Here is a 144,179-nt window from a genome sequence, read left to right as displayed (position 1 = left end):
TGAATGTTGAGTGGTTCCGGATAAGACGCAGATCACAGGGGAGCGCGTTCCATAGTCGTATGGCTGAGATGGAGAATGACATGGAGAAAGATTTTGTGTTATGTAAAGGTACAGCCAAGATGCTAGACGTATCCGATCTGGTATTGCGGTTGTGGAATGATGATAGGTGTTTAATGTGAGAAGATAAGTATTGGGGGCACCAGTGGCTAAGAAATCGATGAAGTAAGCACATCGTGTGGAGATCGCGTGCCTTATGTGGGCGTATCCAACCTAGCTGGGAGTATGAAGGACTGATATGATCATACAACCGTATATTGCATACGTATCTAACGCAAGCGTTCATCACTAGCTCGAGGCGTCTCGAATTTTCACTATTTGTGCCGTGTTGAACTACATCACAGTAGTAAAGATTAGGCAAGACTAGTGTTTGGACTAATTTATGTTTAACATGGGTTGGAAATATTTTTCTAAATTTCTGAATTGCATGTAGGGAGGAGAGCGATTTCTGGCAAGCTGTAACTGTTTGTTCTTCCCAGTTTAGGTGTTCATCCAAGATTATTCCAAGGTCTTTTACTGTTTTTTGGTATGGTAGTTGGGTACCATTGAGGTGTATTTGAGGGACTGTTTCGTGAAAGTGCCGACTGATTAACTTTGGATGAGATATAAGTATGACCTGGGATTTCTTGGGGTTTAGTTTCAGACCTAGGTTCTGTGCCCATCGAGAAACAGAGCAAAGATCCGCGTTCATACTCGCTACTGCGTCAGCAATGTTCTTGGGGCTTGCACTTATGTACAGTTGGATGTCGTCGGCATATAGATGGTAGTTGCAGGAGTGAATCACTGAAGAAATATCATTAATGTACAGTGAGAAGAGTAATGGACCAAGGACGGAGCCTTGGGGAACTCCAGAGCGCACGTTTTTCCATGATGACTTTTCCGACCCACAAATGACTTGTTGACTTCTGTTTTTGAGGTAGCTGTCGAACCAGTGTATTGCGCTGTTTGAGAAATTCAGCTGCTTCATTTTAATTAGTAATATATCAAAGTCAACTGTATCAAAAGCCTTGCTAAAGTCAAGCAGTGTTAGGATGGTAGCTTCACGTCTGTCCATAGCATGTTTAATGTCATCAGTTACTTTGATTAGTGCAGTTGCTGTACTATGGTGCTTTCGAAAGCCTGACTGATATTTGTCATGGATGTTATGAGTTTTGAGGTAATCCGTCAGCTGTTCATGGACGATGTATTCTAGGGCTTTAGATATTGCAGGTAGTATGCTGATCGGCCTGTAGTCACCTGGCGACTTAGGGTTGTCAGTCTTGGGTATAGGTTGAACTAAACTTTGCTTCCACTCAGTAGGATATGTACTACTGACAAGAGACAGGTTGAAGATGTCTGTGATAACTGGAGTAATAGTGTCTACGACGTTCTTGATCATGCCAATGCTCACTCCATCATTTCCTACTGCCTCGGAAGAGATTCTCGTAATTGCCTTGTGTACTGTGCCGGTAGTGACATGTTTTAGGAAAAACTTGTCTCTCGAGAGATTGATATCTTGGGGCTGGTAATTTGTCGCTGCGTGGCAGTTTACAGCTGTTGAGAAGAAATCGTTTAATTCTTCTGCAGACGCTTGATAAACAGCGTCAGATCTTCGCTTCCCTATACCGAAACTGCGCAGCTTTTTCCACAGTGCAGCAGGTTTTGATATGCCGCATACGACAGAGCGGGCATGTCTGATTTTGGCATTCCTCACGCTCTGCTTGGTTCTATTTCGGAGTTTCCTATAAGCTTCGTACGCCTCGGGAGTTGGGTTACGCTTGAAGGCCCTATGTGCAGCATCACGTTTATTCATTAACTGGCGTAATGCAGTGGTGAGCCACGGAGCGGGAGCTCTCTTTACCTTGACAGTGCGTTGAGGAGCATGTTTATCATACAGTGCAATGATTTTGCGACATAATTCCCGAATTTTTCCGTCTAAAGTCGGTTCATTGCTTATATCATACCAAGGGATGTCTGAGCAATCCTTTTGAAGAGCGTCATGGTTAACATTTTTTAGGTTTCTGTAGGTTACCAGGTGAGATTTTTCTTTGGTAGTATGCACTGAGTAATTTAAGAATATCACGTCATGAGCAGAGAGTCCTGGAGCGGATGTCTGATTGGCGCGAATTATTTTATCTGGTCGCTTTGTTGCCATTATATCTATGAGTGTATGGCTGTGTGGTGTGTGATGAGTTGGGTCCAGCGGTGTTAAACTCATATCATTGGAGTGGAACAGTCTCCTTAGTTTTTCTGCAGAGGGAGATTTTAACTGTAAGTCGATGTTTGTGTCGCCCATAATGATTATGTGTTCATACAGTGTCACGAGCGAGGACAGGGCAGACTGAAAGGAGGACATAGCACCGACGTTTGGAGGTTTATAGATTACTCCAATTAGCAGTATCTGATTTGATGTATTTATTTCGAAAAACAAGAACTCTGCTTCTCCTTCGCACTTTGCATCCGATGTGCATAGTATAGTAGGTCTCAGATCAGAGCGAACATAGGCACCCACACCACCCCCGCGTCGTGTTTCACGATCTGCCCTTAGGAGAGTGTAACCAGTGATTCGGATAGCGTCGGAAGAGATGTTTGGTTTCAACCAAGTTTCAGAGACGAGGATAATATGGAACAGCGATTGGCAGAACAGGTTACAGAACTCGTCGAAGTGAGCCGTTAGCGACTGAGCGTTCGCGTGGGCCACAAAGAGCCCGCCGCCGGAACCGGTCCGTCCCATTGTGGCCGCCTGTAGGACCGAGCGCGCTCCGTCTACCTGCTGGCCGGAAGAGGGACAAAAGCTGGATTTCGCGGGGGAAGACATATTTACAGGTGTGTCCAAGGTCGTGACTGACTCAAGCGTCTGTGGGCTAAAGGTGAAAGACAAGCTGGAGGTGTCGGAGAAGGGAGCGAAAAGAAAGATGGAAAGTGGCAGTGGTGCTTACGAAAAAGATAATAGTAGTAGTAGTGGTAGCGACGAGGATGAAAATAACAGATATAGAAAGGCGGTTTTAAGGAGATTCCTGTTAATGGTGAATGTTAATTCCCGTTTGACTGACAATATGAATATACATGAGCACTTATGATACACAAATAAAGAAGCAATATCTATGTGAAACAATTGACTGATTTTAAATAGAGTACTTATGGTACTTATAGAATTAACGAAGCAATATTTACGTAAAAAAGTGAAAAGAAAGAATACTAATTAACTTATATTAGACAGAGTACAATATGAGACTTTGTGTCTCGCGAGATTTCGCTCAGTCTTTCAGTTCGGACATGTTCGTCACCGTTTTCCTCCCTCCTTCCATCTTGACTACGATCCTGCCATCCTGGGTCCATACATTTTGAAGGCCGAACTGTGTGATCGCAGTGTTCAAAATTTTTAGTCTTTCGCGCGTCAGATCTTCCCTCAGGGTAACCCCACTCTTGGCGAGTTTTCTTTTCTGAGCAAACACTTCAGCTCTTTTCCGATATGACACAAATTTAATTATTATGGGCCTGGGTTTCATGACACCTGGTATCCTGCGCCCAACACGGTGGCTTCTGTCAATATCGGTCACGTCGATTCGCACACCAAGTTTTTCACGCACGAGGCTAATGACCAGGTCGTCGGTGTTTTCGCGATCGTTTTCAGCTACCCCGAACAAGCGCAAGCTGTTCCTTCGCTGATACTGCTCGAGTTCATCGGTGGCCGCAGACAGTTTAGCTTCTAGGTCGGCGGCTTTTTTCTCTTGTGCGGCCAGGGACTTTTTAAGAGACTGGATTTCGGTGTTGTTGCGCCCGACAGACTCTTGCAGTTTGTCCATGACCGCGGCCGTCACAGAATCCGTGATGGATTGCACGATTACGTCTAGCGTGTCTTTGCTGTGCAGCGCCGCACTCACCTGGGACCGGACGAGCTCCCCGATGTCGGGAAGCGAGGCCTCACCTGCCGCCGGAGACCGGGCGCCCGCGCCGCCTGCGCCCCTGTAGCCTCGCCTGCTGCCGCTTACTCGTGCTCTTCCCATTTTTCACTCACTTATCACTTATCACTTGTGGTAATCAACGGAGAACAACACACCACGGCAAGTAACTCTTGTTTAGTCGGATGCACACGTTGTGGACTGCCGCACTTCTCTGTAACACCTTCAATGAGCGGAAAAACTCGCGAGCCAAAGAAACGCGCGTCACTCAGTGGCCGCCATCTTAGCTTTTCGTGGGACGACCACAGTCACTGTTAGAGAGAGTGGCACTGGGCGGGTTGGAATTAACTACATGAATTTCCATGGGCGAAGGGTCACGATCCTGAGTAGTCTTGGTTCGATTCCGATTCCGGCGCGAAGCAAAGGGCCTGGAATGGTTGTTAGTGTCCGATCTAAGCTTTCTCTGGCAAAACACTTTGAACATGTCCTTTTTTATTACAGAAAAAGCAAGTAGCTTGGCGTGACGGGCAATTGTCACGCGAATGTCTAGTTGCACACCGCGGGCATGACTTTAGCACTGCATTAGCTTGCTGGCGCGGCAAACGTAGCGGAGTGCTTGGCGGCAGCTGCGCGGACGAGCGCGAAGGCTGTTTACTGTTCCGTGCAGCTCGCCTGGTGGGCCGGTTAATGTGACACACTGCTGGCGAAGTTTCATATGATTCCTGAGCAAAGTCAAGTGTGTCTTGCCGATCCAATATGTCCATAACTTGTTGAAGGGATGGATTGACCAGTTTCAAAATATGTTCCCTGATACGAACATCAGAAACGTTCTGTGCAATGTCATCACGCACCATAGCACAATCCCTAGTAAGGCCTTGCAAAGTTGCAACCCCCTCCCGATTAGTTTGACCGGCCGTACATTTGGTACGAAAGAACGTATACCGTTTTGCAACGACATTGACTGAGTCTTTGAAATATGCATCTAATGCAGACAAAATTTCGTCGTAGGACAGAGTTGCTACGTCGCGTCGGGGAAACAACTTCACTATTACTCGGTACGTGTGGACGCCTACGGCGGAAAGAAGAAATGGCTGTCGCTCATTACCTTGAATTCTGTAGGCGGCGAGATGGAATCCAAATTGGCGTGACCACTCCGTCCAGCTTTCCAGTGCCACATCAAAAGGACGAAAAGGTGCTGCAACTGCGTGTTGCGGCTGTGGGAGCGGTGGAGCGGCCGCGGCCGCATCGCTTAGCATTGCACGTTGACCCTGGACGAGCTGTCCAAGGGCATCCAATAACGCCTGCGTCTGCTAATTCCGCAAGGGATAAAATTCGGAAAGTACATCTGCAGATTGTGGCGCAGTCATGACACATGTAAATTAGAGCAATACGACCGTTAAATCTTCGTCTCCATATGAAGTGTTGGCAGAGGAGCCAACACCGTGTTGCTAGAGGAGGCCGAAATGCACGCGTTTAATTACACGCAGACTGGCGTGAGGTCTGGAACAGGACAATGTTTTGAGAATTGCAAATAAAGTACGTAGATGATGTAATACTTAACTTTAATCCATAATTGGGGTACATTGCTCTTGACTGTACATGCTTCAATATAAATATCAATTGAATACGGCGCCTTGCTAGGTCGTAGCAATGACGTAGCTGAAGGCTATGCAAACTATCGTCTCGGCAAATGAGAGCGTTATTTGTCAGTGAACCACTGCTATGAACGTCGGCTGTACAACTGGGGCGAGTGCTAGGACGTGTCTCTAGACCTGCCGTGTGGTGGCGCTCGGTCTGCAATCACTGACAGTGGCGACACGCGGGTCCGACGTATATTACCGGACCGCGTCCGATTTAAAGGCTACCACCTAGCAAGTGTGGTGTCTGGCGGTGACACCACAACTTATTAAACCGATAGTTCGGTAATTTTCACATCTGTCAACACCTGCTTTCTTTGGGATTGGAATTATTATATTCTTCTTGAAGTCTGAGGGTATTTCACCTGTCTCATACATCTTGCTCACCAGATGGTAGAGTTTTGTCATGACTGGCTCTTCCTAGGCCGTCAGAAGTTCTAATGGAATTTTGCCTACTCCTGGGGCCTTGTTTCGACTCAGGTCTTTCAGTGCTCTGACAAACTCTTCACGCAGTATCTTATTTCCCATTTGGTCTTCATCTACATCCTCTTCCATTTCCATAATATTGTCCTCAAGTACATCGCCTTTGTATAAACCCTCTATATACTTCTTCCACCTTTCTGCCTTCTCTTCTTTGCTTAGAACTGGGTTGCCATCTGAGCTCTTGATTTTGATACAAGTAGTTCTCTTCTCTCCAAAGGTCTCTTTAATTTTCCTGTAGGCGGTATCTATCTTACCCCTAGTGAGATAAGCCTCTACATCCTAACATTTGTCCTCTAGCCATCCCTGCTTAGCCATTTTGCACTTCCTGTCGATCTCATTTTTGAGACGTTTGTATTCCTGCCTGTTTCATTTACTGCATTTTTATATTTTCTCCTTTCATCAATAAAATTCAATATTTCTTCTGTTACCCAAGGATTTCTATTAGCCCTCGTCTTTTTACCTACTTGATCGTCCGCTGCCTTCACTACTTCATCCCTCAGATCTACCCACTCTTCTTCTACTGTATTTCTTTCCCCCATTCCTGTCAATTGTTCCCTTATCCTCTCCCTGAAACTCTGTACAACCTCTGGTTTCGTCAGTTTATCCAGGTTCCATCTCCTTAAATTAGCATCTTTTTGTAGTTTCTTCAGTTATAATCTACAGCTCATAAATAATAGATTATGATCAGAGTCCACATCTGCCCTTGGAAATGTCTTACAAGTACTTAGTGTAAGAAAAACATTAGACGATCGGAAAATATAATTTATTGCAAAATTTAAGAAAAATCCAATGTAACTAATTTTTAAACTGATACACAAATTTCCAGGTTCTTTTCGGAATAGGAAGTTACCTCTTATTGATAGCAATCCTGTTAATGAAATTTATATAAAATGTGTGGGAAAGCGCTTTTATCCCTTTTCTTTAAGAATGTTATTTTCTCGGCAGAATGGCTGAGAGTTGCACCTACTCAATTTGAATAATTTTATGACTGAATTTTTCTAAGTACTGTCGAGGCTGTCATGTGAGTAACGTAATGGAGCAATGTCAATAAAGTATGTTATTTCTAACGGAAGAAAGATGGGGTTCGCCTACATTGTAGCGCACAATACCATGAGCTGCGACGACTTCTGCATATGTCGTTCGCCGCTGAAAAATATCAAACCTATCCCTTTCTATCTGAATTGAACTTCGCCAATCGAACTCTCACTATGCCTTAATGAAGTCAAGGACTCCTGTCTGCCCATAGTCTAACTACTGGCGTGGTACGCCGGACAGATAAACAATCAACTGAGATGCCACTCACTGTTCGCTCGCAGGCGCTAACTAATACTCTGTCTGTATTCACATCACACATTGTCGCGGCAAACACAGTAAACAACGCTTAAGCGCGAGAAGCTCAATATGGAGTATCACTCCAATTTGCTAGCGACAGAGGTGCTCTCTCAGTGTAGTACTGAGTAGAGACTTTGTTCCTTGCTCTCTGCGTACATACACAAGCGCACTCGCACCCACTACGTGTTCCCGCTACAAAAGCGTCAGCGGAACGACTTCCCTCCAAGCGAAAACCGAAAGTGTGTATCATCCGCTGTCTTGCCCTCATTCCTCCGGCTCATTGCGTCAGAAATAGTCCACCAATCAGCGTCACTCTTACAAAGGGGAGAATGGTTAAGCCGACTGATGTGGCCTACCAACACAAGTACAAGAATAGCGTGTCAATAGGGACAGGAAAGGAGGCATGAAGGGCGCCAAAAACAGAAATAACAATCATCCATTTATTGCACCATTACAACGCATATAATGATATATGAGACATTATTTTATTTATTATTGTGACAAACAATATGTATCACGAAGGGCACACAGAATGGAGTTTAAGAAATTACAATGGCACATCAACTCCGCTATGACAAATGGTTCAAATGGCTCTGAGCACTATGGGACTCAACTGCTGTGGTCATAAGTCCCCTAGAACTTAGAACTACTTAAACCTAACTAACCTAAGGACAGCACACAACACCCAGCCATCACGAGGCAGAGAAAATCCCTGACCCCGCCGGGAATCGAACCCGGGAACCCGGGCGTGGGAAGCGAGAACGCTACCGCACGACCACGAGATGCGGGCCCGCTATGACAAACAGTGTGCATAATGAAGGGCGCACAATTTTACCAATGTAAGAAAGTAAAATAATACTAACATAAAATTAACTAAAATGCCTTGAACGAAATGTTTATGAGAAGAACACGACGGGGCCGCGAGGGAGGAGGCAACACAATTATTAACTCAGGTACACCAAACCAAACAACGGACACCAGGCCGCGCCAACAACGGACACGTAAGGCATGCTACTACTCTCTCCGTTGCGGTTCTGCGTGTTCCATCCAAGTAATAGGTACCCGAAACATTTTAATACTTGGAACAGTACACCAGTGATCAGCAAATTAAAAAAAAACAATAACGTGACATAAAAATAAAATAATTTAAGAAAATTACATCATATGACTATGAGCTTAAGGTCTTTCGGTAATTAACAGATTACGAAACAGTTAAAGGGGCATGTGCCACTATTAAATCTTCCGTAATTACACTACTAAATTTCTCAGTACCCACGTTGCTATTAACGCATCAAGAATTAAATCATTGAAGTAAAAATATTGCTTTAAAATAATAATAAAATTATTTCGTACAACAGAGGACCAAGAATGGCCCGATCAGTACTCCCCAGTGAAGCAGATCACACAAATGGTACTCTACGGCTCCGAGCCCACAGCCCATCACAAAATGCAACACAACCACAGCGACCCGGCGTACTACCAAAACCACCAGGCACTAAACCAAACTCGTACTAAGCCAAAACAAGGACCGACTTTTAACATAACGAGACCTATCCCGGGTCGGACAACAGACCAAATGCCGGAAATCCATAAGAAACCTCATCCAACTTAATACCAAAACAACAATTTATGAACAATATGCAAAACTCAAGACCTCTCAGTCCGAAGGCTTCCGTTTAGTAGCGAAGGTGGCTCCGACCCGCCTGCTGAGGTGTCAAGCGTCGTACGGAGTGCGAATCAAGATTAACCTTCGTTTACGGAAAGCGGAAGCACCACAACTCAAAATAAACTCCAATCTAACTGCGCAAGGCAAACGTTAAGGAGAGTCACTCAAAGACTGTGCACTTGAAGATCAAACATAAATCACCCAGACTAACGTGCCGCTGAACGACGCACTTCCATCACCAGCGTCTAGTAGAGTACGGAGAGCAGCGTACCCCATCAATATACATCCATGGGACGGTAAACGAGGATAGCAATCCCAGCGATGGAGAGACAGGAGGATGAAATGACATCCCGCCGCACATAGAAGGTATTTCACACTCAGGCTCGACAAACTACAACAGGTTAGATTTTGTTCCCCTCGCTGTTAAACGGCACACCACGCCGCTGTCCACACTGTTAACCGTAAAATCACGGTCCGGTCTTCCCATCAGGCCCCACTCGGCGTCCAGACGCAAACAACCCCAGCCGAGCCGAAGTGTCTTCACGCTAAGGCAGCCACCTCTTACCTACACACACGCCTCCAACTAAGCTCCGGCCAGCAATCACACACGGAAGCAACCGCCTAACGCCAAAGCGCTGTCTGAGTGAAAACTCAACGCTAAGATCGATACGGAATTGGAAATAAGCGAGTACTGTAACACCGACCAATCCGGGAATATATAGCATCTGCGTCAGGCGTTTACTGTGCACTTGTGAGTACTCTGAAACTGCGCACTAGGTCTGTCAAAAAATGTGTATGCTGGCGATCTCCCAAACAATACAGCGGGTTTTGCTTTTAAGGTAAACGTGCATCCCTGTTCTCTGGCAAAAACTGTTTTGGTCCCTGGGCGGTTGGCTGGCTAGTGCAGCTGCGTGCTAACCCACCCTCCTACGGACTTTCCAGCAGGCTGGTTACCTCCGCTGAACAAGAACTCTTGTGGCTGTCGTGTCTCGAAGGTTTGTGTATGCCAGCCTCGACGTTTTAATCTTAGTGCGCACTTGCACTTTATTTATTAGATATGCATATCGATTAAATGAAAATATGTAAAACTGACTATACCCTATCGAGTTTGGGCTCGAACGAAACGTCTTGATACGCAGAATACGATGGTGACGTCGGAATATGTAAGAAATGAAGGTCAGGAGACCAAGCCACCTTACAGTGTATGTTTCTGTTAGTTTAGGTATTCGTTCTTCTGAGATCCATCGAACGTGTCATGACTGTTATTTATGTACTCCTCTATTTTCCAAAATGTGCTTTTGACACCCAGTTCATTCCTTATTTCACTATTTTTTATTCCATCTACTTTTAGTATAATAGTGACAAAAATGAAACTAAAATATGTTTTGCTTCTCAGAAAAGGTACCAGGGAGCATATCAATACCACTGGGAAGCGATTATTTCGGCCACATGTCGATTACGCGCCTTCCGCACGCCATTATATACACCTTTATATTCTTTATAAATCGAATTTTGCAATTTAAATTTCTTTTCATGAAGTCCTATTACTGCGTTTGTGTAATGCAAGACTTTTGTAGCACTATACAATATATTACGAGGGACTGGCGCCACGAATCTTCCCCACACCTCAGAGGCAACTCTGCACCTGACTCCAAGGGGAAATCACAGCAAAAGCAAACGGTATTATTTTGGCCAACTATGATGTTTGATGTTAATGAATACTGATATTTTAATGACGCATATATCTTTGTTATGTCCTTGTTGTGGTGACTGTGAAGTATCCGGACAACAGGAAATTAGTTCTCGGCAGACTGAATTTCAGTCACTTTCTTTCAGAACAACCATTCCTTTCCAGGGACACGCAATATAATATTTTTTGTAAGATATCCCATCTTGAAGTTGAAGCCGTAAAGAGTATGTATAAACGATGGATATTTTCAAAAAAGTTTGAGCTTCGGCAAGTGTGATTTGAAAAGTGAGCAACATCATAATACAAAACACGCCAGTTCCATATTCTCATATATTGTTGACTGGACCCTTTTGCATTTCCCAGCCATGTCTGTCCCATTGTCATAAAACTGTCCTCTGTATATCTTATGTTCAACCCATTTTCTTCTATTATTCGCTGTATCTCTTGACTAAGACCCTCTCCTTTTGGTCCCTCTAAAATATTCAACAAAATATTCCACAGTTTCTGAGACATTTAACTTGACACAGTAAACTACTTTAATAATCACCTCATTGTTCCTGCTATTTGGAGTGCAGTCAAACACCAATGAAAAGTGTGTTGCACCGGAAATATCTTTAATTATATCTCATTCTGTTGGCAACTACGTCAAAGAATTCATATTGCACATCATTGAAAAAATAGCTTGCGTGCCATTTCTTGTGGCGTGCAGTATCCTGACAAAAGGGGGCACTATAGTGAGGTATGAAATCAATGGCTTTTTAGATATCTGCTACTCTCTGGATCGCTGAATTCACCAAATCCTTTAATTCCTGTAACCGGACTTCCTTGCTCTGCTAGAAATATAAGAACATGAGTAACAGATTGGAACACTCCTCTCCAATGGGATTGTTGCTTTTTCATCTGGTCTTGTAGCTCTCTGTCAATTACTCCGTTTATGAGAGAAGGCTCTAGAGCCTCGGACGAGTAAAAATAAACCTTATGGTCTGGTGAATTTTCGTGGCCCGGTAATTTTTTTCCAGTTGCAGTCAGCCATCCCTTCGTCTGCAGCTAACAATTATTTTGACTCAGTATCTGAACCACGTGACAAAATAATCTGCGGGGTATACAACATAAAGCATTTTTGGTCTGACTATAGCCTATCTACCATCTTTTGTCTTTCGTCCCAATTTTTAACACCTTCTGAAACCAATTTGTACTTAAATTCCGGATTTCTCTGTAGCTTTTGCAAATCAAAGGCCCAAGTTGGCTATCTGCTCTCAAGTTTTGCAACATAACATCTTTCAGTGTCCCAAAATCTCCTTCACCATATATCAGGATTGTTAAAATTAAATTTAAATTCTTAAATTTCACCCTTTTTATGAAAACTACCTGATGTTCCTGAAGCTGGTGTTTCATTTCATTCTCACTCGCATCAAAATGGTGGTTAACTTCAGTTTCTCCTGAAACCGAAAAATATAAAATCCACACTAAACTTGTTAAATTTTTTGTCCTGGAGTATTTTGTTTACGTTCTTTCCTTTTGTGATACTATTAAAATTATGGTGATGTGTTAATCCTTGTCAAAAATGACGCATAAAAATGGATGCAAAATAAAGCAATCAGCACATAGTCGATTATTGTCATTTACGTGTACAAACCTAGCGGTAATATAAAATCTACACGATCACACAGGATAATGCGAGCTTACATACATATGCGAGCTTACATACATATTTTTTAAAATTTATTTTCTTATTTTTACTATACTTCTTCTTCAATTTCAAAGCTGTAGTCATTTCATAGAAATATAATATTCAAATCCATTCTTACTTGCTCTGTTTAAAAAAACTACCTGTTACCAACTGTTCGTCTGAAATTGTGAGTCTTCGTTTGATGCTTATTTGGTTCAAATGGCTCTGAGCACTATGCGACGTAACTTCTGAGGTCATCAGTCGCCTAGAACTTAGAACTAATTAAACCTAACTAACCTAATGACATAACACACATCCATGCCCGAGGCAGGATTCGAACCTGCGACAGTAGCGGTCGCTCGGCTCCAGACTGTAGCGCCTAGAAACGCACGGCTACTTCGGCCGGCCGATGCTTATTTCCAGAGATATTTGTCCCGGTCACTATCAATGGATCACCCTGTATTTATATTACCTTATGTTGTCCGATTTCTGTTTCCGTTACTGGCATCAGGCTCCTCGATGAAGGAATTCAGTTTCGTGTTTGGGGGAATACGTCACTTTCTTTCTTTCTACATTCTTCCGCCATTCCTCTGTGAGTCACTCGACTCTTTCTATTATGAAAATTATTAAACGAGTTTAAATATACAAATATTAACAAAACAATGGAGATCGAGAATACAGTATTAGCAATTATCAAACACCGGAATGTCACGTGATGGAAAGAGATAGACAGTGCGTGCATCATGTGTCAGACCTTTTCCCTGTCAGCTCCAAGAAATTTCAGTTTTATTGAAGGGTATCGCTTCCTGATTGCACTTCTTTACATATACACGATTAAATGATGATTACTTTTTCTAATATTTGGTAGTAACAATTATTTAGTACTTAAGCAAAAATGAAATTTCTCACAAAATTTTGTGCACCCTGTGGTGTCACCGCCAGACACCACACTTGCTAGGTGGTAGCCTTTAAATCGGCCGCGGTCCATTAGTATACGTCGGACCCGCGTGTCGCCACTGTCAGTGATAGCAGACCGAGCGCCACCACACGGCAGGTCTAGAGAGACGTCCTGGCACTCGCCCCAGTTGTACAGCCGACTTTGCAAGGAAAGGTTCACTGACAAATACGTTCTCATTTGCCGAGACGATAGTTAGCATAGCCTTCAGCTACATTTGCTACGACCTAGCAAGGCGCCGTATTCAATTGATATTGAGATTCTGTTAATGTATCATCAAGAGCGATGTTCTACAAATGTGGATTAAAGTTAAGTATTCCAGAAGCTACGTACTTTTCTTTATAGCATTCATTACGTATCCTGTTTCAGACCTCACGCCAGGCTGCGTGAGTTTAAGCACGTGCCTTTCGGCTTCCTCTCATTGTATCTAGGCTGTCTTGTCTAGACACAACACACCCTAAATTCTGACGCCAGAGGCATTGGGGTGTGTTTACACTAAATGGACTGGGACCTCTGGTCGAACTAAAGCGAACATTGACAGGAGATGGTTGAGTTTGACTCCTTGGAGGTCATTTGCAGTCATTCATGGACTTTTTGTTACAAAACACAGATGTAATTTCTATGGATGACGTTGGCCATATTATTGAACCACAATTGTTCTTGATTTGTTTGAAGAACAGGCTAGATAGTTCAAGTGAATGAGAAGGCCACACAGATCCCCCGAAGTAAATCCCAACGAATGTATGTCGGACACAACAGAGACATCATTTCGTGCTCAAAATCCTGCACCATCAACACTTTCGCCGTTACGGATGGGTATAGAGGCAAGAGGTATACGAAACGATAATAGGAGGTATCCCATGAATTTTGTCACAGTGTATGGCGCATGGGCCACACCTGATTGGCATCAGAGTGGCAGGTCCGAGGAGTCGTCGCAAAAGAGCACATTGAAAGTGTGGAACGACCTCAACAGATTACGTAGAGCATAATGAGAGTGCTTTTGGAATTAAAGTTGGTATCATTATTACCTTTGTTGCCAAGTAGAGGCACAGTGTTACAGGATATACTAGTGTGTGAAAGCGCCTTAAGTGCTGTCAATTGTAATATGCTGTGCTTCGGAAACTTGTGTGTGTTCTGTAAGTGGATTGTACACAGGGCTTGTCATAGTAAATATTACGCCAGTGAGCAAGCCTTTTAAGTCAGTATACGCTAGTTGCATAAAAAAAGGACTCCGTTGTCAGGTCACGAGTGGCCTACCGGAACCATCCGACCGCCGTGTCATCCTCATGGAGGATGCGGATAGGAGGGGCTTGGGGTCAGCTCACCGCTCTCCCGGTCTTTATGATGGTACTCTTGACCGAAGCAGCTACTATTCGGTCGAGTAGCTCCTCAATTGGCATAATGAGGCTGAATGCACCCCGAAAAATGGTAACAGCGCATGGCGGCCTGGATGGTTACCCATCCAAGTGCCGACCGCGCCCGACTGTGCTTAACGACGATGATCTCACGGGAACCGGTATATCCAGTATAGCAAGGCCGTTGCCCTAGTTGCATGAATGTACCGATTAAATGAGAATTGAAGCTGTTTATATTACAACGGTGGCGCTGTTTTGCAAAGGGTGACCTTAAATTGTATTGCGATGCAGTTGTTATCGAGCCAGCAGGTCACCAAAGTGTAATGAAAACTGTTATATTATCTTACGTGACTCATTTTTCGTATGTTAACAGCACTGCTAATAATTTAGACATAAATGTGGGTACTTCGGTAGTGTTGTTGGAAACCAAAGTCTCAGTGATTGAGAGACAGCGGGATAGCGCAGTGGTTAGCACACAAGGCTCGTATCCGGGATGGCGACGGTTCAGACCACCATCTAGGTTTGAGTTTCCCTCGATTTCCGTAAATCGCTTAAGGTAAATGCCGGGATGGTTGCTTCGAAAGCGCACGGCCGAATTCCTTCTTCATTCTTCGTTAATCAGAGCTTGTGCTCCGCCTCTAACGACCCCGATGTCGACTGGACGTTCAACACTAATCCCCTCGTCCTCGTCCTCGTCCTAGGCAAATACTTTGAAAGCATAAGGACTTCGATCTCACTTCTGCTGAGAGCCATGTTACTTGTTATGTTGAAGTCGGTTGGCCACTGTGTGGCCAGATAATTTGGTATTTATTCAAAACTGTTATTTGAAAGAGGGTATTACATGTTACTTATTTGATCGCTACTAAGGTTGATTCAAGCTCCAACGAGCTAGCTATTTTGCCCGAGTGGTTTAAGTTTTGTATTTGATATTCTCCATGAATATCAAGAGCTCAAGAGCTCAGATAGAAACCCAGTTGTAAGCAAAGAAGGGAAAGCAGAAAGATGGAAGGAGTATATAGAGGGTCTATACAAGGGCGATGTTTTGAGGACAATATTATAGAAATGGAAGCGAATGTAGATGAAGATGAAATAGGAGGTATGATAGTGCCTGAAGAGTTTGACAGAACACTTAAAGACCTAAGTTGAAACATGGCCCCGGGAGTAGACAACATTTCATTAGAACTACTGACAGCCCTGGGAGAGCCAGTCCTAACAAAACTCTACCATCTAATCAGGAAGATGTATGAGACAGGTGAAATACCCTCAGACTTCAGGAAGAATATTAAAATTCCAATCCCAAAGAAATAAGGTGTTGACATATGTGAAAATTACCGAACTATCAGTTTCATAAGCCATAGCTGCAAAATACTAACACGAATTCTTTACAGACGAATGGGAAAACTGGTAGAAGCCGACCTCGGGGAAGACAGTTTGGATTCCGTAGAAATGTTGGAACACGTGAGGCAATACTAACCCTACGACTTATCTTAGAAAATGGATTAAGGAGAGGCAAACCTACGTTCCTAGCATTTGTAAACTTAGAGAAAGCTTTTGACAATGTTGACTGGAATAGTTTCTTTCAAATTATGACGGTAGCAGGGTTAAAATACAGGGAGTGAAAGGCTATTTACAGTTTGTACAGAAACCAGATGGCAGTTATAAGAGTCGAGGAGCACGAAAGGGAAGCAGAGGTTGGGAAGGGAGTGAGACAGGGTTGTAGCCTCTCCCCGATGTTATTCAATCTGTATATTGAGCAAGCAGTATAGGAAACAAAAGAAAAATTCGTAGAGGGTATTAAAATCTATGGAGAAGAAATAAAAACCTTGAGGTTCGCCGATGACGTTGTAATTCTGTCAGACACAGCAAAGGACCTGGAAGTGCAGCTGAACAGAATGGACCGTGTCTTGAAAGGAGGATATAAGGTGAACATCAACAAAAGCAAAACGAGAATAATGGGATGCAGTCGAATTAAGTCGGGTGATGCTGCGGGAATTAGATTAGGAAATGAGACACTTAAAGTAGTAAAGAAGTTTTGCTGTTTGGGGAGCAAAATAACTGATGATGGTCGAAGTACAGAGGATATAAAATGTAGACTGGCAATGGCAAGGAAAGCGTTTCTGAAGAAGAGAAATTTGTTAACATCGAGCATAGATTTCAGTGTCAGGAAGTCGTTTCTGAAAGTATTTGTATGAAGTGTAGCCATGTATGGAAATGGAACAAGAACGATAAATAGTTTGGACAAGAAGAGAATAGAAGCTTTCGAAATGTGGTGCTAATGAGGAGGTATTGAATAGAATTGGGGAGAAGAGGAGTTTGTGGCACAACTTGACTAGAAGAAGGGATCAGTTGGTAGGGCATATTCTGAGGCATCAAGAGATCACCAATTTAGTATTGGAGGGCAGCGTGGAGGGTAAAAATCGTAGAGGGAGACCAAGAGATGAATACACTAAACAGATTCAGAAGGATGTAGGTTTCAGTAGGTACTGGCAGATGAAGAAGCTTGCACGGGATAGAGTAGCATGGAGGGCTGCATCAAACCTGTCTCAGGACTGAAGACCATAACAACAACAACATTCTCCATGGCGACAGGAAGGGCATCAGGCCACCCTCCGACACTAACATCGCCAAATCCATAGTAACAAGGCCGACCCCGCGTTGCAATGGCACAAAGGCCTCAGCAAATGATGATGATGATTTGATATTCTCCATATTATATTCATTTATAATTAAGACTGAGCCCACATTGGCACAATCTGAGCCTGAAACCCACTCCCCCTAAATCCCACACATTGGTCTGGAGACAGAGTGTGGTGGGGAATTGTGGAGATGGAGGTGTTGTCTGACAGCCTAAACCTCTAATGTAGGGATAGTGCATTGCTTCCCTGTGCGCTGCTTCAGTCGTGCTGATCAGGGAGTTACCGGGCACCTCATGCCTTAGAAAGGCAGAGATCGCCTACGAAGCATGTCGGTTCACGCGTGAGCTGGTGCAGCTGAATGAAGCGCAGCGCAAGGACATGAGTAGCACTGTCAGTAGATTCGTGCTCTCAGACTTCGAATTACTTGCTAACTTCTTGCAGTTTACTTGACCTTCGAGATTAATGGCAAGAGGCATGGAAATTATCCCAGTTTTTCAGAGGAAGATATTATGCCTCTGTCTAACATGTTAATCCGCATGGACCCCAGTTCTTCATTGTTCGCCTACCTAGATGGCTGCTATGCACTGTCTGCCGCATGATACTCAACCACGGAAGTTTTCCGATGAACCTTCACCGTCCTGGAATTACTCTGATCCCATTCTGTGACTGCATTAAGACTGCAGAAGATTACAAGAAATATATTCATTTTGCATGTGAAAAATGGTAGAGGCAGAGACAAATTTTTTGCAAAAACAATGTCGTATGAAAGTATACTTCCGTAAAATCGTACGATTGTGACGTCCTTTTGTATTCGAGTAATCCCGCAAATACTCCGCAGATTTGTGTATTTGTAGCAATCTCTGTTACTGTTGTTCCATCTGAATTATATATAATTATCTAAGGAAAGAACACATTTGTGTTATTCCTATTTATTTAATTTTATTTCTTAAATTTGTGGTGCCACAGTAACAAACTCTGTTAAATTATCGGTGTGTAAAAGTTTGTACAACATGTCACAGATCTTCATTGAACGCAAACTTAAATTTGTGTTTATATTTCTGACACAGCACCATTGTTAATCGTTAATACTTTTGTATTGTCCTTTATTTCCCCTAAAACCTATAGTTAAATATTATATAATGATATAAATAAACAGCCGGCTTCCAAACAAATTTATCAAACTTGAATCTGTGTGCTCTCACATCAAGTCCTCAATTTAGGTATTTTACTATTTGTCCATCACTTACGTTTTCGTTGGCTGTTAGCTGCCGATGGTCAATTAAATAAAAGTAAGAAAAAAAGTTTAACCTGTTAAGTACTCGCTGCTCTGCCGCAGTGTAATGTCCCCTAGCACTGGTTGACACAGTCTACCTTGTCCCCTTGCTAACTCATTAAACCATGCCTTTGTTAATTTTTGTTTGTGGGCCGAAACTGATGTTATTTGTTATCCAGTAGAACGTACTGTCAAGGAAAATAACATTTTATTTTTATACAATTTCTTATCATTTATGAGCGATTTTTGTATTAGATACAGAGAGGCAGTTAACGTTCTGTGGACCAAAAATATGTCTCTGTTCCAACTCGACAACCTCTGGTTGGATTTTCCTTCATTGTGCTTAGAAAAGTCCTGGAAACTGTCTGGCCATAAGAAGATACGTTTCTGGTATCCGAGCTGGGCGTCCAGTTGATGGCCGTTAATGTGGAGAGGATGCAGCCAACTGTTCCCCTGCACACATCACGAATACCAATTGGCCTTTATCCTCGCTATGTTCTTTGAATAAAAAAAAAAAATGGTTCAAGTGGCTCTGAGCACTATGGGACTTAACAGCTGAGGTCATCAGTCCCCTAGAACTTAGAACTACTTAAACCTAACTAATCTAAGGACATCACACACATCCATGCCCGACGCAGGATTCGAAACTGCGACCGTAGCTGGCGCGCGGTTCCAGATTGCAGCGACTTGAACCGATCGGCCACCACGGCCGGCCCTTATTTATCGTTGATCATTTGATCAACTACTTCCTTGTAAAATGCAGGTCGTCTTCTTCCAAGGAAGTTTCCTGATACTTTCTTTAAACATTGTACTGCTCGCATTTCTGCGTCTGCCATGTTTCAAAATACTGATACAGCTTAATATTCCTGGTTCGAGGGCCCAGAAATACACCATATTTAATCTTGCTGCTGAAATACGAAGAAATTTTTCAGCAAGATATGCAAACCTTCTGCAAGCTTGATTCATCGTGTTTACAAAATGTTCAATTGAACCGTGGTTGATGTGGAGAGTTGAAAGAAGGATACCTTCACGAGTTACCACAAGTTGAGGTTGCGCATGCATTTCACCCAGTTTCCAATTTCGTTTAGGCCATTTCTGTCTTATGTTGTAGGATTTTCTACCTTAAAGATCCCATTCCCACAGAAAAGAAGGATATTTTGTGTAGCCTTACTCCATTTCCAATAAAAATGTACTTACTTTGAAATCGCTACAGATCTTCCAATTACGCTCAACGTATTTAATTAACTTTGGGAAAATTTACTAAAATTTTCGTAATTTTCTTTAGCCATACTGACATATGCAGTTGGGACAGAGGGTATTTTATTTTGATTGTGGAGCCAAACACCTTGAGATTATTTTTCTACGAATCTGTAAAGTTTCTGTACTCCTGTGGACTGTATATGAAGCCGGGTGCTTCCATTAAGCTTCCACCATCGTTACAAAACGTCACTGTCCCCTAGATTAAGAAGTAGAAAGTAAAATTACATTTTTTGTGTCTACATTCGCTAATTTAGTACTTTTATGGAGAAGACTATAATCCTTTAACTAGGGACCAAGCAGTTCAGCCGTCGGCTTACTTATTTCTAAATTACGTAATAAATCATTTAAACCTGCCTCTATTCATAAACGTGGCGTTGAACGACTACTATTTGGTACACAGGATCATATCTTTCAGTACATGGTATCATTTCCTCATTGTAATTCAATTCATCGTCACTATCGATTTCTTCATGTGTTTGCTTTGAAGTAACTGGGAGACTTTCTGAATGTGAAACTGACCTTCGTGAGGAGGTATATCCGAATGAATAAAGTGTGTCTTTGGTTTATTCTCTGTAAGTAAAACTTGACGTATGTGCTTTTGGTTCTCTCCGTACCGGTTTATGAACTGATAACAAGTTGCGCACCATATATGTGGCATCCATTCTTTATCCTGATCTCCAAAGGCTATGTCTTCATTTTATTTTTTGAGTCATCAGTCTTCTTACTGGCTGGACGCGACCCTCCACGAATTCCTCTCCTGTGCCAACATCTTCATCTCAGAGTAGCACTTGCAACCTACGTCCTTAATTATTTCAGGCACTGTCTCTGGCCGAGCCAGATGCAGCTGCCTGCCCTGTTTCAGAGGATGATTCTCAGCCTTCAAGGTTCGGGCAATCGCAGAGGGTGGGCTTATTGGTAGTTGGGAGGTCCAATGTTAGGCGCTTAATGGGGCCCCTTAGGGATATGACGGCTAAGGAGGGGAAGAAATCCAGTGTGCACTCCGTGCGCATTCCGGGTGGAGTCATTCCTGATGTGGAAAGGGTCCTTCCGGATGCCATGAAGAGCACAGGGTGCAGCCAGCTGCAGGTGGTGGCACATGTCGGCACCAATGACGTGTGTCGCTTTGGATCTGAGGAAATTCTCTCCGGATTCCAACGGCTATCTGATTTGGTGAAGGCTGCCGGTCTTGCTTACGAGATGAAGGCAGAGCTCACCATCTACAGCATCGTTGACAGAACCGACTGCGGACCTTTGGTGCAGAGCCAGGTGGAGGGTGTGAATCGGAGGCTCAGACGGTTTTGCACCCGTGTTGGCTGCAGATTCCTTGACTTGCGCCATAGGGTGGTGGGGTTTCGGGTTCCGCTGAATAGGTCAGGAGTTCACTACACTCAGCTGGCGGCTACACGGGTAGCGGAGGCTGTGTGGCGTGGACTGGGCGGTTTTTTAGGTTAGAAGGCCTCGGGAAAGTACGGGGTGGGCTGCAATCTCAAAGGGAGAATGGCAAATACAGGACGTGCTTGGATCAAGGAACAGTCGGAATTGTAGTTGTAAATTGTTGTAGTTGTGCTGGGAGAGTCCCTGAGCTTCAAGCGCTAATTGAAAGCACAGAGGCTGAAATCGTTATAGGTACAGAAAGCTGGCTAAAGCCTGAAATAAGTTCTGCAGAAATTTTTACGAAGTCTCAGACGGTGTTCAGGAAAGATTGATTAGGCTGAATTGGTGGTGGAGTGTTTGTGTCTGTCAGTAGTGGTTTATCTTGTAGTGAAGTCGAAGTAGATACTCCGTGCGAATTGGTATGGGTGGAGGTTATACTTAATAGCCGAACTAAGTTAATATTTGGCTCCTTCTACCGACCCCCAGACTCCGTTGATATAGTTGCTGAACAGTTCAGAGAAAATTTGAGTCTCGCAACAAATAAATATCCCACTCATACGGTTATAGTTGGTGGGGACTTCAACCTTCCCTCGATATGTTGGCAAAAATCCTTGTTCAAAACCGGTGGTAGGCAGAAAACATCTTCCGAGATTGTCCTGAATGGTTTCTCCGAAAATTATTTCGAGCAGTTAGTCCACGAACCCACGCGAATTGTAAATTGTTGCGAAAACACACTTGACCTCTTAGCCACAAACAATCCAGAGCTAATAGAGAGCATCATGACTGATACAGGGATTAGTGATCACAAGGTAGTTGTAGCTAGGCTCAATACCATTTCTTAAAAATCCACCAGAAACAAACGCGAAATAATTTTATTTAAAAAAGCGGATAAAGTGTCACTAGAAGCCTTCCTAAGAGACAATCTACATCCCTTCCGACCTGACTATGCAACTGTAGCCGAGATGTGGCTCAAATGCAAAGATATAGTAGCAACAGCAATTGAGAGATTCATACCTCATAAATTGGTAAGAGATGGAACTGATCCCCCATGGTACACAAAATGAGTCCGAACGCTGTTGCAGAGGCAACGGAAAACGCATGCGAAGTTCAGAAGAACGCGAAATCCCGAAGATTGGCTAAAATTTAAAGATGCGCGAAATTTGGCACGGAATTCAATGCGAAATGCCTTCAATAGGTTCCACAACGAAACATTGTCTCGAAATTTGGCTGAAAATCCGAAGAAATTCTGGTCGTATGTAAAGTACACAAGCGGCAAGACGCAGTCAATACCTTCGCTGCGCAGTGCCGATAGTACTGTTACCGACGACTGTGCCGCTAAAGCGGAGTTATTGAACGCAATTTTCCGAAATTCCTTCACCAGGGAAGACGAATGGAATATTCCAGAATTTGAAACACGAACAGCTGCTAGCATGAGTTTCTTAGAAGTAGATACCTTAGGGGTTGCGAAGCAACTCAAATCGCTTGATACGGGCAAGTCTTCAGGTCCAGATTGTATATCGATTAGGTTCCTTTCAGATTACGCTGATACAATAGCTCCGTACTTAGCAATCATATACAGCCGCTCGCTCACCGATAGATCTGTACCTACAGATTGGAAAATTGCGCAGGTCGCACCAGTGTTTAAGAAGGGTGTTAGGAGTAATCCATCGAACTACAGACCTATATCATTGACGTCGGTTTGCAGTAGGGTTTTGGAGCGTATACTGTATTCAAACATTATGAATCACCTCGAAGGGAACGATCTGTTGATACGTAATCAGCATGGTTTCAGAAAACATCGTTCTTGTGCAACGCAGCTAGCTCTTTATTCGCACGAAGTAACGGCCGCTATCGACAGGGGCTCTCAGGTTGATTCCGTATTTCTGGATTTCCGGAGAGCTTTTGACACCGTTCCTCACAAGCGACTTCTAATCAAGCTGCGGGCCTATGGGGTATCGTCTCAGTTGTGCGACCGGATTCGTGATTTTCTGTCAGGAAGTTGCAGTTCGTAGTAATAGACGGAAAATCATCGAGTAAAACTGAAGTGATATCAGGTGTTCCCCAGGGAAGCGTCCTGGGACCTCTGCTGTTCCTGATCTATATAAATGACCTGGGTGACAATCTGAGCAGTTCTCTTACCTTGTTCGCAGATGATGCTGTAATTTACCGTCTAGTAAGGTCATCCGAAGACCAGTATCAGTTGCAAAGCGATTTAGAAAAGATTGCTGTATGGTGTGGCAGGTGGCAGTTGACGCTAAATAACGAAAAGTGTGAGGTGATCCACATGAGTTCCAAAAGAAATCCATAGGAATTCGATTACTCGATAAATAGTACAATCCTCAAGACTGTCAATTCAACTAAGTACCTGGGTGTTAAAATTACGAACAATTTCAGTTGGAAAGACCACACAGATTATATTGTGGGGAAGGCGAGCCAAAGGTTGCGTTTCATTGGCAGGAGACTTAGAAGATGCAACAAATCCACTAAAGTGACAGCTTACACTATACTCGTTCGTCCTCTGTTAGAATATTGCTGCGCGGAGTGGGATCCTTACCAGGTGGGATTGACCGAGGACATCGAAAGGGTGCAAAAAAAGGGCAGCTCGTTTTGTATTATCACCTAACAGGGGAGAGAGTGTGGCAGATATGATACGCGAATTGGGATGGAAGTCATTAAAGCAAAGACGTTTTTCGTCGCTGCGAGATCTATTTACGAAATTTCAGTTACCAACTTTCTCTTCCGAATTCGAAAATATTTTGTTGAGACCAACCTACATAGGTACGAATGATCATCAAAATAAAATAAGAGAAATCAGAGCTCGAAAAGAAGGGTTTAGGTGTTCGTTTTCCCCGCGCGGTGTTCGGAAGTGGAATGGTAGAGAGATAGTATGATTGTGGTTCGATGAACCCTCTGCCAAGCACTTAAATGTGAATTGCAGAGTAGTCATGTATATGTAGATTCCAATATCTGTCTGTCTCTATAGTTTTTACCCTCTACAGCACCCTCTAGTACTGTGAAAGTCATTCCTAGACGTCTTAACGGATGTCCTATCATCCTTACCCTTCTTGTTGTCCGTGTTTTCCATTATTTCTACCCTCTGTTCTGTGCAGAACCTGCTCGTTCCTTACGTTATCAGCCCATCTAATTTTCAAGGTTCTTCTGTAACACCACATCTCAAATGATTCGGTTATTTTGTTTTCTGGTATTCCCACAGTCCATAGTTAACTACCATACAATACTGTGCTCCAAACGTACATTCTCAGAAATTACGTTCTGAAACTGAGGCTTAATTTTGGTACTGGTAGACTTCTCTTGGTCAGGAACACTCTTTTTGCCGATGCTAGTCTGCTCTAAATGTCCCCCTTGATCCGCCTAGTTTGCAGAATTCCTTAGTTGCATCTAACTCTTGACCATCAATCGTAATGTTAAGTTTCTCGCTATTCTCAGTTCTACTACGTTTAATTACTTTAGCCCTTCTTCTTTTTATTCTCAGTCCATATTCTGTACTCATTAGACTGTTCACTCCATTCAGCAAACCTTGTAATTCTTCTTCACTTCCAGCCGCGCGGGATTAGCCGAGCGGTCTTGGGCGCTGCAGTCGTGGTCTGTGCGGCAGATCCCGGCGGAGGTTCGAGTTCTCCCTCGGGCATTGGTATGTGCGTTTGTCCTTAGGATAATTTAGGTTAAGTAGTGTATAAGCTTAGGGACTGATGACCTTAGCAGTTAAGTACCATCAGATTTCACACACTTTTTTTTACTTCTCTTCCCCTGACATTAGCAATGTCATCAGCGAATCTTATCATTGATACTCTTTCACTTAGAATTTTAATTCCACTCTAGAAACTTTCTTTTATTTCCATCATTGCTTTTTCGATGTATAGATTGAATATTATTGGCGAAAGACTACATCCTTATTAATCCGAGCACTTCTTTCCTGATCTTCCTCTCTTATTATTCCCTCTTAGCTCTTGCACATGTTGTATATTTCCTGCCTTTCCCATTAAGTTACAACTACTTTCCTCATAATTTCAGACGTATTGCACCATTTGACATTATCGATCACTTTTTCCAAGTACACAAATGATGTGAACGTGTCTTGAATATTTTTTAGTCCTGCTTGCAGTTACTATTACAAAATAATATTCCTACGTCTCCTTTATAAAGGGTGAAATACTCTTTACATTTGTTACAAATGTGAATTCTCCAGAAATGTAACAGAAATTTTCTGCAATACTTCGACAGCAGCACATTTTCTAGAAAAATCGAAAATACAGAATACCAATACAGGTACTCTTAATATACCAGTACACATACTCTTTAACGGACACTGTATAAAGACATACGTATTGCTGCACAGTAACTTACTTACCTATTTCATAATTCTTGTATTCCAAGAAAATCAAAACTAATTATTTCAAACGCAGTAACATTGAGCTTCCAGACAGTGGCAATGAGGTTAGCTTTGATGAAATCCATATTTAGGTGGTACGCAATGGAGACAGAGTGTCAAAAGCAGACTAATAAGACGCTTCCGTTAAATACAGAAGTTAGTATTGCCAAATATTATTCCCAACACTTTTCACTAATTAACATAAATAATAGTTTTCCTATTATATAGATTTTCAAACAACTTCAAAACTGTTACTAATAGTGAAATTTTGATTCCAGACGTAAATATCTCCTTAAAAATCCATTTGGATTCACACACCTTTATCACAGAAACAGAACCCTCGTAAAACTGTAACATTAATAACAAATAAGTGTCTAGGTATCACGATATTTCGACATTAACCACATTAGACCATTATATACGTTAAGCGATACGGCGTAAAATGAGCTGGTTTCCTGGGCAGTAAATATTGGAAAGCATCAATTTAGTACGTCGCTAACAGTTCTAAAAATTAATTAAAGAAACGATTAAAATTATTAGACATCCTCAGGTGCGTGCCGTCGTAACGCTATTCGTGCACGGACGCCGAAATTACGAGGCTGAAATGAAATCCTGCGTATGAATCGCCGCAGAGGTTGGGCGCTGACCCCGTCTCTTGCGTCCGAACTATGGCGAACGCCGCAGGGGCCGATCGTAATGGAATTGGAGTAAATACGCCCTGCCGCCCGTAACACATAGCAAATGTCGAATGAAATCGTAAAAAAGGAAACCCTATTTCTGCGTTTGCCATTTCAGTCAAGCGTGTGCATCGCATCGGCTTCCTGATTTAACTTAAATTATGCATAAACTTTTAATTACGGAGAGAGACGGAGAAACAGCATACGTACTTCGTGGCTGGTTCGACCGTTTTTACGCGTGTTTTATGCATACCTTGGAATGCTGGCGCACTTCTGAAAGGCGGTCCCGGTGCAGTTGAATTTACTCGCGTATGCTTTGCTCTGGCCACGCGCGCACGAGGGGAAAACCGATGGCGGAGAGTGCCATTCAGAAATTAATTGCCTCCTATGCGATGCGATGCAATGCAATGGAACAGACGCTCCCATCAACATGAAGGTACGGCACTGAATATAATTCTCACTTATCAATCGGAGAACATGGCATACCACTATTTGCTCAGTATTTGAATCGAATACTCAATTTCTGAACACTGTAAAGCAAGTATAACGTAACGATATTAAGAGAGATTACCAAAACATTAACAGTTTCTTCCGTGAAACATTGTTTGCAACCACTAAGTGACCGCAGTTCATGTTACAGTCAAAATATCCTCAGTTTCTGAACATTTTGAAGCAGTTATAACATAACGATTTTAAGAGAGGTTAACAAAGTATTAACTTTTTTTCGTGAAGTATTATTTGGAATCATCAGGCAATCGTAGTTCATGTTGCAGACAAAACTTTCAATATTCTTCCTCCTTAATTGATTTTATTTTGTAACCATGTTTGCCGTATTTGTTAATGTGCAAGCAATTTTGTATTTCAGATAATCCATACTCATATCCACCATAGTTTAGTTTCTATTTTTTGTTTTCTTTTGTTTTTATTCCTTTTGCTACAGCTTGACGTAATGTGAAACGTGTCAACAGGTCTAAGAATAAGTTCATTTCCTCAGTGAAAACAAGGCTACATGCTAGCCATTTGCATTACATTTTTATTGTTTCAGTGCTAATTTACAACATATTGCATAAAATATTCTGAGTTTAATTTGTGATGCAAGGAAGCTGAATGTGGAATGTGACTGAGGATTGTGAAAGCCTAAGTCCTTAACAAGCTGTAAATACATTTATTAACAGCAGAACTCAACAATTCATCGCAGATGAATAAGGTGAAACACAAGTAAACAGCCAGAGCTCAATTCACAAGTTGCAAATCCTAATACCTGGTGGAACGCCACGAACAGTAAATTCCTTGCCTTTACAAAACAATATGCCAACATTCCATGAATAATTATGAAAACTATAAACGAAGCAAATGAAATAATGAACTATTCGCTCAAGACACAATACGCAAAATAAGTACTCCATCAAAAGAGGATAAACCGATAGCCGAAACTAATACTAAAACGATCAGTTAACAAGGGAACAGTGAATCTATACTACTATCTAAAGACAAGTCGTTGTTTAAAGTGTAACCAAAATTCATGAAAAGTTATTGACCGATTTACTTCGTATGTTCACACGACACTCTAATAAATGTTTGAAGGACAATATAGGCAAAACACACACGCATAACACTGTTATAAAAGAAATCTCGAAAAGTTTTTGACCGGTTTTCTTCAAACTTTGACACGATAGTCTGATAAAAATGTTGCTCCCCTTCAGTGAATCATGGACCTTTGCCATTGGCTGGGACGCTTGCGTGCCTAAGCTTTGCAGACAGCCGCAACGTAGGACGAACTACAACGGAGGGTTATACATACACTATACGATCAAAAGTATCCGGACACCAGGACTCGCATTCGGGAGGACGACGGTTCAATCCCGCGTCCGGCCATCCTGATTTAGGTTTTCCGTGATTTCCCTAAATCGCTCCAGGCAAATGCCGGGATGGTTCCTTTAAAAGGGCACGGCCGACTTCCTCCCCGTCCTTCCCTAATCCGCTGAGACCGATGACCTCGCTGATGACCTTCCCCCAAGCAACCCAACCCCAACCTGGCTAAAAATGACTTACAAGTTCGTGGCACCCTCCATCGGTAACGCTGGAATTCAGTATGGTGTTGGCCCACCCTCAGCCTTGATGACAGCTTCCATTCTCGCAGGCATACATTCAGTCACATGCTGGAAGGTTTCCACGAAAATGGCAGCCCATTCTTCACGGGGTGGTGCACTGAAGACAGGTATCGATGTCGGTCGGTGAGGCCTGACACGAAGTCGGGATTCCGAAACATCCCAAAGGTGTTCTATAGGATTCAGGTCAGGTCTCTGTGCAGGCCAGTCCAACAGGGATGTTATTGACGTGTAACCACATCGCCACAGATCGTGCATTATGAACAGGTGCTCGATCGAGTTGAAAGATGAAATCGCCATCTTCGAATTGCTCTTCAACAGTGGGAAGCAAGAAGGTACTTAAAACATCAATGTAGGCCTGTGCTGTGATAGTGCGAAGCGAAACAACAAGGGGTGCAAGACTCCTCCATGAGAAACACGACCACACCGTAACACCATCGCCTCCGACTTTTACTGTTGGAACTAAACACGCTACCATTGGATCGCCACATTATGTACCCTGATTCGTCACTCCACACAACGTTTTTCCACTGTTCAATTGTCCAATGCTTACACCAAGCGAGACGTCGGTTGGCATTTACCGGCATGATGTGTGGCTTATGAGCAGCCGCTCAACCATGAAATCCAAGTTTTCTTACCAACCGCCTAACTGTCATAGTACTTGCAGTGGATCCTGAAGCAGTTTGGAATTGATGTGTGATGGTCTGGATAGATGTGTGCGTATTACACATTACGACCCTCTTCAACTGTCGGCACTCTCTGTCAGTCAACAGACGAAATAGGCCTGTACGATTTAGTGCTGTGCCTTTCCCTTCACGTTTCACTTCACTACCACATCGGAAACAGTGGACCTAGGGATGTTTAGGAGTTTGGAAATCTCGCGTACAGTCGTATGACACAAGTGACACCGAATCACGTGACCACGTTCGAAGTCCATGAGTTGCGCAGAGCGCCCCATTCTGCTATCTCACGGTGTCTAACGACCACTGAGGTCGCTGATACGGAGTATCTGGCAGTAGGTGGCAGCACAATGCACCTAATATGAAAAACGTATGTTTTCGCCGGCGCCCGGATACGTTTAAACGCATAGTGTATGTTGAAAGGCCAGGTTCACGTGTTTCTGTGTGTGCATCCTTATAACAGATGGTCCGTGGGATGTCGGCTTTTCATTTACGTAATAACTGAAACACCTGCAGCCGTCTTTTGATGTTACTGTATGTCAACCAGTTGGCAACTGCCCAGTTAAAGGTTGTAGACGCAACATCACTATCACAGTATCGCACGGAAGGCAGTTCATAGACATTGGCCACAGACGGAATCGCGTGTACGATCGGAGTTTACCGTATCAGCATCGTCTAGGGCATGAATATGGCGTACTGAGTCACCGAAACTTGTTGCCACATAATAAAACATCAAAACAATGGGTGCAGGGGTTTCATTTTATTACGTAATATACACGTATGGTTTCTGAAGCGGGGTAGCAACATTTTCAGTAGTTGCAGAGACAAATGTTTGGATGATCGACTGATCTGGAGCTATAATATCAACGAAAACGGTTTTGCTGTGCTGGCACTGCAAATTACTGGAGAGAAGGAGAAACTACAGCTGTAATTTTTCATAGGACATACAACTCTAATGTATGGTTAATTGATGATGGCATTCTCTTGGGTAAAATATTCCGGAGATAAAGTAGTCCCTCATTCGGATCTCCGGGCAGGGACTAGTCAAGAGGATGTCGTCAACAGGAGAAACAAAGCTGGTGTTCTACGGACCGGAGCGTGGAATATTAGATCACTTAACCGGGCAGGTACGACAGAAAATTTAAAAATGGAAATTAATACGTTTAAGTTAGATTTAGTAGGAATTAGTGAACTTTGGTCGCAGAGGGAATAGAACTTCTCATCAGGTGATTACAGGGTTATAAATACAGAATCAGATAGGCCTAATATAAGAGTAGGACCTAGGAAAATAATAAATAAGAAAATAGGAATGTCGGTAAGCTACTATTAACAATAGAAAATCAAACAGAGGTAATATAGTAGTTAATTTAATAATGAAAACGAAAACAGGAATGCGAGTAAGCTACAACGAAAATTATAACGAATACATTATTGCAGACACGGTAGACACGAAGCCGACACCACCACAGTAGTGCAAGTTGATATGCCAACGACCTCCGCAGATGACGAAGAGTTAGAAGAAAGGTATGATACAATAACAGAAACTATTGAGATCGTTAAAGGAGACAAAAATTTAGTAGCGATGGGGACCAGAATTCGACAGTAGCAAAAGAAAGAGAAGGAAATGTGATACGTGAATAGGGATTGGGGAAAAGAAACGAAAGAGGAAGCCACTTGGTAGAATTTTGCACAGAACGCAATTTAATCATTGCGCATATGCACTTGGCGTAAGAACAATAAAAGAAGATTGTACACATGGAAGAGTCATGGAGACACCAGAAGAATTCAGACTGACATTATAATGATAAGACATAGATTTCGGAACCAGAATTTAAATTATGAGACATTTTCGTGACCAGATGTTACTCAGTTATGAACTGTTAGTTAAAACTGAAGAAATTGGAAATAGATAAAGAGTTAAGGGGATAGGAACTGTATAGGTTGAAAGAACCAGAGATTGTTGAGAATTTCAGAGGTAGCATTAGGAAACGGTTTACTAGAACAGGGGAAAGGAATACAGTAGAGAATGAACGCGTAGCTTTGAGAAATGAAATGGGGAGGACAGCAGAGTATCAATTAAATATAAAGACAAGGCCTAGTAGAAATCCTTGAACGTAATAAGAGATATTGAATTTAATTAATAAAAGGAGAAAATATAAAAATGTGCTACATGAAGTAATCGAAATGGAATACAAAAGTCTAATAAATAAGATTGTCTGTAAGGAAAAAATCTGTAACCAGGGATCGCCAGAGGACAGTTATAAAATTTTAGGATATATCACCAAGGAAAAGATAGATACCACCCACAGGAAAATTAAAGAGGCCTTTCGTGAAGAGAGAGACATGAATGTCAAGAGCTCAGATGGAAAACCAGTCCTAAGCAAAGAAGGAAAATCGGAAAGGTGGAAGGAGTATATATAGATATCATACTCATATGATATTCCTGATCTCACAGGCGAAGGTGGGATATGATAATGCAAGAAGAATTTCACACGGTACAGAGAGATCTATGACGAAACAAGGCCCCAGGAGTAGATAACATTCCCTCAGAACTACTGATTGTCCTGGGAGAGCCAGCCATGACAAAACTCTTCCACATGGTGTGCAAAATGCAGGAGATAGGCGAAATACCCTCAGACTCCAAGAGGAATTAATAATTTCAATTCCAAAGAAGAAAGCAGTTACTGACAGGTGCGAATATTACCTATCATTTTAATAAATCGTAATTGCAAAATACTAATACGAATCATGCACAGGAGAATGGAAAAAGTGGTAGAAACCGATCTCTGGGAAGATCAGTTTGGATTACGGAGAAATTTAGGAACACGCGTGGCAATACTGACCCTATTACTTATCTTAAATCCACGTTTATGTCATTTATAGACTCAGAGGAGGCTTTTAACAGTGTTGACTGGAATACTCTATTTGAAATTCTGAAGGTTGCAAGGGTAAAATAAGCGGAGCGAAAGGCTATTTACAATTTGTACAGAAACCAGACGGCAGTTGCAAGACTCGAGGGGCATGAAAGGGGGGCTGGGTTTGAGAAGGGACTGAGACTGGATTGTAGCTTATCCCCTATGTTCTTTAGCCTGCACTTTGAGTAAGTAATAAAGGAAACAAAGGAAAAATGTAGAGTAGGAATTAAAAGCCAGGGAGAAGAAATAAAAAGTTTAATTATAGCCTTGGAATATTATGTCGGTTCAGGAGGGACATAGATATTAATAACTTGATTACGACGTATTAATGTTCCTAAATAATATTTATTACTTCATTATGAACGGGCTTTTGGCTTCTTTGGCCATCGTTCGATAATGTAACGTTGAACAGATAGTCCACACAATTTCAGCGAGAATTCTTAGCTGTACAAAGATATGTGACATTTTGGGACTATATTGATACAAAGCACAAGCATTAAGTAATGCCTAAAGAGACACTGAACAAATCAGTCTTACATTACAGTATATTCAAATAGCAGTACTTGAGTGTATAGAACAGAAATGTTCACCAAGTGAGAAACGGCACATGCTGATATGCCATATGGACAGACTGACGAATGTGATGCACTGTCAGAATAAAGAAGTGAGGGGAAGAGAGACGTATATGGAACGTGGGTGTGGAACAGTTGTTGTTAGCTAAAGGTTAGTGAATAATAACTGGCTGTTACCTTATCAACGGTGAGTAATGGAACTGTGTTTGGTCATTAAGATTGAAATGGCTCTGAGCACTATGGGACTTAACATCTGAGGTCATCAGGCCCCTAGACTTGGAGCTACTTAAACCTAAGGACATCACACACAGCCATGCCCGAGGCAGGATTCGAACCTGCGACCGTAGCAATCGCGCGGTTCCAGACTGCAGCGCCTAGAACCGCTCGGCCACCAGGTCGGCAAACACTTGCATGAACACCTGAACCATACCCAACAGTAACGTAGCACGCATGAAAACAAAACGGGAGTCCATGCGCGCGCACACACACACACAGCTGACTCGCGAACGATTGGCGAGCCAAAACGCGTCGTCCGACGATCCACCAAGACCGTGGCCCGGCTCAAGTGATGCGCGGCGGCAGTGGTCGGGCGAGCCATGTCGACGCAGACCTCACTGCTGCTCCAACCCAACTGCACTATTTTTTTTTTTTATAGTGCCGCATTGCAACTCCCCGACTGGCAGGTCCGGACTGCGCTCCAGACGCGTTCCAACTGACTGGCAGACCGAACTCGCGACTCGAAATGGCTTACGACAGACAACGACCCGGTAGTAATAACAGTCCAGCAAAGACACTACAAGAGGGGATATACCGATATGCGCTGCTAACGCTGCTCACAGTCAGGCAAAGCAGCGACAGAAGTAATTTAAATTAACGTAGTCAGGTGGAAGTACGTTAAAAACAGGGTGTAAAATACATGATGGCGGGAACACGAGCCACACACAGCTCACCTGTGTGGCATTTCTAACATCTGTATACACATACATCGAAATTGTCAGTTCGCTACCATATTACACTGTAGTGCGAAGTAGGTAATCAGATGCTACCGACATGTCCATGAACGGGAATACGATGCACACACATCGTGATTCTGTTCATTTTATGTAGGACACAAGCAAAAACTTTTGGGCAGTGAAGAGGTACAGTAGCAGCGATCGGTCAGAACGCCTTGAAGGAGGGGGGGGGGGGGGTAGCGTTGCTCTTGGGGGACTGGGGACGAAAAGAAAAAATATTGTTATTTTATAATTCTTTTTTTTTAAATGTTGAAAAGTGACTATTTTGGTGGGCCACTTGGCAACAGAATCAGGGATTGATTACACTATTATAATAACATACGTTGAGAATTAAATACCTGAATAACAGCAGCATATATATATATATATATATATATATATATATATATATATATGACATCGTTCGGAAGAAACATTATCATTTCTGTGCATTTTTATAGTCGCGATGTAGTCATACCCGGATCAACACTAAGGGACCAGAAGATTTATAGACTTTAAAACAAATGCAACACTGCACTAAAAAGTTGGTTCAGAAATAATAGGAAAACGATAATGTTCCTTCTGCCTCATGCTGCGTTCGGCCCATCAGCGTGATCGTAATTTCTGGTGATGAAGTAACACAAAATAATTATAATTCAAGTAAATGAGCCGGCCGCGGTGGTCTCGCGGTTCTAGGCGCGCAGTCCGGAACCGTGCGACTGCTACGGTCGCAGGTTCGAATCCTGCCTCGGGCATGGATGTGTGTGATGTCCTTAGGTTAGTTAGGTTTAAGTAGTTCTAAGTTCTAGGGGACTGATGACCACAGCAGTTGAGTCCCATAGTGCTCAGAGCCATTTGAACCAAGTAAATGAGGAGATGGAAATCATAAAGGTTAATTTACTAAAATAAGCACACTTATCTGTAACACACCCTTTTTTTAATGCTACGTACCTTTTCATATTAAATTACAATAGATGACCATTGTGGTTAAATACTTTATACATAACAGTCAAAATGTCCTCTTGGTGCTGTCTGTTCGTAATCAGTTACAAGAAACTACATGTTTTCTGATTGAAAAAAAAACATTTAGCATATTCACTCAATATTTTGACATAGAATATAAAATATAGTTGCGGAACGCAGCAAGTCCGCGTTCGCCTTTCATAGAATACAAACAGTAAAAGGTGAGGCGCCAAAGGCCTCATTTGTCTTGAAACAACACAATTCTTTTTTTAAACCATTAATCAATACATGTACATAGAGATTTACAGGCACCGCACAAGAACGGCAAAGATAAAGAATAATAGACTCTGTCGCTGCTATGAAATGGTTCATTTCTTTTACTTTACAATTGTTCGATAACTTTAGGCCATCAGGCATTTACTATTGAGCGTATATTAATGTTTGCGAGGCGAAAATTACTAATATTACAGGGAGGGGGGGGGGGTTGCGGACATCCGGCGACGGGGAATTGCGGACAGAGTTCCGACCTGTGGAAAATATAGCAGTCGTTGTCGTACCACCGTAGTTAAAGCACAGCGTGAATGGCAAAACGGCGCAGAGACAACTATGGTGCACCAAGGGACAGATGACAGGGTTGAATGACGGCTGCGGAGATGTATGCAGCCGTGCAACTGTTGAACACCTGACACCCCAGATGAGCAAAGGGGCTACGAAGTGTCTCCTCAACGACTATTCAGCGAACGTTGAGGTGTGTGGGCCTCCACAGCAGGTGTCTATTTCATGCAGCCATGCTGACTAATGAAGGCTGAAATTTGCACGCCAATACCAGAACTGAACGTCCACTGAGTGGCTACCAGTGGACCTTCCAGATGAGTCATGGCAAAGATGGCCGTGTGCGGCAAGAACCGTCTGAAAGCAAACACCCTGCATTCATCGTCTGAACGGTCCATACCGGAGAGGGGAGCGTTATGGTCTGGAGAATGTTTTCGTGACATTCGCTGGCTGATCTCGTCACTCTGGAAGACACAATGCATTTTAATGTATCCCTTAGATGATTGTTGATGTTGAACTCAAATTCTTCTCTGCAGTGATGAGTTGCCACAGAATCGTAGACGGCTGCATGGCACAAACATTTTTGGCACAGTGAACCGAACATCAAAGTAAGACACTGTAATTTATGTAATGGTGCACGACCCGGGCTGTATGGGAAATTTCTTTGGCAGAACATGCGGAACACAGAGGACGTCGTGACAAGTAAATTTTACAGTGCACTGAGAAACATGAGTTTCTTGTTCATGTAGTTTTTATCTAAAGGATCACCAACTTGTATAAATATATTACCGTAAGAGAAAAGTATATATAATAAACGAGAAATTATTATCCTGCCTCTAGGTTAAAATACGTATGGTCGAATGTTTTACAAACTGAGGATGGTCTTATTGGCCGAAACTGTTTTCATAATATAAAAGGCCCTCAGTGGCTAGCGGTGAGTTCAAAATTTGAGTTTCACAAAATACACTTGTGCGCAAAATGTAAGACTAAAGTCTTTCGCATGATGTCTCATAGCAGAGTAAAGTTGTAGTTCGATGGGACTTGGGTCATATGTAGAAGGAACTGATACGGCGTAGTAATGTTACAGCGTAGAACAGTTCACTAGGCAAGATAAATGAAAGAAACGCGCAATGAAACAAACAGAAATGAAACTTTTGTTCGAAGACAGTAATTACACTAAAGTCACCGATATTTGTGAAGGTCCCACGTATGTTGCAAAGAAGGCTGGATATTGTTCAGAGTAGGATGTGTATCACCACGGATAGCAGTGCGTACCTTCAACAAGGTTTGTAGGATACACCAGCGTGGTTGACAACTCCTCGATGGTCGCTGGTGCGTGTGGGCGTGCTGAAACACATCTGGCGCTTGATAGGATTTAAGTCGGGGAATAAGCAGACCAGTCTGTTCACCGAATATCGTCTGTCTCAAAGAGCGCCTTCACTTGCATTCCATGTCATGGCGAATTCTCATCCTTAAAAATGAATTCAGAGCCGAATACAACCTCGACACGTGTGGAGAAGAAGTAATGTGTCACAACAGCGTTGATTATTGGGTGCAACGCTTGAAAAGATTTTGACGTCCGTAGGCCCATTTAAAAACCTGCCTCCCGCATTTCAACACCCGTAGCCCCAAAACGATCATGTCCGACATTATTCCTGTGTGCCATCTCTCGCCATATGAGAATGCGTCCAGAATCAGTACTCATACTGAATCTGCTCTCATCCGAGGACAGCACACGATCCCATTTGTGCTTGGTACAGTCCCAGCACAACATACTTGTCGTTGGACGAAGAGACAACCTTCACGCAGTTGTTACGCAACTCTTGAGAATGAGATTCCCAATTCTGCTTGGTGCAGTCCCAGCACAACATAGTCATGGGACGAGGAGACCACCTTCATGCAGTTGTTACGCAACTCTTGAGAATGAGATTCCCAATTCTGCTTGGTGCAGTCGCAGCACAACATACTTGTCGTTGGGCGAAGAGACCACCTTCATGCAGTTGTTACGCAACTCTTGAGAATGAGATTCCCAATTCTGCTTCGTGCAGTCGCAGTACAACATACTTGTCGTTGGACGAGGAGACCACCTTCATGCAGTTGTTATGCCACTCTTGAGCGTGAGATTACGTGCATTGCAGTCCTCTTATATGTGGTTGCAATTGCCTCCGCTGTTTCACGTCGATCACTTCTTGCCTGCTGCACGATGTAGCGGTCGTCTACTGCTGTAGTTGACCACGGTCGACCACGTTTTCTCCTTCGGTCAGCAGTTCTTATGATTCGGGAAGTTCCCTGTTCAGCTGAAACAGTAGCGTTACCAATACCAAACTCCTCAGCTACACTCGTCACACTTGGTCCAGTTTCTCGGTGATTCTTCCCTGTGTGAAGTCATCCAGATGTTGCCCCGGGCTATCCGGGCTACACTGTAATGAAAAAAACCACCACAGCGCACAGTAAGTGCTCCCTGATTGACATAGAAACTTTTCCCGTTCCCTTAATGGTCGCGCGTAGCGGTACCAGCCACATTTAGTGCTATAGTCACGTTGACGTCAGGGCATACGACGTCCAGATTTCTGTACTTGATTGGGAAACCTCTCTGGCAACATTCTTCCGCTCTTTGATTGGTTTCCACCGAGGAGTTGATAGATTGATTGATTTCCACCGAGTAGTTAATAAATGTTTTTGCAGAAGAGTGCACGTTTCAGCTGTGGAGCATGCCATATCAAAAACATTCCACCATGTCAAGGACTTACACGTGGAACACCTTACAGTACTTGTGCTGGGAACTTTCGTGACCACTCGTGGTGATTGAAATCTGGACTCTGGCGTGGCGGCCGCTTCACTCTGGAACGCGCGCGAAATATCGCTCCCGCACCGCGGAATGACACACTCCGGCGATCACGGCTGCGTGGCCGCTAATGCAATTTCACTTTAAATGGGCGGCCCGGCCCGCCGGCTGGCCGCGACCGGAATGTGAATTTTGTGACAAAATTTGGAGAGGCACTCCCGCCCAGGCGGTGCACCGGTCGGCGCTAACACTATTGCACAACGTTATTACTCCGTGATGCGCTCCGGATAGTCCATCATAGAAATATTATTGGATTACTGTCGCCCGTCTCATTGACTGGAATTTCTCAATAATGCTCAGAAACAGGAGGTGAAAGAGCTCTACATCTACATCTACATCTACATTTATACTCCGCAAGCCACCCAACGGTGTGTGGCGGAGGGCACTTTACGTGCCACTGTCATTACCTCCCTTTCCTGTTCCAGTTGCGTATGGTTCGCGGGAATAACGACTGCCGGAAAGCCTCCGTGCGCCCTCGAATCTCTCTACTTTTACATTCGTGATCTCCTCGGGAGGTATAAGTAGGGGGAAGCAATATATTCGATACCTCATCCAGAAACGTACCCTCTCGAAACCTGGCGAGCAAGCTACACCGCGATGCAGAGCGCCTCTCTTGCAAAGACTGTCACTTGAGTGTGCTAACCATCTCCGTAACGCTATCACGCTTACCAAATAACCCTGTGACGAAAGGCGCCGCTCTTCTTTGGATCTTCTCTACCTCCTCCGTCAACCCGACCTGGTACGGATCCCACACTGATGAACAGTACTCAAGTATACGTCGAACGAGTTTTTGTAAGCCACCTCCTTTGTTGATGGACTACATTTTCTAAGGACTCTCCCAATGAACCTCAACCTGGTACCCGCCTTACCAACAATTAATTTTATATCATCATTCCACTTCAAATCGTTCCACTCGCACACTCCCAGATATTTTACAGATGTAACTGCTACCAATGTTTGTCCCGCTATCATATAATCATACAATAAAGGCTCCTTCCTTCTATGTATTCGCAATACATTACATTAGTCTACGTTAAGGGTCAGTTGCCACTTCCAGCACCAATTGCCTATTCGCTGCAGATCTTCCTGCATTTCGCTGTAATTTTCTAATGCTTCTCTGTATACTACAGCATCACCCGCGAAAAGCCGCATGGATCTTCCGACACTATCTACTAGGTCATTTATATATATTGTGAAAAGCAATGGTCCCATAACACTCCCCTGTTGGACGTCACAGGTTACTTTAACGCCTGTAGACGTCGCTTCATTGAGAACAACATGCTGTGTTCTGTTTGGTAAAAACTCTTCAATCGAGCCACACAGCTGGTCTGATATTCCGTAGGCTCTTACTTTGTTTATCAGGCAACAGTGCGGAACTGTATCGAACGCCTTTCTGAAGTCAAGGTAAATGGCACCTACCTGGGAGCCTGTATCTACTATTTTCTGGGTCTCATGAACAAATAAAGCGAGTTGGGTCTCACACGATCGCTGTTTCCGGAATCCATGTTGATTCCTACAGAGTAGATTCTGGGTTTCCAGAAACGACATAATACGCGAGAAAAAAACATGTTCTAAAATTCTACAACAGATCGACGTCAGAGATATAGGTCCAGGCTCCAGCGACCTCTGCCCATAAGGTCTCACACTGATATATCCGTTCGTCTTCATTGCTTCAAGACGTAAATACTATCCATTTTATGTAATACGAGGCCTACCCACAAAGTACATTACGTTTTGGAATTAAAAATAAATAAAGTATTGGAATTTTTTTGTTTTATATACAGATGAATGCCACACTTAAATACTACTTTTCTACATAGTTGCCATTTAAATTAAGGCACTTATCGTAGCGATGGAGGAGCTTGGAAATTCCTTCGTCGTAAAATTCGGCCGCCTACGCCTTCAACCACGTAATGACTGTCTTTTGGGACAGGAAAGGTGTGATTTTTGTGGATTTCCTGGAAGAGGCACTACAATAAACTCTCAAAGGTATTGCCAAACTCTGCACAACCTCAGACGAGCAATACAAAACAAGCGCAGGGGAAAGTTGGGCTCAAAGATCTTGCTGATTCACGACAATGCCCGGGCCCACACGGCAAATGCCACTCGTGAAGTTCTCGAATCTTTGAAGTGGGAGATGTTTCCTCATCCGCCGTAGAGTCCCGACCTGGCACCGAGCGACTTCCACTTATTCCCAGCAATGAAGAAGTGGTTGGCTATGCAGCGTTTTGATGACGACGCACAGCATCAGGAAGAGGTAACCACGTGGTTGAAGGCGCAGGCGGCGAATTTTACGACGAAGGAATTTCCAAGCTCGTCCATCGCTACGATAAGTGCCTTAATTTATATGGCAACTATGTAGGAAAGTAGTATTTAAGTGTGGCTTTCATCTGTATATAATAAAAAAAATTTCCAATACTTTATTTATTTTTAATTCCAAAACGTAATGTACTTTGTGGATAGCCCTCGTAATTCTGTTAATTGCGGAACAAGGATACCAAAATTGTCAGGTATATTAATGTTAAACAATAAACTGGTAGCCAAGATCGCAGGAATTCTTTTTATTGCATGATAACCGGTTTCGGCGAAGCTAAAGCCGCCATCATCGGATCTAGAAAGGACAAAAAACACTTATAAGTGGAATCCAAGCCCACTTTTATAGTGTTTTATGTCCTCTCTAGATCCGATGATGGCGGCTTTAGTTTCGCCGAAACCGGTAATCATGGAATAAAAAGAATTCCTGCGATCTTGGCTACCAGTTTATTGTTTAACATTAATATCATTAAACCGCTGAACTCCTTACTCTTAGTTTTACTTGAAGTTATTTCGACATTTCTGTATGCCAAATTCTTTCTACGGCTATGTTCTTTTCGACTTTCTCCAATTTTTCCTGCGCACATTTTGTTTTATCTTGGAAGCTAGATATGTGTTCCCTATCTAGGGACCCTCAACTGATACGCAAGTTAGGGTACAGGATCACAATGTTATGCAAATTACATCCGTTTGGCTTTTATATTGAATGTACACAAGGAGTGTAACGCAATCTTATAATAACTCTGATATAAATCCTGCGTGGAGTGACCAGCCTCTCATGTAACTTATTCATTAATTTAACTGATTATATTTCCCCTGCAGAAATGATTATGGGAGGGGATTCTGATGAGCGTGACTGTTTAATAAATAAATATCGTCCTAAAAATTTAATACTACAATTATTTCCTATAAATGGAACAAGATCAAGAGTTTGTACCAGAAAGAATCATGCATATTTACGGGTTAACCTAAAATGTCAACAGTCCTCATATGGTACAGGCGTTGGCAAGAACCTAGTACAAACGAAACTGCATGGAATCTAGTGTGCTTCTGTACTATGAGAACGGGGAGCAAAGAGAACTGCTGAAATTTATAATATCGACAAACAAAGGGGTAATCGGATGCAGTATCACCTAAGGAAGCTAAGTGATTTTACGGCTGCCACCGATGAAAAACCTCAATTCGAATTTTCGGCGGCTGAAAAATCGACCCAAATCCTATTGGCAGGATCAGCGTGTGTTACCGACCGTACGGCGAAAGGCAGCTTGCTGATGACGGCTGCTACTCGTGGTCGGCTACGCTGCATGTAGATGGACTCTGGCTTGTAGACCGATGGAAGCGCGACGGGAAAAGATGCTAAGTGTTGGTCCGTGTGGCCGGGCAAGTGAAACTGCGAATGAAATTACCCTGCAGCAAGGACGACTACTTATGCGTCCGACTACTGCTGCCGCCAGAAACCAACGGCCTTAAATTCTCTTCCACACCGCACCCAGAGTGACCGCTCCGCTGTGCCAGAACTCGGCCAGTCTCGCCGATAAAGAAATATTTCGCCTATTATGGCCTTACAACAAATTCGTCTGGACTCCCACTACCTTACTCCATCTACACGGGCACCAGTACCATTATTTCCTGCCAATTCCCTCAAATGGAGAGGGGGCCAAAGAAATGTACCCACTGTTTAAAAGTCCATAACTTGCAAACTAATTGACGAAGTTGTTTCATTTTTGGTGAAAGTGTAGCTTAAAGTGCAACTTAAAGATATCACTGTAGGTGCTCGAAATGGTCACCATTATCATCCACACACAAACGATGCCGCAGAACTGCAGCACTAACTACTGACTGCAAAGTGTTCAGTTGGGTATTTGCACATGAATGTACGATAGATTCTCGAAGTTCATCCAATGTGCGTGGCTTTTGTCGATAAACGACGTCCTTCAGTGTTCCCCACAGGTAAAAGTCCAGAGGAATTAGGTCTGGGGAACGTGGTGGATACTCCACAGCACCTCTACCGTCTATCCATCTTCCTGATAGATTTTCGTCGAGATACGCCCTAACACGATTTTGGTGGTGGGCTGGAGCACCATCTTGTTGAAAGTAATCTCTTCCGTCTCGGACGGCAGGTAAAATGAATATCTGAAGCTTCTGAAGGTACATCTCACTGGTAAATGAGCCGTCAAAGAAGAATGGCCCACTCAAGCCCTGGTAAGACAACCCACACCACACATTTATTCCTGGCAAATTCACGGCTTTGTATACATGGAGGTTCTGATTTTCGGCGGCCCAGTAGATGCAATTATGGCGATTTACTGTACCATTGAGTTTGAACTGTGCCTCATCAGACCACACAATCATCTCTGCAAACTCTTCATCGTTGCGCACCATGTTAGTAAACCACTCGCGGTACTCCATTCTACGACCTGGGTCGTCCTCGTACATTGCGTGTAGCAGTCGTGGGATGTAGCACATCCACTTTGCTGTCTTCAAAATTCGCCGAACACTTGAGCGACTCACTCCAGTTCCACGGGCACACTGTCTCCCAGACTTCTGTGGTGAGCGAGTGAATTGTTGTAACACACGACGGGAGTTAGCTGGACTTGTTACTGTTACAGGTCGGCCGGCCGGAGTGGCCGAGCGGTTCTAGGCGCTACAGTCTGGAACCGCGCGACCGCTACGGCCGCAGGTTCGACCCTGCCTCGGGCATGGATGTGTGTGTTGTCCTTAGGTTAGTTAGGTTTAAGTAGTTCTAAGTTATAGGGGACTGATGATCTCAGCAGTTAAGTCCCATAGTGCTTAGAGACATTTGAATCATTTTTTTTTTTTTTTTGTTACCGGTCGTGCAGATCGTTGTTTGTGTACATCTTTAACACAGCCTTCGGCTTTAAATTTGTCTCGAATGCGACGAATCGTTAAACGTGTCGGTGGCTCTGTTTGATACTCATTTCGCCATTGCCGTTGAACCTCATTAATGTTTTCGTACTTAAAATACCGCTTCAAAACTGACTTCCTTTTATCAAATGTAAGCCATGCGCCAGCCATGTTTACTCGAGTAACTAGATGCAACTAAGAACAAAACACCGACTATGTGGCGAATGTCATCTGCCAAAGCAAAACAACGCAATACAACGATTGTGTGGCGATTGCCGGAACTACAAACTATTATACTACCAAAGATGAGACAACTCCGTCAATTAGTTTGCCAGTTATGAACTTTTAAACAGTGGATACATTTTTTGGACACCTTTGTATGTGCTAATGTGACAGTGGACAGCCTATCATAACTTCCGCCTGCTTCACGAGAAGCTTTCTGGCAATGGGCGCCAACAGACTCTGATAATTTCGTTGCTATGTGGGGCGCTGTCCTCTTGGCTACCCCACTGACGTCGGCCACCATTTCTCCAGCCGTGGCGCAAAACTGGTGCCTTCCCACTCACAACGTGTGGTTTTCGCGGGATAACCGCGTAACTGCGTCCAACCCACGCCCTTAGCTCTGGCCTCAGAGAGCCGTCAAAAGAGAAGAACTGCAACGTTAATACACTATTTAAGAACATTTTAAGCAAGCGCACCAACTCTATAGCTGGCTTTACGGATGAATCGAAACAGGAGGACTCTGTTGGTTGCTCTGTTGTTTTCTTTGATCTTCTCCTCAAGGTGCGACTGCCTCAAGAGTTTACTGTCTTCGATATGGAATTATATGCAATCTTGCGGGCTCTGCAGCAGGTGAGACGTGATTCGAGTACTAAATTCCTTGTCTGCTCCGGTTCTCTAAGTGCCCTTCACTCTCTACACTGATTGTACCTAACAGATAAAGTAGTGCAGAATATCCAGGGCTCCCCCTCCAACCACAACGGCTGGGGAAGTAGGGGTCTTTCTGTTGGGTGTCAGGACACATGGGTTTAGGGGGGAATGAAAGGGCACATGTAGCAGCCAAGGAGGTGTGTCTCGATGCTCAGGGTGTCAGGACACATGGGTTTAGGGGGGAATGAAAGGGCACATGTAGCAGTCAAGGGGGTGTGTCTCGATGCTCAGGGTGTCAGGACACATGGGTTTAGGGGGGAATGAAAGGGCACATGTAGCAGCCAAGGAGGTGTGTCTCGATGCTCAGTTTACTCGGTTTCACATCCATATGCATGTGGTCGCCATTCTGTCGTCTCGGGGCCATGGGACGATGACTGGTTGGAGGTGACAGATAACAAGTTGCATCTAGTAAAGCACACTATGTGGCCGTGGCGTACATCCTTCCAGTACGAAGAAGGGATGAGGTCCTCAGAAAGATGGTTCAAATAGCTCTGAGCACTATGGAACTAAGCAGCTGAGGTCATCAGTCCCCTAGAACTTAGAACTACTTAAACCTAACTAACCTAAGGACATCCCACACATCCATGCCTGAGGCAGGATTCGAACCTGCGACCGTAGCAGTCCCGCGGTTCTGGACTGAAACGCCTAGAACCGATGGGCCACCGCGGCCGGCGATGAGGTCCTCCTTGCCCGTCTGCACACAGGCCACAGACCTCCGACGCAGGGCTTCTCGCTGCGGCGTCGGGATTCTCCAATGTGTGGTACTTGTGGCGTACATCTCTCTCCGCGCCACAATTCATTAGACTGTGTTTCCGACCAGCGGGGAATTGCAGATTTGGCGACGGATCTGTTCCACAGTTTAGGAGAGTTTTAGGGTTTTGTGATTCGTCCAACATGTTCCCAAAAATTGTAAGCTGTTTTTAACGTGTTAACAAGGTTGTTGGCAAACACGTTTTTTTTTTTTTTTTTTTTTTTTTTTTATGTAGTCAGACAGAGTTCTCAGTGCTTTTCTTTTACCTCCTCTGTTGCTTCATTTCTGTTTTAATCCCATGTTCGAACACCTCGTATAAGCACCTTTTACCCTTTTTCCGTTGTCTTTGCGGGTGTGAGATAGGGTTATTCTGTAGTTAATGCGAATGAGGTGGGGGTTAGTAAATCAGCGTTAATTCATATATTTCCTCCTCGCTGCATGATAACATTTTCGTAACTTTATCTACATTCGTTTCTTTTAACGTTCGTAAGGGCGCTGATAACCTCGACGTTGACCCCCGTGTGCTCCAAAACCGCACGCACACACACACACACACACAAACACACACACACACACACACACACACACACACACTTCTTATGGGTAGGTCTAAATATGCTTTTTCTCCATATGGGACACATTGTATCCAGCCAGCGAAGTCATAAAGGGGTCCAAGTAGACGAGTCCGCTGGCTCACAAAACCGAGAATAGCAATCATATTTAAAGCATGAAACAAACTGGGAACTGGATATGAAATCATAAAATCTACGCCTGATATAAGGCCACCTTGAAAACAGAAGCCGGTTCGAAAAACTATGAGAGTTCTAGAAGAAAACTAGCGGGCCTCTGAAGGAACAAAAGTATCGACAGAACATCGACAACCAGCTATGAACTGAAGTGGTGGTCTTATTTTGAATGTATGTGTCACGCTTTCACATTCAATTCTTTTAACGTTCGTAAGGGCGCTGATAACGTCGACGTTGACCCTCGCGAGCTCCAAAACCGCACGCACGCACACAACCTGTAATGCTTTTTTTTTTTTTTAAAGCCTACTGTTATTTATGCTTAAACTGAATTAATGACTGGTTTTTGGTTATCGTGTCCCCCATGCTTGCTTACATTGTATTTCAGCTCTATATTCAGGGCTTTGTTAATAATAGATTCAATAATAGACAACGTAACGACCTACCTGACTTGTAATGCAGTCTTAAGATAGTGTATTGAGATGTATTACAAGTTCACGTGATGTACTTACATGGCTGATCGTATATAACAAATGTAAATTTTCTTAATGGTTTTAAAGATGTTGGTAAATCTCACTGCCAGTAAGCTCCAAACACACACACACAAACAAACAGTTATAGACGTTAGTTGCGTTAAGGTTCTGACCCTCGTTGTTTCATTTACAGGTGACATTTAAGAATGACTTGTGAATTCTCAAAACTATGTATGTCCTACCCAAATGATGTAATGATGGTTCTTTGCAGATGTTAATTGAATAAAAAATTCACTTCAATTGAAATAAATGAGAAATTACTGGCTACTGAAACATATCTTTTATCGTATTAATATGTACCTTAGTTGAGGATGTTCGCCTGATCAAATCTCTTGTTTTTACGTGATTTATAGGAAGTTTTCACATTTTCTCATCTCTCTGCTACTCGCCCTCCACCATAACATGGATAAAAAGTCCTGCTGCACCTGAGCAATAAATGAAATAACGATTGCACACAACACTTTTTCGACAAATTTGCGAAAATACTCATATCAGAGACTGCTCCACAACTCCAAGAGAACTTGGGTTTCGTGTTCCTGATCCACCCCAGAGGCGCGCTTTCGTGTAGGAGGGAGGTGGCGACGAACTGCACTGCCGAGATTGGCTCATAGCTCACACGGGCCGGGCATTCAATCACAACACGATTCCGTTTTAATGAAAAAGAGATTAAGATTCTGAGCGAGCAGAATGTGGAATGAGCACGGCCCAGCTCATCCCTCAGGGTAGCGCGACAGCTGCGAACGTGGCGAGAGGTGAAGCGGCCGGTGGGGAGTTCCCGTACGTCATAGCACTAACGTACCGCGGCGGCTGCTGTGTTCCATAGTAGGAAGGTCGCTCAGTATTCAAGGCACAATGTAAGAAGGCAGAAGCCGCCTCTAGGAGGGATAGCCACAAATGTTTTATTATCAGTTCGAAAGAATAACGTTACGTAATAGTTTTTCGGCCACAGAGACACACCAGCTGTTCTGCAAGACATTGAAATTCACTCGACACAGTATTGTAACTCACAACCCGAGGAACCTCAATAAAATGGCTCGATCTTTGTAAAACATTTTCCTGACTCAATTTTTCTCTTGTGACAAACATCTTCATCTGAGAACACCCCTTTTTCACTACATACCCGATAACTTGTGGGATGTATTCCAGTCCCTGCCAACCAGAACGATTATTAAGCTCTAAAGCTTTCTCCAGTACAAAGAAAATTATTCCCTGAGTTCTTATACATGCCCTACGTCCTGTCCCTTCTTTCTTGTCAGTGGTTTAGCTAGGTTCCTTTCTTCACCAATTCTGCAAAGGAGTAACACATTTCTTATCAGTCAACCTAATTTTCAACCTTCTTATGTAGTACCACAGCTCAAAAGCCTCATTTCCCTTCTTTTCTTGTTTACACTAGCATAAGATGTAGTCTCCAAACGTACAGTTTCAGAAATTTTCTTCCTCAAATTGAAGCCTATTTTTGACACTAGTAGACTCTCGTGGCCGGAAATGCGCTCTTTGCGTGGGCTAGTCTAATTTTTATATTATCTTAACTTCGTATGTTGCGTTATGTCGATACTACAGTAGCGGAATTTCCTAAATTTGTCTATTTTGTTATCAACCTTTGCTTCCAAGATAGTATAATTCAATACCCTCCTCTATTTTGTCGTCACCAATTCTGAATTGTATCGCTAATCTCATATATGAGTCTTCTCATTACTTTCGTCTTTCCTTTGTTTACTCTTAATCTGTACTTTTTATTGATCCTTGGCTGTTCATTCCATTCAAAAGATCCTGTAATTCTCCTTACCATCACTCAGCCTGGCAAAGTTCAAACGGTTCGAATGGCTCTAAGCACTATGGGACTTAACATCGGAGGTCATCAGTCCTCTAGACTAAGAACTACTTAAACCTAACTAACTTAAGGACATCACACACAACCTTGCCCAAGGCCGGATTCGAACCCGCGACCGTAGCAGCAGCGCGGTTCCGGACTGAAGCGCCCAGAACCGCTCAACCATAGCGGCAGGCCCTAGCAACGTCATCAGCGAATCTATTCATTGATGTCCTTTCACACCGAATTTTAATTCCATGCTGGATCCTTTCTTTTCTCCCCGTCAATTCTATTTCCATGTGTAGAATAAGCAGTAGGGGCTAAGGACGTATCTCTTCCCTGCACCATTTTTAATCCGAGCACTGAGTTCTTGCTCTTCCATTCTTATTTTTCCCTCTTGTTTCTTGTGGATATTTCACTTGCCTTTCTCTATAGCTTATTTCTAATTTTCTCAGAATTTACACGTGACGCAAGATTTTACACTGTCGAACTCTTCTTCTAGGTTCACAGATCCTAAGAACTTGTCTTGATTTTTCTTAAGTCTGGCTGCCATTGTCAATTGCAATGTCAGAACTGTCTTTGGCGTGCTCTTACATTTCCAAACGTCGAAATGATCATCAGGTTCTAGACCCTCAATTTACTTTTCCATTCTTCTGCTTATTATTCTTGTCAGAAACTTGCTAGCATGAGCTTCTAAGCTTACTGTGTAATGGGGGCTCGCACTTTCCCTCCCTTGCTGTTTTCTGGATTTTGTTGACGATACTTTTCCTTAAGGTTGATGCGTACCGCCAGTCTCATAGATTCCAGCTTGAATAATCGTTTGGTTCCCACATCCTGCAGTGATTGAAGAGATCCCGAAGTAATATTACCTTTCACTTCTGCCTTACTTGACCACAGGTCCTCTGATCAACCACGACTACATAGCCGGACCCCATCTGCCTTTCACAGTGATTCTCATTTCTTCCTCTATTACGCCATTAATGAAGTCGCTCCCACCTCTCTGCGTTCCAAGGAGGAACTCTTATCGCGCTTGTAACATTGATACTATTGCTTTTGTTTTCAAAGAACACTGTCTTGTCTTCCATACTCTGAATTGGTCATTCCAACGACCGTTTCTTTTTCGATTTCTTCACATTTTTCCTGCAGCCATTCCAACATGTCTTTCCTGAATTTCCAATTTATTTTGTTCCTAAGTGACGTACAGCGCTGAATTCCAGTATTTTCCTGAATATTTCGGTACTTGCTTCTTTTGTCGATCAACTGAGGTATTTCTTCTGCTGTCCAAGGCTTTTTCACACTTACCTTCCTTGTACCTATATTTGTCTGTGCACTTTCTGTGATTGCCCTTCTCTGAGATATTTATTGCTCTTCAACTGAACTGCCTATTTTGACCACAATTGCAGTGTCTACCTCTAACGTACTTCGACATTCCTCAGTAACTCAGTATCCCACTGAATCCTTCTGACGATTCTCCTAAGCTTCACTCAACTCTTCAGCGCTACTAAATTGTCATCCGAGTCCTATCTGCAACGGATACGCTCCACAATCCATTTATCTGATTTCTGAATCTCTGTTTGACCATAAGGTAATCATGCAGAAATCATCCCATATCTCGAGGTATTTTCCAATATACGTACCACTCCTCTTATATTATAACTATGTGCTCACTATTACTGTCTGTAGTTTGTAGCAGAACTCAACTACCCTGTCTCCATTTTCGTCTCTCCCGTAACTGCTTCTCCTATTCCATTTCTCTGCATCCACGTTTCGCTCCTCCATCATTTACTAGATTACCGTTCGCCTTTTTAGCTGACTGGCCAACGCAGGCAGCTGTTTTGTGGAAGACCATGGTCCGATTTCCGGTACTGCTAAGTATTTTTGCTTGGTGAGAGGACCGGTACGGAATGCAGCCAGCCTCATGGTGCCAGTTGAGAAGCTACTTGCATGAGAAGTAGGCTCCATGGTCTGGAAGATCGGCAGAAAGACCGGGAGAGCTGAGTGCTGGTACATGTCACTCCACACTGCACCCGCATGACGCCGCTACACAGCAGTCGAAACGGCGACCGATCCACATCCCAAGGATCTTCAAGCCCTGAACGAGGGGTTCGAGCTACCTGTTCAGTATCCTCAAACACTCTCTCTCTTCATCTTGTGTTTGTGAAATCGGCAAGTTAACGTAAACTGTTGTTAAGATGAAAACCTCTCTACAATATCTGTTTGGTCGCAAAATAACAGTCGCCGGATGTTTCTGAACCCATTTATTGTTTATAACGCGTTTCAGGCTCTTCCCATCTTCACATGAGCTTGTGACAAGTGGATAGCAAAAATATTTTTACAATCCTAGCAAATGTACACTACTGGCAATTATAATTGCTACACCATGAAGATGACATGCTGCAGACGCTCAATTTAACCGACGGGTAGAAGATGCTTTTATATGCACATGATTAGATTTTCACAGCATTCACACAGGGTTGGTGCCTATGGCGACACCTACAACTTGCTGACATGAGGAAAGTTTCGAACCGATTTCTCATAAACAAACAGCAGTTGAAGGTCGTTTCCTAGTGAAAAACGTTGTTGTGATGCCTCGTGTAAGGACGAGAAATGCGTACCATCAAGTTTCCGACTTTGATAAAGGTCGGATTGAAGCCTATCGCGATTGCGGTTTACCGTATCGCGACATTGCTGATCGCGTTGGTCCAGATCCTATGACTGTTAACAGAATATGGAATCGGTGGTTCAGGAGGGTAATACGGAACGCCGTGCTGGAATCCAACGGCCTCGTATCATTAGTAGTGAAGATGACAGGCATCTTACCCGCATGGCTGTAACGGATTGTGCAGCCACGTCTCGATCCCTGTGTCAACATATGAGGACGTTTGCAAGATAACAACCATCTGCACGAACAGTTCGACGACGTTTGCCGGAGTATGGACTATCAGCTCGGAGTCTATGGCTACGGGTACCCTTGACGCTGTTTCACAGACAGGAGCGCCTGCGATGGTGTACTCAATGAGGAACCTGGAACGGATGGCAAAACGTCATTTTTTCGAATGAGTCCAGGTTCCGTTTACATCATCATGATGGTCTCATCCGTGTTTGGCGACATCGCGGTGAACGCACATTGGAAGCGTGTATTCGTCATCGCCATACTGGCGTATCACCCGGCGTGATACTATGGGGTGCCATTGGTTACACGTCTCGGTCACCTCTTGTTTTCATTTGACGGCACTTTGAACAGTGGACTTTACATTTCAGATGTGTTACGACCCGTGGCTCTACCCTTCATTCGATCCCTGCGAAACCCTACATTTCAGCACGATAATTCGCGACCGCATGTTGCAGGTACTGTACGGACCTTTCTGGATACAGAAAATGTTCGACTGCTGCCCTGGCCGGCACATTCTCCACCACCAATTGAAAAAACGTCTGGTCAGGGGTGGCCGAGCAACTGGATCTTCACAATACGCCAGTCACTACTCTTGATGAACTGTGGTATCGTGTTGAAGCTGCATGGGCAGCTGTACCTGTAAACGCCATCCAAGCTCTGTTTGACTTAATGCCCTGGTGTATCAAGGCCGTTATTACGGCCAGGTGTGGTTGTTGTGGGTACCGGTTTCTCAGGATTTATGCACCCAAAAGTGCGTGAAAATGTAATCACATGTCAGTTCTGATATAATATATTTGTCCAATGAATATCAGTTTATCATCTGCATTTCTTCTTGGTGTAGCAATTTTAATGGCCAGTAATTACAAACTGGTTACCTCAAGGACAGCTCCAAACTAGACGCCCTGTTGCGAGAATTCCACTGACGTCAAACCACCGACATTTGCGACTTCGCTGAAGTGAACAGAGAGGTCATTCGAGGGCAGGGTGGAGGTCTGTTGCGTTTTCTGAAGAAATTTCACCGGCCAGTGTTGCCGTACGGTTCTAGGCGCTTCAGTGTGGAACCGCGTAACCGCTACGGTCGCAGGTTCGAGTCCTACCTCGGGCATGGATGTGTGTGATGTCTTAGGTTAGTTAGGTTTAAGTAGTTCTAAGTTCTAGGGGACTGATGACCACAGATGTTAAGACCCATAGTGATCAGAGCCATTTGAAGCATTTTGATGAATTTTCGGTTCTGTCTCGGTGCCGGTGATGGATGCATTTTCACTGGACCTATACCTGGAGTTACGGACTGCAGTTCGATTCCGTATAAAAGTAGAAATGCTCTCGCGGTTATCCTACACAACCGGACTGCAAAACTGAATGTCGGTTTAGTGATTCGGACTGTTGTGTTGCCGTTCATAAAGAGAATTCCAGGGGCTGTTTTCTAGCAGGATAACTCTCACTGCTGTTGTAACCAAACATGCTCTATAGAATGTCAGCATATTACCTTGGACTTCTCGATCATCAGATCTGTCTCCAATCGAACACACTCCAGCTTTATCTGCAAACAGCATTAACCGTTGCCCGCATCTCGTGGTCGTGCGGTAGCGTTCTCGCTTCCCACGCCCGGGTTCCCGGGTTCGATTCCCGGCGGGGTCAGGGATTTTCTCTGCCTCGTGATGGCTGGGTGTTGTGTGCTGTCCTTAGGTTAGTTAGGTTTAAGTAGTTCTAAGTTCTAGGGGACTTATGACCACAGCAGTTGAGTCCCATAGTGCTCAGAGCCATTTGAACCATTAACCGTCCCTGTACTGACCGACCAAGTGCAACATCCATGGAACTCCATCTCACAAACTGACATCCGCCACCTGTACAACACAATGCATGCATGTTTGTATGATGTCATTCAACGTTCTGGTGGATACACCGGATATTAATGTACCAGCATTTTAAATTTGCAATGGCTTATCTCGCACTTAGAGTAACCTGCGATCTTCCAACGTTAGTCGCTTAAATATGTCACCTAAAGAAATGTACTCGCGTAATTTGATTACTCAACATAATTTATTTTTTGATGTTGTGGTTTTTTCCATCTGTGTTTTGCTCCCTTTAAAATAAAACCAATCACATCAATGATAGTTTATGTAATGTGTACTGTAATTAGATTTCCTACTTGTATTTTTACACTTTCTTAAAGCATAGATCATTTGTTTACTTCCTGTGATACCTAACACTACTTTAAATTATATTTTATTAACTGCGAAGTGGTTAGGAAGAAAATACATCTTATCACAATCGCTCCGGTATTCGAGATGATTTCATTGGATATGCTGCCTGAACCTCTTCACACATTAGGGACAGATCCTTTGCTTAAAAGTTTACTTGGTTCTAGTATACATTCCGATGATAATGTAGTTCAAAGACATGTTCAAAGACATGCGTAGTACAGTACATTTTGCGTTATATTTCTTTTACTTATTTATTTATTTATTTATTTATTGTTCCGTGGGACCAAATGAAGGAGATGTCTCCATGGTCATGGAACGAGTCAATACATGAAATTATAACACGATAGTAGAAACAGATAAAATGAAATATAAAAAAACATATTCAGGTAACAAGTCGTAAGTTTAAATAAAGAAAATCAACAATGTAACATTGGAATTTGCTTAATTTTTCAGCTCTTCCAGGAGCTCCTCGGCAGAATAGAAGGAATGAGCCATGAGGAAACTCTTCAGTTTAGACTTAAAAGCGTTTGGGCTACTGCTAAGATTTTTGAGTTCTTGTGGTAGCTTATTGAAAATGGATGCAGCAGAATAGTGCACTCCTTTCTGCACAAGAGTCAAGGAAGTGCATTCCACATGCCGATTTGATTTCTGCCTAGTATTAACAGAGTGAAAACTGCTAACTCTTTGGAATAAGCTAATATTGCTAACAACAAAAGACATTAAAGAAAATATGTACTGTGAGGGCAATGTCAGAATTCCCAGACTATTGAATAGGGGTCGACAAGAGGTTCTCGAACTTACAGCATATATAGCTCGAACAGCCTGTTTTTGAGCCAAAAATACCCTTTGAATCAGAAGAATTACCCCAAAAAATAATACCATATGACATAAGCGTATGAAAATATGCGAAGTAGACTACTTTTCGTGTTGAACTGTCACTTATTTCAGATACTGTTCTAATGGTAAATAAAGCAGCATTTACTTTTTGAACAAGATTCTGAACATAGGCTTTCCACAACAGCTTACTATCTATCCGAACGCCTAGGAACTTGAACTGTTCCGTCTCGCTTATAATATGCCCATTCTGTCAGATCAAAATATCAGTTCTTGTTGAATTGTGAGTTAGAAACTGTAAAAAATGAGTGTTACTGTGATTTAGCATCAAATTATTTTCCACAAGCCACGAACTTATTTCATAATTTACATTATTTGATAATGTTTCAATATTACACACAAGATCCTTCACTACCAAGCTGTTGTCAGGAGGAAACAGAAATATTTTTGATTCACCTGTAATACTAGAAGTCATATCATTAATTTTTTTTTATTATGAATTTGGCCAGCTATGGACCGCATACAACTTAAGACTTATGGTGTTTCTTTTTTTTCCGTTCTTCCCAGTACATCTTCATTTTCTCGCCAACTGCTCGTCTCTGCTCATCTGTCCACACTCTCTTGGGACGAGGTTTTGGCGCATCTTCTTCATAGTTTGCGTTTTCTATAAGTAGCCTAAAGTTATTCCTGTCACGTATTATTTCTTGTGTAACACCTATTTTGTTGGCATCTTTCTTTACTGCTTCTATCCATCCTACAGTGTTTTTCAGCTTACTAACGTAATTAAAAATTTTCTTTGTAATACGTGTTTCTTCCATTCTTTTTAAATGTCCATAAAATTTTAGCCGTCTCTTCCTCATTGTATCTGTGATCTTTTCTGTATTTTTGTATAGGTCTTCATTTCTCCTTTTAATCCACCTATTTTCCTTGTTTTTCTCAGGACCTAGAATTTTTCTTAATATTTTTCTCTCTCTTTTTTCTAGTTCTCTTAATTCGCCTTTCTTATTCAATGTTAGGCACTCTGATCCATATGTTGCTTGTGTCCTAATAACTGAATTATAATGTTTAATCATTGCTTGTATGGATATTGATTTCTTATTGTAGTAGTTTTGCGTTAATTTATATGCAAATTCCAACTTTTTTATTCTTTCTTTTTTTGTTGTGTTATCCAGTCCATTGGCTTGGATCCACTCCCCCAGGTATTTGAATCTATCAACTCTTTTAATTTTTCCATACTTTGTTTTCATAAACTTTTCTGTATTATGTTTGTGTTCTATATACTCGGTTTTTTCGTAGGATATTTTTAGCCCAGTCTTTTCAGCAATCTCGTGTAACATATCAAGCATAACTGTTGCGTCTGTTCGGTTTTCAGTTATCAATGCCATATCATTCGCAAAGGCTAAACATTTTACTTCAAATTTGTTCTTTCCTTGGCCCATGCTTATACCCTTTGTGCCTCTGTTTTTTAATGTGTTTTCCCATGTTTTTACTACTTTATCTAAAACCAAGTTAAAGAGAATTGGGGACAGTCCGTCACCTTGTCGAACTCCTGTTTTGATTTTGAATGGTTCAGAAATTTCGCCTTGAAACTTAATTCTTGATGTTGTATCTGTGAGCGTTTGTTCAACAAGTCTTCTGGTGTTTTCATCTACCCCTGATTCATAAAGTATATGGAATAGTGTTTGTCTGTCAACTGAGTCGTAGGCCTTCTTGAAATCTACGAAAGTAACTACTGTATTTTTATTTTGTATAGCTCTCACTCTCAAAATTGTTTTTAAATTAAGAATCTGTTCTGCACATGATCTACCTTTTCTAAATCCAGCTTGATAATCTCCTATATTAGGTCCTGCTTGTTCCTCTATTCTATTTAAAAGTGCTTTAGAAAGTATTTTGTATGTCACTGGTAACAAGAATATGCCCCTGTGGTTGTTGGTGTCTGTTTTATCTCCTTTTTTATGGAGAGGGTGGATCAATGCTTGTTTCCAGTCACTGGGTATGATTCCGTTTGTCCAAATGTCTTCAATTACTTTGTGAATTTTCTGACATGCGGATAAGCCCCCTAGTTTCCACATTTCTGCCACTATCCCATCCTCACCTGGTGCTATGTTATTCTTCAATGCTTTGATAATCTTTTCTATTTCTTCTACTGTAGGTGGTTCCGGCGGTGGATTTTCATGTTGTGGTTTTCGAAACTGTAACCTGTCATTAGGCTCCTCACAATTTAATAGATTTTCAAAGTATTCAGCTAAGATTTGGCAGTTCTCTTTATTGCTTAAAACCATTTTTCCATTTTTATCTTTCAAATGTAAACTTGGTGACTGGAATCCTGTTAAAACTTCTCTGAAAGCCTTATAGAAGTCTCTAGTGTTGTTCCTTTTGAAATCAGAATCCATTTCTTCTAATCTGTCTTTGTCATATTTTCTTTTCACTGATCTGATGATTTTTACTGTCTTTTTCCTTTCTTCTTTAAACTCTTCCCAGTATTCGTGTTTCTTATTACTGTTCCATTTTTTCCATGCCTTTAGTCGATTGTCAATTGCCTCATCACACAGCTCGTTCCACCATCTGTGTTTTGGTATTCTTCGTGGCTGTCCCATTTCTTTAACTGACTCTATCATTGTTTCTTTAATTTCTTCCCAGTTATCCATTTTTCGTGTGTTTAGTATATGACAGAATTTGTCCTGCTGTTGCAGGAGAAATTTAGTGTTTACTCTTGGAAATCTTCTTGGTTTTGGTTTAGGTTTGTTTGGTTGGAACATGGTCTTTATTTCTGTCAGATAATGTTCTGAGTCTATGTTTAGGCCCCTCCTCACTGTGACATCCAAGATTTCCTTGTAGTTGCGAGTCGTTATTGCCACATGGTCCAAGTGATATTCACCTTGATTTGGATGAGGTGATACCCACGTTTTTTTTCTTTCTTGCAAGTTTCCTGAAACATGTCGACATTAATTTTAGATTAAGCTGTCTACAAAAAATTTTTATATGTTCTTTTGGTAGTATGGATGTTTCGTGTTCAAGCATTTCCCAAAAATCTTCCACTTCGTCAACATTTGTTCTGTTATGTTGGTTAATAGGTGCATGTGCATTAATAATAGTGTAGCGTTTATTGCCTGACTTGAACGTCAGAAATGAAATTCGTTCTGATGGGGAGCTAAAATTAGTTATTGATTCCGTAAGTTGCTGTTTGACCATAAATGCGGTCACTAATATAGTCGTATTATTGGAATTTTTAATGGCTGGTTTTCCTTTGTAGATCCTGTATCCACCTGATTCAAATGCATTTTCATCCAGATACCTTGTTTCTTGAAGAGCTAATATCAGTATGTTGCGTTGATTGATAGTGTCCGTTATGTGTTTTAGTTTTCCAACTTTCATAAGTGTGTTGATATTCAGAGTCCCCAGTAGATGTTTTTTCTTGGGTCTTATCTTTGAAGAAGTACTAGGAAGCTCCGACTCTTCCTTACATGATGTTCTAGGCTCTCCAGAATCCAAAGGCCTAGTTGCACCGCCATGAATAGCGATGGAAAATTTGCTTACTTCCTGGAGTAGTTTTCATTTTGAAATTTACCATCATGTCTTAGGTTAAAGTTTGGTTTGGGGAAAGGTAGTTGAACGTTTCGATGATAAAAATTCAAGCATTTAGCTTAGAATTATAAGTGAGGCCGCCACTAACATGTGGGACAGACGCCTTTTGCAGCCGCCCACTGTGGGAACAGACGCTACAGTCTGGTGATTTTATACAAAAGCCTGCCTCTTCCGCCAGTTCCGCCGTTCTGATGATCTTCATCGCCGCCTTCACTGCCGTTGGGGTCTTCACCGTTTCCCTGGCAAGGGACCCTCACGAGGTACTATCACCCGGGCCAGGTGAACCAAGGTTTTTTAACGTGGTGTTACTCCTCCCCCTCCTCCTTTTTCAACCGAGCTTGGGACCGCGGCCCACTTAACAGTGCCCCATTGGGACTGAACATCACTACTACTCTCAATATTGCGGAGAATTACCTTCTTCTTTCTGTTCTTAAAGTAAGAGGCGAACCAATTGTAAGCTACTCCCCTTACTCCATAATGATCCAACTTCTGCAGTAATATTTTGTGGTCAACACAGTCAAAAGCCTTCGTTAAATGAAAGAAAACACCTAGCATTCGCAACCTTTTATTTAATCCATCCAAAACCTCACAGAGAAAAGAGAACCGTACATTTGACAGCAAATTATGTGAATTTAAATGCTCCAGTAACCTTGTATATACAACCTTCTCGATAACTTTAGCAAACACCGATGACATAGAAGTAGGTCTATAATTGTCAACATTATCCCTGTCTCCCGTTTTATAAAGTGGCTTCACTACTGAATACATTAATCGGTCAGGAAGCCGACCACTCCTAAAGGAAAAGTTACAGATATGGCTAAGTACTGGGCTAACATACATGGAACAATACTTCAGTCTTCTGCTAGATACCCCGTCATATCCATGAGAGTTCTTGCTCTTTAGTGATTTAATTATTAACTCAATCTCCCTCTTGTCAGTATCATGGAGGAGCATTTCAGGTAATAGTCTGGGAACACTTTTTTCTACGAGCGCTACATGATTCCCTGTTTGGGCTAGGTTTCTATTTAGTTCACCTGCTATATTCAGAAAGTGGTTATTAAATACTGTACATATATGCGATTTATCAGTAACACGGACATTCCCACTAAGCACTGATTCTATATCCTCGACCTGTCTCTGCAGACCAGGCGCTTCCTTTACGACTGACCATATGGTTTATCCTGATACTTAGCTATTCTATCTGCATACCACATACTTTCTAACCATTCGTTACCTGCATTCCAGTTTACAATGGGTTTTACTCTTTACGGCTCCCTCTAGTACCATGGACGTCATTCCGTGGTAACTTAGGCATTGTATTACTTATGGCATCTCTTTCTTTTAAGTTTGGTAAATGAAGTGCCTTATGTGTAGTTTATGTAACCTCAATTTTTTTCTATATCTTTGTACTCACATTTCTCGCAATTTACATTCTCTTGGAGTTCCAGTTATTTATCGTTGATTAGTAGAGGTCTACTATTGAAAATGCCAAAAAAGTAGAGTCTCACCTTCATGTGTGTGACACACAGAACGAAGTGGATGTTTCCGTCATGTGGTTCAATGAGTGAGTCAAGTTGTGGCTGATTAGGACACCAGATGGAGAAAGACGAGAAGGAAATTGACATTATACGGTTGGAAATGTCGTTTGGAAGATTCCGGGGATTCTCGCGAGTGGAGGAGATAGGATTAGGGTACAGCAAGATAGGGGGCGCTAGCTACCGATGACTACGGAAATTTACGACTGGGAAAGGTATTCCTGACCGTTTTCTTCTGAAACATGTGTGATGCTTCTTACATCCAGTACTTACAGCGAATTTTTAATTAAAACAATTCTATGCTAATTAAACCTACATTTAGCCGATGTTATCTTCATAGACATCATCCGTTCCCTTCTGCATTTCCTTTCGTGTGTAACTATTTACTAAAACCGACCTTGTAGATGATTAGTTCCCTTAGTTAAAAGTTAGTCGTGTCTGCTGTTTTTGTTTCTTATCACGTTCAATACGTCATCACTACGGGTTTATCTCTATATTAAAAAGTTCTTCTCTAGCCGTGCGCGTTTTCTCCTTCAATTTTGGCATTACCTGACCTCATTTTGTCCAGTGATTGTCTTCAATTCCAGCAGTAACAATGCCGATATTAGCACTGTGTGTAGATTTCCGTCCTCTTCAATTACACTTTGAATGATTCATGTGTAGCGTATTAAGAGTATGTAATAGTGATTGAAGATAGTCTGATTTTGTAATTTACTTTCCTACACCTTAACTACTCCATTCATTAAACGAATCATCTGCTGATAAGTGGCTAAGATATCGGAAGTTTTTGTAGTTCCATTTATACGAAGTGTAGCTGACTTTAGTAGTAAAAAGAGTTTCTTTTATTTTCTTACCTTTTCAGCTTTTAGCTGGAGATCGTTATGTTTGCGATCACGCGTTTATGGAGGGGTGTTAATAGAGAAACATGTTGCACTGGCATGTTTTACTACCGTGGTGCTGAGAATGAACACGTACCCTGTGTTTCTCACTCAATGGTAATAATCAACACCACACCTATTTATAGTTCCCACATTCCGAGATAATATACACTCCTGGAAATGGAAAAAGGAACACATTGACACCGGTGTGTCAGACCCACCATACTTGCTCCGGACACTGCGAGAGGGCTGTACAAGCAATGATCACACGCACGGCACAGCGGACACACCAGGAACCGCGGTGTAGGCCGTCGAATGGCGCTAGCTGCGCAGCATTTGTGCACCGCCGCCGTCAGTGTCAGCCAGTTTGCCGTGGCATACGGAGCTCCATCGCAGTCTTTAACACTGGTAGCATGCCGCGACAGCGTGGACGTGAACCGCATGTGCAGTTGACGGACTTTGAGCGAGGGAGTATACTGGGCATGCGGGAGGCCGGGTGGACGTACCGCCGAATTGCTCAACACGTGGGGCGTGAGGTCTCCACAGTACATCGATGTTGTCGCCAGTGGTCGGCGGAAGGTGCACGTGCCCGTCGATCTGGGACCGGACCGCAGCGACACACGGATGCACGCTAAGGCCGTAGGAGCCTACGCAGTGCCGTAGGGGACCGCACCGCCACTTCCCAGCAAATTAGGGACACTGTTGCTCCTGGGGTATCGGCGAGGACCATTCGCAACCGTCTCCATGAAGCTGGGCTACGGTCCCGCACACCGTTAGGCCGTCTTCCGCTCACGCCCCAACATCGTGCAGCCCGCCTCCAGTGGTGTCGCGACAGGCGTGAATGGAGGGACGAATGGAGACGTGTCGTCTTCAGCGATGAGAGTCGCTTCTGCCTTGGTGCGAATGATAGTCGTATGCGTGTTTGGCGCCGTGCAGGTGAGCGCCGCAATCAGGACTGCATACGACCGAAGCACACAGGGCCAACACCCGGCATCATGGTGTGGGGAGCGATCTCCTACACTGGCCGTACACCACTGGTGATCGTCGAGGGGACACTGAATAGTGCACGGTACATCCAAACCGTCATCGAACCCATCGCTCTACCATTCCTAGACCGGCAAGGGAACTTGCTGTTCCAACAGGACAATGCACGTCCGCATGTATCCCGTGCCACCCAACGTGCTCTAGAAGGTGTAAGTCAACTACCCTGGCCAGCAAGATCTCCGGATCTGTCCCCCATTGAGCATGTTTGGGACTGGATGAAGCGTCGTCTCACGCGGTCTGCACGTCCAGCACGAACGCTGGTCCAACTGAGGCGCCAGGTGGAAATGGCATGGCAAGCCGTTCCACAGGACTACATCCAGCATCTCTACGATCGTCTCCATGGGAGAATAGCAGCCTGCATTGCTGCGAAAGGTGGATATACACTGTACTAGTGCCGACATTGTGCATGCTCTGTTGCCTGTGTCTATGTGCCTGTGGTTCTGTCAGTGTGGTCATGTGATGTATCTGACCCCAGGAATGTGTCAATAAAGTTTCCCATTCCTGGGACAATGAATTCACGGTGTTCTTATTTCAATTTCCAGGAGTGTAAATTAAATGATCAGGTGTATGTGTAACGAAGTTGACTCTAAATAAAATGTGCCAGAACTATGCGATGTAAACTAAATTTTTTCAAGCCTCTGCAAGGTAAGTTATATAGATACTCACGTGGTGTATTACACAACTTTGTGTAGGAATACGCTGAGCTGAATCCTTGATATATATATATTCGGTGACTCACTTCTGCTAACGTTTAGAGCTAAAGTTGGTCTAATATAGAGGTGTCAAGTATCAAAAATATTTTACATTTAACTGAAAAACATATTTTTAAAAATGCAAAGAAACCGGATTGCGAAGCGGTATGCTTTTTCAGGTATCTTCTCCAAAGTTTTTGTAATTGATATGGTGAATTAATTTTTAAGGGCCTATAAGGACCCTGGCCACACAATATGCTTTTGTATCATAGGTACTTCGCAGACATCTTCATTATTTCTCAGGGCACTCATGATGAAATTCAAGAACTAGCACAGGTTCTTCATGCTACACGTGAAAACATGGAGTTAACAACATAATCAGAAACTGCTGGTTCCCTCAGCTTTTTGAATTTGCAAATCACGAGAACGGGTACAAAAGTACACTACTGGCCATTAAAATTGCTACACCACTAAGATTACGAGCTACAGAAGCGAAATTTAACCGACAGGAAGAAGATACTGTGATATGCAAATGATTAGCGTTTCAGAGCATTCACACAATGTTGGCGCCGGTGGCGACATCTACAACATGATGACATAACGAAAGTTTCAAACGATTTCTTATACACAAACAGCAGTTGACCGGCGTTGCCTGGGGAAACGTTGTGATGCCTGGTGTAAGAAGGAGAAATGCGTACCACCACGTTTCCGACATTGATACAGGTCGGATTGTAGCCTATCGCGATTGCTGTTTATCGTATCGCGACATTGCTGCTCGCGTTGGTCGAGATCCAATAACTGTTAGCAGAACATGGAATCGGTGTGTTCAGGAGGGTAATAATGAACGCCGTGCTGGATCCCAACAGCTTCGTATCACTAGCATTCGAGATGACAGGTATCTCATCTGCATGGCTGTAACGGATCGTGCAGCCACGTCTCGATCCCCGAGTCAACAGATGGGGTTGTTTGCAAGACAACAACCATCAGCACGAACAGTTCGACGACGTTTGCAGCAGCATGGACTATCAGCTCGGAGACCATGGCTGCAGTTACCATTGACGCTACATCACAGACAGGAGCGCCTGCGATGGTGTACTCAACGATGAACCTGGGTGCACGAACGGTAAAACGTCATTTTTTCGGATGAATCCAGGTTCTGTTTACAGCATCATGATGGTCGCATCCGTGTTTGATGACAACGAACATTGGAAGCGTGTATTCGTCATCGCCATTCTGGCGTATCACCCGGCGTGAAGGTATGTCATGCCATTCGTTACACGTCTCGGTCACCTCTTGTTAGCATTGACGGCACTTTGAACAGTGGACGTTATATTTCAGATGTGTTACGACGCGCTGCTCTACCCTTCATTCGATCCCTGCGAAACCATACATTTCAGCAGGATAATGCACGACCACATGTTGCAGGTCCTGTACGTGCCGTTCTGCAGACAGAAAATGTTCGAATGCTGCCCTGGCCAGCACATTCTCCAGATCTCTCACCAATTGAAAACGTCTGGTCAATGGTGGCGAGCAACTGTCTCGTCACAGTACGCCAGTCACTACTGTTGATGAACTGTGGTATCGTGTTGAAGAAGCCTGGGCAGCTGTACCTGTACACGTCATCCAAGCTCTGTTTTACCCAATGTCCAGGCGTATCAAGGCCGTTATTACGGCCAGAGGTGGTTGTTCTGGTTACCGATTTCTCAGGATCTATGCACCCATATTGCGTGAAAATGTAATCACATGTCAGTCCTAGTATAATATATTTGTCCAACGTATACCCTTTCATCATCTGCATTTGTTCTTGGTGTAGCAATTTAATGGCCAGTAGTGTAACTGAACCTTCTCTTTATCGGATCATATATTCTTGTTTTGCGTCTCACAACTGATGCTGTGCACCAAATTGCCCGTTTGAAGTTGTCTTCAGCGATAAGCCCCACTTCGAATTAAGCTCCGCGGTCTCTGGAAGACGTGTCTGCAGATGCTCCGCACAACGGTGCGATACCAACCCTATTGTCGTCCGCCATACGGCCAGAAACCGGAAGTGGTGGTCTGCCGTGCCATTTCGTTTCATAGCAGGACACCTTTGGTTGTCATCCCCGGCACACTTACAGTACAGCGGTGCGTCCACGTCTTTCTACTCCCAGTTTTCTTGCAGTTCATAGTAAGCCTTCCGGAGCTTACATTTCAGCTAGATGATGTCCGTCCGCACATGGTGACAGTTTCTACTGCTTGTCTTTTTGCTTGCGAAATCCTATCTTGGCCAGTAACATCCTCTCAAATTGAGATGGAATTTTGTATTAAATAAAAGTATTGCTTAAACCGTTCAGACGCGCTATTTACGTATAAAGTTGCTTGTAAGAAGTAAACGGAAAACACAATACGGATTGCATGAGCAAATTATTCTCTTTCGCTACGACAGTAAAAAATATCTTTTCTGCTACAATAAAGGCCTATATCCTCAACGTGGGCCTTCGAGAATTATGTCTCAATAACTATGACATACAAGGCGACTTCAAAAAACAAGTTACTCATTATTATGGCAAGTCAAGTAACTTTTACTAAATACTGCACTACACTTCATAGTGACGTACATATGTGACATGGTTGTTCAACATACCCATAGTCATCCTTTGTAAACAATGGTCATAACGTTCTGTCAAGTGTTCCGTTCCTAGACGACAGAAACCCACTCAATGCTCACAATGCCCTTCGAGAATCATTTGGTGAAGATCTTTACTGTTGGAAAATATCTTTCTCCCTAGATGTTCTTTCACCTTGTTGAGAAGACGGAAATTGCATGATGCAAGTCTAAGCTTCCCGACCAGCGTCACCCAAGTCTGTGTGGCTTCGAATTGTTAGCACCATTTGACAACAGTTGGACGCCGCAACATATAACCAGAATTTTACGACGAATCTGTGTGAAGTTCGAACGAGTTACCCACAGGAATCGTATTTCCCCACGAGCTTTAACTTTGCAGTACATTTTCAGATGCCTCGCCATTTCAGTAGCAAATTGTAATAAATCTCTATTCCATATCGCAGCAGAACTGTGTCTGCAGCAGACCCGGAACATGTAATCTCTTTTGACAACGCGCTATCCTTGTTTCGCAGTGGTCTTAACGTGAGATGACGTATGTACCTTAGTATCTGAAGTCGGTAGCTACAGCAGGTTAACACATTACGTGATGCCTTACTCCCGTTGGGCCTTCATGGCCTGTTCGGGAGGAGTTGCAGTACTTGAGGAAACCGCGTCCACACGAGTGTCCAGTAGAATCGTAAACAATGCGCGTACATGATCCTAAAGGAACTTCATCTGCCGCTTATCTAGTGGCTGGCAATCTGATTTCGTATTTCTTTATATTTATGTTACGTAGAATTTAGAACTCAAATGCCCGTCCCCAAAGTATTTTAATACAATTCTCAAAAATTCACAAGAAAATCGAGTTTGGTGTTTACCGACCACATTTAATATGCTGCCGGCCGCGGTGGTCTAGCGGTTCTAGGCGCGCAGTCCGGAGCCGGTCGACTGCTACGGTCGCAGGTTCGAATCCTGCCTCGGGCATGGTTGTGTGTGATGTCCTTAGGTTAGTTAGGTTTAGGTAGTTCTAAGTTCTAGGGGACTGATGACCACAGATGTTAAGTCCCATAGTGCTCAGCACCATTTGAACCATTTAATATGCTAATGCGAGTTTCATTTGGACAAGCAACTAGGCTAAGCGGTAGCGTGCTCTTGTGACACGTGGGTGTCTTCTTTCGATTCCAGACAGAAAGAAATGAAATTTCTATTTTTTTTTAAATTAAACAATCTTGTTTATCAAACTTTTATAAAAAAACTGGAAATAAAGAATTTATGGTTGCAATGAGAACTAGACTGCAATATACACTCCTGGAAATTGAAATAAGAACACCGTGAATTCATTGTCCCAGGAAGGGGAAACTTTATTGACACATTCCTGGGGTCAGATACATCACATGATCACACTGACAGAACCACAGGCACATAGACACAGGCAACAGAGCATGCACAATGTCGGCACTAGTACAGTGTATATCCACCTTTCGCAGCAATGCAGGCTGCTATTCTCCCATGGAGACGATCGTAGAGATGCTGGATGTAGTCCTGTGGAACGGCTTGCCATGCCATTTCCACCTGGCGCCTCAGTTGGACCAGCGTTCGTGCTGGACGTGCAGACCGCGTGAGACGACGCTTCATCCAGTCCCAAACATGCTCAATGGGGGACAGATCCGGAGATCTTGCTGGCCCCTCGACGATCACCAGTGGTGTACGGCCCTGTGTGCCTCGGTCGTATGCAGTCCTGATTGTGTCGCTCACCTGCACGGCGCCAAACACGCATACGACCATCATTGGCACCAAGGCAGAAGCGACTCTCATCGCTGAAGACGACACGTCTCCATTCGTCCCTCCATTCACGCCTGTCGCGACACCACTGGAGGCGGGCTGCACGATGTTGGGGCGTGAGCGGAAGACGGCCTAACGGTGTGCGGGACCGTAGCCCAGCTTCATGGAGACGGTTGCGAATGGTCCTCGCCGATACCCCAGGAGCAACAGTGTCCCTAATTTGCTGGGAAGTGGCGGTGCGGTCCCCTACGGCACTGCGTAGGATCCTACGGTCTTGGCGTGCATCCGTGCGTCGCTGCGGTCCGGTCCCAGGTCGACGGGCACGTGCACCTTCCGCCGACCACTGGCGACAACATCGATGTACTGTGGAGACCTCACGCCCCGCGTGTTGAGCAATTCGGCGGTACGTCCACCCGGCCTCCCGCATGCCCACTATACGCCCTCGCTCAAAGTCCGTCAACTGCACATACGGTTCACGTCCACGCTGTCGCGGCATGCTACCAGTGTTAAAGACTGCGATGGAGCTCCGTATGCCACGGCAAACTGGCTGACACTGACGGCGGCGGTGCACAAATGCTGCGCATCTAGCGCCATTCGACGGCCAACACCGCGGTTCCTGGTGTGTCCGCTGTGCCGTGCGTGTGATCATTGCTTGTACAGCCCTCTCGCAGTGTCCGGAGCAAGTATGGTGGGTCTGACACACCGGTGTCAATGTGTTCTTTTTTCCATTTCCAGGAGTGTATTTATTGAAATTACTGAAAAAGTACAGACTCAATTGCGATTATTTACAGTTGTGAACGCTTGCGGTCAGTAGGCTATCGTACCAATCATTTGACGTAGCAGCGACCTGAGCATCGAAGCAATACTGAATCGTATCAGTCAAGTAGAGTACTAAACAGAGATGTCTGATCTCTACGCAAAGACGTTGCTGCCTCTAACTTTCTTGAGCGTGGGCCATACTCTTAAAGACCTCACAACAAGAAAAAAAAATGTAATTCAGACTGTTTTCTACAAGTACACGAAGAGAGTCTCGGTTGCAAAGTGTTCTTTTCTGCAATCCTGAAATAAATTCACATACCCAGTAGCTTTTGGTCTGACGGACTTGTATTTTTCTTGAGAAATACGAGTCTCGAGTTTATCTTCGATAATGAGAGATTCTATTTATGGAAGAACTGGCAACTTTCTTTAACTGTTTGGAAATGTGAAGCTTTGCAATTCACAAAATGAAGCTACGTAATATTCTATGAGTAAAATATCAACGAATCACAGTCAGAATCAGTGAACTCATATGGTAGGAATCTGAAATGGAATGGTTACAAAGGCTCAGTCGTAAGTAACGCAGGCAGCAGACTTTGGTATAGTGAAGTATGCTAGAAAATTAAATGAGCCCACAAAACAGATTTCTTACAAAACTGTCGGTCGCTCCATCCTAGAACACTGCTCACGCAGGGGGATGGGGGGAGGTGTGTGGATTAGTACCAAATAGGACTAACAAGGAATAGTGACGTATACTGAGGAGTGGAGCGTGAATCGTCACAGGAGTGCTTTCAGAGATTGTGGAAAATTCTAAACTGACAGACACCTGGGTGAAACTATCCCGTGAATGCCTTCTTACATGTTTTTGAGAACCAGTTTTAAATGAATAATTCATTAAAGTACTTCGACACTCTACGTATCTTACTCCCCCCCCCCTCCTCCTACAGGGAACTAGAAGATTAACACAGTGTTCCGACGTGTTCAAACAAACATTCTTTCCGCGCTCCACTTCGTCAGTGATAGAACGCAAATAAGCCTGCTAATTAATAAATGCTGCCTTGCACTTCACAGTAATTTGAGAAATATACATATAACCGTACGTCTTCCGACCGAAAGTTGAATGGCCGATGATGGCTTCACTTAATCCTAGCCGGTCAGTAGCATTTTCGAATGTTTTCTTGTAAAATACATACAACAATGCGAATCGTCGTATGTGTTATATGACACGTACGGACGTACAGCCTGAATATACAGTAAACGTAAAAATAAAAATAAATGTGCAAGTGGCACTATTGACCAGGATACACCATCTGGAATGTTCGGCCGACTACTGTAAATCTTTTTATTTGACGCCACTTGGACGACGTGCGCGTCTGTCATGTTGAAATAATCATGACAACAAACGCACGAGCGCGCGCGCGCGCGCACACACACACACACACACACACACACACACACACACACACACACACACACACACACACACAGTCCTGAGGGTAGAAAAATCCTCGATCCAGCCTGGAATCGAAACCGGGGCATCCTGATCGAAAATCAACAACCTGAACCATAACACCAAGTGCAGCAGACCGTATAAATTATCTTCCGTTTCTGTATCGACAAGGCAAACAAGATACTAACAGGCATATAATGTTTGTATAAAGGTAAAACGGCTAACACTGTACTACCTGCTCGAAGTTTCAAAACTTAACTCTGTCGTATTTAACGCCCATGTCTTCATTTTAATTCTGTTAGTGACAGCTCCCATCTTCCTGCTTGCTGCTTGTCCGAAATTCAGAACTCATTCTAGATTTTTTGCTTATGGTGTCCAATGAAATGGCACTAAATTTAGACAGTCCAGATTTATGATCGTACAGAAGAGTTACAGATACGCTGTTAATGAACCAATCGCTTACAAAATTTTCTGAAAAGGAGTGACGTGAGAGGCTCGTTCATCATCCGTGTCACTCTGGTGCGCAAATTTTTCATAACGCGGCAGATAAATGACATCTGCTGCCTGAAGCGACTTTTAATTAAGGAAAGGCTAAGAGTTACTTCTAAATAAAGCGTTAATGAAACGTAACAATGCCCATTCAAGATTTGAATAGAACGGTTTGTGCTGCTTTTAAGCCTGGGAATGGTATGTGACGAGTTGATAAGTTCCCATTCAGTTTTCAATTGCGTCTCTTATTAACAAGAAGTAAACTTTCAACATTTAATACTACGTCACTGGTCTTACGGCGAAACAGGGTGCAGTACCGTATTTTACAGACTATAAGGCGCTACAAACTGTAAGACGCAACTTAGTTTTTAAGCAACTTTTTAAAATAATAACCTTTTTACTATTTTTATTATTAGATTGCAAAGCCAGATTTAAAAAAATTCTTCGTAAATAAAACCGAACTGACCTTTAAACTCCTTGAAAATCCTAATCTGAACTTCCTTCTTCTTCCTCCTCCTCTTCGTCGTCATCGTTGATCTCTTCATATACAAGATGGTCTTCACTGCCATCGTGAACGTTACTTATGCCGCACTTCTTGAAAGATTTATCAATAATGTCGCCTCTCGCTCTAGACCACGACCGTATTACTGACTGACAAACTTGTTTGATTGCAGGTCATTTGAAACCTTGAAGTCATGTTGGGTTTCATCCAGCATCCATTTGTTCTATTCATCTCGCATGTACACTTTAAATAGTTGACTTCTCGAGACATCAAGGGGTTGAAATTGTGAAGTAAGTCCCCCCGGAATAACAGCAACTTCTGCATTTCCCTTTGTGCATTTCTCTTTCACAGAATTTTTCAAATGATTGCGAAACTGATCTAACACAAGAAGAGAACTCTTCAACAGTAAAGCACCCCTCCTTCTCTCTCATACTCTGTTAATCCATAATTTCATACCAGCTTGGTCCATCAACCCTTTTCATATATGTGAACAAGACCACCTAGCGGTATTTCAGAAGTTTTTCCAATGTTTTGCGCCTGAAAACAAACGTTGGATTAAGTTTAGTACTATCAGCAGAACACGAGAGGACAATAGTTGTCGTAGTGCTTTTTTCATGTCCACCTAGTTTTACCTCCTTTCATGGCAACGGTTCTCTTACTTGGCACATAAAATTACTCAGGAGTTTCATTCATATTCGTTATATTTCTTCGTTCCACACTGGTTTTCTTTAGATGTTGAATAATAAAACGACGGAAAGGAAACATTTTCGCTTCATACCCTTGTGGAATTTTCTGTGGTATTTTCGTTTTGGTCCCCATCCTAAGTCCATGACCTTCATAAACCTGTAGGGTCAACCGACTCCACACATTGTGAAGTTCCACTTTAGAGCTAGCTTTATATCTAGCTTTAAATATAGCTTACGAGCGTGTATTTGAATCATTTTTGTATTAATTACAATGTGATTTTGACGGTGTCCTTGAATCCATTTCCATATGTCGTCTAGATTTGGCCATTTTGCATTCAGTTCCTATTTCTACGTTTATATTTCCTCATTTTTATTCAGTTCTTCCTTAATAGACCTCCAATCGAAAATTGTTTTTCGTGTTGGTGAAGTTGAGCACTTCACCAACACGAAAAACAATTTTCGATTGGAGGTCTATTAAGGAAGAACTGAATAAAAATGAGGAAATATAAACGTGCCGCTCATCTGTTCCGTTTCCATGTTCTTCTGCAGATGCTATTACTTTCGATTTACAGCCCTCACCATATGAATACCTCTTTTTTTCCATTACGAAACTAGTTACTAATAAAAACATTGTACTTTACCGGTAACATAAACCACTTTCATTTCAGGTTAACTGACACCGTAGACTGCAATGACATATCATAGGCTAGACAATAACCCGGGTTTGTGATGGCGGGGGCGGGATGGGAGACGGTTTTAGGAAGCTTGTGAATTCCAGCAACCCCTCTCCGTCACATCGGCTCACCGCTGCTACCACTTAATCCAGCGTTGCCAGACAGTGATACGTTTCCTGCGGCATCGAATATATGGCCATTTTTGAGACTGGCGGGAATTTAAATCAATAATTTTTAAATTAATTTTGAGTATAAGAAGTACCTGAAGTCTGGAGGAAGTTTTTCAAATAAAACAGTGCGTCTTATAGTCCATAAAATACGGCAATTTCTAGGCAAAACAGGCCTCAACATTCGTCATTGTTTTTGTGTTTTAACATTTGTTTTCGCTTTGGGACATCGTTGGCACACACACATGAGTCAAAACATTATAACTGCCCGCCGCAGTAGCAAATATCACATGGCAACGTTGTGCTGAAAGAAAGGATGTAAACAGAGCAGAAAAGAAAGGGGAATGATTTTCGTGACAATACGCTCAGCAAATGTTGAGATCCTCTAACATAATTGTCTTTTTTCGGCTGTTAGCTACTAATGTCGGCATCATCTATGGAATGTTGTTCAAGAGCGCTGAAACTGTTGGACGTCCAAGCTCATCATACAAACGATTGCCCGAATCATGCAATTCACCTTGAGCGCCAGTACGTGACGATAGTATTATGCTATGGAGGACACTAAGGGGCATTCAACGGGGCTTCCATGGGAACCGTGATAGCAATCGAAAGTACTATAGTAGCTGTGGGCTACGTGAACATTACTGAAGTCTATCAGGCTTGTTTACCAATACCAATACTGGAAAACGCGTCCATTGTTCTCCTTGTCTAAAAATAAGGCTCCCCTCCCCCTCTACGTCACATCGACGACAACTTCGTGATGTTATCAAACAACAATGCAATTTCTGGAGCAAAGGGTCCATTGTTCTAGTGTGCTAACACACTGCCCCAGACACGTTACGACCCTCTGTGCCGACAGGAATCAAATTCCTCTCCCCTTTTTTCCCTATCCCATGTGTGCGAATTTCGTCTTTCATCTTTCATTCGGGGTCTCCACTGGAAGGATCATGTTTGTTTCGAGGTATGTCTCACAAATAATAGTAAAACTGAATATCAGGTTTGTTATTAACAGCAATACACATCACCGCATTTCTTCCTCATCTCTCTCTCTATAGCATTTCGTCGTAATTACCCTTCAGTATGAGGCTCAGGGTCTTTATCTTTGTAAATAATACAAGGCAAACAAGCATTTTATGGTTTTTAAGAGTTATATTTTTACAAAACACTTTTTCCAAAGTTACTTTACATTACAACTGTTTTTAATTCGGCAAAAACTGTTTATACTAATGGAGATATATTAGAAAAACACTGGTTATTGGTTATTTAATTACTTTTATGCAGTATATGTTGTGAATTGGCAGGAGCCAATTCACGGGGTTTGGAGGAAGCCGAAAGGCACGCGTTTAAACTCACGCAGGCTGGCGTGAGGTCTGGAACAGGTCAGAGAAATAAGACTAGCAAAACAGGAGGTAACTGGTAGAATACTTAACTTTAATCCACAATTGATGAACATCTCTCTTGACTGTACATGCTTCACAAGATAAATATCAATTGAATACGGCGCCTTGCTAGGTCGTAGCAAATGACATAGCTGAAGGCTATGCTAACTATCGTCTCGGCAAATGAGAGCGTAATTTGTCAGTGAACCACTGTTATGAACGTCGGCTGTACAACTGGGGCGAGTGCTAGGACGTCTCTCTAGACCTGTCGTGTGGTGGCGCTCGGTCTGCAATCACTGACAGTGGCGACACGCGGGTCCGACGTAAACTAACGGACCGCGGCCGATTTAAAGGCTACCACCTAGCAAGTGTGGTGTCTGGCGGTGACACCACATTCCTCCCCCGCAAATCGGCGAACGGTTCTGTTATAAGGCGTCCGCCCGCCGTGGGGAGGACCCCATGTTGACGTATGCGACGAGGTGGGGAGCATAACAACAGGCGAGGCTGTGCCACCCGCACCCGGCCATTCGGTCCGAGGGGAGCTAGGAAACGCCTGAAAACCTAGTCCAGGGTGCACGCCAACATGCGGTGTATGCGCCCGTACAGAGACAGGAGGGGCCGAAGGGTCGACCTCCATCGCGTCGGGGTACCCGACGGGCGAAGACGCCATCTGGTCCGGAGCGGGCAAGATTTCCATGTCGGAGGACAGCTGGTCACGGGAAGCGATCGGCGGCGCGTGATACAGGGAGGCGCCCGGCGACAGCAGCGACGCGTCCACTGCGGGCGGCGCCTGCGGGAGGACCGGCGACGGCGGCGGCGCGTCGCCATGGGGCAAAATGGAAGGCAGCGTCGGTAACACCCGGGGATGAGGCGAGTCAGTATATGGGTCCCCAGGGCGCTGACCGGACGGCACCGTCGCTGAAAGCAGACGGGGAGCGGCAGAACCCGTGCGACGACAGAGGCGCAGCTGATTGAGATGCCGACGCACCTCACCAGAGGCCCCCAAAACCAGATACATAGCGCGGCCGAGGCAGCGAAGAATGCGCCCTGCGAGCCAACGCCGTGAACCTCACTAGTTGCGATAGTACACAACGTCGCTTGGAGCAAAAGCAGGTGGCTGCCGCTGCACAGGAACCTGATGTGGCGGATGTAGCAAAGACATCAATGTTCGATGAGGACGACCGTGGAGCAACTCAGCCGGCGAGCGACCATCGCGGGGCTGAGAGCGATACGAGGACAAAAAGAGTAATAACGCGTCCTCCCGAGAATGCGACTCTTTCAACTTCAACATCTGTGACTTGAAAGTCCGAACCAATCGTTCAGCGGCACCGTTGGACTGAGGCGAAAACGGCGCGGACGTCAGATGTTCAATACCACTGGCCTTGCAGAATGACTGAAATTCTGCGGACATGAATTGTGGGCCATTGTCGGAAACAATAGTCTGTGGAAGACCTTCAATGCAAAAGATAGTGGACAACGCTTGGATGGTGGCAGACGACGTCGTGGATGACATCCGTACAACAAAAGGAAAATTACTGAAGGATTCGACCACAACCAACCATCGAGCATTCCAGAAGGGATTAGCAAAATCGATGTGTAAGCATTGCCAAGGGGAAGTGGCGTGTGGCCATGCAAAGAATTTCTGCGGTGGTGCGGATTGTTGTTCGGCACACGCCATGCAAGAAGAGCACATATTCGTAATCGCAGCATTGATTCCGAACCAAGTACAGTGCTGAAGAGCAAGTTGTTTCGTTCGCACTATACCCCAATGTCCCTGGTGGAGAAGACGTAAGACAGAGGACTGTAACGAACGTGGGACCACGACCCTGGACTGATCATTATCAGAACGCAACAGCAAAACACCATGTCGTACAAAAAGTCTCTCCTTGTGTGCAAAAAATCGGCGAACCAACGGATCATCGATCCGTGACTTTGACAAGGGGCATTGCGTAGCAACAAAACGTAGAACGACAGCAAGGACAGGGTCTGCAGCTGTGGCTGTAGCTACACGACGAAAATTAATCGGAAACGATTCGACCACGTCATCGGTTTCCGAGTCAATGAACATGCAAGCAAGTTCGGAAGAATCGAATGCTCTATCCTCAGCAACAGGCAAACGGGACAACGCATCGACGTTTCCATGCTTAGCAGTGGACCGATACAAAATATCGTAGCGGTACTGCGAGAGGAAAATAGACCAGCGAATGAATTTCTGCGCTGTACGTGGAGGTACAGGCTTGTTCGGAAGAAAAAGCGATGTCAAAGGTTTGAGGTCTGTGATGATGGTAAAGTGACGACCATACAAGAAATCATGAAAGTTAGTAAATACTAGAGCCAAAGCTTCTTTCTCAATCTGTGAATAATTTCTTTGCGCAGACGAGAGTAATTTGGACGCAAAGGCAATAGGGCGATCACGCGATCCATCTTTGTGCGGAAGCACAGCACCGATCCCGAAATCCGATGCATCTACCATCAACAAAAGGAGTTTCTGGGGATCGAATGGCGTAAGGCAAGTATTTGAAAGCAACGCCGATTTCAACTGGCGAAAGGCGCGTTCGCTTTCCGTCGTCCAGACAGACGGAACACATTTACGGCGTAAGCGATGAAGCGGAGCTGAAATGGAAGATGCATGTGGCACATATCTGTGGTAATAATTAATTTTTCCCAGCACACTCTGTAGCTGCTTCAAATTCTGCGTCGAAGGCAAGTCTTGTATGGCACGGAGGTGTTCTGGACTGGGATGTATGCCGTGGGCATTGATTACATGTCCCAGATAGGGTAAGTCACGAGCAAAAAACACACATTTGTCCTTCCGCAAGCGAAGACCATTTTGTCGCAAGACCTGAAATAATGTTCTGAGATTGGCTAAATGTTCTTCTTCCGTCTTTCCACAGATCACAATATCGTCCAGATAGTTTGCAGCAGTAGGGACCGACGCACAAACAGTTTGCAGGTATTGCTGAAACAATGCAGGGGCGGATGCACACCCGAATGGCAGTCTTTTGAATCGATACAAACCAAGATGCGTGTTAACCACCAAGACGCGCTGAGATTCGTCGTCCACTGGTATTTGCAAGTACGCATCTGCTAGGTCCTACTTCGAAAAATATTTACCCGGGCACAGTTTGTCAAAAAGATCTTCCGGGCGGGGTAAAGGAAAAGTTGCAATCACTAGTTGTGGACTCACCGTTGCCTTGAAGTCCACACAAAGTCTCAATTTTCCGGAAGGTTTTGGCAATATTACTAAGGGTGAGGCCCAGAGAGACGCATGCACACGTTCAGTCACACCTTGTGATTCCAAATCGTGTAAGGTTCTTGCGACTTCATAACGCAATGCGTGGGGAACATTGCGCGCTCGGAAAAATTTCGGTTGAGCGTGTACTTTCAGTTCGAAATGGGCTTCATAGTTCTTAGCGCAACCAATGCCTGGTGCAAAAATGTCTGCAAATTCTTCACATAGACGAGAAACACTGGCTGAAGGCACAGTCTGGTTCACTGATAGGACCTGATTGACTATAGACAAGTTAAACAACTGAAACAAATCTAAACCAAACAAGTTCACTGCAGAAGAAGAACGAAGGACGTATAATGACACAAGTTTTGTTTGTCCCTTGTATGTTGCAAGAAGGCTGCACTGTCCTAACACAGGGATTCCTTGTCATGAATAACTATTTAACTTAACATTCGCGGCACGCAACTGAGGTTTGTCCAGCTGTTGGTACGTGTCGTGATTGATTAGTGAAACTGCAGTTCCGGTATCGAGCTGGAATGGTATGACCTTGCCATTAATGTCCAAATCCACAAAAAGTTTATTGTCCTGCTGACGACAAGAGCGACTCTCTCGTGCAACGTGAACTGACACTGTTACAGAATCAGATGCCACCGGACGGGATTTCCGTCGATGTCGACGCACACTTTTTGTGGGACGAACACAGTCACTGGTAGAGAGAGTGGCACTGGGCGGAGTGGAATGAACTACATGAATGTCCATGGGCGAAGGTTCACGAGCCCGTGTATTCTTGGTTCGATTCTGGCGCGAAGCAAAGGGCCTGGAATGGTTGTTAGTGTCCGATCTAAGCTTTTTCTGGCAAACACTTTGAACATGTCCTTTTTTATTACAGAAAAAGCAAATAGCTTGGCGTGATGGGCAATTCTCACGCGAATGTCTAGTAGCACACCGCGGGCATGATTTGAGCACTGTATTTGCTTGCTTGCGCGGCACACGTAGCGGTGGGCTTGCGGCAGCTGCGCGGACGGGCGCAAGGGCTGTTTACTGTTCTGTGCAGCGCGCTCGGTGGGCCGGTTAACATGACACTTGGCTGGTGAAGTTTCAAATGATTCCTGAGCAAAGTCAAGTGTGTCCTGCCTATCCAATATGTCCACCACTTGTTGAAGGGAGGGATTGACTAGTTTCAAAATCTGCTCCCTGATACGAAAATCAGAAACGTTCTGTGCAGTTGCATCACGCACCATAGTATCTGAATAAGGGAGTCCACATTCACACTCAACAGCACAATCCCTAGTAAGGCCTTGCAAACTTGCAACCCACTCCCGATTAGTCTGACCGGCCGTACATTTTGTACGAAAAAACGTATACCTTTTTGCAACGACATTGACTGATTCTTTGAAATATGCATCTAGTACAGACCAAATTTCGTCGTAGGACAGAGTTGCTACGTCACGTCGGGGAAATAATTTCGCTATCACTCGGTACGTTGATACGTCGACGCAAGAAACAAAAAAGGCTGCTGCTCATTACCTTGAATACTGTAGGCGGCGAGATGGAATCCAAATTGGCGTGACCACTCCGTCCAGCTTTCCAGTGCCGCATCAAAAGGACGAAAAGGTGGTGCAACTGCGTGTTTTGGCTGCGGTAACGGTGAAGCGGCGGCTGCCGTGTCGTTTTGCAGTGCACGTTGACCCTGGACGAGCTGTCCAAGGGCATCCAATAAGGCCTGCGTCTGCTGAGTCTGCAAGCGATAAAATTCGGACAGTACATCTGGAGATTGTGGCGAAGTCATGACAAGTAAATTAGGGCAATACAAACGATAAATCCTCGTTGCCATTTATTGTGAATTGGCAGGAGCCAATTCACGGGGTTTGGAGGAAGCCGAAAGGCACGCGTTTAAACTCATGCAGGCTGGCGTGAGGTCTGGAACAGGTCAGAGAAATAAGATTAGCAAAACAGGAGGTAACTGGTAGAATACTTAACTTTAATCCACAATTGGTGAACATCTCTCTTGACTGTACATGCTTCACAAGATAAATATCAATTGAATACGGCGCCTTGCTAGGTCGTAGCAAATGACGTAGCTGAAGGCTATGCTAACTATCGTCTCGGCAAATGAGAGCGTAATTTGTCAGTGAACCACTGCTATGAACGTCGGCTGTACAACTGGGGCGAGTGCTAGGACGTCTCTCTAGACCTGCCGTGTGGTGGCGCTCGGTCTGCAATCACTGACAGTGGCGACACGCGGGTCCGACGTATACTAAAGGACCGCGGCCGATTTAAAGGCTACCACCTAGCAAGTGTGGTGTCTGGCGGTGACACCACAGTACATACAACACAAAAATGGTTCAGATGGCTGTAAGCACTATGGGGCTTAACAACTAACGTCATCAGTCCCCTACACTTAGAACTACTTAAACCTAACCAACCAAAGAACATCACACACATCCATGCCCGAGGCAGGATTCGAACCGTAGCAGCAGCGCGGTTCCGGACTGAAGCACAGTGGCTGGTTCTAAAGTACACATGGAAAAAATTACATTAATTGGTGTGCCTAGCACTAGAGCCACACAGATCTGTATGAAGTGACACAAACACTTTGCAATAATATGTTTTTTTAATAAGAACTAAGATAAATAAAATCGGTTCAAATAGTTCTGAGCACTATGGGACTTACCTTCTGAGGTCATCAGTCCCCTAGAACTTAGAACTACTTAAACCTAACCGATCTAAGGACATCACACACATCCATGCCCGAGGCAGGACTCGAACCTGCGACCGTCGCGGTCGCGGGGTTCCAGACTATAGCGCCTAGAACCGCTCGGCCACCTCAGCTGGCAAGATAAATACAACTGCGGGAATAATATGTACTAAAGTTAAGAACAGCAACATATTTAGGAGCAGGGAAGATTAACGACGACACAGTCCCAGGCTGCTGGTACTTCTTTGACAGTCTCCTGATAAGCAGCAGGTACTGAGACGACACAGTTCTGTGACACTGAGAGCTCGTAGGGTGTCTACTGATAACGACACGGTGCTACATGGCGGCGATCATGTCGGCGGTCACAGTAAACTGCTTCAAAGCATTGTCCTCGGAGCGGCTGGTGGGAGGTCAGCGTCAGACGTGCCTCAGGAAGAGGGCGGCATGGCACCTTGGCTAGCAGCAAAGTGCCGGCAGCAGTCTGTGTCCGTGGTGGAGACTCGAGCTGTCCGTGGATTGCTCGGAGCTCGGGACTTCACTGGCTCTCCGTGGGCAGAGCGCTGACTTAAGTACACGCCTGCGGAAGGATACATGTGTGGTGCCAAGTGCGTTTGTGACCGTACGGACGTAAATTAGTGCCCAAGACTGCAACGTTGCACGCTGTGACTTGCAAGACACGTTGTGGCGAGACTGGCGCGCCCGGACGGTATGGCGGCTTGCATGCACACGGTACCTGGCCTCTTCTGTTTACAAATAACCTCCTAGATGAAGCAAGGGTCACACCTGGCGTGCGAATCATACATGTAGATGTGTTTGCTGAAGTATGTAGCGGACAGTCCTAGATACTCAGTAATGTGTATACCACGTAAAATATACATTGTGGTCCATTGATAGTGACCGGACAAAATATCTCAAGAAATAAGCGTCAAACGGAAAAACTACAAAGAACGAAACTTGTCTAGCTTGGAGGGGGAAACCAGATGGCGCTACGGTTGGCCCGCTAGATGGCGCTTCCATAAGTCAAACGGGTATCAACTGCATTTTTAAATAGGAACCACCACTTTTATTACATATTCGTTGTAGCACGTAAAGAAATATGAATGTTTTAGTTGGACCCATTTTTTCGCTTTGAGATAGATGGCGCTGTAATGTATGGCCCACAATTTTAGACGAACAGTTGTTAACATGTAGGTTTTTTTAAATTAAAATACAGAACGTAGGTAAGTTTTAACATTTTATTTCGGTTGTTCCAATGTGATACATGTGCCTTTGTGAACTTATCATTTCTGAGAATGCATGCTGTTACAGCGCGACTACCTGTAAATACCACATTAAGGCAATAAATGCTCAAAATGATGTCCGTCTCGCTCAATGCATTTGGCAATACGTGTAACGACATTCCTCTCAACAGCGATTAGTTCGCCTTCTGCAATGTTCGCACATGCATTGACAATGCACTGACGCATATTGTCAGGCGTTGACGGTGGATCACGATAGCAAATATCCTTCAACTTTCCCCACAGAAAGAAATCCGGGGACGTCAGATCCGGTGAACGTGCGGGCCATGGTATTGTGCTTCAACGACCAATCCACCGATCATGAAATATGCTATTCAATACCACATCAACCGCACGCGAGGTATGTGACGGAGATCCATCATGTTGGAAGTACATCGCCATTCTATCATGCAGTGAAACATCTCGTAATAACATCGGTAGAACATTACGTAGGAGATCAGCATACATTGCACCATTTAGATTGCCAGACCATATATTAACCCGTCAAGGTCGCTGATGTTCCACTTGTCGCAGCCATCGTGAATTTTCCGTTGCCCAATAGTGCATATTGTACCGGTTTACGTTATCGCTGCTGGTGAATGATGCTTCGTCGCTAAAGAGAACGCGTGCCAAAAATCTGTCATCGTCGCGCAATTTCTCTTGTGCCCAGTGGCAGAACTATACACGACGTTCAAAGTCGTCGCCATGCAATTCTTGGTACATAGAAATATGGTACGGGTGCAATCGATGTTGATGTAGCATTCTCAACAACGACGTTTTTGAGATTCCCAATTCTCGCGCAATTTGTCTGCTACTGATGTGCGGATTAGCTACGACAGCAGCTAAAACACCTACTTGGGCATCATCATTTGTTGTAGGTCGTGGCTGACGTTTGACATGTGGCTGAACACTTCCTGTTTCCTTAAATAACGTAACTATCCGGCGAACGATCCGGACACTTGGATGATGTCGTCCAGGATACCGCGCAGCATACATAGCACACGCCAGTTAGGCATTTTGATCACAATAGCCATACATCAACACAATATCGACCTTTTCCGCAATTGGTAATCGGTCCGTTTAACACGGGTTGTGTATCACGATTCAAATACCGTCCGCACTAGCGGAATGTTACGTGATACCACGTACTTCTAAGTTTGTGACTATTACAGCGTCATCTATCAGAAAGCGAAGTAAGTGGTCCAACTAAAGCATTCATATTTCTTTACGTACTACACGAATATGTAATAAAAAATGGGGGTTCCTGTTCTAAAAAACGCATTTGATATCCGTTTCACCTATGGCAGCGCCATCTAGCGGCCTTATCATAGCGCCATCTCGTTTTCCACTTCCAGCTACACAAGTTTCGTTCTTTGTACTTTTCTCGTTTGATGCTTATTTCGTGAGATATTTGGGCCGGCCACTATAAATGGACCACCATGTATATATAGGCCTACACATAAATATAGCTATGTTAACTACTATTCCACGCACACATACAGTACAAATGTAAATACATTCACTTTCTCACTATCATGCAAGAGAACCGGAGAGTGTGAATTCCGCCACCACAGATGAACCTCTTGTCATCATGAAGTCGCAGCACAACTTTTGGATGCAGGGTGTAGTATGTACCTCATCATATGGGGGACTGAGACAGAACACTATCAATGCAACCGTTACAGCCTCTAAGGCCGTGTGATGTACACCCTTAGAATGACTTCTGGTGGCGATTTTCGATCTGTCCCCCAATAACTGCACAATGTGTGACCCATTCATTTCGTCTTTATTCAGGCCCATAACCCTGTGTTTTTAAGATGTAACACCACAATGATTATCAGCCACATATCCAGATGAGTCAAATACTTCAGAGTGGTACCTTATTACTTCATATGGGTGCAGCCTTTCACCCAACAAATGGAACTGTCTGTATCTATATAAAGTAACTTTCGATCTGCTAAGTATGGTTTCGCAAACTCCTGGTGGAAATGGTACATGTGGAGGTTGGAAAGGTACTATTCACACATATTGACATGGACAGATTATGTGAACTCAAACAAAACCTTAGCCATCTCCACAGCGAATAATTCTTATAGAAAGTTAGTGTATCGCTTATATTTAAGCCCGGGAATGTAATCTCTTGAGGCATAGCATCAATCACAACTAAATGAATTTTGATTAATCAGATCTTCTATCGTTTCGCCGAAGCTGATTAGTTCATTAATTCAAGAAAAAAAAAGATTTCGAAGTCACACATCTCTCTACCACACGCCCACTCCTGCTATTTGGGTTTGGAACAGAGGCCGATTGAACCGTGCCATCTCGTACCAGCAGTTACCCAGCAACTGCTGGTGTCACGTACCACCATAGTGCATGACCTGTCTGCCCCCCGGATCTTACGAGGCTCACCGTATAGGCTTAGGATCATTTTGTTTAGTAGCTCAAACTTCAGCGGACAAGTCGGCGCCTGACTGCGAGCCGTGGGCTATGGACACATAGCAGTGGAAGGTAATGCGCTGGCTAGATCATATTCTGCGTGGACGTGTTAGCCTGAGAGGAAGAGCTAGAGGCAGACGGGGCTGGACCATCTGATGCGCCGACTGCCATCACCGGGGAATTTAAATGGTTGAGAACACTACTGAACATTCGATTTCCACATTTTCTTGTTCTGCGAACAGTGCCTGGCGTTCCGATGAGACTGGTTTTGGCTAGTGTTGTTTGGTTGCCAAGTTTAATCAGCTTCTGTAACGATATGACAGTGCGGCTAAGTCCCAGTATTGGCTCTGACGTCGTATAAGATGTGAACCACAGCTTTTTGTTGGTTTCTGGTCACAGTACAGGGCTTTCGGACTTCGACTGATTGAGGCCTGTTCTGTGATTTTGAGTCTTGGCAAACTTATTAATTGCGCCTTGTACATCTGTGAGGTTCACAGTAGTCATTTAGTTAAATTTTCTCATTATGAAAGTATTGAAGGGCGATCTGTTATAATTTTAAAAGAAACAAAAATGTATTCGTCCAAATATGCAATAATGACACACAAAAGTGCTACGCTATTACTGATAATTAAAATCATCAGACTACAGTAACATTTACTGTCAGTACTGAAAAACATGGACTAGGGTCGATAAGAAGTAGCATTAACGCCTCAGCTGTCACCCTATCCCATTTAACAGGAATTAAAACTACAGTATTAACACGTACCAGTAATAGCGGAGTACTTTTTTGTTTCTTTATTGCATAACTGGACCAATACATTTATGTTTATTTACAAATATTGGGTTTCCTGTTTAGAAGTAGTCGGGACAACCTGTCGAATTAGTTATTGCTATGCACTTTACGTTTATTGGCCAACGTATGACGTTCTTTTTGAGTACAGACCAGTTTCTCCTTCACATGACAGTCTTTGTCCGTGGGTACTCCTGTCCTTAGTCCAGAGGGACTGTTTTGTAGAAGTGCTTGTCATATAAGAGATCGATTTGACCTATAATAGGCCGCGGCGGTTTTATGGTTTTGGCTGTGAATATCTAGCTTGCTGTCGAAGTTTAGGCTTCCATTATTTCTTTGGCGATGCATATTTGCCGATTCTAGGCGTTAGAGGAATTTCATAGTCGATTCTGTGAGCTACTATGTGGTTTGTTAGTGACTAATTGTATTCCCACTGGGCGGTCTCAATCACAACTACATTATCGTATTAATATAGCTAGAATAACCCAAGATGAAGGTGGCACGTCAGTGTCTAAACATGTATCACTTTTGAGACTTATTGTAGTAAATTTCTTATTGATCATGCAATGTAGCCTTTTACGGCCGGTATTGTCTTCACTTAAAACTTAAGGGTTTACCTCGGAGGATGTCTCCCGCAGTCGGAGACGAAACGTCATGGGAGAGTTTTATACATCGACCACGGCCTATCAGCCCGGAAGTATTAAGTGAAGAAATTTAATATTGTTACTTGGGGATTTTTCTTTGGATTATAGGTGTTACTTTTGTTCACCTAAATTTTTGTACCTCTATGTTAAGATTTTACATGTTTAACCATGTTTCCGAGAATGCACATTTTTCTTGGAGTATAATTTTGCTGTATAAGACTCTTAATACGATTGTACTTCTTCACCACTACTGTGACGCACTGGTCTGTTTGGCTGAGGTATACAATATGTCACCTTCATGTGAGGTCATATCTATTGGTTCTTTGTGCAACTCTTTGTATCCCGCTTTATAGCAGTCCACTCTTTTGGTAGGCAGCACGTTTTTATTAGTAACCATTTTTCGGTGTTTTGTTATCTTGTACGCTACTGTTAAACTTAGATCAATTAAGTGTTTTACCGCCTCCTTTTGTTGGGATTTGGTGTTTTATACTGTAAACTACCATCTTTGTCCGCCCCGGTAGCTGAGTGGTCAGCGTGACAGACTGTCAGTCCTAAGGGCCCGGGTTCGATTCCCGGCTGGGTCGGAAATATTCTCCGCTCAGGGACTGGGTGTTGTGTTGTCGTAATCATCATCATTTCATCCCCATCGACGCGCAGGTCGCCGAAGTGGCGTCAAATCGAAAGACCTGCACCAGGCGAACGGTCTACCCGACGGGAGGCCCTAGCCACGCGACATTTCCATTTCAACTACCACCTTTCAGCCAGTTGCACTTCTAGACGCAAATTGACGCATTCCCCAGTTCACTTGTGTGCATTCGGTAAACCTTAGCTGCTTCTTATGAGTATGAACAGGACTCTGATAGTTCATCAGCGTGTCAGCGTTGTTCTTACTGCTTCATACAAGTTAGGGCAAATACTGTGATGTTCTTATCAGATACACGTTGTGGTGTTCATGGAGTTTGATGCTGACCTGACGTTATTTGCAAAATTTGTGAGTTTGTGGGCTACTTATGTGGGACATAATCGACTTGAAACTCTATACATACTTGGACTGGCATTAACACTTCCTCTAATTGCGTTGGTGGCAACGGCCTAGCCGCAGTGGGTACACCGGTTCCCGAGATATCACCGAAGTTAAGCGCTGTCGAGCGTGGCCGGCACTTGGATGGGTGACCATCCAGCCGCCATGTGCTGTTGCCATTTTTCGGGGTGCACTCAGCCTCGTGATGCCAATTGAGGAGCTACTCGACGGAATAGTAGCGGCTCCGGTCAAAGAAAACCATCATAACGACCGAGAGAGCGGTGTGCTGACCACACGCCCCTCCTATCTGCATCCTCATCTGAGGATGACACGGCGGTCGGATGGTCCCGATGGGCCACTTGTGGCCTGAAGACGGAGTGCTGCTGCTGCTGCTGCTGCTAATTGCCTTGGGCAACGCCGTTACTGACCATGCTTTGAGTAGTACTGTTCAGTCCACGAGTACTTTATAATATGGATCCAGTTAACAAACCCTTCTTCACGCACAATTGGTGCCCTTTGGCGAGCAAGCACCTGACTGACTTAACAGGCTTCAGCTTTGATGATACGGTGGTTTTCGCACACTCACTGACCTTTTATATCTTTCCATACCCATGTTACCTGTCGATAACTTGTTTTATTTTGATGGATTCGTCGTCTATAGATAGGTCATCAGAGTATTGCCTTACACTCCCAGGGAAATAATATGACACTGTGGGCTGAGAACTAGGAGGACTTCCCTCGTTAAGTAGGGTTTGAGATCCGTGTTGGCTTGTTTCACTGTGGTAACGCCGACCTGATACGTGATATAAAGAATACCAGATCACAGTTGCTGCATAAACTGGGCCCACAAGGTATTTGTGAATGTTCTTATTTATTTATTTATTTATTTATTTATTTATTGTTCCGTGGGACCACATTTAGGAGAAGTCTCCATGGTCATGGAACGAGTCGATACATGAAATTATAACGCGATTGTAGAAACAGATGAAATGAAATATAAGAAACATATTCAGGCGACGTTAGTTTAAATAAAGAAAATCAAGAATGTAACACTGGAATTTGCTTAATTTTTTAGCTCTTCCAGGAGCTCCTCGACAGAATAGAAGGAGTGAGCCATGAGGAAACTCTTCAGTTTAGACTTAAAAGTGTTTGGGCTACTGCTAAGATTTTTGAGTTCTTGTGGGTTCTTATTGAAAATGGATGCAGCAGAATACTGCACTCCTTTCTGCACAAGAGTCAAGGAAGTGCATTCCACATGCAGATTTGATTTCTGCCTAGTATTAACTGAGTGAAAACTGCTAACTCTTGGGAATAAGCTAATATTGCTAACAACAAACGACATTAAAGAAAATACATACTGTGAGGGCAATGTCAAAATTCCCAGACTATTGAATAGGGGTCGACAAGAGGTTTTCGAACTTACACCATACATAGCTCGAACAGCCCGTTTTTGAGCCAAAAATACCCTTTTTGAATCAGAAGAATTACCCCAAAAAATAATAGCATATGACATAACCGTATGAAAATATGCGAATTATACTACTTTTCGTGTTGAAATGTCACTTATTTCAGATACTGTTCTAATGGTAAATAAAGCGGCATTTAGTTTCTGAACAAGATCCTGAACATGGGCTTTCCACAACAGCTTACTATCTATCCGTACGCCTAGGAACTTGAACTGTTCAGTCTCCCTTATAACATGCCCATTCTGTCTGATTAAAATGTCAGTTCTTGTTGAATTGTGAGTTAGAAACTGTAAAAACTGAGTCTTACTGTGATTTAGCATCAAATTATTTTCCACAAGCCACGAACTTATATCATGAACTACATTATTTGATAATGTTTCAATATTACACACAAGATCATTCACTACCAAGGTGGTGTCATCAGCAAACAGAAATATTTTTGAATCACCTGTAATACTAGAAGGCATATCATTTATATAAATAAGAAACAGCAGTGGCCCCAGCACCGACCCTTGGGGAACGCCCCATTTAACAGTGCCCCATTGGGACTGAACATCATTACCACTCTCAATATTGCGGAGGATTACCTTCTGCTTTCTGTTCATAAAGTAGGAGGCGAACCAATTGTAAGCTACTCCCCTTACTCCATAATGTTCCAACTTATGCAGTAATATTTTGTGGTCAACACAGCCAAAAGCCTTCGTTAAATCAAAGAAAACACCTAACGTTCGCAAACTTTTATTTAATCCCTCCAAAACCTCACAGAGAAAAGAGACTATAGCATTTTCAGTTGTTAAGCCATTTCTAAAACCAAACTGTACATATGACAGCAAATTATGTGAATTTAAATGCTGCAGTAACCTTGTATATACAACCCTCTCGATAACTTTAGCAAACACCGATGGCATAGAAATAGGTCTATAATTGTCAACATTATCCCTGTCTCCCTTTTTATAAAGTGGCTTCACTACCGAGTACTTTAATCGGTCAGGAAACCGACCACTCCTAAAGGAAAAGTTACAGATATGGCTAAGTAATGAGCTAACATATGTGGAACAATACTTCAGTATTCTGCTAGATACCCCGTCATATCCATGAGAGTTCTTCGTCTTTAGTGATTTAATTATTAACTCAATCTCCCTCTTGTCAGTATCATGGAGGAGCATTTCAGGTAACAGTCTCGGAACACTTTTTTCTAAGAGCGCTATATGATTCCCTGTTGGGACTAGGTTTCTATTTAGTTCACCTGCTATATTCAGAAAGTGATTATTAAGTACTGTACATATATGCGACTTATCAGTAACACGGACATCCCCACTACGCACTGATTCTATATTCTCGACCTGTCTCTGCAGACCAGCCACTTCCTTTACGACTGACCATATGGTTTTAATTTTATCCTGAGACTTGGCTATTCTATCTGCATACCACATACTTTTTGCCTTGCTAATAACTTTTTTAAGCACCTTACAATACTGTTTGTAATGGGCTGCTGCATTTAGATTGTGATTGTTTCTAACGTTTTGATATAATTGCCACTTTTTTCTACAAGATATTCTTATCCCTTTAGTCAGCCACCCAGGCTGCCTGTTTGTGCTAGTACCCTGTTTTGAACGTTCTAACGGAAAGCAACTTTCAAAGAGCACGAGAAAAGTCTTGAGGAAAGCATTATATTTATCGTCTACTGTATCAGCACTATAAACATCTTGCCACTCTTGTTCCTTGATAAGGTTTACAAAAGTCTGTACAGCAACTGGATCAGCTTTCCTAAAAAGTTGGTAACTATATTTAACATGTGTTGCAGCACAAAAATCTTTTACACTTAAAATTTGTGCATCATGATCTGAAAGGCCATTCACCTCTTTGCTAACAGAATGCCCTTCTAATAATGACGAATGAACAAAAATATTGTCTATGGTTGTCCTACTGTTCCCTTGGAATCTCGTTGGAAAGAATACGGTTTGCATAAGATTATATGAATTAAGGAGGTGTACCAGCATCCTTTTCCTTGCACAATCACTTATACAATTAATATTGAAGTCACCACATATAACTAACTTTTTGTATTTCCTATAAAGTGAACCAAGAACCTCCTCTAGCTTCAGCAAAAATGTTGTGAAATCAGAGTCTGGGGATCTATAAATAACAACAGTAAGAAGTTTAGCTCCACTAAATTTAACCACACCTGCACAACATTCAAACACCTTTTCAGTGCAGTACTTTGAAACATCAATTGACTCAAATGGGATACCGTTTTTCACATACATGGGTACTCCCCCACACCGCAAAGAGCTCCTAGAAAAGCTGCCAGCCAACCTGTATCCCGGTAAAGGAAGCCTCTGAATTGTCTCCTTATTTAAGAAGTGTTCAGATATACCAATAATTTCAGAGTCAACATCTATAAGCAGTTCACTAACTTTATCTCTAATATCTTGTATATTTTGATGAAATATACTAATTCCCTCATTAATCGGATACCCAAGCTTTGTAGAAAGTGGTTTCTTTGTTAGAGAGACTTCCCTTAAGCAGGAATACCTATCAGCTGACTTCAATCTAAAAAAGGTACAGCTCTAACACCCACAACAACCGGAATTTTCCCATGAGTGATCCCACCACCCCCACCTATGCTGTCACCTATAAGTTTTGCCAACCTCCCCTTCCCATACCTGTTGAGGTGCAGGCCATGTATAGTGAAACCCGTCCTGCTGATAGACTCCAGCGACACCACTGAAATGTGACTCATGCCTTCTGTCATCAGCGCACCCCCAAGTCTCATGTTATTACGCCTGACGGCTGTATTAAGATGAGGCCGATCGTGACGCTGAAACAGTTCCACGAAATGCACATTCGTGTTGCCAGTCTGAGTGGCTATCTTTTCCAGGTCACCATCTATGTCATACTTCCCATCCCTATCAATACTATTACCAGCCCCCCCCCCCCCCCCCACAATCACTAACTGGTCCTCTTTAGTAAAATCCCTACATAAGCCCCCTATGTTAAAAGTCACCTGAGCCAATCCTGCATTAGGCTTCACAATGCTGGTGACCTGGTACTCACTCCCCAAAACTTCCTGCAACTGCTGGCCTACACCTCTACCATGAGAACTACCTAACAGCAGAACCTTCTTCTTTCTCTTAGACTTTGCAACTGTCCTAGCCACCGTAACTGCTGAGGTCTGCTGCATACTTCCTACATCTACAGCTACTAGAGATTCCTCTCCACTTGACTCTGACAGTTGGTCATATCTATTACAAACACCAATAGTAAAACTATCTGAAAATCTCCTTCTCCTAGCAGATCTCTTGCCAACAGCCAGCTCCCATTCCCCAACCCCCTTCTCCCTCCTCATCCTGAAGGGCACAGATCTTACGCTCCTGCTCCTCTATCAACTTACTCTTGCTACATAACCTGCAGTTCCTGGAGAGGATCTCACCAGAATGCCCACTGGCTTCCCCACTGCATTCCCCCCCAGTGAAAATACTTCGAACAAGTCTCACACCGCAATCCACTACTCACGAACCTACGGCAAAGCCCACACTTCTCACTCATGGTAAAATTTTACAATTATTGAAACAAGAAAACAACTTTATCTAAGTTCCGCTACTACAATAAGAAGATGTTAAAAACTGACTACAATAATCACAAACTTGCTCTACAAGGGAAGTAACTACTATTATTGACACTATTAATCAACAACAAATGATAATATAACAAAATACCAACACAGAAAAGAATCAAACGTCTAATGACAGTAACGAAACTGAAAGCAGTTCGCAAAAATTTCTTCTGAAGTTATTTCACCGGAAAACACCAAGAACACCGGTTGAAGACTATTAAAGTTCCTAAATAAACTACTATACACAAACGATTAATTAGTACTTAGCTTTCGATGCGCCGCTACAGCTGCAACTGGTCAGCGCGGAATGTAAACACGGGTAAGAGGTTAAGTTGCTCGATACGAAACACTCACAAATATCAGGCCACAACACAAGAAATGCAGAGGTGAATGAAGAAACCACTAATAAGTCACTTATATAGTAAATATTATCACAAAAACAGTTAAAATATATATCTGAAACCTAAAAATAGATGAAAACTTAGAGAGCGATCTCACACGCAGTCACGCGCTTATGACGTCACACCATACGAGCTCTTTGTATGCTGTTTTTCTCTTAATATGTCGTCTGCCGTTTGGTTTTGCGTCAAGCTGTTTCTTGATGCTGGACAACTGTATCACCAGTTGTGATAGTACCTAGTCCTTAAATACGCATATTATTGTCCTGTATAGATTACTGTGTGACATTTTACAGGTCCTCATAAGTACTAGGGGTTGGTTTCCTTATCTATAAGAACTGTATAGGATTTCACACAAAAAAAGACAAGCTTTGTTTCAGCAGAGCTCCTGATTATATACTGTCTAGTTCTGATCTTTTCAATGTTTTTACATGTTCTTTTGTAAATCCATAGTGTTAAATAGTTTTATGACTAACAAATATGTATACATGATTTTTTTCTACCGTGTACACAGGGATTTCGTTTAACCCCACTACTGTCATTCTGTAGCTTTAAGCGCTTTCATGATTTGAAGTTACTTTCTGTAAACCTATGTATTACCCCCTATATACACTACATGTATACTTTTTTACTACGCAAGGGCCTGAGGATGGGAAAGTGGAATGCCGAAACTGGTAGCCTTCAAAAGAAAAGAAAATGACATCTCATTTACACGGCTGTTGGTGAGTTCGCGATATTAACATTTTTCCTTTATGTGCAACAGTCTTCCCGCGAACACACCACATATACGCAGGCAACTAAATTCATGGGATACCTCCTGATATCGTGTCAGAACTCCTTTTTCCAGGTGTAATGCCACAACTCGACGTGGCATGGACTCAACAAGTCGATGGTAGTCCTCTGCAGGTATATTGACCCGTGCTACCTCTATATCCTTCCATAAAGCAAAAGTGTTGCCTGTGCGGGACTTGTATGCACAAACTGACCTCCCGATTATGCCCCGTAAATGTTTGGTGGGATTCATGTTGGGCGATGGGGTTGACCCAATGTTATGAATGTTGTTCAAATCAGGCGTGAACAACTGTGGCCCAGTGACATGGCGCATTGTCATCTGTGAAAATTCCATCGTTGTTTTGGAACAAGAAATCATGAATGGATGCAGTTGGTTAAAGATCGGTTCAGTGGAATCAGAGTACCCAGTCCACTCCAGGTAAACATAGCCCTCATCATTATAGAATCACCAGCAAATTGCACAGTGCCTTGTTGACAACTTGGGTGTATGAGTTCGTGGGCTGAGCGTCACACTCTGATCCTATCATCAGCTCTTAACAACTGATATCGGGACTCAGCTGACCAGGCCACAGTTTCCCAGACATGTACAGTCCAATCAGTAAGGCCACTAGCCTAGCAGAGGTGATGCAGGCGATGTAATGTTGTTATCAAAGACACTAGCGTCGCTCGTCAACTGCCAAAGCCCATTTAACGCCAGATTACAGGGCACTTTCCTAACGGATATGTTTTTTTTTCCAATCCCAAAGAAAGCAGGTGTTGACAGATGTGAGAATTACCGAACGATCAGTTTAATAAGCCACAGCTGCAAAATACCAACACGAATTCTTTACAGACGAATGGAAAAACTAGTAGAAGCCGACCTCGGGGAAGATCAGTTTGGATTCCGTAGAAATACTGGAACACGTGAGGCAATACTGACCTTACGACTTATCTTAGAAGAAAGATTAAGGAAAGGCAAACCTACGTTTCTAGCATTTGTGGACTTAGAGAAAGCTTTTGACAATGTTGACTGGAATACTCTCTTTCAAATTCCAAAGGTGGCAGGGGTAAAATACAGGGAGCGAAAGGCTATTTACAATTTGTACAGAAACCAGATGGCAGTTATAAGAGTCGACGGACATGAAAGGGAAGCAGTGGTTGGGAAGGGAGTAAGACAGGGTTGTAGCGTCTCCCCGATGTTATTCAATCTGTATATTGAGCAAGCAGTAAGGGAAACAAAAGAAAAATTTGGAGTAGGTATTAAAATCCATGGAGAAGAAATAAAAACTTTGAGGTTCGCCGATGACATTGTAATTCTGTCAGAGACAGCAAAGGACTTGGAAGAGCAGTTGAACGGAATGGATGGTGTCTTGAAGGGAGGATAGAAGATGAACATCAACAAAAGCAAAACGAGGATAATGGAATGTAGTCGAATTAAGTCGGGTGATGTTGAGGGTATTAGATTAGGAAATGAGACACTTAAAGCAGTAAAGGAGTTTTGCTATTTGGGGAGCAAAATAACTGATGATGGTCGAATTAGAGAGGATATAAAATGTAGACTGGCAATGGCAAGAAAATCGTTTCTGAAGAAGAGAAATTTGTTAACATCGAGTATAGATTTAAGTGTCAGGAAGTCATTTCTGAAAGTATTTGTATGGAGTGTAGCCATGTATGGAAGTGAAACATGGACGGTAAATAGTTTGGACAAGAAGAGAATAGAATCTTTCGAAATATGGTGCTACAGAAGAATGCTGAAGATTAGATGGGTAGATCACATAACTAATGAGGAGGTACTGAATAGGATTGGGGAGAAGAGGAGTTTGTGGCACAACTTGACCAGAAGATGGGATCGGTTGGTAGGACATGTACTGAGGCATCAAGGGATCACCAATTTAGTATTGGAGGGCAGCGTGGAGGGTAAAAATCGTAGGGGGAGACCAAGAGATGAATACACTAAGCAGATTCAGAAGGATCTAGGTTGCAGTAGGTACTGGGAGATGAAGAAGCTTGCACAGGATAGAGTAGCATGGAGAGCTGGATCAAACCAGTCTCAGGACTGAAGACCACAACAACAACAACAACATGTTCTTCGTACGTCCCACATTGATTTCTGTTGTCATTTCACGTGCTGTTACTTCTCTGTTAGCAGTGACAACTCTACGCTAAAGCTTCTGCTCTCAGTTGTTGAGTGAAGACCGTTGGCCTCTGCGTTGTCCACGGTGAGAGGTAATGCCTGAAATATGGTACTCTCGACATACTCTTGATACTGTGGATCACGGAATATAGAATTCCCTAATGATTTCCAAATCTGAAAGTCCGATGCATCTTGCTTCAACTACCATTTCGCATTCAGAGTTTTTAATTCCTGTCGTGTGGCCATAATTTCGTCGCAAATCTTTTCACATGAATCACCTGTGTATCAGTGACAGCTCCGACAGTGCGCTGCCCTTTTATACATCGCTGATGCGATGCCACCACCATCTGTATATGGGGATGTGGCTATTCCGTGACTCTTATAGCCTCAGTGTAATTTACTACCTGATGTTCCCTGTCAGTATAGACAGACTGTTCTGCGTGCACATGTCCACAGTTCAATACCTGTCATGCTGCCCAAGGGAAAATAAACGTTAATGGCTTGCTAGTGCCAACATACTTGGAACTATTAACCAAACTAAAAAGGTAGTGCCCCTAATTGGTATAATTATTCGTCAGCATATGCATATGAAATGTTCTTCAGTACACTTTCCACGATCGTCTGTGGAAATAGCTGCACTTATATCCCTAGCAGTCTGCATAACAACATATTTTTTCACTAAAGCCTTGTAAAGATCCCAGGAATTACAGTAAATGAATGATATGTGGTACTAGAACAAATTTTAGAAATTTATTTCTGTCACAGAGGAATGTCTATGTAGGGGAGGTGATGGGGGAAGGGGGATACTGATGTAGCTTGGAACACTTTTCAGTCTTTGCCCTCTATTATGTAACATAAGTTAATGTATATCCTTATACACTTCTTATTTGCTGCAGTCTTACTCTGATATTACAATAATTGCTCCGAAAAATAAAGATTCTTTCCAAATTTGGAAACATGTTTCAAGATACAGTATGGCCATCTACCTAGCAACAAATATTCTGTTTAACTATAAAAAAATGTTGCTATCAATATGATCTTGGCAATACTGTTTATTATCGTCATTTACATTATTACTTTACTACACTCAAATAATCAATAAACGAAAACAAATTAAACAGAATCCTAATCAAATACCAGCTACAAATACGTTTTGGAATAGAAGCTACTGGGAACTAACACGAAGTTTCATTTCCTTGTTACGTTAAATTGTTAAGAGATTAAAGAAAACCAGTTCATTTGCAAGTATAGCACCTTTCGTGGTGAAAGACCTTCCTCTGTCTCAAGAAACAAGATAGTGCAGCACTGACGAAGTATGGTTTAACTGTCTCAAATGTATAGCTTTTTATTCACTATAAAATTTGTGAAACTGAATAATTACGGTATATTAAAATGGTTCAAATGGCTCTGAGCACTATGGGACTTAACTGCTATGGTCATCAGTCCCCTAGAACTTAGAACTACTTAAACCTAACTAACCTAAGGACAACACACACACCCAGTCATCACGAGGCAGAGAAAATCCCTGACCCAGCCGGGAATCGAACCCGGGACCCCGTGCTCGGGAAGCGAGAACGCACGGTATATTACAAACAGCGTCAATATATTCAGCAGTATTCACAAATCCGGCACGAAAAATCGTTCCTAAAGCAAGAAAAGGGGCATTACAAGGCGGAAACCGTTTATGGCAGTCTCTATGCCACTTTCCTTCAGGTGATTGTAAAATCAGTCACTAGACTTTCATATCGACCAAAAAAATTTCATGTTTTGCTTGGTAAAATATTCTCTACACTATTTTCTACGAAAAACACTCTGCTCTACCTATTTTAAAGTGAAATACAACGCATTTTCGCGATCACTAGATTTATTCTTATGTCCCATGGTCATGTTACGAGACTAAAGAAACGGAACTTGCGTGTATGGGAGACGAAATGGAGGGCGCTTTCCAAATGTTACGTCGTTTGTGGGATATACTTGTGTGCCACATGTTCCTGCATGTTGTAAACTTTATTTATTATGTTATAGTATTTTAACAGCTTCTGCATTTTATTTTACGTGGCGCACACTGGGGACTGGCAAAGGTTTTCCTTAAACGAGCTTGCAAGCCCGCCCGAAAGTCGCACTGGCTTCCCAGAGTCGGAGACCAGTGATCTTTTGATGACATTAAAGATTTCTGCGTATGATACCGCGTCATAATCCAACTACTGCTGCCGGAGAAAAACCAAAGTTTTGGCCACTGTTGTAGCGGCCTTCTTCTGAGTAGACCCAGAAGAAGGCCGAGGCAACTGTGTCCAAAATTTTGGTTTTTCTCCAGCAGCAGAAGATTTATACTTTACGACGTGGTATCATACGCAGAAAACTTTTATGTAGACTTACTCTGGCTGCGGAAGAGTAGCAATGATATTATGGGTTTTTATCTGTCACGGTGTGTCTATGCAAGACTGGCTCACCTCCATGCCTCGAAAGATAACGCTTTAAACCTAACGTAATAGAGAACAGCTTATACCCAGAGACTACGTTGCCAAAATCTGTAATCGGCCGCGGCAGACACCCCCTCGAACAGTTCGTAAGTTTTTCAAAAATAATCTTGGAAGTTTTGAGATATGATGTCCCTCTTGCCCTGGAGCAAAACGCAACTGCGGAAAGGTATGGATTCTCACACATGTAGCACCGAACAACTGCTTCTCAGCGCAAATGATTGATCAAATGTTTGCTATAAAGTTACATATGTGCAGGATTCCGTTTTTATTTCACATATTCTTTCTTCATTTGTGTCCTTTGTACATTCAAGTTTTACAAAACAAATGATAACCTTGTCTAGGTTCAAGTTATTTGCATGTTTGCATCTTTATCGCTTTTCGCGATTGTGACCCGTGCATCCACCCACATCAGATTTTGACTTCAGTGTTTATAATGCATGCTTTTTTTTTACCAAAGAAACTGTTTTCCGTCTTTTATCAGATTTTACACTTGTGCTCACATTGGGTACGGGACAGCGGATAGATATTTACCACCATATGCATTTGGTTTTAAATTTCTGGGAATTACATTCTAGCACGTCACAATGTTACGTCGGTGACTAGTTCCCAACGTCCCACTTAAGTTAATTCGAATTTTCATAAACATTTACTAATTCTGTAAACATAGTGTATATTGTTTGGTGACTACTTCCAAAATGCTTGACAATGGCCACGTGTCAAAACTGCACTCTCAGAAGTAATAATTTAACAGCATAAATCGAAAAAGACTTCATTCAAAAAGTTATAGAAGCCGTTTCCATACTGACTTGACAATGGTGCTTTCCATTTTGCCTGATAACATGTTCATGGATATTGAAGGTATTATTTACGTATATTGCAGACAGAACAACATGACTAGCATATGGTCATGCGGGAGGAGAGGGGGGGGGGGGGAGGGAAACAAAGTGCGTTTTATCAGCGTTAACACAGGAACTGAAGGTCCATCTAATACATAAACAGTGTGTTTTGCGAGCCACGTACAGCGTACAACTGCCACTGGAGCACGCCGCGGTCGCTTACACCACGTTGATGATGATGATGATGATGATGATGACTTAGTTGAGTGGGCACTCGACATCATGGTCATCAGCGCCATGACAAAAAGTCAACATGAAATCTCATGTGTGGGGACGAAGTCTTTCCCCACATGCGGAGCAGTTTATAACGTATTAAAGCCTGCCACTCTTCCCTACCAGATTAGGGATGAGGCCTGACAGTTCACAAAATTTCACCACTCTGTTCACTGGTATCGGTATCTGCGAGGATGGAGGGCAGATCTCCAGTGAGACCGAGGGCTGCCCTAATATCAGTATACAGGACACACGTAGCCACAATACGCTAAACTGAAAGCGGCACGTCACAAACTTCACAGAACGGTGGGTCCTCCCCTCGGAGGAGGAAGCCATGTGTGAGAGGTCTATGCCCGATGCACGGTCTGGTAAGCAAAACCTCCTTCCAGCTCGAGGCTTACACGAAGTCCGCCAAGCTTTTTTGGTCGGTTTGAGCGACCGCAGTTTGTTGTCTGACACGTGCAACCATTCCGGCTCCCACTGACGCATGATGCATCTGTCAGGAAATGAGACATTGGCGTTCAACGGAATGGGACACTGATGGACAGCACCACCCCATCATGCTTCAAAAATGTTCAAATGTGTGTGAAATCTTATGGTACTTAACTGCTAAGGTCATCAGTCCCTAAGCTTACACACTACTTAACCTAAATGACACACACCCATGCCCCAGGGAGGACTCGAACCTCCGCCGGGATCAGCGGCACAGTCCATGACTGCAGCGCCCTAGACCGCTTGGGTAATCCCGCGCGGCCATCATGCTTCCATGGCAGCTTTGTCAGCGATGTCGTTACCCTGTATCCAAACGTGGCCAGGTACCCAGCAAAAGATCACCTCCTTGGAGCCGCTGTAAGCAATCATGGATGAGCGGGTCTACCGGATACATTTGGTGAAGCGCTTGCAGTGCACTAAGAGAGTCGGAACAGACAAGAACCACGTTGAGGAACACGTACCGTCTGCACTAGCCGATTCTCTTATTTAAGCCATGCTCCTTCGATATACTCACTGAAACTTAGTATGTTTCGTACGTGTTAAGTCAGAGCGGCGTACCAACAGGAATCCTATCACACTGCCTACGTGGTTTGCTTCTTTATCCTCAAATTGTTCGCTGAAATTAAAAGACAGCAGTTCAATAAATTAAGTCTGATTGTAATTTTCCTCATCTATTGAGAAACAATTTCTGATCTACTGCTATACACTGCTAGATTTCTTTTCCTTCTCTTAGATTTGTCAGTCTTCTGACTGGTCTCACACGACTCACCACTCCTCTTCTGTGCCAATCTGTTCATCTCGGAGTAGCACTTGCAGTCTAGTGTACGTCCTCAATTATTTGCCGTCTCGGTCTTATGCTACAATTCTTACCTCTATAGATGCCTCTACTCACATGGTAGTTATTCTCTGATATCTTAATTGAAGTCATGTCATCCTGTCCCTTCTCCTTATCAGTATTTTCCCATTCTGCACAGAATCTCCCCATTACCTTACCTCATCGGTCCATCTAATTTTTACGTCTGCAGCAACATATCTCAAATGCCTCGATTCTCTTCTTTTCCGGTTTCCCACAGTCCATGTTTCATTACCGTACAATGCCATGCTCCAAAATTACATTCACATATATTTGTTCCTCAACGTACGACCTACGTTTGATATTAGTACACTTCTCTTGGCCAGGAATGCCCTTTCTGCCTGTACTAGTCTGCTTCTTATGTCGTCCTTGCTATGTCCGTCTTCAGTTATTTTGCTGCCTAAGTAGCAGAATTCCTCAACTTCATCTACATTGTGATCACCAGTTACGATGTTACGTTTCACGCTATTCTACTTCTGCTACTTCTTATTACTTTCGTCTAGCTTCGATTTATTGTCAGTCCGCATTATGTATTCATTAGACTGTTCATTTCGTTCTACACTTCCCGTATTTCATCATCAGTTTTACTGCTGATAGCAATGTCATTAGCTAATTTTAACATCGACATCCTTTCGCCTTGAATTTCAGTCCCACTCTTGAAATTTTCTTTTATTTTCGTATCTGCTACTTCGACGTATAGATTGAACAGAAGGAGAGGAAAGCTGCATCCAAGTGGAACTCTGAGCATTTCGTTACTGGTCTAAAAATCCTATTTATCCCCTGTTGGTTCACGTACGTATTTTATATTCCCTACAGCATACTCCTTTTCTTCTCAAGAAATTCGGACATCTCGCTCCGTTCCACATTGTCAAAAAGCTTCTCCAAGTCGACAAACCATAGGAACGTGTCTTGATTTTTCTTCAGTCTTGCTCCCATTATTGTTGTTGTGGTCTTCAGTCCCGAGACTGGTTTGATGCAGCTCTCCATGCTACTCTATCCTGTGCAAGTTTCTTCAACTTCCAGTACCTACCGTAACCTACGTCCTACTGACTCTGTTTAGTGTACTCATCTCTTCGTCTCCCTCTACGATTTTTGCACTCCAAGCTGCACTTCATTACTAAATTGGTGATCCTTTGATGCCTCACAATATGCCCTACCAACCGATCCCTTCCTCTAGTCAAGTTGTGCCACAAATTTCTCTTCTCTCCAATTCTACTCAGTACCTCCTCATTACTTATGTGATCTACACATCTAATCTTCAGCATTCTTCCTTAGCACCACATTTCGAGACCTTCTATTCTCTTCGAACTATTTATCGTCCATGTTTCACTTCCACACATGGCTACACTCCATACAAATACTTTGAGAAAAGACTTCCTGACACTTAAATATATACTCGATGTTAAATTTCTCTTCTTCAGAAACGCTTCCCTTGCCATTAACAGTCTACAACATACACAATGGGGTGTAGGGCTTTACATCAGGAAAGAAATGGAACCCAGCGTAGTTGCAATAAGGTATGTAAAATAACGACTGATGTGGATAGATTTGACAGTGTCTAGCAAGAAAATTAGGATTGTGTCAGTATATTCGCATTGTGAAGGGACAGATCAAGATAAGATGGATAGTTTTTATGAGGCACTCAGTGATTTAGTTATTAGAGTAAAGTACAAGGACAGTGTTCTGCTCATGGGTGATTTGAACGCCAGGATTGGAAATCGAACAGAAGGGTATGAAAAGGTTATGGGTAAATTTGGAGAGGATATGGAGGCCAACAGGAACGGGAAACAACTCTTGGATTTCTGTGCCAGTATGGGCTTAGTAATCATAAACTCCTTTTTAAACATAAGAACATTCACCGGTATACTTGGGAAGGCAGGGGAACCAGATCTGTCATTGACTATATAATAACAGATCAGGAATTCAGGAAGGCTGTGAGGGGCACACGTGTATTCAGGGGATACTTTGATGACACTGATCATTATTTAATCTGCAGCGAAATTGGGATTGTGAGGCCGAAAGCGCAGGCCAGGTCCATATGTAGGAGGATAAGAGTGGAGAAACTTCAGGATAAGGAAATCGGGCACAAGTACATAACAGCGATCTCAGAAAGGTACCAGTTAGCTGAATGTAGTCAATTACAGTCATTGGAAAAGGAATGGACAAGGTACAGGGACACAGTACTAGAAGTGGCTAAAGAATGTCTTGGAACAGTAGTGTGTAAAAGTAGGATGAAGCAAACAGCTTGGTGGAATGACACAGTCAAGGCAGTCTGTAAAAGGAAAAAGAAGGCGTATCAAAAATGGCTACATACTAGAACTCAGGTAGACAGAGAAAGTTATGTTGAAGAAAGAAGCAAAGCCAAACGGATAATAGCAGCATCAAAGAAGAAATCTTGGGAAGACTTTGGACACAGGTTGGATACTATGGGTCAACCTGCTGGAAAACCATTCTGGAGTGTAATTAGCAGTCTTAGAAAGGGAGGTAAGAAGAAAATGACAAGTATTTTGGACTGGTCAGGAAAACTGCTGGTGAATCCTGTGGATGCCTTGGGCAGATGGAGGGAATATTTTGAAGAGTTGCTCAATGTAGGTGAAAATGCGATCAGTAATGTTTCAGATTTCGAGGTAGAATGGGATAGGAATGATGATGGAAATAGGATCATATTTGAGGAAGTGGAGAAAATGGTCAATAGATGGCAGTGCAATAAAGCAGATGGGGTGGATGAAATTAAGTCGGAACTCATCAAATACAGGATAATTGAAATGGCCTGTAAGTCCGGACAGGTTCCATCAGACTGGACAAAAGCAGTAATCACACCAATCTTCAATCATGGAAACAGGAAAGATTGTAACAACTACAGAGGTATCTCTTTAATCAGCGTTGTGGGTAAAATCTTCTCAGATATTGTTGAAAGGAAATTGCGAGTATTAGTTGAGGACCAATTGGATGAAAATCAGTGTGGGTTTTAGGCCTCTTAGAGGTTGTCAGGACCAGATCCTTAGCTTACGGCAAATAATGGAGAAGTGTTATGAGTGGAACAGGGAATTGTATCTATGTTTTATAGATCTAGAAAAGGCATATGACCGGGTTCCTAGGAGGAAGGTATTGTCTGTTCTACGAGATTATGGAATAGGAGGCAAACTTTTGCAAGCAATTAAAGGTCTTTACATGGATAGTCAGGCAGCAGTTAGAGTTGACGGTAAATTGAGTTCATGGTTCAGAGTAGTTTCAGGGGTAAGACAAGGCTGCAACCTGTCTCCACTGTTGTTCATATTATTTATGGATCATATGTTGAAAACAATAGACTGGCGGGGTGAGATTAAAATATGTGAACACAAAATAAGCAGTCTTGCATATGCGGATGACTTAGTTGTGATGGCAGATTAGATTGAAAGTTTGCAAAGTAATATTTCAGAGCTAGATCAGAAATGTAAGGACTATGGTATGAAGAATAGCATCTCCAAAACGAAAGTAATGTCAGTGGGAAAGAAATATAAACCGGTTGAGTGTCAAATAGGTGGAACGAAGTTAGAACAGGTGGACGGTTTCAAGTACTTAGGATGCATATTCTCACAGGATGGCAACATAGTGAAAGAACTGGAAGCGAGGTGTAGCAAAGGTAATGCAGTGAGCGCTCAGCTACGATCTACTCTCTTCTGCAAGAAGGAAGTCAGTACCAAGACTAAGTTATCTGTGCACCGTTCAATCTTTCGACCAAATTTGTTGTATGGGAGCGAAAGCTGGGTGGATTCAGGTTACGTTATCAACAAGGTTGAGGTTACGGATATGAAAGTAGCTAGGATGATTGCAGGTACTAGTAGATGGGAACAATGGCAGGAGGGTGTCCACAATGAGGAAATCAAAGAAAAACTGGGAATGAACTCTATAGATGTAGCAGTCAGGGCGAACAGCGAACAGGCTTAGATGGTGGGGTCATGTTACACGCATGGGGGAAGCAAGGTTACCCAAGAGACTCATGGGTTCAGCAGTAGAGGGTAGGAGGAGTCGGGGCAGACCAAGGAGAAGGTACCTGGATTCGGTTAAAAATGATATTGAAGTACTAGGCTTAACATCAGAAGAGGCACCAATGTTAGCAGTGAATAGGGGATCATGGAGGAATTTTATAAGGGGGGCTATGCTCCAGACTGAACGCTGAAAGGAATAATCAGTCTTAAACGATGATGATGATGATGACGATGATGATGACTCCTGGGACCTTGTTTCTACTTAGGTCTTTCAGCGCTCTGTCAAACTCTTGACGCAGTATCATATCTCCTGTTTCTTCTTCATCTACACTCTCTTCCATTTCTATAATATTGTCGTGAAGTACTTTCCTGGAAATTGAAATAAGAACACCGTGAATTCCTTGTCCCAGGAAGGGGAAACTTTATTGACACATTCCTGGGGTCAGATACATCACATGATCACACTGACAGAACCACAGGCACATAGACACAGGCAACAGAGCATGCACAATGTCGGCATTAGTACAGTGTATATCCACCTTTCGCAGCAATGCAGGCTGCTATTCTCCCATGGAGACGGTCGTAGAGATGCTGGATGTAGTCCTGTGGAACGGCTTGCCATGCCGTTTCCACCTGGCGCCTCAGTTGGACCAGCGTTCGTGCTGGACGTGCAGACCGCGTGAGACGACGCTTCATCCAGTCCCAAACATGCTCAATGGGGGACAGATCCGGACATCTTGCTGGCCAGGGTAGTTGACGTACACCTTCTAGAGCACGTTGGGTGGCACGGGATACATGCGGACGTGCATTGTCCTGTTGGAACAGCAAGTTCCCTTGCCGGTCTAGGAATGGTAGAACGATGGGTTCTATGACGGTTTGGATGTACCGTGCACTATTCAGTGTCCCCTCGACGATCACCAGTGGTGTACGGCCAGTGTAGGAGATCGCTCCCCACACCATGATGCCGGGTGTTGGCCCTGTGTGCCTCGGTCGTATGCAGTCCTGACTGTGGCGCTCTCCTACACGGCGCCAAACACGCATACGACCATCATTGGCACCAAGGCAGAAGCGACTCTCATCGCTGAAGACGACACGTCTCCATTCGTCCCTTCATTCACGCATGTCGCGACACCACTGGAGGCGTGCTGCACGATGTTGGGGCGTGAGCGGAAGACGGCCTAACGGTGTGCGGGACCGTAGCCCGGCTTCATGGAGACGGTTGCGAATGGTCCTCGCCGATACCCCAGGAGCAACAGTGTCCCTAATTTGCTGGGAAGTGGCGGTGCGGTCCCCTACGGCACTGCGTAGGATCCTACGGTCTTGGCGTGCATCCGTGCGTCGCTGCGGTCCGGTCCCAGGTCGACGGGCACGTGCACCTTCCGCCGACCACTGGCGACAACATCGATGTACTGTGGAGACCTCACGCCCCACGTGTTGAGCAATTCGGCGGTACGTCCACCCGGCCTCCCGCATGCCCACTATACGCCCTCGCTCAAAGTCCGTCAACTGCACATACGGTTCACGTCCACGCTGTCGCGGCATGCTACCAGTGTTAAAGACTGCGATGGAGCTCCGTATGCCACGGCAAACTGGCTGACACTGGCGGCGGCGGTGCACAAATGCTGCGCAGCTAGCGCCATTCGACGGCCAACACCGCGGTTCCTGGTGTGTCCGCTGTGCCGTGCGTGTGATCATTGCTTGTACAGCCCTCTCGCAGTGTCCGGAGCAGGTATGGTGGGTCTGACACACCGGTGTCAATGTGTTCTTTTTTCCATTTCCAGGAGTGTACATCACCCTTGTTTAGACCCTCTATATACTTCTTCCACGTATCTGCTATCCCTTCTTTGCTTACAACTGTGTTTCCGTCTGAGCTCTTGATATTCCTGCAAGTGGTTCTCTTTTCCCCAAAGGTCTTTTTAATTTTCCTATAGGCGGAATCTATCTTACCCCTAGTTATTTGCACCTCTACATCGTTACATTTGTGCTCTAGCCATCCCTACTTAGCCATTTTGGAATTCCTGTCGATCTCATTTTTGAGACGTTTGTATTCCTTTTTGCCTGCTCTATTTACTAAATTTTTATATTTTCTTCTTTCATTAATTAAATTCAATATCTCTTCTGTTACCCAAGGATTTCTATTAGCCCTCGACTTTTTACCTACTTGATCCTCTGCTACGTTCACTATTTCATGTCTCAAAGCTACCCATTCTTCTTCTACTGTATTTCTTTCGCACATTCTTGTCAATCGTTCCCTAATGCTCTCTCTGAAGCTCTATAAAACCTCTGGTTCTTTCAGCTTATCCGGGTCCCATCTCCTTAAATTCGAACCTTTTTGCAGTTTCTTCAGTTTTAATCTACAGTTCATAACCAATAGATTGTGGTCAGAGCCCACATTTGCCCCTGGAAATGTCTTACAATTTAAAACCTGGTTCCTGAATCTCTGTCTTACCATTATACAAACTATCTGACACCTTCCAGTGTCTCCAGGCTTCTTCCATGTAAACAACCTTGTTTTATGATTCTTGAACCAAGTGTTAGCTATGATTAAGGTATGCCTTGTGCAAATTTCTACCAGGCGCCTTCCTTACCCTCATTCCACATTCACTTACTATATTTCCTTATCTTCCTTTTCCTACTATCAAGTTCCAGTCACCCTTTACGATTAAATTTTTGTCTCCCTTCACTATCTGAATTATTTATTTTATCTCATCACACATTTCATCAATCTCTTCGTCATCTGCGGAGCTATTTGCATATAAACTTGTTCTACTGTGGTAGGCGTGGGCTTTGTATCTATCTTGGCCACAATAATGCGTTCCCTATGCTGTTTGTTGTAGCTACCCGCATTCTTATTTTCCTATTCATCATTAAACCTGCCCCTGCATTACCCCTATTTGATTCTGTATTTATAGCCCTGTATTCACCTGACCAGAAGTCTTGTTCCTCCGGCCTCCGAACTTCACTAATTCTCACTATATCTAACTTTAACCAGCCCATTTCCGTTTTTAAAAATTTCTAACCTACCTGCCCGATTAAGGTATCTGACTTTCCACGCTCCGATCAGTAGAACGCCTGTTTTCTTTCTCCTGATAACAGCGTCCTCCTGAGTAGTCCCCGCTCGGAGATCCGAATTGGTGACTATTTTACCTCCGGAATATTTTACCCAAGAGGGCGTCATAATCATTTAACCATACAGTAAAGCTGCATGCCCTCGGGAAAAATTACGGCTGTAGTTTCCCCTTGCTTTCAGCCATTCGCAGAACCAGCACAGCAAGGCCGTTTTGGTTAGTGTTACAATGCCAGATCAGTCAATCATTCAGACTGTGGCCCCTGCAACTACTGATAAGGATGCTGCACCTCTTCAGGAACCACACGTTTGTCTGAACTGTCAACAGATACCCCTCAGTTGTGGTTGCACCTACGGTACGGCTATCTGTATCGCTGAGGCACGCAAGCCTCCCCACCAACGGCAAGGTCCTTGGTTCACGGGGGGAAGTTGCTTCCATTATCAGCTGCAAAATCAGAATTGCCTCTCCAGTGACTTTGCCTTTCCTGAAGCCAAACCGATAGTGGTCTAACAGATTCTCAGTTATCTTTTTGATTCTTCCGAATATTATTCTTGTCAGCAACTTGAATGCAAAGCTTTTAAGCAGATAGTGCGGTACTTGCCGCACTTGTTGTCTCTTGCAACCTTGGAAATTGTGTGGACGACACTTTTCGTAAGTCTGATGGTGTGTTTCCAGTCTCACACTCTCAGAAAACCAACTTAAATAATCGTTTTGGTGTTATTTGCCTAGTTATTTTAGAAAATCTGATGGATTGTTATCAATCATTTCTGCCTTATTTGCTTTTAAATCTTCTAAACTATATTATACTACTCCCGAAGAGTCCATGAAGGTCTAACGTTACCGACCGACCGCAACGTCATCCTCACCTGAAGGCGCCTGTGGAGGCGGATATGGAGAGGGATGTGCTCAGCAAACCGCTCTCCCGGCCGTATGTCAGTATCCAAAGCTGTTCTAATTCTGAATCGCCAATCTCTTCTACATCGACTCCTGTTTCTTCTGTTGCGTCGTCAGATAAGTCCTTCCCTCATAGTGGCCCTCAATGTACTCCATCCGCCTAGCGGCTTTCTCCTCTGCATTTAACTGTGAGATTCCTATTGCGCTCCTAATGATACCGCCCTTACTTGTAGTTTCAAACAAGGTTGTTTTGACTTTTCTGTATGCTGAGTCAGTCCTTCTGACAAACATTTCTTTTTCGATTTCCCTACATTTTTCATGCACCTAAATTGCCTTAGTTTCCCTCCGCTTCCTATTTATTTCGTTCGTAAGTGAATTGTGTTCGTGTATTCCTGAATTCCGCTGGACATTTTTTAACTTCCTTCTGCGATCGATCGACCGAAGTACAGGGTGATTCAAAAAGAATACCAAAACTTTAAAAATGTGTATTTATTGAAAGAAACATAATATAACCTTCTGTTATACATCATTACAAAGAGTATTTAAAAAGGTTTTTTTTTCACTCAAAAACAAGTTCAGAGATGTTCAATATGGCCCCCTCCAGACACACGAGCAATATCAACCCGATACTTCAACTCGTTCCACACTCTCTGTAGCATATCAGGCGTAACAGTTTGGATAGCTGCTGTTATTTCTCGTTTCAAATCATCAATGGTGGCTGGGAGAGGTGGCCGAAACTCCATATCCTTAACATACCCCCATAAGAAAAAATCGCAGGGAGTAAGATCAGGGCTTCTTGGAGACCAGTGATGAAGTGCTCTGTCTCGGGCTGCCTGGCGGCCGATCCATCGCCTCGGGTAGTTGACGTTCAGGTAGTTACGGACAGATAAGTGCCAATGTGGTGGCGCTCCATCCTGCTGAAATATGATTTGTTGTGCTTCTTGTTCGAGCTGAGGGAACAGCCAATTCTCTAACATCTCCAGATACTGTAGTCCAGTTACAGTAGCACCTTCGAAGAAAAAGGGACCAAAAACTTTATTGGCTGAAATGACACAGAAAACGTTCACCTTAGGCGAGTCACGTTCATACTGAGTTGTTTCCCGCGGTTTCTCAGTGCCCCATATACAGACATTGTGACGGTTGACTTTCTCGCTAGTGTGGAAAGTTGCTTCATCAGTAAACACAATCTTTGAACCGAAAGATTCATCTGTTTCCATTTGAGCAAGGATAAAATCACAGAAATCGATTCTTTTAATCTTATCAGCTGCAGACAGTGCTTCAACCAATTTCAGACGATAAGGTTTCATAACTAACCTTTTTCGTAGGACTCTCCATACAGTTGATTGTGGAATTTGCAGCTCTCTGCTAGCTCTGCGAGTCGATTTTCCTGGGCTGCGAACAAATGCTTGCTGGATGCGTGCTACATTTTCATCACTCGTTCTCGGCCGTCCAGAACTTTTCCCTTTGCACAAACACCCATTCTCTGTAAACTGTTTATACCAACGTTTAATACACCACCTATCAGGAGGTGTATTCCTATCGTTCGAAATGCACGCTGAACAACTGTCGTCGATTCACTTCTGCCATATTCAATAACACAAAAGGCTTTCTGTTGAGCGGTCGCCATCTTAGCATCAACTGACGCCTAGTCAACAGCGCCTCAAGCGAACAAATGTACAACTAAATGAAACTTTATAGCTCCCTTAATTCGCCGACAGATAGTGCTTAGCTCTGCCTTTTGTCGTTGCAGAGTTTTAAATTCCTAAAGTTGTGGTATTCTTTTTGAATCACCCTGTATTTCTTCTGTTACCCATGGTTGATTGGCAGATGCCTTCCTTTTACCTATGGTTTCCTGTACAACTTCCGTGGCTGCACTTCTCACAGATGCCCGTTCCTATACATCTGAACTGCTTACTGTGCTATTCATTATGGCAGGAACCTCAGAGAAATTCAAGTGTATCCCTTAGTTCCTTAGTACTTTTGTAACCCACTGACAGATGACGTTCCGCCAAAGGTGGTGGCTGATGGTGGCCTGCTGGACCGAGCTATGAGATGCCGAGATGCATGTTAACAGTCGTCTGAGGTGTTTTCTGCCGCTTTGGTCGTTCACTTCGTAACCTGTAGCAATCGTTGCCAACAGCCCATGTGGCTCTACACTGTAGTTCTGTCGTCGGAAATGACCGACCTGGAGCGTCCTCCAAGCCCTCCCCACCGAGAGACGCTCACACTGATTAGATTCTTTTTTCCTTTTGTTTTTAATTGTATGCGAATACAATAACATAATTTACATTCCGTATTTACAATTTTAGATTAGTGACTAAACTATCTCCCCCTGTAATTATTATATTTAATACTGTAGATACTTCTTAGTTAATTTAGAAACAAGATGTTTGAAACTCCCTCACTACCTCCCCACCAGTGAAAGGATTTTTGGTCACTGTTGGGGCCGCTCAACTCTCTCTGCCTTGGTTCACAGTGCCAGAGGAGCTAAGGCGTCAATTTTTGTTCCCTTACACCTTATCACATTACATTTGCGAAATTTACAAAAAATTTCTTTTGACCACGAAATACAACTGTTACAATACAAGAATCAATAATACTGTTGAATCTGTAGAAGCGAAATGATAGTATGGCATAATTGGCATTCAATTTTTGCTATGTTAAATGTGTAAATGTGAGGTTAAAATAAATCTAAAACAGTATGCGGCCAGCGAGATTCAAACAACAGACTTGATAATAACCACCCTACTACGCAACTATATTTCCTACAGGCAAATACGTTAATAAGGTAAAATGTATTTAACACAGTTCCGAGATCTAATCTTCAAAGACGGATTTATTTTTCAATTTGCTCTTTATTTATTTTATTTTTGTGCCTTAGGATATTTGTTTACTGGCTTAATCCTGTAAGTATGAAGAAACTCGAGGGGCTGTCCGTAAGATCCCTTTCTTAGATAGCATTCAATATTGCTAAATCATTACTCTCGATACCACACTCTCCCGTCACATTAATGTGACGATCTCTCAGAAGACTTAATAACCACCTTCTGCACCGGTTCAAGTGGCTCTGAGCACTATGGGACTTAACATCTGAAGACGTTAGTCCCCTAGACTTAGAACTACAGAAACCTAAGAAACATAAGGACTTCACACACATCCATGCTCGAGGCAGGGTTCGAACCTGCGTCCGTAGCAGCAGCGCAGTTTCAGACTAAAGCACATAGGCCCGCTCGGCCACAGTGGCCGGCTTCTGCAGCGGGGACGGCTGCGAGACGTACAAGAAGAGAGCCAGCGAGGTTGTGGAAGATATCGGCGAGTGTTTGGAGCCATGTCGACTCCAGTTCCGGTTGACGATCCATGGCACGAACAGCCAAATCGAGTTGGTCTCACAGATTCTCGATTGGGTTTAAATTCGGAGAGTTTGGTGGCCAGAGGAGTGCGGAAAATTCATCCTGGTGCTCTTGACTTCGAAAAACGCACGTTCACAGCGAGCTGTGTGACACGTTGCATTGTCCTCTTGGTAGATGCCACCCTGCCGAGAAATGAACTAACTGTACGTACGGTTCGACATGGTCCTAAAGGATATACGCATAGTTTTGTCGATCCGTTGTGACTTCCACAATGGCGAAATTGGCCAGGGGATGCCTCTAAAGCGTTCGTCGGACCATAACGCTTGTTGCAAGTTATTGTTTGCGTTCAGACGTTTCTTGCCGTGCACGTCAAAGACCATGTGTGCGATGGAGTATAAAACATAATTCATCTGACAAGGCCACCAGTCGCTATTCAGTGGTCGTCCAGGTGCGGTGCTGGCTTACCAATACCAGCCTTCGTCGCCGTCATGGATATGTGAACCAGCTCATTCGCAGCAACGTTCACTGAACAGTTGTTGGGGAGACTCGGTTAGTAGCTTCTTGGTTCATCGGTTCCTGAACAGTTACACATCTCTGCAACCGTCGTTGACCACTGTGGCCCGTGGTGCACCGCAATCGCCTAGGCGCCGTTTTGGGATAGCACAATTTTGCCAGGCACGGTAAACCTTAATCACGGCGACAGACGACGCCCTTTTTTTGGGACATACTCCCACTCTTGGCCCGAAAACCAATGACCATGCCCATTGGGAGGTCAGATAAACCGCTCAGTTTTCGTATTACGGCAACGACTGCTCTGTTTTTCCGCGCCCCCCACCCAGCTACATCTACATCTACATACATACTCCGCAATCCACCATACAGTGCGTGGCGGAGGGTACCTCGTACCACAACTAGCATCTTCTCTCCCTGTTCTACTCCCAAACAGAACGAGGGAAAAAATGACTGCCTATATGCCTCTGTACGAGCCCTAATCTGTCTTATCTTTGTGATCTTTACGCGAAATATAAGTTGATGGCAGTAAAATTGTACTGCAGTCAGCCTCAAATTCTGGTTCTCTAAATTTCCTCAGTAGCGATTCACGAAAAGAACGCCTGTTTTCGTCCGAGTTCCTGAAGCATTTCCGTAACACTCGCGTGATGATCAAATCTACCAGTAACAAATCTAGCAGCCGACCTCTGATTTGCTTCTATGTCCTCCCTCAATCCGACCTGATAGGGATCCCAAACGCTCGAGCAGTACTCAAGAATAGGTCGTATTAGTGTTTTATAAGTGGTCTCCTTTACAGATGAACCACATCTTCCGCAAATTCTACCAATGAACCGAAGAAGACTATCCGCCTTCCCCACAACTGCCATTAGATACTTGTCCCACTTCATATCGCTCTGCAATGTTACGCCTAAATATTTATTCGACGTGACTCTGTCAAGCACTACACTACAAATGGAGTATTCAAACATTACGGGATTCTTTTTCCTATTCATCTGCATTAATTTACATTTATCTATGTAAGTAGGCTGTTTAGGTTTTTTTTTATTGGTAACGCCACCTCTGTATGAAAATCACTCGCTGTGCTGTGTGCAGTCTGTGGCTGCTTTGCATTGTTGTAATACTCGCCATTGTAGTGTTAGGCAGCTGGCTGGGAACAGCGCGTAGCGTTGCGCAGTTGGAGGTGAGCCGCCAGCAGTGGTGGATGTGGGGAGAGAGATGGCGGAGTTTTGAAATTTGTCATGAACTGCTATATTTATAAATGATGATATCAAGGTAAATACATTGTTTGTTCTCTATTAATATCTTTCATTTGCTAACTATCCCTATCAGTAGTTAGTGCCTTCCATAGTTTGAATCTTTTATTTAGCTAGCAGTAGTGGCGCAAGCTGTATTGCAGTAGTGGGAGTAACCAAGATTTTTGTGAGGTAAGTGATTTGTGAAAAGTACAGGTTAATGTTAGTCAGGGCCATTCTCTTGTAGAGATTATTGAAAGTCAGATTGCGTTGCGCTAAAAATATTGTGCGTCAGGATAAGCACAGTCATGTATAATTGTTTAAAGGGGACGTTTAATATGGCGACCCTTAGCCGAGGATACCTCACTGGAATCTTCTGATTTTTTTTTCTTCTAGTTTGTGTAATTAGTGTAGCTTTTGTTTATTGCTAGCGCGTAATTGTAGAGAATTTCCTTTGTAGTTGCAGTCTTTCATTGTTGTACAGTAAAACAGGTGTGGCACGCATGTAGATTTGCACCAAGTATTTCGCAGCGGCAATTAACTAGATATTATTTTCAGTGCTATGTTAATGTGTTCCCCTACTTTTGCTCTTCAAATTGTGTTTTTCTGTGTTGTCGTGTGAAATACTGTGACAATAATGGCGTGTGAAAAACGTAACACTAGGCTCCAAAGTAAACTGAGAAATGACAGTGAAGACGAAAGCAGTGTGTTAGCGCCGCAGAGTAATGAATTAACTAATGTTCAAAGTAGTAATTTGGTAATTGTGCATAGGGAAATGGAGCGGGCGGCAAACAGTGGCGTGGACAGTGAAACAATTAGTGAAGAGGGAAGCATTATCGATCGATCGGTCGGCAACAGCTCGCCTCAGGAATCGGGAATGACAGAACACAATAATGCAAATACTGTAGATTCAGGTTTTGGGTCCTCACCGTTTTCTCAAATAAGTCAAGACACATTTTCTGCTTGTACAAATGTCAATGTTGCCGGTGCAAATTCACTGCCAAAAAGCACTGAGGAACATGTTTCAGACACCAGTGCATTGTTATTACAGTTAATGCAACAAATGGGACAAAAGCTACAAAAGTTAGACACAACACTTGAACAAAATCAGAAACAAATGGAACAAAATCTTCAAAAGTTAGACACAATGGAACAAAATCTTCAAAAGTTAGATCCTCAGGGGGGTACACGCTTACTTTGTGTACCATGTGTTTGGCAAGCACAAGGAGCCCTAGCTAATATGGTATTTGCTTATACAACTTTACACATCGGTACCATATTTCTCTACCACAGAATTACACAGTTATCTGATCATTTAACTGAGAGAGACAAACATTTTTTTTCTACGTCAGTGACAGATGTTTACGCAATTACACAGCTGGATAACTTCACACTTATGAAATTTTATTTTGTGTGTACTGTGTGAACCCTTCATAATTTTCAGAACCATTCTGATACTATGAGAGCTTTGAATGATGTATTTGGTATGGGATCATGATTTTTAAAGTACGTTTGAGGTGGATGAAACTTTTGACATGAGCAGAGAATTTTTTTTAGGTTTTGAAACTATTGGAGGAAGTTACGACGATTTTGAGATTTGACTGAGGTGTTATGATGTTATTATTACGATGACTATGTGTCTTATGCTGTTGCGGTATGTTTATGATCAATAAGCTGATGCTATATGAGTTATTTGAGTATGCTATGTATCTGTTATCATAAAATATTGAAGAAGTGTCGACGAATAAGGTAAGGAATAATGAGTAGTGGTTAGGGACTCTGGTTTGTGGAAAAGGTTGTTGGAAACCAAGGATCGTACTTTAAGGTTTATGAAATGCATGTACCTGCGTGAATGTATCACAATGCCGGCGAAAATTTTTTGGGCACTGTTATATTTATAGAATTTTGTTTCTACGCATTTGTAACGCCAATTCTTGACCTGTGAATTTTTTATATGAGACTGTCACTGTAGCGGAATCTGCTGTCGTAAATATTTCGGTAAGAAAGGTAAGTGACCGTGACGTAATGCATTGTGAGCGGCCAGGTGTGCCAGCCGCCTTGAGAAAAAGCCATTAGGCGGAGAAAAAAAGAGACCATTAACCTCGCTATTGACATGCCTTTGTAGAAAGCATCGCAAATACGACACGCTCAAACTTGGAAACATTCTTACATCTGCACACCTGATTAGGACAAGTGTCTATCTACGAGAATTGAGAGAATTTCTACTAACTTATGAAATGCCTCATGACTACTGAATGATTATTTTATGCTTTACTTTGTACATAGTTGCTTATTTCATTTGATATCTGGTTTCCAGCTGCACTGCAGCATTGGTTAAAATAAAATTTTATAGATGTACTAATATAGATATTTTATGCCTACAGATGCAGTAAATAGTAACTTTATGATGTACTTAAAAAAAACGAAGGAGCACAAAAAAAAACATTTCCCTTCACAGGAATTGCATACAGAAATTTTTTTTCAAGTACTTGGTAATTTCTTTTGTAGAATAAGTTGCGGTGCACCACTTTAATTACGTAGACATTAAGATGTGTATATACGTTTCCCTTATCTGCATTGTTGTCTTTAGTGTACTATTTTTTCTGCTTGAACTTTGTCATGTTTAGGTATAAGTTATTTCATTTTATGCTGCTGTTTGCCAAGCGTAGTGCTACTAAATTTCACTTTGCATTACTCTGTTAAGCCAGTTTACTACTGATTTCTTTTCTTGTTTGCTGCTCATTGCCTTATATTAGTCGTAATATTGCAATTGATTTGCCAATGTCCATTTTTTGTCATTGCTGTTTGTGTTATTTGTTTTGTGCTGCTGCATTGCCTCGTGCCTTAGTTTAGAATCTGAGCTCAGTAGATTTAAGTTAGCTTAAGAGGGGGTAGACTATATAAGAGACTGCGTTGCGATGAATTGGAAGAAATGCATTGAGAAGTTATACAAAAAAGAGTACAGAAAGCAGGTATAGATAGGACTTTTTGGAAATAATGAAGAACGAAGGGAGATCTCCGAGAAGTAAAAAAAGTTTTGTTTGCAAAACACTGCAGTAAAACAAACCCTGTCCTTTCCTTGTATTATTCCGCTATGTGTTTGTGTACCCTTGTGTATTTGTTTTCTTCCTGTCTCTGTGTAGTTTCATAGAATTTTTTTTCTTCTAATACTAAGCTACATTCACTATGATGAGGAATACTGTTATCCTCAAATATAATTGGCATTAATAATATGTTATTTTCTTTGTAACGATGTTTAGACATCATTTATTCTGTTCTGTTTTAATGCTCATGTGTAAAGTTGATGTTTCAAAATTTATTCTGATCTTTTATGTATCTACTTATGTCATAATTCCTGTAACACTGTTGTATATGTTATTTTGATTCTTTTGTAAAGCCTGTACTACAAATGTTATCTGTATTGTTATGTTCTTTAATGATGTATTTTCTACCTTTGTAACTGTCTTCTTATGTTATAAAATTGTAATTGACACCAGTTCATCAAATTAAGTAACTTGTAAGTTACATTTCACTGCACACGTTTCTGTTGGTCATAGTATACGGACAATATGTGAGAAGTAGGGACTGTTAGTGTTTGCACATGTGTTAATAATTCAGCAAGGGACTGGTTAACAGCATTGCTGGTTCTAAGGACAATTCCAAAAACTTTGTGAGTGCACAAGTGGTGGTTATGGACTTGCTATATTATCTGCAAGACTCTTCAATGGTGATTGGGCACCCGCACAGTCACAACAGATAGCTGCTGGCCATCTCTACAAGGTCTACAGTGGGTCTGCATCTCTGATGGCCCACCAATACCGGAATCTCTACCGGGACTACAGTGGGTCTGCTGTGTGATGACCTACCTACCTATCTTCTTCAAAACGTTGAATGACTCTGCTGTGGGTTTGCTCTGTTGTGGCCCATTACCTGTCAGCATGTCAAGAGTCAGCACTGTCTTTCCGTTGGAAGGACAACACTACTTCTTCAAGACTGCATGGAAATCCACTACTTCTGTGTGCAATTTCTTTTGCTAATGAGACTTTGTAAAGAAAACTGTAATTACTATTATGATGAATGATCAGGACTATCTTTATGGACTGTGAGAAAATTTTAGCTTTTGACCAACATTGTATCAATAAGTGTGTGCATTTGATTTCTTTGTTATTGTAATTGTGAAAAAAATTTTAACAAATATGTATTGGACAGTGCCCAAAAAAATTTGTAAAATTTTTTGTGGGGAGCATGGGGGCTATGTAAGTAGGCTGTTTAGGTTTTTTTTATTGGTAACGCCACCTCTGTATGAAAATCACTGGCTGTGCTGTGTGCAGTCTGTGGCTGCTTTGCATTGTTGTAATACTCGCCATTGTAGTGTTAGGCAGCTGGCTGGGAACAGCGCATAGCGTTGCGCAGTTGGAGGTGAGCCGCCAGCAGTGGTGGATGTGGGGAGAGAGATGGCGGAGTTTTGAAATTTGTCATGAACTGCTATATTTATAAATGATGATATCAAGGTAAATACATTGTTTGTTCTCTATTAATATCTTTCATTTGCTAACTATCCCTATCAGTAGTTAGTGCCTTCCATAGTTTGAATCTTTTATTTAGCTAGCAGTAGTGGCGCAAGCTGTATTGCAGTAGTGGGAGTAACCAAGATTTTTGTGAGGTAAGTGATTTGTGAAAAGTACAGGTTAATGTTAGTCAGGGCCATTCTCTTGTAGAGATTATTGAAAGTCAGATTGCGTTGCGCTAAAAATATTGTGTGTCAGGTTAAGCACAGTAGTGTACTATTAATGAAAGGGGACGTTTCATCTATAGTTAGGGTTAGCTGCGATTCCTTACACCAATCACAAATCCTGCCCAAGTCATCTTGTATTCTCCTACAGTCATTCAACGATGATACCTTCCCGTACACCACAGCATCATCAGCAAACAGCCGCACATTGCTGTCCACCCTATCCAAAAGACCATTTATGTAGATAGAAAACAACAGCGGACCTACCACACTACCATGGGGCATTCCAGATGATGCCCTCACCTCCGATGAACACTCACCATCGAGGACAACATACTGGGTTCTATTACTTCACTGACAGTGCTGCCATCTACCGTCTGCGAGTGGTTATCTCACCTTGACGGAAGTTGATGGTGATCACATTAATGTGACTGAATCATTAATGTGACTGGATCGTGTATGTGTGTAAGGATCCGTAACTGCTCCTCACCGATTTCTGGAAGATGAGCCTGGTGCCATGAAAAAAACTTCGGAAGCCCCGTCCCCCCACTTTTTTGGCTACTAGACCCCGAACGGACTTGTCCGGAATGGGCTTCCCGTGTTCTCATATCTCCTCTGTATAGCTTCAAAACAAGAGGAGCGACACAGAGATTTTCCAGAAAAGCGCAGCGTCCAGAGGGGCCGTGTGCCAGGCAGCCACAAGTCCGGACCCCGCGCCGTGGCTCACCGGCCCTGGGGACGGACCATCAAAAATGTATCGGCAGCGGCGGCGGCGGCTGGGCCCGGCTGGGTTCGCATCGCCGCCTCGCCTCGCCACGCCTCGCCTCGCCTCACGGAGCGGTGTGAGCACTCAGTGCCGGGCACTGCCTGCCCGCCTGCCGGCTACGCTATCGACCAGCAGCGCACCCAGCCGCCGCTGCAGCGTACACCGGCCCCGCACTAAGAGACCGTGGATAGCGTCCCACGTGTAGTCCGAGCACTGTGGTGGAGTGACTGCAAAAATTATCACCTGAAAACTGCCCGAACAGGGCTTGAAGGTCCTACGGTACCGACCGGCCGCCGCATCATCCTCAGCGCAAATGCTTCACTGGGTGCGGACTGGAAGGGCATGCGGAAAGGACACCGTTCTGCCCGCCATGTATCAATTAACGAGACCGAAAAATTATTACCTGAACACAAAAATCCGTGCACATAGGGAATTCTAGGCTGAGTTCCTTTTCCATGAAACTCGATCCAGGTTGACGAACATGACAAAAAAAAACCCCCAGCGAATTTGCAATAAACTTTATTTTTAAATGAGTAAAATACTACAGCTCCGATCGATAAATGTTAAACGAGAAAAGTAAAGGATTTAAAAAAATCTACCTATTGCTTCTTTGTAAGGCATCGATGGCTGTATTATGTTTCGAGATAAATTGAAAAACGGTTAAAAATCGGGTTCTTTGTTAATTTTTTAACTTACCCGATCCCATACTTGCTATTTAGTGTAACTATAGCCCTCGATAAGTCAAAAGAAGTACTCGTTTGAAAAAATTAACACTATGTTTAGCCCCCACAACTCAAAGAACGTGTCCAGTAACATATGACTATAACTGCGACACAAGCAGTCTTGAAACAGCTATAGTCATATGTTATTGGACACTTTCTTTGAGATGTCAAGGCTGTACGCCTGGCTGGTTAAGAAGGAATTGAAGTTCGTGATTTCTGAAGATGGGTGTAATCCCGAAACGCGTAACATCTCTAATAAAAGAGTCAATTGAACATATCAAGACTTTATTGCGATTGTACAGCATTGGTAGCCAATTATTATTATTTTTCCAGATATAGCCATTTTCAAACAAAAGGCGCTCTCGATAATTGGTTAGATCGGCTCAGGGGATGCCCCTACAATAACAGTTTTAGGTTTAATTTCTTCGCAAGGAGTTAAGATGCTATTAAACTATGTTTACGCTTTTATTAACTATGAGGATAAAAAAGACTTCGAAAAACTGTCACTTTTGTTGGTAGTGTTTTTTAATTATCTATGCCGACTTTTCTTTTATGGAAATAATTTTGAAGCTCTCAAAACTAGTTCAAAATGGCCCGTCCTTGTATCATTCTCGTTATCTCACCTCCACAAGATAAAATAACACGCCCAGCAAAGCTGCAAGTTTTTCGAAGCCATTTTTTAATCCTCACAATTAATAAAATAATAAATATTTTAATAGCATAGCGGCACAATTCTTTGAGAAGAAAGTAAGCCTAAGACCGTTACATTAGCTCATGTATAAGTGAGGCAGCGTATCGAAGGCTAGAGCGACCAATTTTCGGGTACTGACCGAGTATGTGGGATCCCCACCAGGTTGGATTAAAGGAAGACATCGAAGCAATAATTCAGAGGCGAGTTGCTAGAGTTCCGTGGAGTCGATTAGCACGCAAGTATTCTCAAAGATCCTTCGTGAACTCAAATGGGAACCCTGGAGGGGACACGACGCACTTTTCGCTAAACTGGAAATTTAGAGAACCTACATTTTAGGCCGACTGCACATCGATTCTACTGGCGCCAACGTACATTTCATGAAAAGACTACGAAATAAAATGAAAGAAATTTGACTTCATACGGAGGCTTACAGACCGTCGTTTTCCCATTGCTCTGTTTGTGAGTGAAAGAGGAAAGGATATGGCTTGTAGTGGTTCAGGGTATCCGCAGCCATCCCCATACCGTGACGTGCAGATTATGTATTTTGATGTAGACGTAGTAATTCATTCCAGTATTGGTGAAAACTTTTCAGAAAAATTCATTTGAATGTTGGTGAAAACATCGTCAGAAGACTTTTATGTAATTTTTTGCAGTTTTCTATAAACAAAACTTTAAATAACAACTTCATTAAACTTAAAATTTTATCTGGATGCTATTTCAACAATAAGTGATTTTTTTTTACGAGCAAAATATTTTACATGGCTCTGTTGGTTCAAATTCGACGATTCTGTCTAATGTTCCATGTCGATGGGCGTTTCTACTCCTCAACATACAAGATTATATTGAGAGAGAGAGTTGCTTGCTAGCGTGCTTTGCTGTAATATTCTTTTCGTATAGTTTTCAGCTTTATATACGTGCTTTTTTAGTAATATTCTATTCGTATTGTTTTCAGATTTATATAAATGCTTGTTTAGTGACGAAGGTTAGATCCGTCGTTTAAAGTGGGAGACTCCGATACTTATTCAGGGCCCAATATCTGTCCTTCATTAACTCATACGTCTACATAAATAATGGAACACGATTCTGTCCCACTTATTTAATATTACTGTTGAGATCAGAAATTCTATTGGATTCTTTTTGTTCTAATTTTGACGATATGTGGTAATTGTGTTTCACTTTCTCCTATGGAGCACAACTGTAATTTCATTACTGTCTGTTGAAATGGTTTTCTTGTGTAAATATTAATACTTCTTCTAATATCTCTGCTGTTCTTTCTCGTCCTTAACCCGCTTATAATTTATAATGATTTCACTTTCGGTTCTCATATTGTAATTTGCTCTTTGACTAAAAACAAGACACATAATTCAATATAATGTTTTTTATTCCAGTCTTTGATCACAATATCAATCCTTTTGACGATGACAGGTTTCAGTCAGTAATGACCATCCTCAGTGTTTTTCTACACCATGTCCTAAAGTGATAAGGAATTGATATTGTGATCAAATACTGGAATAAAAAACATTGGACATGGTGTAGAAAAGATCTGAGTTTGGTCATTACTGACTGAAACCGGTCATCGTCAAAGGAATTGATATTGTGATCAAAGACTGAAATAAAAAACATTTGACAGTATTGGATCACTGTTCATATACGCGACTATGAAGCAGCTGGTGAAACATAATTCAATACGTTCTGCCCTCGGTTCGGTCGTTATATAGAAAAACTGTCTTCAGAATATTATACATACAGCAGCTAATGAGGGAATATTAGACTATTCAAGGAGGAGTCTATATCTCGACTGCAGGAATCTCTCTGGATGCCTTGTATTATTCAAACATACGTCTAAGGTCCGTTGTGTTCGTCATTGAGCTATGAAAGTCATTAGCATCTCCGAATATCTGACAAAAAGAATTCATATTACGTTAATATAATTCATGGATCATATTTTTGTAAACAAGAATAATAGTTTCACGACACTGATACTGAAACCACAGCATTTCTATACTCACATTAAATTTTAGAAGATGTAAAAAGTCTCAAGCTTGACTGTGGCAAGAGAGATGCTTAAGGAGATTTTCGTAGTTTAAAATGGGTTTCTTCAATAAAAATCAGTGGCTAGTCGGGTAGTGACATGTAATTAAGAGAAATGTTTCAGGAAATATACGTCTAGATCGCAACTGGAAGTTAAACTAGGATAATTGGTATTCTGGAGAAGAAAAAACTGCAAACGTCGAAATGTCATGCAACTGAATAACATTTAAAAGGAATTAACGGTTGACGTACAATACGAAAAATGTATAAAAGAAATAAAAATTTGTGCCCCAAACTCAACTACATTGCACACCATATTATGAACATTGATCCGACACAGTTCTCACACTTCGCAACTTGCTGTTCCGGAGGAGACCACAGCACCCACAACTTCAGCCTAAGAATTTGTCGACCAGTTATCAATTTTGTTCTAGTTACTTTCAAAGGGGTTGAGAATTAACTGACCAAAAGATGGAAGTACATGAAGTAAAACAGATTCATACTTATTAACAAATGTAGTAACACCAAAAGATACAATTTATGCCTCTAATTTACGAACTATGCTACAAATGATGACACGGGACTTCTACCTGCAGTGCGCACCACAGTAATAAAGGTTTTATGCCTATGGTACTAGCGGCGAAGATGGTGGACAACCTGAAAGAAGGTGTGACGAGTTAAAATTACACTACTGGCCATTAAAATTGCTACACAACGAAGACAACGTGCTACAGAAGCGAAATTTAACCAACAGGAAGAAGATGCTGAGATATGCAAATGATTAGCTTTTCAGAGCTTTCACACATGGTTGGCGCCGGTGGCAACACCTACAACGTGCTGACATGAGGAAAGTTTCCAACCGATTTCTCATACACAAACAGCAGTTGACCGGCGTTGCCTGGTGAAACGTTGTTGTGATGCCTCGTGTAAGGAGAAGAAATGCGTACCATTACGTTTCCGACTTTGATAAAGGTCGGATTGTAGCCTATCGCGATTGCGGTTTATCGTGTCGCGACATTACTGCTCGCGTTGGTCGAGATTCAATGACTGTTAGCAGAATATGGAATCAGGGGGTTCAGGAGGGTAATATGGAACGCCGTACTGGATCCCAACGGCCTCGTATCACTAGCAGCCGAGATGACAGGCATCTTATCCGCATGGCTGTAACGGATCGTGTAGCCACGTCTCGATCCTTGAGTCAACAGATGCGGACGTTTGCAATACAACAACCATCTGCACGAACAGTTCGACGGAGTTTGCAGCAGCATGGACTATCAGATTGGAGACAATGATTGTGGTTACCCTTGACGCTGCATCACAGACTAGAGCGCCTGCGATGGTGTACTCAACAACAAACCAGGGTGCACGAATGGCAAAACATCATTTTCTCGGATGAATCCAGGTTCTGTTTACAGCGTCATGATGGTCGCATCCGTGTTTGGTGACATCGCGGTGAACTCACATTGGAAGCGTGTATTCGTCATCGCCATACCCGGCGTGCAATTCGTTACACGTCTCGGTCACCTCTTGGTCGCATAGAAGGCACTTTGAACAGTGGACGTTACATTTCAGATGTGTTACGACCCGTGGCTCTACCCTTCATTCGATCCCTGCGAAACCTTACATTTCAGCAGTATAATACACGACCACATGTTGCAGGTCCTGTACGGGCCTTTCTGGATACAGAAAATGTTCGACTGCTGTCCTGGCCAGCACATTCTCCAGATCTCTCAGCAACTCAAAACGTCTGGTCAATGGTGGCCGAGCAACTGGCTCGTCACAATATGCTTGTCACTACTGTTGATGAACTGTGGTATCGTGTTGAAGCTGTATGGGCAGCTGTACTTGTACACGCCATCCAAGCTCTGTTTGAGTCAATGCACACGCGTATCAAGGCCGTTATTTCGGCCAGAGGTGGTTGTTCTGGGTACTGATTTCTCAGGATCTATGCACCCAAATAGCGTGAAAATGTAATCACATGTCAGTTGTAATATAATATATTTGTTCAAGGAATACCCGTTTAGCATCTGCATTTCGTCTTAGTGTAGCAATTTTAATGGGCAGTAGTGTAATTTGGGAACGAAATTTTTCGCGACGGCACTTATATGTAAAACATTCTCGGTATTCTTGCCGCGTCAGTTCTGGATAAAATCTCGAGTTTCGATGATTACCTCCATCGTCATCGTCAGGAGCTGACTGTCTTCACTGTTATAAATAGGCTACCACAGAAGCAGTGAAGACAGTCAGCTCTTGACGATGACGATGTAGGTAATCGTCGAAAGCTCGAGATTTTATACAGAACTGAAGTGGCAAGAGTACCTAGAATGCTTTACATAGTAGCGTAATTATTCAATATTGTGAATGTATTTACATTATGCTACTATTAATTCAGCCCAAACGCCAACGGTAGCGGAAAACCGTTTCCTTGCTGTGGTTTCTTAATACTTAATGATTTTGCACATTTGCAAATAAAAGAATTCTGACACGGTGTTATTTTAACAAATATGTGGTATCGCAATAATATATAACATTTCTTAAGAATATGCTACGTGACAGTACTTAAATTTGGTACAATCTGATGTGGGGCAGTTAAGGTCCCACATCTAATACGGGTGATATCTAACAAATACCCCTCTCTCTTGCCAGTTTATGATATTCTAGCTATCACTGACAGTTATGTTTGCAGACACTCGAACTGGTCATAGTTCTCTGTGAACAGCGACTGCTAAGTCGGGCGCTAGTCTCCAGGCTACCTGCTGGTGTTAAATTGTCTGAGTTTCTGCGGCATGTCGTATTTTGAGCCTGTCGGCGGAGGAATATCCGTGACCGCCCATACGAGGCGGTGGCGAAGTAGTCCGTGGATGACAAGTTTCTTATTCGCTCCCGCCCAAACTGTCAGCGGATAAACACGATGATTTGGGTCTAATCTGTGAGTGCCATCTGTACGCTGCTGCACATAGCCAGGTGAGAGGGTGTTCTTGTGTGTTGGTGGCTTCCCATCGCATTAGTTATCTACATCTCACATGATACAAAACATTCAGGTCGTTATGGAAGAAAATAACTAATTTTGATGGCAATGAAACTGGTAGTTGGAAAATGTGTTGGGAGTTAGTAGAAGAATAAGTGGAATGAAAGTGGCAGTGTGAAATGTTAATAATTTTACGAGTCGTGTTCTTAGTAAGGTCCGTTTGAACTCAGGTACACAACGAAAGGTTATTTCAAAGAAGTAAATTTATTTTCAGAAAGTACACACTTCACTCTATTTTTCGACATAGTTGCTAAGTTTATTGAAACACGTATCCAAGATACAGGGGTAGAGCATTAGGATTGGCAATAACAAGAAAAATATTTACCAAAAATAGAACTTTGTTAAACTATAATACAAAATTAAGAGCTCGAAACCCTGTTTTGATATTGTCTATAGTGTAGCTTTGTACAGGAGTACAAATTGGACGATACGCAGTTCAAACAAAGTTCAGAGAAAAGAAATTTCTGAAAAGCTGTGTTTCGTATTTGTGCTGAATATTAGCTGATGATAAGATATTGAATCTAATTGGGTTGACAGAAATTTGTGTTACAAGTTGAGTAAAAGAAGGAATCGGTTTAGGTGACACATCCTGACGCATAAAGGGTCCGTCTGTTCGTTAATGGATGAAGAGAGGTTGTAAGCCTACTGTCATACCTCTGGCTTGGTTGCGGAGTATCTTTGCGGGCAGCCGCGTCTGTAGAGTCGAGCGCGGGACACGGAACTGCTACGTTGTGTAGTGTGTAGCTCTGTGTGTGAGAGGCATTGTTAGCACGGAAGTTGAAGTGTTGCTATAAGTGTTATTACAATAAAGTGATAAAATAAGTAAATAACTCACAGGAAAGTGCGTCAAGAAGTAATTTAAAAATGAGCAGTGCTGCTGATAACGTATTTGTGTATCCTCTCGTTGCGTGTCGTACAGTACTGTGTTAATCTTCCGCGCTGTGTTCGGTCTCCCTGAATGAACTGATGTGAATCAGTAGAGATCAGTCACCATACAAGAGTGCAGTCAAGTGCCAGTGTCTTGTAGCGAATGTGAGGACGTGCGTTCGGTCATCGTGTTTCCGCATTATCAACAATCAGCCGCGCCGCGACTGTTACGCGCACGCTCGTACAAGCGAGAACTGAAAAATTAACATTACGAACAGTGCTATATCATTACTAGCGTCAATGAGGACTATTATCAGATATCTGTATGTGTGACAAGCGTAAGAACTTAGGTTCGATCATTCGGATTCTGCATCAACAACAATCAACCGCGTCGTGTCGGTTAAGCGTACGCTCGTCTGAGAGATATTGTGGACAGATAATCATCAAGATTGTTAATTGGGATAAACATTTATGAATTAGAATGTAAAAAGTGCAACCTGCGATTTCCTTTAATCGTCTCAGAATATAGTTGCTCATACCAGACGTAGAACAGTGTTGTATTCTGACGTTGAGTGGCTCCCCTGACTCGCTTGCATATTCCGATAGATAATTACAGGCAAGCCAGCAGCAGTGTGGAGCAGAACAGCACAACCGCCGCGGGATTATCAGGTTCGTGGTGTGGACAGGGCGGATGGTCTAGAAAAGCGGAAGCGACAACCAGAATAAGGGTCGCCCACCCCCATTTGTGTTCCCGGGCGTGTTGCAAATTACGTAGGGCGGAAATTTTAAAGATCAAAGATTGACTGCAGTAGTAAGTTCCAATGGACATACTTGTGCAAAGGTGAAAAAGCTTGCACAGGATAGGGTGGCATGGTGATTTGCTTTAAAGCAGGCTTTGGACTGAACGCCGCAATGACAACATGGCACAATTGTAGAGATACATATCTGATACTAAATAAGAAGAGTCTAACTGCCTGAGAAAAACCTATGCGCGATCAAATATGCCATTTTAGTGATGAAGTGACAATTTTATAATGTAAACGTTAACAAACACTTACACTAAATTTTAACTGGAAGAAACCCACTTGTTGCAAATAGCGTACTACGTTATAAAACATGTTGTTTAATTTCTTTGATGTGTAAGAAAATATAAAGGATGCACTACTGAAACAATTTCGCATAGCAGTTTCTACGAGTTTGAAAATTACACCAAAGTCACTACATACGTCTCTGTTTCCTGGTAGTTTTTTAGAATCAAAAGAAACCTCATCCCCACTGGGAAGTGTAATAAACAGTAGACAGTTGTAAAAATCCCATCTTTGATGTCAGTAAAATATTTCCTTATAGTAGAATGTAACATTCAAAAACATGCCTAACATATTATGCTTTTGATACGTCGAACGGGAATGACTGATTTTCCTTTGGTGGAATAAAATCTTGAGAGTGGGAGGTACCGGAAATGATGTAATGACAGGAAAGAGGAAAATAAAGTTCAATCAAACTCCAGACTACCATTAGCCAAGTCATTAACACTTCAATTCTTTATGTAGTCGAAAAATTTTAATACTACACCGGACATTATATTCAGCTGAAGTGTCTTTATTTTCTCGAAGGAATAAGTCTTAGTTAACTCCATGAAGAAACAAACTTTAGATCTACGTACGGCTCCCGTTATTTTAACCTTTGGGATTTGGTTCGAAAACAGAAAGCGAGTTAACATTTCATCACGGAAGGGCTCGACACATACTTCACCTCAAAACATTTTTCTGTGATATCAGAATCCCTCAACCATTATTTGAGACATATCTGTCGGTGAATACTGCGATTTCGCTCCTTTGTGTCGTCCACACGCCCAAGCCGTTCCGCCTCCCGGTAGCAGTAGAAAGGCTCTTCACAAAGTGATTTGAAATTTCCTGCTTCCGGTGATCTGTCATCGCTATAGCAATTCAAGAGATCAGTTTTATACGTTGCTAAGTCCCGACCTCCTTCAGCTGTTCTCTTCGGCAGGGCATCATAAAACGGCTGTGTTACGAATCGTCACCATCGGAGCTTTGACTCATCGAAGACATAAACTACGATGTCTACTGCAAGAACTATTATCTTTTATCTCTGAGACTATCCAACTCGCCGATATCCTTGTATCCATCATAGTCTTGGACGACGTTCGATGTTTTTCACCAGGTACAGTCTCAACTCTGTAATCTTGTAACGACAGTCGTTCCAGATCGCAACTAATATTTATTCTATTAATCGGTTTCAGTCAAATATGACCATCTACAGACCGCTGACTCCTCGGTGGCATGTGGAGTCGGTTAATGAAGCTGCTGTATATAAAAAAATGTCCAGTTAATAGATTCTGTGAGGAGCCATACTGCTTAATGGAAATATTGCTGTCGTTCCAGTATGGCTTCAAAAACAATTTCTTTGTTTCAGACTGCTTTGCAAAAAAGATATCATTTGTACAGTGCCAGACACAGAACTCTTGCCTGCAATATTTGTTCATAATGCTGCTCTACGCGTATAATAAATTAAAGCCCCTCGCTGCGTTTCCCTGTCTATAAGCGAAGGTTCATATTAAGAACTGTCGTAGAGATTATGAAACGGTTTTCACTAGTAGATTCATGTACATAACGTACCAGTCGAAAAATGTTCCTACCGGAGCACAAAAAATTAGAATATATTCCTGTTTATTAAAAGACTGACTGTAAAGTGGGGAACCGGCTGCCTCATTCTACCTTCCAGAGCACCTTTAAATTTTATCAAAAAAATTTGGCATGCGAACATATTCGCCCTTTTATTTGACATACAATCCACCTCACACTCCTAAAGATCCTCTAACTGTAACTAACTAACACCCACTAAGCCTTATTTGTAAGCCGCTCATCCCCATTCACTCCCAATTGCCCTTTCTCATTCACTCATTGAGTCCAACCCACAGTCATTATCTCTTTGTGTCTCCCTGTCATTCTTTCCTGAGTCACAGTCACAGTCGCCTCCGACGTAACCTACTAGTATAGTCTCCTCTCCCTATGATTGTCTCGCTCTTGCTCTCTTTTACTGCTACAGTTTCATTCTTTCCGTTCTACTGCTGCTGGTTCTTCTCACATCACTATTTCTCATTCTTCCTCGTTGTCATTGTCCTTATCACCGGATCACACCTACTTACACTCTTCCTTTCCATTTATTCCAACCCTCCTTCCCCTCCCTTTGGGACTACCTACTTCACTCTTTTTCTAGCAGTGTCCTGTCACTATCAACTATGGTCCACTGCGACTGTCCCCGTCTCTTCCTCTCACGTTGCCATTGTTCCCATTGTATAACACAACCACTGCCTACTATTTTCCTGTATTTATTACCTTACCGTCTCTTTGCCACCACCAGTGTCTTCTTCTCTCTCAGCATAAAAGTGCGCTAATATATTCCGATGCCAAAATTTTTGGGAAAATTTTAAAAATGCTGGTACCCCACTTTTCAGTATCTTTCGAATATACAGTAAAACGTCATTTATACGTTTTTCACTTATGGGTTTTCCTCAATTAGCCTATACTTTTTTTTTCGTGACCCGGCAAAATATCCACAGTGTGCACAAGTTATGATGTAGTGTTTCAGGGTGGGTTGCCGGGAAGTGGACTGGTAAGGCTGATATTAGACAATAATAATATTTGATAGGGTAATAAGGAACTTTGTCAAAGTTAGGCATTAGTCAAATTTTCGTAGATCAAATCTAACACCTCGCCTTATATTTGATCAAAGCAAGCGTTCGTCTTATGTTTATTGCATGGAGAAATTAACCGCTTGGAGCGCTAGCATCACTACAGCAGTCTGACACACAATCTTTATCAATATGACTCCCAAATTTACATGGTGCGTCGCATATACAACGAAATACATACAAATATTCGACGCAGATGATGCACTGTGTAGTTTAAGACATCCAGAATACAAAACAGAATAAAAAGTGAGAGCTATAAAAAAATTGCGGGTGCTGTTAGCCGTGAAGTACGGCCAAGATGTACCCCCGAGAATATAAAGGAGGAAATCTACAACTTCTGTGAAAATAAAAATCTTTCAAGACTGCAGTACGTATTAAATTTACTTCCTTCTCATACTCCTCCTTCAGTGCGTTATAAATAGCTTCAAACGTTTCTGGCATTATTTTCCTCTATGTACACTGTGTCATTAAGGCGCTATACCGGTACTGTAAACTAGAGTAACTAGAAATCGCAGTAGTTCGGTAAGTCTGTCGTTTGCGGATGTAGCATTTCTGAGGAGAGTGTTCAGCTTCATAATATGAGGAGCCACTTTCTTGAGCTCATATTGAAATGTACTCTCGTTCATTCCCAAAGGGATTTCCATGTGACTTTACATCCTTGACTTGCAGCTCTGGTAGCAAATTTTGTTGTATATCTTTCGCATCTCGCCCTGAAGTCCACGGCTTCACCCAAGTATGTCTCCTTTTCTTCTGCTTCTCTTTGGAATTGTAGTGACGATGCAGTTGCAGCGCACACAACAGCAGACCAGGTATAATTTTACTTACGGCATCGGTGGCGTAGTGTGTTGATGTTGGCAACGACCGTTCATTGCTGGGAACTCATGTCACCACGAAGTAAATAGTAAAATCTGTTCTTGCTCTATGCTTGACAGATTTTTGTATGTACCCTTGTCCGCTCAGTAAATTAGCTATACTCGTAAAATGAACGTTTCATAAAAAAATTTGCATTATATGAAGATGCTGTTGCCAAGATCAGCTCACTACACGGCCGATGCCGTAAGTAAAATTCAACTGCAGAGAATGGTATTAAGTCGTCGTAGGCCATTATAAAAAAACTGACGAAATATTTGATGAAATTGCAACACACTCTTTTGCGCCACGTCAAAGATCATTGTCAGAGAAAATTTGATATTATAATACCGGTCTAAGCTCCATCTATTAAGAAGGCACCGTGGTTGCCAACTAGAAAATAACATGATTGCGAGAATCCGAATCCAATTAACACTTAATTTTTAATGTGACAGACTTGAGATATTTTTATATATTGACGGATACGGCAACAACAGTATAAACTGCAAGAATAGAGTTGCCACAAAACCAAGATGTTACACAGAGACTCTATAGTATTGGAACGTACTTTACAAAAATGGTTGAAATGTCTCTGAGCAGTATGGGACTTAACTTCTGAGGTCGTCAGTCCCCTAGACTTATAACTACTTAAACCTAACTAACCTAAGGACATCATACATCCATGCCCGAGGCAGGATTCGAAACTGCGATCGTAGCAGCAGCGCGAAAGTACAGTATAACGTATGAAGCTTACTATTACGGCAGCGGTGACAGCCATAGGGAAGGTTGGTAGTAGGTCTAGCGCTCATTTGTTTTCCAGAAATTACACGACTTCTGACGAACTAGGGCACAATTGGACAAGAATTGTTGCATGTCACTCGGGAATCCCGGAACATATCACACCTCACACTGTATAGGCTATAGTATCGTATTACTTTATTTCTAATTATTTTGAGAACTAGTAACATGAGTGGAAGATAAAAGCAAAGCATTCATATCGCAAAAAAGCATTATTGCAATATGCTAGTGCAGCATGCCATCGTGTTTGTTAACATCGAAAGAAAGAAAGAAATGAAAATAAATATTTTACAGGTAAGATTTTTACATGCCATTTATTTCATGTTGTGCTACCGGAGCCAAAGAACACATTGAGAAATTATTAATGAATTTGTTTCTTCTGACAGGCAATGCACTACATTGCAGCGTCATGGAACAGAGTTTCAGACGATACCATTCGGAACTGTTTCCGAAAAGCCGGATTTGGAAATGAAGTCCATGATCATGGTGAAAATGATCATACTGACGACATTTAACCTAATGATGAATGGAATCGACTTGAGGAGCAGGCATCATCTGAGGATTCCGTGAACGTTGATGAAAACCACGTCACTATATAGCCCATGACTATGCTGAGATAGTTCAGTGTACATCTTGGGACCTGATCGAGGAAGAATCTGACGATGAGGACGACACACAAGATCCTCAGCATTCCTCCGTGACGCTTAACGATGCAGTAAATGCGGTAGTAATAATTACACAATTTGTGATGCTTCACGATATTTCTGACGAAATAATGACAGAGTTATCCCGTTTCGAGGGCACAGTGCACGCTATTGCCGCGCCAAAGAAAAAAACAAGCAAAAATTACGGGCTTCTTTCTACTCTCCTGCGTAGAGGTTTACATTTTTCTTTATATCGTTGTTAAGTATGGTAGCTAGTAAGCCTATATAACGATTTGTAGAATTTAACTTTTTGTGTACTGGATTTTTCATTTGTGTTTACCAATTAATTTGATAGTATGGTGCTGTATTTCATTTATACGCTTTTCACACTCACATTTTTTTCTCTGTAGTCCTTTGAAAAACGTATAAACCAAGTTTTACTGTATTCACATTTTTTTGTGCTTGGGTAAGAGCATTTATTTCCACTGGCTCCCTTTTTATACTCACAGCAGGCAATGTAACGGATTCGAAAATAAATGACTGGCCATATAAAATTTAGATAGCTTACTTACGTGTAATTGAAGTAATGCAAAATTAATTTTACTCCTCAGTCAACGGCGATTCCGCAACGGTAACACCGGTCCTCGTCAGATTATCCAAGTTAAGCATTGTCTGTTTTGGCTAGAAGAAATGGCTCTGAGCACTATGGGACTTAACGTCTGAGGTCATCAGCCCCCTAGACTTAGAAATACGTAAACCTAACTAACCTAAGGACATCACACACATACATGCCCAAAGCAGGATTCGAACCTGCGACCGTAGCAAAAAAATGGTTCAAATGGCTCTGAGCACTATGGGACTCAACTGCTGAGGTTATTAGTCCCCTAGAACTTAGAACTAGTTAAACCTAACTAACCTAAGGACATCACAAACATCCATGCCCGAGGCAGGATTCGAACCTGCGACCGTAGCGGTCTTGCGGTTCCAGACTGCATCGCCTTTAACCGCACGGCCACTTCGGCCGGCTGCGACCGTAGCAGCAGCGCGGTTCCAGACACAAGTGCCTAGAACCGATCGGTCACAAAGGCAAGCGGTTTTGGCTAGACTTGCGTCAGCGACCATCAGACTTTGCCGAGCGCCGTTGGCAAGCATGGTATATTCAGTCCTTGTGAGGCCAGATGAGGAGCTACGTTCTTGCGAAGTAACGGCTTCAGTCACGAAAACTGACAATGGCCGAGAGAACGGTGTGCTGTCCACGTGCCCCTCCATATCCGCATCGCCTGACGCCTGTCGGCTGAAGATGACACAGCAGTCGGTCATATTGTTGAGCCATCTGAGGCCTGTTTTTACGGAGTATAGTAATTTTACCCCTCAGACCTGATTTTATGTGCAAGAAATTTTCACGTGCTTCAGTACTGTAACATGTAGTTCTCAGATGATAATAGAGACACTTTACTGCACATTTCTCTGCGCACATTTCTCTTTCGCCTCACACCATGTTTAATGTGCGTATTTCACTTGTACATGTAGGGTACTTTTGAACCTCTGTATCTCGGAAACGGATAAAGACATGAAGAAAAATTTCAAGGTTGTCTGTTATCGGGGTTTTAGGAACACATCGTAAAAATTACAGTCATTAATTGTGCAAGGCCGTTTCGGAATCCACTGCTGGGTTTTGCTACCTATGTAACAACTATATGGGCGGTTTCTCGAAAATGGAAAAACTTTTTGAAAACGAGAAGATGGTTTTTCTAGATAAATGCCTAGAAAATACACTTTGAAATTTGAGCAATTTTCTGCGGTTGTTTATTATTTAGACTTCGCTTCATATCGGAGTTTAGCAGCGGCCGTTGTGGAAGAGCGGTTCTAGGCACTTCAGTCCGGAACCGCGCGACTACTATGGTCGCAGGTTCGAATCCTTTCTTGGACATAGATGTGTATGATGTCCTTAAGTTAGTCAGGTTTAAGTAGTTTTAAGTTCTAGGCGACTGATGACTTCAGATGTTAAGTCCAATAGTGTTCAGAGCCATTTCAACCATTTTGTTCGGATTTTAGGTGTGGTAGTAGGGGAACACTGAACCTCTGCAGCTTGGAAATGGATAAAGATATCAACGAAATCTTCAAGGCTTTCCGAGGTCGGGATCTTAAGAACATGTCGCAAAAATTTCAGCAATTTGCTGTGCATAGCCGTTATGGAATCCTCGGCTGGATTTTGATCCGCTGGTCAAGGACAGTAAAGAAAGACTTTTCGTGGGATTTTCCTTGCGATCACCCATGAACTAATAGCGCCTCCATAAGTCCCATCAAGCCCACCGTAGACCACATCAAATGTAAAAAAGAACCAACCGATTTGTTGCATTTGCCTATGCGGGAGGAAGAATGCAATACCCATGCTTTGACACTGTAGACAGTTCGTACGAGGTGGACAGTTGATGCTTTCCGCCGGCCGCGGTGGTCTAGCGGTTCTGGCGCTGCAGTCCGGAACCGCGGGACTGCTACAGTCGCAGGTTCGAATCCTGCCTCGGGCATGGCTGTGTGTGATGTCCTTCGGTTAGTTAGGTTTAAGTAGTTCTAAGTTCTAGGGGACTTATGACCTAAGATGTTGCGTTCCATAGTGCTCAGAGCCATTTGAACCATTTTTGATGCTTTCCGTGAAAAGCCGGGGCGGGTCACCAGTGTAACATAGACGGACATTGAAAGGATTCTCGACTGTTTTTCTCTCAAGTCATCATCGTTCATACCGTCGCAGCACGAATGTATTTGTACTTGACGAGTTTCATCCTCAGTAAGCTATGTAGGAATAATGCCGTTGGCCGGTAGGAATCGTCAACTGTGTGAGTAGCATTATTATTCTTTTTTGACTCCTCTTTTCCGTCTGCGACTGAATAGGTGATAGTTTGGGATCTGTTCGAGTTCACATGACCCGATATACGGAGCTCCAGGAGTTGAAAGTATTGGGCGTGAAGCTGATTTTCTTTGTTCATTTTGCTGTGTCCTGTTGGTCAAAAGAGCCAGTAAAATGACTACACTTCCCCACTTTTATTTCTGAAAACCTTTAAATATAATAGCCAGGCGCTACATACATTTTAACTTGGGAATGATCTGAACCACATAGAGAATGACAGGGAGCAATGCACGTGCTCTGATGCTCTCATGGCTTAAGATCAGTCCTGTTACATTAGACCCTTCACACCATTTCTGTATTGTCATATTTTATCTTACTGCCAGTTCTTCTTCAGGCGGATGGGACAAGTAGCCTGACTCTGGCTTATCGTGAGTTCAGACTGAGCATTAATTCTTGCTAATGTCAATATTAAACATTTAGATTTATAGCTTTTAGTTATAATTATTACTGTATTAACACCATTACCCCTTTCTTTTTGTGCCTTGGAATCACGTGTATCACAGGTTAAACTTACACACAGTAGACATGCTGCTAGAGAACTGAGCATATGACTTTTTGGTTCTCAGAAAGAGATTTCCAGTCTGCAGTGGAGTGTGCGCTGATATGGAACTTCCTGGCAGAATAAAACTGCGTGCCGGACCGAGACTCGACCTCGGAACCATTGCAGGTCCCTAGTTCGATTCTCGTTCCGGCACACAGTTTTAATCTTCCAGCAAATTTCAGACTTTTTTGTTACTTAATATTCCTCTTTTAATCTCGTGCTATCGATTGTTTACTATTTATTCCCCCGTCCAGCATCCAAGCTAGTGTCCATGATTTAAGGCTAGAAGGATATCCCGAGACCTCACTTCAGTATCACAAACAATGATTCAAATAAAAACAGAGAGAAGCGAACGGTTTACTTTAGAAACATTTATTATCCTCCCTGCAAAACAATATATGCACAAAATTTTACCCAAAACGAGCACCAGGAAGAAATCTGTTCCACATCTTAATACACAGATGGGACACAACTGGTTTCGGAATTAGTATATACTTCTTCAGGCGAATTAGCATCCTGGTGTCTTGAAACAATGTTTCGGTCCGTTATTGTGTTATATCGTGGAACATCCCATTGACAGTGTAGTCACTGTGCATAAATGTCGCAGATTTGCTTCATAAATTCTGCGTTTCCTCTTGTGTTACTATTGTTCAATGTTTAATCAGTAGCAGTTACATCTGTAGGACACTGTTTTCAAAAACACTTAACACGTTCTTAAGTTTCACACTGTTTATAGACCGGTGTCAACTTCAAAAGTCACTGTTCATCGATAGAACGATAGTAGTGAAACGCCCCGCCAAAATAGTATGTCGTAAATGTTCAGGTAATTTGATTAAGTAAATGCGAATGAGTTCTGAGGGGCTGTCAGGGTTTGATAGGTACTGATTCTTGTGCAACATGTCTTCAAAATATTTCACGAGACTGGAAAATTCAGATTGTTCGAAATGTTTCATCATTATGATGCTATGTTTTCCTCGGTCTTGTGTGGCTTGAGACCAATATGTTGAGAGGAAGGCATGATAAAATTCTCCTTCACTGTGGCAATCGTGAATGACCGATCGCATTCTTATAGCTGGTTCATTCTCTAAGTAGCAACACATAAATTCTAATCTGTGCTCTAATGACCAGTTGGGAGGAAAACCATGAGAGAATTTATGAAACAACGCTTGTGGATGAATATCGTTGCCAGAATTCTTAAATGTTTTGAATTTACATGTAGTAATGAACAGCTTATAGTCAAAATCATCGTTCATTGTTACGTCGTGTCGGCGGTTCCATCTGAAAATTCGGTGCACCTTGCCAATTTCTTTCATAATTTCCGAAATGCCCTTTGTTATTATTTTGTGGCTTTTCCGTATTTCTGAGTCACTCTTCCCGTGTTGGAGCGCGAGTGTCCTCTGAAATATGTAATTCTTGTATTACTTGTGCCAACTGATCTTGTACTTCCCAGATTTCTCTTTTGTGTTGCGTATTAATTTGATTCTGATTTTGTTTGAATTTCTTAATTTATTCATACTCTTATGTGTCAGTGAAGGCTGCAGGTCTTGTGTCATTCAGATCATCATCCACCTTTGTAGATAAGTTAGTGAACTAATCTGAAAGTTCGGCTACTTTCTCCGATAGTGAACTTATTTCTTCAGTGTGTCTTTCTGAACCAAGTTTCAGAGAGTCCATTTGTGTTGAAATGGTATCTAATGTGTCCTTTATGTTTTCCTGAGTTTTTGCAAGTTGCGTAACCGAATCGGTAGATGCAACTGAGTCAATTTTAGCTTGCAAGGTCTCATGATTTTCATGAACAATAGTTTGCAGTTGTTTTATGGTTGCTTCGTGATTATGTAATGTATTTTCATGCCGCGAAAAAATAGGTTGGAAATGCTCACAAATTTGGGTTTTTACGTCATTACAGACTTTTTGACATTTTGACAACACAATAACGTGTTTGTTCAAGCGTGGTGTCTAACTTTTGAAGATTTTGTTCCATTGCATCTAACTTTTGCTGTGTTTGGTGTTGTTCCATTGTGTCTAACTTCCGAAGATTTTGTTCCATTGTTTCTAACTTTTGAAGATTTTGTTCAATTGTGTCTAACTTTTGAAGATTTTGTTCCATTGTGTCTAACGTTTGTAGCCTTTGTACCATTTGTTGCATTAACTATAATAACAATGCACTGGTGTCTGAAACTTGTTCCTCCGTGCTTTTCGGCAGTGCATTTGAACCAGCAATATTCGCATTTTGAAAAGCAGAAAATGTGTCTTGACTTATTTGAGAAAACGGTGATGACGCAAAACCTGACTCTACAGTATTTGCAAGATTGTGTCATGACATTTCGGATTCCTGAGGCGAGCTGTTGCCGACCGATCGATCGATAATGCTTCCCTGTTCACTACTTGTTTCACTGTCTACACCATTATTTGACGCCTGCTCCATTTCCCTATGCACAGTTACCAAATTACTACTTTGAATATTAGTTAATTCAGTACACAGTGGTGCTGGTAAGCTACGTTCGTCATCAATATTATTTCTCAGTTTAGTTTGGAGCCTAGTGTTACGTTTTTCACACGCCATTATTGTCACAATATTTCACATGACAAGACAGAAAAGCACAATTTGAAGAGAAAAATAAGAAAACAGATTAACATAGCATTGAAAATAATATCTCGTTAATTGCTAGTGCAGCTGCGAAGTACTTGGTGCAGATCTACCTGCATGCCACAACTGTTCTACTGTACAACAATGAAAGACTTCAACTACAAAGGAAATTCTCTCTACAATTACGCGCTAGCAATAAACAAAAGCTACACTAATTACACAAACTACAAGAAAAAATCAAAAGATTCCAGTGAGGTATCCTGGCAGGGTCGCCATATGGCATTTCTTAATGCAGTAAACAAACTTTCAACTAGGAAGACAATAGACATGAAACGTTTCTCATCATTTCATTTCATTAAATATCATAAATTAAGATCTCCACAGTGTAATCATGGTAGAACAGTTTCGTTTTAGATGAATTGGCACTCGTCATGTTTATTCTTTCTCTTCTTCATGCTGATCTTTCGTCAACTCACAATAAGTGAACTTTCCGTTGTGATTAATGATTTACAAAACTGAATATCGTGAATAATATTTCAGTTACAGGTTAAATTATTCACACTTATCATCACGTTCTTGACTTCAAAGGTCTTCAGTCCCTAACATAAATATAAAAAAAACGTAGCCTCCAAATGCTAGTCCTTTTAGGACTCCGTATGTGAATTCAACACAGACAAAACTATGGTTTATTGTAACGTTGGACTAATGTTTACCGAAGGCAATGAATGTAATATGTGTTGTATTTTGCGTTTTAATGTTATTATGCATCCAGTTTAGGGGATAAAAACGTCGACAAATAATTTTCATCTGTAGTATATCATTAATATTATTAACACAAATATCATATGTTGATTTCTTGAAATACACATGAAATTCGTATCTTAGAGTAACATTTACTATCTGGAAATCGCCTGCATTCTGCTGATTAATTTCTCTAACTTACATCTAAGACCAGTTCAAGCAATACATCAACAAAGCACAGACAAATTGTTGTGCAAATTTTATTTTTGTGAATATAGAATATACATTGGTATCGATACCGAACTTTTTTTTTAAAATTCCTTGCTTACTGAAATGATTTCGTGGAAGAGTTGTATAGGAATGTAGTCAACCGAATTTCAGTGCAATAGAAGGCCCAGAGTTTAAAAAAGGAACAAAATAAAATTGTTTAATCGATAGAATATTTGTCAGCGAAAGTCAGTCCAACACACCATTTTATTCTCCCAGGAAGTATCAGTATTAATTTGATTTAATTATGTCGTGTTTGATGTTTTGGTCGTTAGCGCCAATACTAATTTGATGAAGTTCACGCGCCTGTCTATACTGTATCTTCGTTCTACCATAAGAACTGCTCGCTACATCCGCTTTAACCTGCTTGCTGTAGTCAATTCTTGTTCTCCCTCGACATTTTGAACCCCTATAGCTTCCTGCACTTCCAAATGGTCTATTCTGTAATGTCTCTTTTATCGACGTATCTGTTCTTTTAGTGAGACTTCTTTCTCCACTACTCGCTCCAGTTCCTCTTTATCAGTTATCTAATTTATCCAGCCAGTCTTCTGAATTCTTCTGTAGCATCTCATTTCAAAAGCTAGTACTATCTTCTTGTCTGTATTATTTACGGCACATAGCTCCAATCCAAGGAAATGTTTCAGAAAATCTTTTCTAAAACTAACATACACATGATGTTTCAAAATGGCTTTTAAAATTTGGAGCCAGTTTCCTTGCACCGGAAGAAGCTAAAAATATCCAGTAAACATGGGTTCTAAAATGAATGCTGTAAGAACTATATACATTTATTCATCGTCCATTTCTTCCACTGGAAGCTATTTGTTTTCCATATATTGGGAGAAGGTAGATTGGTACAAAACCAGAAAAATTTTTCCATTAAATATGTGATTTAAAATGCATGCTTTGAGAACTATGTGCACTTGTTCAGTAGAACAGGTGTGTTTCACTGTAGCAGAGATGATCAAGTTCTCATACTTCTTAAGATGCGCGTTTTAGGTCCCATTTTTACTGCAATTTTTTTTCTTTTTTGGACCATTCTACCTCCACCCAATTCATGGAAAGCAAAGAGCCTGCAGTAGAAGACATATAGTACACAGTACAGAGAATGAACAAGTGTTTGTTGCTCTTTAGATATTCAGTTAATAGCCCTACTTTACTGGAGATTTTATTCTTGTTCTGGAGCAAGGAGCTGCCCTCGAATTTTTAAAACACAATTCCGAAGCGCCTTGCATGTTTAACGATACATTTCTCTTTTGAAGCTCTACTTTCGTTGTTACTGCCAGTATGCATCTCATATTCTCTGTGGTTGTACCACAGTCGATTTTTTTCTGCACAAACAGAAAAACGATCTATTAATTTCATCGCCTGATTTCCTTATCTGATTCTTTCAGCCCCACCTGTTTTAATTCGACCAGAATCGATTATCCTTGTTTTACTTTTGTTGTTACTCACCCTCTGATTTTCTTCAAAACAATCCAATCCGCCCCTCTGATCTCACAACTCTGTTGTTTCCTCTGGAAGAATTACACTGTCACCGTCACGACCATAATATTTTTATTTCTCTCACTGAACTTTAATTCCCTTTCTATATGTCGTCTTGGTTTCCTTTACCGCTTGCTCAGTGTACAATTTTAAGAGAATGAGTGATATGCTAAAATGCTGTTTCCTTCCCTTCTCAATTACTGCCTACGTTTCGTATCCTTCGACTCTTTTCACTGCAGTCTGCCTTTCGAACGCTTTGTAGATAATCTTTTCCTTTCTGTATATTACACACACTAACACCGAAATAATCAGGGGTCTAATGATATCGTTAAAATAGTCTCACTGTGACCATCGATCGTTAACTATACTAATAATGACTTGGTGCTGCCAAGTCTTTACAACCAACTCTGATGAGTCCCTTGGAAGAGCACACGTTCCATATGGCATCTCCCTGCGTGTGTGCGTTTCCACCCACGACTCTCGCAGCTTGTGTTCTCTTTCATGAAGCATGAATGACGCAAGGAGATAAAGAGAGTTGCTGGTTGTAGAGAGCAGGCGCTCGCGATGTGCTGCTACAGACAGACTCCATTCATTGCTGTGTGGAGGGTGGGCAGGGGGTGGGGGTGGCTGAAGTGTTCTCACACCGACACTGCATCACGCGCGCGCCCCCCAGGGGACAGGCACAGTAGCTCCCAAAGCGACTGCCTGGAGCGTCCTGTGACATTCACTCGGCACTCGGATGACAGGTTTGCCTGTGAATACCATATCATTCCATGCTATTTCCTGCTTGGACAATTGTTCATTCAATCCATTTCTTCAGCTACAGAAGTAAACTGATGGAAATAAAAAGTGTTATACTATGACGTACCAGTCTGATATTTACCAAACTTTGTGCAGATGTTCACAGTATCACGGACATTAAATTACGAAACTTTCATTTAATTCGAAACTGAAGATCCTAGTCTTCAGCATGCAGTGCGACACCTATGGTACGTATACACTCTTGTATTCCATGTGGCATTTAGCCCAATAGCCGAATAAGGGAAAAGCGGTGTAGTCGCAAATTTTTGTGATGGGGTAGGAGTAGGAGGGAGTGTCATGAACGACGTACTAAGAATCCTGACCGCTGGGGTGTGAGAGTGAGGGCAGGACGGTGTTGAAAGTTTACCATTTCATGTTTTTCTTGAACATCTCGAAATCCGCAGCTTCCCTGTCCAGAATTAGACTACATTAAATTTCGTACAAAAAAGGTAATATTCATTTTTTTATCAAAGACCACAAAACTCTACTTAACATAATGTCTCATTTGTATATGAACCGTGGATTTATTTTCTGAGAAAAAAGTCTTAAGAATTTATTTTATTTACTAGCGATTCATCAAGAACATTAACACATTTAATCACACTATGTAAGCATGGAAGTAGTTGCCAGGGAGTAACTGATCAAATCGTAACCAAATTCCCTTTAACAAATGGGAAGTTTATTCACTTTAATAGTACCTAAAAGCATTTTTTTAAAAGAAACAGATTTAAAATTGTAATCAGAAAGCACCCTCCAAATATCAAGTTAAAATTTATTCAGAGGCAGAAAGAAACAAGTTTTGACTGTATGAGCTTTAGGACAGAGAACCTTGCCGCTCCCTTTTGACACGGTTGTAGTTACGACCGCTCACAACAGCCTCTGAAAGACTACACTAGTGCAAATCTGCAACACACCAGATTAAATGGTTCAAATGGCTCTGAACACTATGGGACTTAACATCTGAGGTCATCAGTCCCCCAGTACTCAGAACTACTTAAACCTAACTAACCTAAGGACAACACACACGTCCATGCCCGAGGCAGGATTCGAACCTGCGACCGTAGCGGTCGCGCGGCTACAGACTGAAGCGCCTAGAACACACCAGATTACTTTAAACTAAAAGTTTTAACAATTTGTACAAGCACGCAAACTATGCACCTCGGTAGGACGTAGGAGGTGTTGAGTGGAATTAAAATTAAAATATTAACTTTGCCACCGAAGGTGCAACTTGGTTTTAACTTCTATGAAAAGTCTTACGTTGAAAGGGTGGCAACTTTATATAATAAAATTATCATTTAAATAAAAGCCCATGAAATGCAATCTTATATAAAATTCTACAGGGTTGGCCAAACAATTTCACACGCGCTACAGTACACAGATATCGCCTCTCAAGATGATAGGCAAGATCAAAACATATTTCAGGAATCAGGCCGTTACATTCCAAGCAATAAATTCGTTAACACACCAAATCCGACAAACATGACAGAGGCAGCTCCAGACGACAGACAGACACTAACTGCGTAACAAATGTGCACGAGAGACAGACTAGCAAGATGGGGCGAGAGACTCACCCAGACTGACGTACTGGCGAGTTTTTTCTTTTTTTTTCTTTATTGTGATTTTAAACACCTTATGTAAAGGGAGGCTGTCAGCAGCATAGTACGCCGCACTTCAGCCTTGAGTTTGACAATAAGTATTCTATAGAGGTGGCACAGAGAATACATTCAAAACGGCGGGCAAAAAATGTAGACACTAAAAAACAAAAAGACATGGAGCCGTTCACACTGGACGAGAAACATCACTAACACTAGTTGACACGGCGCACATAACATGGATGATGGCGACGGCACACGTGAACGGTGGCGGCGTGACGGCGAACAAACACTAAACACAAACGAAGGCACACACACGAGACACTGATGGCGATGACCTCCGGCGCGCGAATGTTCACTGGGCGTGTGCGAGTCCGGGGACCTGCCAAGAGAGGAGGAAGAGGAAGGGGAATGGAAGAGGGAGAGGGGAGAGCAGAGATGGCATGGGCAGGGGTGATAGGGGGAAGGAGGAAGGGGGAGGGGAAGCACGTGGGAAGAGGGGAGGAGGGAGGGGACGGTGGAAAAGGAAAGAGAAGGGAAGGGAAGAGAAGAGAGGGAGGGTGCCTAAAGAAAAGGACACAGGAAGTGGGGGGAGGATCAAAGTTGATAGGAGGGGTAGATGGAGGGGATGAGGACATCATCAGGGAGGGGGAGCTGGCGGAAGCCACCTTGGGAGAGGGTAAGGAGGGTGGAGAGATGGAGACCGGGTGGGACGTGGGAATACAGGTGCAGCAGTGGAGGGGGTGGGAGAGGATGGGTGAGACAAGCAGATGAGGAGGATCGAGTTTGAGGGAGGTGTACTGGCGAGCTCATAGCGCCCCTTAAATGCACGTGACCAGGAAACCTTTTCCCTTTCCCACCAGAGGGAGACACCAAAGCTGCGATTGCCACAGCGCCGCCACCGCCAGAAACGGAAGACGACTGCTTCACACTACGCGCTGCGGCGCGCTCTTCAAAACATCAATTTTTACCACGACTCAGTATAAATCAATGTTAAAAGATATCGATTAAGACCAACAAATGCTACTAAACATAATGATTTAATTGTAAATCAGTGGTAAAAGATGTGGATTAAGGACAAATAATTAATGTTTGTACCACATATAAGTGCAGAAGAGGTGTTTAAGGGATAAATTGTCTTCCGGGGTTGGGGGGGTAACGAGGTGGAGGGGCAGGTTGAGCACGAGGGACGGTAGAGTGATACTTTTTGCAGGCAAGAACTTACTTCTTTCATAAGTGTGCCAACGGAAGAGAAAGCAGCTGATTCTCCACTCTATCCACCCCACTGCGTCACAAGAAACAGCTACAGGGCCCACGATAACTACGGGAACTGCAACGGACTTGTGACGTCACAGTAGTTGGCTTCTCCACGATACTTTGCAAACGATCGGCTCTTGTAGAAAAAATGATTCAAATGGCTCTGAGCACTATGGGACTTAACATCTATGGTCATCAGTCCCCTAGAACTTAGAACCACTTAAACCTAACTAACCTAAGGACATCACACAACACCCAGTCATCACGAGGCAGAAAAAATCCCTGACCTCGCCGGGAATCGAACCCGGGAACCCGGGCGCGGGAAGCTAGAACGCTACCGCACGACCGGCTCTTGTAGACCCCACGGGAAATCGATATGTATTGAAAAGTTACCTACTAAAGGTCTTAAGTTTGTCGTATGTTATCGAGAGCCTGCATGGATTTAAACGCATAGTCAAGAATTATCAACCCAGTCTGAAATAATTTTTCGCTCCCCGACAGGAACGGTTGCTGGCACTCGAACGATCTGCAGTGTGACGGCTGTGACGTACGTTCTACGGCTTGTCTTTCTCGTGGGCCTCGTAGCAACTACAAGGTGTTCCATGAAGTTATAGAGACCTTCCGTAGCGCTACCTTATGAATCATTCTTGACACAGTGTGCGGAATACTCGGCGATGTATTCTTCAGAAAGTGCATTAACACTAGATTGAATTAAGAAGTTACAGCGGCCTTCCGTGGCGCACCTTATGAGTCATTAGTGACACAGTGTGTGGAGTATTCGGTGATGTATTCTTCAGAAAGTGGAATTAAGATATGAGTTTCTGATAATACTAGCGCAAGAAACACATATAGACGGAATGTCTGCACAGGTCTTGAACGGGAGTTCTAGCATTCTTCCGGGACAGGCAACTTGCCCCACCACGAGTGCTGCTCGCTTTTCCTTTTGCAGGTTTACCTCCCCAGCATTTCCTGTCATGTTCTTTTGTGTGAGCAGGCGAACAAAAAAAATGACTTCAGTTTGCTCCTGTTCATGTAGTGAAGTTACTTTCCGCTTAGCCATTGAGAGCTTATTTGTAGTGAGCTATGATGTAAAAATATTTGCACAGCTGGAGGTGTCAACTGTGTACCACACTCAAGAGCCTGTCACAATTCTAACACGCTGTCAATAAGTATTCGACAGTGTCGCTTTTATTGTCTTCATTGTCAGTGGCTGGAATACTTTCACACTGTGTGGTTTATCAAATGTATTGCCCCAGACGCATAGCATATTCTGAAAAGTTCCGGCAACGTTAGGCATATCCAAAGTCAGCATGGACTTTCACCGTTATTTATCTACAGCAATGTATTTTATCTGTAATGAAAAAACTCAAAATAGTCATGACTAAGGACGTAATTCTTAGCAACGTATTCCACAAACATGAACGTACTGAAGTATCAGCTTTGTAGAATTCGGTAAAGACGTTAATCGTGGAACAGCTACCATTTCAGTCTGCCCATATGTGATGTACGAGTAATGTTGTGCCATAGTCGCTCTTGCCCTCTGCCTATGTATCGGCAACATCATACACTGTAGATAACAAGCAGCGCTTTCTCATCATCACAAACGAGGGTGGACCAGAATGTGACGAGACTTTCTTCCCTGAAGATGGAGCGGCTTTAGTGACAGTTGTCTGTACTGCACATTATTTTTATATAGTTAACCTTCGTTTGAACAATTACACAACACCTTACAAAGGTATCTCCTTACTGCTACTTATTCTTTATTTTAAAATAGCAATTGACTCTTTCAATAACATACCAGGTGTGTGAGAAAAGTACTAAGAGTAGTGAGACTGACAGCACTGCGTCCTATCTGGCAATGGTGTGTTGCTCTACTTGTGTACTTTGGTACTTCTGTACTTCCAGATGTTCGGTCTGAGTTTCAGCCCCGTACAGCTATCGCGTGATTTTTTAGAGCGCCGTCAGTGAAGACGTGTCTTTGTTGGGTGTTACGAAAATGGAACAGTGGAATTTGGAGCAATGCTAAGCCATTAAGTTTTGTTTTGGTGAATCCGCAAGTGTGATATCTGAAAATTTGAAAAAGGTCTATGTGGAACATTTCTTATCAAGAGAAGCAGTTTTTCGCTGGCACAAATCATTTTTGGAAGGCCGAGACACACTGAAGATAAACCCCACAAATCAAAGATCAAAACAATGGTGATCTGCATTTTTTGACATCAGGGGTATAGTGCATAAAGAATTGGTTCTGTGATGGCATACTGTCAACCACGTGTTTTACAAAGATATCTGTGAAAGGCGCTGGAAATACGTGCATCTAATGAGACTGGAGATTGCAGACAAGTGGATGCCGATCACGGTAACACCAAATGTCACAGGGCCACTTCTTTCGCGGAATTTTTGACCTCAAAAGGCAGTCCAGTTGTTCCCACTGTTCAACTGATGTTGAGTTCTTATGACTTTTTTCGCGAAACTGAAAGATGTTGTAAAGGGAGGTCGTCTTAGGTCTCTGGAGAACATTCATCCGAAGGGAACTGCTTTGAAGTGGACAATTTTTTCGTTTGAAAAAAGTAAAAACTTTGGTAGATAAAAACTCAGTATCAACACATTTCTCACACATCTCTCATAGCTGTACAACTGATAAGTGGACGTTCTTTTCAAGTGATACATAATACGTAGACGAAAGAATGTA

Source organism: Schistocerca nitens, chromosome 1, assembly GCF_023898315.1.
Source record: "Schistocerca nitens isolate TAMUIC-IGC-003100 chromosome 1, iqSchNite1.1, whole genome shotgun sequence".
NCBI lineage: Eukaryota > Metazoa > Arthropoda > Insecta > Orthoptera > Acrididae > Schistocerca > Schistocerca nitens.
Note: the sequence above shows the minus strand (reverse complement) of the source record.